The sequence below is a fragment of the Pan troglodytes genome, chromosome 10 (genome assembly GCF_028858775.2).
Source record: "Pan troglodytes isolate AG18354 chromosome 10, NHGRI_mPanTro3-v2.0_pri, whole genome shotgun sequence".
Lineage (NCBI taxonomy): Eukaryota > Metazoa > Chordata > Mammalia > Primates > Hominidae > Pan > Pan troglodytes.
Window position 1 is genome coordinate 49548469 of NC_072408.2, and position 144179 is coordinate 49692647.

Here is a 144179-nt window from a genome sequence, read left to right on the forward strand (position 1 = left end):
TGGTTACTATGTTCCAAGCTGTATATTAGCTATGTATGGATATTACTTCCTTTCTGTCTCACAATAACCCCAGGAAGCAGGGTTTAAGGCTCTCTCTCTCGTTTTGTTGTTGCTGTTTTTTTTTTTTTTTTTTTTTTGAGACAGAGTCTTGCTCTGTCGCCCAGGCTAGAGTGCAGTGGCATAATCTTGGCTCACTGCAACTTCTGCCTCCCGGGTTCAAGCAATTCTCCTGCCTCAGCCTCCTGAGTAGCTGGGATTACAGGTGCATGCCACCATGCCTGGCTAATTTTTGTTTTTTTTTAGTAGAGACGGGGTCTTACCATGTTGGCCAGGCTGATCTTGAGCTCCTGACCGTGTGATCCTCCCTCCTCAGCCTTCCAAAGTGCTGGGATTACAGGATTACAGGCATAAGCCACCGCTCCCAGCCTATTTAAGGCTCCCTTAAAGGTTCTTCCTTCATGCTCGCTTCCCTCTTCCTATCTAGCTAGTCTCCTTTTCCACTTGATGGAAAGAGAACTCCTTATAGAAGCTCATAGCTGACTCCAGAGCCTGGGAGTTTAACCACTATCCTAAACTGTCTCCTATCTAATATGATATTAAACGGAAAAGCAAAAAGGAATTAGATTACAAAATTATTATATCCACTACAATTTAAACTTGACAGATGTTGCCTTTAGAAAAAATCTTGGAAATGAATACACAGGATTGATGACAGTTGTTTTAGGGTAATGGGATGCTAATTTTTTCAAAATTTTTTTGTAATATAGTTTATTCTTATAAGCTTAAATATTTTAAGGCCAAAATGAAAATTTTTGGGTTCTCAAATGATGAATCATTCTTTCCTTGCTCTAAAACATTCATCATGGTCATTGTAATGTTTTCACATTTTAAAAATATGCTAAGCAATTAAAAATGTTTTCCACAACATATGTGAAAGTAATGGTGATTAAGCATTGAAGCTTTAGAGGTTAAGGGGAGAAATATTGATAATCTCACAGAAACTCATCAATATAGTGCTGTGTAGGTTTTTATTTTATGTACATTGGCTCACTTGATCTTTCCAATGCCTGAAAGTTAGAACTTCAACTTTCTGAAAGTTGTCCAGAAAGCTAATTCCCTCAAGGCTCAATGAAGTCCCAGCTCTACCATATTTACTGTATTTACTGGCTAGTCTACATGTCCCAGAAAAAAGCCACTGGGGTGCTTTGCCCAACCCCACTTAGCACAGCTGGAAACACAGCTGCAGGATGCAGCTGGCCAAATCTCTCAAATAATCATCACTGAAAAATGCTGAAGAGGAAGGCCCTTTTGAAGATTCCTCTTTCTCACCCCCCACTTCTGCCTGTCCCTGCAGGCCGGCTTCCCTTTCCCACTTAATAGGAAGAACACTTCTGCTTACTGTTGTTAAACAACTAACAGCTGGTGAAAGAGGCGGCACCTGACTTCTTCCCCGCACTTAAGGCTCTCACAAACATAAATGCAACTGCAGAAATTTGGGGGACAAATATTGCCCCCACTGGGTAAAATCTCAGCAGAAACTGCAGCTTTTTTTTTTTTTTTTTTTTGAGACAGAGTTTCACTCTTGTTGCCAAGGCTGGAGTGCAATGGTGCGATCTTGGCTCACTTCCACCTCTGCCTCCAGGGTTCAAGCAATTCTCTGCCTCAGCCTCCTGAGTAGCTGAGACTACAGGTGCGTGCCACCATGCCCAGCTAATTTTTTGTATTTTTAGTAGAGATGGGGTTTCACCATGTTAGGATGGTCTCGATCTCCTGACCTCGTGATCCACCCGCCTTGGCCTCCCGAAGTGCTGCGATTACAGGAGTGAGCCACCACGCCTGGCCAAAACAGTAGCTTTAATTCAGACTTAAAACACCTAACAGGGAAAACAAACTCTAAATGCCACTCCTCTTTTTAAAAAGTATAATTTTCTTCTGATTATAAAATTAATGCCTCATGTAGAAAAATGCAAAAATGAAAATGAGTTTAAAGAACATAAAATCACCGTAAGTGCTTTCACCCAGAAATAGCCTCTAATAATATACATATTTTTAAGAATCCTGACCTTTAAAAACTATGTGATTATATGTATTTTTCAAAAACATACATTTACATGCACTTTTAAATTCTGCCATTTGAGAATCATACTGCATATACCAGTTTCCTAATTTATTTTCAGTTAACATTACTTGGATCTTCCCATTTTATTAACTAAGCTGCAAAATTACATTTTTAATGTGTTATGCATAATATCATAACTTTAGAAACCATTCCCCCTACAGTTCTGTTGTAATATTAGCACCATCTGACTCCTCTTCCTGTATTCCTTAACTCCACTGTATTCTCATGGGCATTTAACACTCTCTGGCTTCAGTGAGAATTAAGCACAGGAAAAGGAAAAGCAGGCCATCTGTGCAGGAAGGTAAAACCAGTGTAAATTAAATGGGGTGTGAAAAAAAGGCACTTATGCTCTTTAAATACGTGCTACTTGAAAGAAATGCTTACCTATGTACAGAACTAATCACTGGACACACAAGCTTCAGGTGAATGATGGGTTCTAAGTGTTCTTTGTTCACAAAGCAAAAGCAATCCTATTTTTCAAAATAAGCTTTATAGCTCCAAAATGAACAAAAGAGATTTTGATCAAATCTTAAACATTTCAAGGACATTAAGCCAAACACAAAACAAACCTCCACCTCTGGTGATAGTGCCATTCTCCTCCTGGCCCTACTTATCAGCTCAGTTATTTTTGACTCTTTCTATTCATCCAGAGCTGTTTGCTCACACATTGTCATCTCCTTCTCACTGATGAGTTTTTGTTCTTCCATTTTTTTTTCTACTTCTCCCACCACTCATCTCCTTGTCTTCATTGGAACACTTGCAGTGGAATAACATGGTGATAGAGAATGTGGGGTTTGAAGTCATGCTGAGCTTTTGAATTCTGTCTGTGGCAACTTATGCAAATAATTTATCCTCTCTGTCCCTTAGCCTCCAATTTGACAGATGGGGATGATGGTACCTACTTCGTAGGACTGTTGTGAGGAGTACATGTGTTACTTTCTGTAATGCACTATGAAAATAGTGCCCAGCACACAGTGAGCGCTTGACCAATATTGCTATTGTTCTTACTACTGGAGGAGCTCCCTCAATGTTTTCTCTGCTTTTAGGCTCTCAACTCACACACAAGAATAACTATAGTGACCTCTGTTGCCAGCTATTTGCCTCCTGTGTGCCTAAGCTCAATACATGTTTTATTTTTATTCCTTACAACATTCTGTCCACTAGATATTATGCTCCATTTTACAGATGGGAAAACAGACTTGAAAAAAATTACAATCCATCTTTTACAATTTCATTAAAAAACTGCAACATCCATTTTAGTCACATGATTTCTTTGCTCAAATGTCCCTAAGATATTCTATTAACTGCACACACCACTCTCACACACCTTACTTCAGTTTTCCAATCACAGATATTGGGTTAGTGTCTGTTAACTCATTCTCACTGCAACACAACATAGCCATTCCAAATCTATCTCTCTGCCTTCTCAGCTCCAGTCCTGAGGTTCCTTTTTATTTTGCTCATGCTCCTTCCTTTCCTTATTACCACTTTCTATCATAAGAAAAGATTTAAATCTTCACCTTCTTCTAGAAGTGCAGTGAAATACTCTGTTCTTGTACTTCTTGGAGTACTTCACTCACATTGAAGGTCCCTAATTTAACTATGGATACCTTTTTAAAAAGAATCAATGCATGTGGTCAAAGATAAAATGATTGGTATATGTTGGTGGAATTTTGGAACAAGACATTGTGATTTTAAGATTTTTCCAGCCACTGACAGAGAAGCATAGTTTAGATGACTGAGGTGGCCAAGCTGGCAGTGATGGTTTAAAGCTTCTCAGACTTCAGTGTGCAAAGCAATCACTTAGGGAACTGGCTAAAATCACTTAGGGAACTGGTTAAAATCACTTAGGGAACTGCTCAAAATGCAGATTCTGATTCTGCAGGCCTAGAGTGGAGCCTGATGTTCTGCATATCTGATAAAGTCTCAGGTGATGATGATGCTGATGCTGTTGATTCTTGAGTAGCAAGGGTTGAGGAGACATTCTCAAGGAAAAAATGGAAAAACTCTAATCGAGAACCATAGAAAAACACTAACTAATAAAGAGATAAAAAGCAAAAGTAACCTACAAATGACAAATATTTGTCAAGGAATAGAAAGACCCAAAGTTTTAAGGGATTTCAGGAATAAATTTGACTGGATGTACTTTTCATCTGTTATATTAACTTTAGATCCAAATTCTGCACGCCTCTCATGCACCTCTCCGTCACATAGGATTTATTATCTGCACTGTCTCCTAGCACTTTCTGGTCACTCCTGCATTCCATGTCCACTAGCGCTTTAGAATAATGTTTAAAGGCCTCTAGACGTCAGAACTTTTTATAGGTAAACGTGCAAAGAATTTAGGAAGTTGTAATGGGATGAAGCGGGAGGAAAAGAACAAGATCAGGAGTTAGAATTAGAGATTTTTGGAAGTAAGGTGATGGTCCAGAGAAACATCTTCAAACAAAATCTGGGACCAATGATCTGACAATAGAATAGCCCAAGTGAGCACAGATCATATATTTGAAAATTTAAAGGATGGGACACATCGTCCACACACATATAGAAAATAGTTGAGGAGACTAGAGGTACTTATGCTGAGGAAGACGGAAAAAAGACAGATTGGCAGGGAAGGAGAGGGGAAGGGCATTGCAGAGAGAATACATGAGAAGCTACCTCGAATATCTGGAGTATGTGTCATCTCATGAAATAACTGTTTATTTCCAGTCCAAGGAGCTGAAAGACTATTTATCAGGAAGTGATTATAGGAAATTATCATATGGAGGAATATATTATGAAGAAAATTCCAGCATCCCAGCTTGGATTGCTGTCTTTCTATGATGGTTTCAAGATCTGGCCACTTATTCAGCTGACACCTGCGTTGCCACTGGTAAGTCTAGTCTTTTCAGGGACTTTGCAAGCTTCTTGAGAGGTTCAACCCCATAAGTAAATCTCTTTCTCCTTTTTTTTTTTAGACAGAGTCTCGCTCTGTTGCCCAGGCTGGAGCACAGTGGCCTAATCTTGGCTCACTGCAACCTCCGCCTCCCGGGTTCAACCTATTCTCATACCTCAGCCTTCTGAGTAGCTGAGATTACAGGTGCCTGCCAACATGCCCGGCTAATTTTTGTATTTTTATTAGAGACAGGGTTTTGCCACGTTGACCAGGCTGGTTTGGAACACCTGACCTCAAGTGATCCGCCTGCCTCAGCCTCAAAATGCTGGGATTACAGGTATGAGCCACCGCACCCCACCCTCCTTCCTCTTTTTAGTGTGCCCTCTGGCCCATTTCTCCTTTTCTCCACCTAAAAATGTGAAAGTTTCTTGTGGAGCAGAAGTCACAGAGACTGACTAGATGTCTGGTGATAACATTTTCTAAGCTAAATATAAGAAGCCCTGCTTTGACTTATAATCTGGTAACAGAGCCCACAGCTGATGTGGGCTGTGTCTCCCTAACCCAGCATATATAACCCCAGCCCCTCCAGAGGAGTTGCAGGTAGAGTCGGAATGGTTCCCCTGCTCCACTTGCTGTGGGCTCTCACCACAATGGGGACAGGTATTGAGGAAAAGCAGAAGGACTGGAGGCAGGGAAGCCATGAAGCAAGCATTGCTCCTTCCTCCTCTAAAAAAGGAAAAGTTCCCCTGTGAGTTTTCCTAGTTGAATTTATCAGCAAATACCTTAATCAAAGTTCATACTTTAGCAGGGACTCTTCTGAAATTCACTGAATCCAGGCACTGGACATAGGGGAGGCCCTGGAGTGGCAGTGGAGGGTAGGAGTGGCACAACGAAGGAAATAGGCTGATAAGGGAGGTAAGGAGGGCACCAGGATACTCTGTCCAGAGTTGGCTGTGCCACAGGTTGCCCTTTCCTCTTGTGTTATCTTGCCCATAGATTCTGTTACAGGAGTTATCTCCCTTTCTCAGAGAAAGAGCTGAGGTGGCGAGGATTTTAGTAGGAGAGTAGTGCATTGATGGTCTCCCCAGAGAAGGAGCTGTAGCCAATTGGACTATGTGTAGCGTGTGTGTGTGTGTGTGTGTGTGTATACATACCAATGTGTGCATGTGTGCCTGAGAGCTTGTGTGTTTTGCAACTTCAACTGATCAGAGGAGCATATATCTTTAACTACCCAAGTGGTAATGATAATGATGATGGCTAAGATTCATTTGGCTGTTTCTATATGGTGCTATTCTAGAGGCTTTACATACATTAACTCAATTTTCACAAGGACATTTTGAGCAAGAGCTCTTTTAATCCCCACTTTGCAGACAAGAAAATTGATGGACAACGTGGTAAAGTAACTTGCCCAAGGTCATGCAGCCAGCACGGGGCAGAGCCTAGGTTTGAAACCAGACTGCCTGATTCGAGTCTGCTTTCTTTATTTAAAAAAATTTTAATTGATACCTAATAATTGTACATATTATGGGGTACATGTGATATTTGGATACATCCATACAATGTGTAATGATCAAATCAGAGTATTCAGGATATTCATCATCTCCAACATTTATCATTGCTTTGTACAGGGAACATAGAAAATCTCTTCTAGCTATTTTGAAATATACAATAAATTGTTAATTATAGGCACCCTACTGTACTATTGAACACCAGAACTTACTCATTCTATCAAACTAATGTTGATTACCCATTAATCAATCTCTCTTCATCCCCCTACCCTGACCCTTCCCAACCTGTGGTAACTATCATTCTACTCTCTTATTTCCATGAGATCAACTGTTTTAGCTCTCACATATGAGTGAGAACATCTGTTATTTGTCTTTCTGTGCCTGGCTTATTTCAGTTAACATAATGACTCCCAGTTCCATTTATGTTGCCGCAAATAGCAGGATTTCTTTTTTATGTCTGAATAGTATTCCATTATGTTTATATACCACATTTTACTTATTTATTCATCTGTTGATGGACACTTAGGTTGATTCCATATCTTAAGTACTGTGAATAGTGCTACAGTCAACACGGTGTGCAGGTGTTCTTTTGATATTTCTTTTCTTTTTAATAAATACCCATTAGTGGGATTGCTGGATCATATGATAGCTCTATTTTCAGTTTTCTGAGAAACCACCATACTATTTTCCATAATGGCTGTAGTAATTTACATTCTCACCAACAGTGGGTAAGTTCTCTTTTCCACATCCTTGCCAGAATTTGTTAATTTTTTTAATAATAGCCATTCTAACTGGGGTGGGATGATATATCATTGTAGTTTAATTTGTATTTCCTTGATGATTAGTTCTGTTGATTTTTTTTTTTTGAGATGGAGTCTCGCTCTGTCACCAGGCTGGAGTGCAGTGGCACGACCTCGGCTCAGTGCAACCTCTGCCCCCCAGGTTCAAGCGATTCTCCTGCCTCAGCCTCCCGAGTAGCTGGGATTACAGGTGCACACCACCACACCCAGCTAATTTTTGTATTTTTAGTAGAGACAGAGTTTCACCATGTTGGCTAGGATGGTCTAAATCTCCTGACCTCGTGATCCACCCTCCTCGGTCTCCCAAAGTGCTGGGATTACACGCATGAGCCACTTGTATGTCTTTTTTTGAGAAATATCTATTTGTATCCTTTGCTCATGTTTTGATATTGTTTTTTTCACTGTTAAATTGAATTCCTGTGTATTCTGGATATTAGTCCCTTGTCAGATAAATACATTGCAACTATTTTCTCTCATTCTGCAGGTGTCTCTTCACTCTGTTGATTGTTGTCTTTGCTTTGCAGAACTTTTTAGTTTAATATAGTCCCATTTGTCTAGTTTTGTTTTTGTTGTCTGTGCTTTTGAGGTCTTAGCCACAACATCTTTGCTTATACCAATGTCCTGAAGCATTTCCCTTATGTTTTCTTCTAGTAGTGTGACAGTTTTGAATCATACCCTCAAGTCTATAATTCATTTTGATTTTTTATATGGTGGGAGACAGGAAATTCATTTCCTTTTTTGGCATATCGTTGTCCAGTTTTCCCATCACCTTTTATTGAAGAGGCTGTCCTTTCCCCAATGTGTGTTCTTGCCTTTGTCAAAAATCAGTTGGAACCTGATCAACAAAGGGAGACTCCATCTATGCAAATAATTTTAAAAATTAGCTGGGCATAGTGGTCCATGCCTGTGGTCCCAGCTACTTGGGAGTCTGAAGCAGAAGTATCAGCTGAGCCTGGAAAGTCAAGGCCGCAGTAAGCTGTGATTGTGCCACTGCACTTCCGCCTGGACAAGACAGTGAGACCTGGTCCCAAAAATAAATAAATAAATAAGTTGGCTGTTGATATGGTTTAGCTGTGTCCCCACTCAACTCTCATCTTGAATTGTAGCTCCCACATTCCCATGGGAGGGACCCGGTGGGAGGTAACTGAATCATGGGGGCAGATCTTTCCCCACCCTTCATGATTCAATTTGGAGGGAAAAGTTTGGGGGGCTCAGAAGAAGACAGGAAAATGTGGAAAAATTTGGAACTTTCTAGAGACTTGTTGAATGGCTTTGCCCAAAATGCTGGTAGTGATATGGACAATAAAATCCAGGCTGAGGTGGTCTCAGATGGAAATGAGGAAATTTTTGGGAACTGGAGCAAAGGTGACCCTTGTTATGTTTTAGCAAAAAGACTGGTGACATTTTGCTCCTGCCCTAGAGATTTGTGGAACTTTGATCTTGAGAGAGGTGATTTAGGATATCTGGCAGAAAAATTTCTAAGCAGCAAAGCACTCAAGGTGGCTTGGGTGCTGTTAAAAGCATTCAGTTCAATAAGGAAAGGAGTGCATAAAAATTCAGAAAATTTGCAGCTTGACAATGTGATAAAAAAGAAAATCCCATTTTCTGGGGAGAAATTCAAGCTGCTGCAGAAATGCGCATAAGTACATTTATTTGGCTTCTCATTAGAAGCCAAATGTTAATCCCCAAGACAATGGGGAAAATATCTCCAGTGCATGTCAGAGGTCTTCACAGCAGCCCCTCCCATCATGGGCCTGGAGGCCTAGGAGAAAAAAGTGGTTTCATGGGCTGGGAAGGGTCCCCATGCTGTGTACAGTCTAGGGACTTGATGCCCCATGTCCCAGCTGCTCCAGCCATGACTAAAAGGGATCAAAGTACACCTCAGTCCATGGCTTCAGAGGATGCAAGCCCCAGGCCTTGGCAGGTTCCCTGTGGTGTTTAGCCACAGAATGTCAATGCACAGAAGTCAAGAATTGGGGTTTGGGAACCTCTGCCTAGATTTCAGAGGATGTATGGAAAAGCCTGGATACTCAGGCAGAAGTTTGCTGTAGGGGCAGGGCCCTCATGGAGAACCTCTGCAAGAGCAGTGCAGAAGGGAAATGTTGGAGCCACTACACAGAGTCCCTACTGGGGCACCATCTAGTGGAGCTGTGAGAAGAGGGCCACTTTCCTCCAGAACCCAGAATGGTAGATAAACCAACAGCTTGCACTGTTCACCTGGAAAAGCTGCAGACACTCAATGCTAGCCTGTGATAGCAGCTGGGAGGGAGGCTGTACCCTGCAAAGCCACAGGGGCAGAGCTGCCCAAGATGATGGGAGCCCACCTCTTGCATCAGCGTGACCTGGATGTGAGACATGGAGTCAAAGGAGCTCATTTTGGAGCTGTAAGATTTGACTGCCCTGCTGGATTTCAGACTTGCATGGGGCCTGTAGCCCCTTTGTTTTAGCCAATTTCTCCCATTTGGAATGGCTGTATTTATCCAATACTTGTACCTCCACTGTTTCTAGAAAATAACCACCTTGCCTTTGATTTTATAGGATTACAGGTGGGAAGAGACTTGCCTTGTCTCAGATGAGACTTTGGATTGTGGGCTTTTGGATTAATGCTGAAATCAGTTAAGATTTTGGGGGACTGTTGGGAAGGCATGATTGGTTTTGAAATGTGAGGACATGAGATTTGGCAGGGGCCTGGGGCAGAATCATATGATTTGGTTGTGTCCCTACCCAGCTCTCATCTTGAATTGTAGCTCCCACAATTCCCATGTGTTGTTGGAGGGACCTGGTGGGAGATAATTGAATCATGGAGGTGGGTCTTTCCCCTGTTGTTTTTGTGATAGTGAATAAGTCTCACAACATCTGATGGTTTCATAAGGGGGAGTTTCCCTGCACAAGCTCTCTCTTTGCCTGCTGCCATCCATGTAAGATGTGACTTGCTCCTCCTTGTTTTCTCCTATGATTGTGAGGCTTCCCCAGCCAGGTGGAACTGTAAGTTCATTAAACCTCTTTTTCTTCCCAGTCTCGCGCATGTCTTTATCAGCAGCATGAAGACTAATAGAGCTGTCAAAAACATGTGGATTTACATCCAGGTTCTCTACTCTTGGTTCACACATTTATTGATTTCCGTATGTTGAATCATCTTTGCATCCATGAGATGAATCCTACTTGATCATGGTGTATTATCTTTTTGATGTGCTGTTGGAGTTGGTTTGCTAGTATTTTGTCAAGGATGTTTGCATCTATGCTCATTAGGAATGTTAGCCTGTAGTTTTCTTTTTTTTATTGTATCCTTGTATGGTTTTGGTATCAGAGTAATGCTGGCCCTTAGAATGAGTTAAGAAGAACTCCCTCTTTAGTTTTTTGTAATGCTTTGAGAAGAATTGGTATTAATTCTTCTTTAAAATTTCTGCAGAATTCATCAGTGGAGTCATCAGTATTGGGCTTTTATTTATTAGAAGACTTATCATTACTGATTCAATCTCATTACTCATTATTGTTCTGTTCATATTTTCTATTTCTTCCTGATTCACCCTTGTTAAATTATATGTATTCAGTAATATATCCATTTCCTCTGAGTTTTCAAGTTTGTTAGCATATAGTTGTTCATAATAGTCTCTGATGATACTTTGTATTTCTCTGGTATCAGTTGTAATGTCTCTTCTTTCATTTCTGATTTTGTTTATTGGTGTTCTCTCCTTTCTTGGTTAGTGTAGCTATCAGTTTATCAATTTTGTTTATCTTTTCAGAAAACCGACATCAACTTTTCTTAATCTTTTTTTCATTGTTTTTTAGTCTCTATTTCATTAAGTTCTGCTCTGACCTTTATTATTTATTTTCTTCTACTAATTGTAAGTTTAGATGTTCTTGATTTTCTGGTTCCTTGGTGTGGATTGTTAGGTTGTTTATTTGAATCTTTCTACATTTTTGATGTGGGCATTTATTGCCATAAAATTATAGCAATAAGCTCTTAGCTGTGCTTTCAGTGGTTATTCAGGAACATGTTTAATTTCTATGTATATGCACAGTTTTCACAGTTCCTCTTGTTCTTGATTTTTAGCTCTATTGCATTGTAGTCTGAGGAGAACTTGACATAATTTTTATTTTTAAAAATTTGTTGAGACTTGTTTCATGTTCTAACATATGTTCTATCCTGGAGAATGCTTTATGCACTGATGATAAGATATGTATTCTGCAACTGTTGGATAAAATGTTCTATAAATATTTGTTAGGTCCATTTTTTTTTTAACTTCAGAGGTACATGTGCAGGATGTGCAGGTTTGTTACATAGGTAAATGTTGCCATGGTGGTTTGCTGCACAGATCATCCTATCATCTAGGTATTAAGCCCAGTGTCCATTAGCTATTCTTCCTGATGCTCTCCCTTCCCCCACCTACCCATCCAACAGGGCCCAGTGTGTGTTGTTCCCCACAATGTATCCATGTACTCTCATCATTCAGCTCTCACTTATAAGTGAGAACATGTGGTGTCTGGTTTTCTGTTCCTGTGTTAGTTTGCTGAGGATAATGGCTTCCAGCTCCATTCATGGGCCCATTTGGTTTAAAGTGCAGTTTAAATCCAAAGTTGCTTTGTTGATTTCCTGTCTAAATGATCTGTCAAATGCTAACAGTGGGCTATTAAAGTCCTCAACTATTATTGTATTGGAGCCTATCTCCCTTTTGAACTAATAATATTTGCTTTATATATCATGGTGCTCTAATGTTGGGTGCATATATATTTAGAATTTTTGTATCCTTTTGCTAATTGATCTATTTAACACAATATTATGATACTCTTTGTCACTTTTATTGTTTTATACTTAAAACCTGTTTTATCTGATGTAAATATATCTACTGCTTGCTTTTGGTTTCCCTTTGTGTGAAGTATTTTTATCCATTCCCTTTACATTCAATCTATATATGTCTTTACACCTAAAGTAAGTTTCTTGTAAGCAGCATCTAGTCAAGTTTTTTTTTTAATCCATTTAGCCAATTTATCTCTTTTAAGTGGGAATTTAATTCATTTTCATTCAAGGTTACTATTTATAGCTGAAGACTTATTTCTGTCATTTTATTAATTGTTTTCTGGTTGTTTTGTGTATCTTTTTTCCCTTTATTTTTGTTGTGTTGTTTATCATTGAAGTTTGGTGATTTTCTTTAGTAGTAACATTTGAATTCTTTCTCTGTCTCATTTGTATCTCTGTGAGTTTTACACTGCTAGTGAGTTTTATATTTTTGTGTGTTTTCATAAATGTAGATATTGTCCTTTTGCTTCCAGATGTAGGACTCCCTTAACCATTTCTTGTAGGATCGTTCTAGTGGTGATAAATTCTCTCAGTTTTTGCTTATCTGGGAAAGATTTTATTTCTCCTTCATTTTTGAAGGACAGCTTTGTTGTCATCACTGACAGCTTTTTTTTCCTTTTGGCACTTATATTTATTTATTTATTTTTATATACTTTAAGTTCTAGGGTACATGTGCACAACGTGCAGATTTGTTACATAGGTATACATGCACCATGTTGGTTTGCTGCACCCATTAACTCATCATTTATATTAGGTATTTCTCCTAATGCTGTCCATCCCCCAGTCCCCCACCCTACTACAGGTCATGCTGTGTGATGTTCCCCACCCTGTGTCCAAGTGTTCTCATTGTTCAGTTCCCACTTATGAGTGAGAACATGTGGTGTTTGGTTTTCTGTCCTTGTGATAGTTAGCTCAGAATGATGGTTTCCAGCTTCATCCATGTCCCTTCAAAGGACATGAACTCATCCTTTTTTATGGCTGCATAGTATTCCATGGTGTATATGTGCCACATTTTCTTAATCCAGTCTATCATTGATGGACATTTGGGTTGATTCCAAGTCTTTGCTATTGTGAATAGTGCCGCCATAAACATACGTGTGCATATATCTTTATAGTAGCATGATTTATAATCCTTTGGGTATATATCCAGTAATGGGATTGCTGGGTCAAATGGTATTTCTAGTTCTAGATCCTTGAGGAATCACCACACTGTCTTCCACAATGGTTGAGCTAATCTACACCCCCACCAACAGCATGAAAGTGTTCCTATTTCTCCACATCCTCTCCAGTCTCTGTTGTTTCCTGACTTTTTAACGATCACCATTCTAACTGGCATGAGATGGTATCTCATTATGGTTTTGATTTGCATTTCTCTGATGCCCAGTGATGATGAGCATTTTTTCATGTGTCTGTTGGCTGCATAAATGTCTTCTTTTGAGAAGTGTCTGTTCATATCCTTTGCCCACTTTTTGATGGGGTTGTTTCTTTCTTATAAATTTGTTTAAGTTCTTTGTAGATTCTGGATATTAGCCCTTCGTCAGATGGGTAGATTGCAAAAATTTTCTGCCATTCTGTAGGTTGCCTGTTTACTCTGATGGCAGTTTCTTTTGCCATGCAGAAGTTCTTTAGTTTAATTAGATCCCATTTGTCTATTTTGGCTTTTGTTGCCATTGCTTTTGGTGTTTTAGTCATGAAGTCTTTGCTCATGCCTATGTCCTGAATGGTATTGCCTAGGTTTTCTTCTAGGGTTTTTATGGTTTCAGGTTTAACATTTAAGTCTTTAATCCATCTTGAATTAATTTTTGTGTAAGGTGTAAGGAAGGGATCCAGATTCAGCTTTCTACAAATGGCTAGCCAGTTTTCCCAGCACCATGTATTAAATAGGGAATTCTTTCCCCATTTCTTGTTTTTGTCAGGTTTGTCAAAGATCAGATGGTTGCAGATGTGTGGTGTTATTTCTGAGGTGTCTGTTCTGTTCCATTGGTCTATATCTCTGTTTTGGTACCAGTATCATGCTGTTTTGGTTACTGTAGCCTTGCAGTATAGTTTGAAGTCAGGTAGCGTGATGCCTCCAGCTTTGTTCTTTTTGCTTAGGATTGTCTTGGCAGTGCAGGCTCTGTTTTGGTTCCATATGAACTTTAAAGTCGTTTTTTCCAATTCTGTGATGAAAGTCATTGCTAGATTGATAGGGATGTTATTGAATCTATACAATACCTTGGGCACTATGGCATTTTCATGATATTGATTCTTCCTATCCATGAGCATGGAATGTTCTTCCATTTGTTTGTGTCCTCTTTTATTTTGTTGAGCATTGGTTTGTAGTTCTCCTTGAAGAGGTCCTTCACATCCCTTGTAAGTTGGATTCCTAGGTATTTTATTCTCTTTGTAGCAATTATGAATAGGAGTTCACTCATGATTTGGCTCTCTGTTTGTCTGTCTGTTATTGGTGTATAGGAATGGTTGTGATTTTTGCACATAGGTTTTGTATCCTGATACTTTGCTGAAGTTGCTCATCAGCTTAAGGAGATTTTGGGCTGAGACAATGGGGTTTTCTAAATATACAGTTACATCATCTGCAAACAGGGACAATTTGACTTCCTCTTTTCCTAATTGAATATGCTTTATTCCTTTCTGTTGCCTGATTGCCCTAGCCAGAACTTCCAACATTATGTTGAATAGGAGTGGTGAGAGAGGGCATCCCTGTTTTGTGCCAGATTTCAAAGGGAATGCTTCCAGTTTTTGCTCATTCAGTATGATATTGGCTGTGGGTTTGTCATAAATAGCTCTGATTGTTTTGTGGTGTGTTCCATCAATACCTAGTTTATTGAGACATTTTAGCATGAAGGGCTGTTGAATTTTGTCGAAGGCCTTTTCTGCATCTATTGAGATAATCACGTGGTTTTTGTTATTTGTTCCGTTTATATGCTGGATTACGTTTATTGATTTTTGTATGTTGAACCAGGCTTGCATCCCAGGGATGAAGCCCACTTGATCATGGTGGATAAGCTTTGTGATGTGCTGCTGGATTCAGTTTGCCAGTATTTTATTGAGGAATTTTGCATCAATGTTCATCAGGGATATTGGCCTAAAATTCTCTTTGTTTGTTGTGTCTCTGCCAGACTTTGGTATCAGGATGATGCTGGCCTCATAAAATTAATTAGGGAGGATTCCCTCTTTTTCTATTGATTGGAATATTTCAGAAGGAATGGTACCAGCTCCTCTTTGTATCTCTGGTAGAATTCAGCTGTGAATCCATCTGGCCTTGGACTTTTTTTGGTTGGTAGGCTATTGGTTATTGCCTCAATTTCAGATCCTGTTATTGGTCTATTCAGAGATTCAACTTCTTCCTGGTTTAGTCTTGGGTGGGTGTATGTGTCCAGGAATTTATTCATTTCTTCTAGATTTTCTAGTTTATTTGTGTAGGGGTGTTTATAGTATTCTCTGATGGTAGTTTGTATTTCTGTGGGATCAGTGGTGATATCCCCTTTATCATTTTTTATTGCATCTACTTGATTCTTCTCTCTTTTCTTCTTTATTAGTCTTGCTAGTGGTCTATCAATTTTGATGATCTTTTCAAAAAGCCAGCTCCTGGATTCATTGACTTTTTGAAGGGTTTTTTGTGTTTCTATCTCTTTCAGTTCTGCTCTGATCTTAGTTATTTCTTGCCTTCTGCTAGCTTTTGAATGTGTTTGCTCTTGCTTCTCTAGTACTTTTAAATGTGATGTTAGGGTGTCAATTTTAGATCTTTCCTGTTTCTTTTGTGGGCACTTAGTGCTATAAATTTCCCCCTACACACTGCTTTAAATGTGTCCCAGATATTCTGGTTCGTTGTGTCTTTGTTCTCATTCGTTTCAAAGAACCTCTTTATTTCTGCCTTCATTTCATTACTTTCCCAGTAGTCATTCAGGAGCAGATTGTTCTGTTTCCATGCAGTAGTGTGGTTTAGAGTGAGTTTCTTAATCCTGAGTTCTAATTTGATTGCACTGTGGTCTGAGAGACAGTTTGTTGTGATTTCTGTTCTTTTACATTTGCTGAGGAGTGCTTTACTTCCAACTATGTGGTCAATTTTAGAATAAGTGCAATGTGGTGCTGAGAAGAATGCATATTCTCTTGATTTGGGGTGGAGAGTTCTGTAGATGTCTATTAGGTCCGCTTGGTGCAGAGCTGAGTTCAATTCCTGGGTATCCTTGTTAATCTTTGGTCTCGATCTGTCTAATATTGATAGTGGGGTGTTAAAGGTTGCCATTATTATTGTGTGGGAGTCTAAGTCTCTTTGTAGGTCTCTAAGGACTTGCTCTATGAATCTGGGTGCTCCTGTATTGGGTACATATATATTTAGGATAGTTAGCTCTTCTTGTTGAATTGATCCCTTTACCATTACGTAATGGCCTCCTTTGTCTCTTTTGACCTTTGTTTGTTTAAAGTCTGTTTTATCAGAGACTAGGATTGCAACCCTTGGTTTTTTTTTGCTTTCCATTTGCTTGGTAGATCTTCCTCCATCCCTTTATTTTGAAGTTGTGTGTGTCTCTGCACATGAGGTGGGTCTCCTGAATACAGCACACTGATGGGTCTTGAGTCTTTTTCCAATTTGCCAGTCTGTGTCTTTTAATTGGGGCATTTAGCCCATTTACTTGTAAGGTTGATATTGTTATGTGTGAATTTGATCCTGTAATTATGATGTTAGCCGGTTATTTTGCTCGTTAGTTGATGCAGTTTCTTCCTAGCATTGATGGTCTTTACAATTTGGCATGATTTTGTAGTGGCTGGTATTGGTTGTTCCTTTCCGTGTTTAGTGCTTCCTTTAGGAGCTCTTGTAAGGCAGGCCTGGTGGTGACAAAATCTCTCAGCATTTGCTTGTCTGGAAAGTATTTTATTTCTCCTTCACTTATGAAGCTTAGTTTGGCTGGGTATAAAATTCTGGGTTGAAAATTCTTTTTTTAAGAATGTCAAATATTGGCCCCCACTCTCTTCTGGCCTGTAGAGTTTCTGCTGAGAGATCTGCTGTTAGTCTGATGGCCTTCTCTTCGTGGGTAACTCAACCTTTCTCTCTGGCTGTGCTTAACATTTTTTCCTTCATTTTAACCTTGGTGAATCTGACAATTATGTGTCTTGGGGTTGCTCTTCTTGAGGACCATCTTTGTGGTGTCCTCTGTGTTTCCTGAATTTGAATGTTGGCCTACCTTGCTAGTTTGGGGCAGTTCTCCTGAATAATATCCTGAAGAGTGTTTTCCAACTTGGTTCCATTTTCCCTGTCACTTTAAGGTACACCTGTGAGACGTAGATTTGGTCTTTTCACATAGTCCAATGTTTCTTGTAGGCTTTATTCATTTCTTTTTACTCCTTTTTCTCTAACCTTCTCTTCTGGCTTTATTTCATTAATTTGATCTTCAATCACTGATACCTTTTCTTCCACTTAATCGAATTGGCTATTGAAGCTTGTGCATGCGTCATGTAGTTCTTGTGCCATGGTTTTCAGCTCCATCAGCTGATTTAAGGTCTTCTCTACACTGTTTATTCTAGTTAGCCATTCATCTAATGTTTTTTCAAGGCGTTTAGCTTCCTTGCAATGGTTTTGAACAACCTCCTTTAGCTTGGAGAAGTTTGTTATTATCAACTTTATGAATCCTACTTCTGTCAACTCATCAAACTCATTCTCTGTCCAGCTTTGTTCTGTTGCTGGCAAAGAGCTGCCATCCTTAGGAGAAGTGGTGCTCTGGGTTTTAGACTTTTCAGCTTTTCTGCTCTGGTTTCTCCCCATCTTTGTGGTTTTATCTACTTTTAGTCTTTGATGTTGGTGACCTACAGATGGGGTTTTGGTGTGGATGTCCTTTTTGTTGATGTTGATGATATTCCTTTCTGTTTGTTAGTTCTCCTTCTTACAGTCAGGTCCCTCAGCTGCAGGTCTGTTGGGGTTTGCTGGAGGTTCTTCCCAGACGCTGTTTGCCCAGGTATCATCAGCGGAGGCTGCAGAACAGCAAATATTGCTTCCTGATCCTTCCTCTGGAAGCTTTGTCCCAGAGGGGCATCCGCCTGTATGAGGTGGCAGTCGGCCTCTACTGGGAGGTGTCTCCCAGTTAGGCTACGCAGAGGTCAGGGACCCACTTGAGGAGGCAGTCTGTCTGTTCTCAGAGCTCAAACACCATGCTGGGAGAATTCCTGCTCTCTTCAGAACTGTCAGACAGGGACATTTAAGTCTGCAGAAGTTCCTGCTGCCTTTTGTTCAGCTATGCCCTGTCCTCAGTGGTGGAATCAACAGAGGCAGCAGGCCTTGCTGAGCTGCGGTGGGCTCCGCCCAGTTTGAGCTTCCATGGCTGCTTTGTTTACTTACTCAAGCCTCAGCAATGGCAGACACCCCTACCCCTCCAGCCTGCTGCTTCACAGGTCAATCTCAGACTGCTGTGTTAGCAGTGAGTAAGGCTCCATACATGTGGGACCTGCCAAGCCAGGTGTGGCATATAATCTCCTGGTGTACCATTTGCTAAGACCATTGGAAAAAGCTCAATATTTGGTGGGAATGTCCCATTTTTCCATGTACAGTCTGTCACGGGTTCCCTTGGCTAGGAAAGGGAAATCCCCTGACCCCTTGCACTTCCCGGATGAGGCGATGCCCCGCCCTGCTTTGGCTTGCCCTCCATGGGCTGCACCTACTGTCCAAACAGTCCCAATGAGATGAATCAGGTACCTTCATTGGAAACGCAGAAATCACCCTTCTTCTGCATCAATCACGCTGGGAGCTGCAAACTGGAGCTGTTCCTATTCGGCCATCTTGGAATGGCCTTCCCTTGGCACTTTAATATATCATTCCATTCTCTCCTAGCCTGTGAAGTTTCTGCTGAGAATTTGCTGTTAGTCTGATTGGTATTCCCTTTTCTGTGATTTGACACTTTTTTCTTGCTGTTTTTAAGAGTTATTCCTTTGTCTTTGACTTTCAACAGTTTGACTGTAATGTGCATTTAAAAAGACCTTTTTGAGTTCAATCTATTTGAGGTTCTTTGACTTTCTTGTGTCTAGATGTTTATATCTCTGCAAGACTTGAGAATTTTTCACCTATGATTTTGTTAAATAGATTTTCTGTGCCTTTGTCCATCTCTTTTCTTATGGAACATTATAATTTGATTATTTGGTCACTTTATGGTGTCCCACATGTCACATAGGGTGTCTATGATTTTCCACTCTTTTTCTTTCTTCCTTTCTTCTTTTTTTTTGTCTGACTGAGTTATTTCAAAAGATTTGTCTTCAAGTTCAGAAAGTCTTTCTTCAGTTTAATCTAGTCTATTGTTGAGGTTATCAATTGTATTTTTTATTTTATTTATTGAATTATTTAGTTCTAGGATTTCTGTTTTTGTTTTTCTTTTTTAATGACATCTATCTCTTTGGTGAATTGCTTATTCACATAATGAATTGTTTTTCTGCTTTCTTCATGTTATTTATCTGTGTTCTCTGGTATCTCACTGAGCTTCTTTATTATTTTAAATTCTGTTTCATGCATTTCATAAATTTTTTGATGGAACCTGCTACTGGAGAATTATTGTGTTTCTCTGAATTTATCTTGTTTTGTGGCTTTTCATTTTCATTTTTGTACTTACATTGATATCTACTCAATCTGTTATGACAGTCACCTCATCTAATTTTTTGGTCTGGCTTTCACAGGTAAATATTTTTTCCTGTAGATGTATCTATAGTGTTGGTTGGGTAGGGCACTTTAGCTTTGATTCTGGGTGGATGCAGCAGTGTAATCTCTGTATGATTTATTTGGCTGTAGACAGCATCATGTGATTTCCTCAGTGGCTTAGGCTACAGTTGTTAGTGGAGGCTGTAATGAGGCTTTGCTGGGGATGGGGATACCAAATGGACCTGTCCTAAGGCCCCAGTAGTGGTGGAAGTAGGCCAACATGCCTTTCCCTGAGCTCTTGGGTACAGTTTTAGCTGGTTCTGGGGGGACAATTATTGGGCCTCAAGGTTGCTTGTTTATGTACCAGCAATGACAGGGGTAAGTTGGGTGGGTGGGCAGGTTCTTGGGCCCCTGGACAGTATGCATGGCATCAGCAATTGCAGTAGTGGTGGCAGGCCAACCCTTAGGCTCCCGGTCAGCATACATTAGCTTCAATGGTGGCAGCAATGGGCTGAGTGGGCCTGTTCTCAGCCCTTGTGGGATGGTGCAGGTGGGTGCTGGTGGTGGTGGTGGCAACATGCTGGGCAGGCCCATCCTCAGGCCCCTGGGATGTGTGAGTGCGTGTGTGTGTGTGTGTGTTTGTGTGTGTGTGTGTGTGTGTGTCTATGTAGTGGTGGTATGCAGGATGTGACAATCCCCATCCCTCTGGACAACATGCTTGTGCAGGTGGGGGTTTGAGTAGTACATGTGGGGTGGGCTTGTCCTCAGGCCCCTGATAATGCACTCAGGCATGGGCTGTGGTGGGCAGGGTGAAGTGATTTCTAGGCCCCTCAGATAGCGTGCCTGGGTGCTGGCAGCAGGCAGTCTGGGCCTGTTATGAGGCCCCTTGATGGTGTAGGCACATATCAGAAGTGGCAGGCAGGGTAGGTTGATCCCCGGGCCCCCAGATGCCACACTCAGGGAATGCAGGGAGCTATGTCAGATAGAATCGGGCTGTCCTCAGGTCCCTTAATGGTGCACACAGGGGCAACTGTGGTGGCTGGGTTTGGGCATTCTTCAGGCTCCTCTATGGCATTGCATGCTTGGATGCTGGCAGCAGGCAGTCTGGGCCTGTGTTAGGCCCCCAGATGCATGTGTCAGATATGACAGGCAGGACAGGTTGATCCCTAGGGCCCTGAACACTTAGGCACTGTAGAGGGTAGCACAGGGCAGGGTAAGCCTGTTCTCAGGTACCCCAATGGTGCACATAGGCCAGGCTTGGTGGGCAGAGCAAGGCAATCCCTAGGCACCTAGTGGTGGTGGCAGTGAGCAGCGTAAGCCTGTCTTCAGGCCCCAGGATGGCATTTGGGCAGGTCAGTCCTCAGGCCCACTGCAGGCATGTGCAGGTGCATGGCAGGCCCACTACTGGGGGTGTGGGAGAGCAGAGTTGCTGTCAGTGGCCATGGCCTTAGGCTCTGGGGAATGCACACTTCAGCTCTTTTTGTCCTGGTGGCAACTTCTCTGGTGTGCTATACTGCCCATTTTCTTGGGTGTAGGACACCGTGGGCTAGAGTGCTAGGGACCTGGCCACACTGCTGGGTCCAGTCAGCATTGTGCCACTGCAGCCTTCCAGGCAGACTTGGGAGGGGGTCAGTAGGGCTCCATGAATGCGGAGATGCAGGGATTGTTGGATTCCAGGGCAGGATGCAGTCTTGTGGGGGCTGGGCTCTCAAAATGGCATGGTGCTGCAGCTGCTTGGGTTTTTTTGTTTGTTTGTTTTTGTTTTTGAGACAAAGTCTCACTCTGTTGTTAAGGATGGAGTGCAGTGGTGCAATCATGGCTCACTGCAGCCTCGATCCCCCGGGCTCAAGCAATCCTCCCACCTCAGCTTTCCAAATAGCTGGGATTACAGGTGCACACCACCACATCTGGCTAATTTTTGTATTTTTTGTAGAGATGGGGTTTCTCCATGTTGCCCATGCTATTCTCAAACTCCTGGGGTCAACAATCTGCCCACCTTAGCCTCTCAAAGTGCTAGAATTACAGGCATGAGCCACTGCACCTGGCTAGCTGCTTGGGTTTTGAGGGATGTGTGGGACCCAGCACGAACTATCTGTCTGGAACAATGCTGTGGTATGGACCTCAGGCAGTTCCCTACACTAGTCTCAGGGCCTGTGAGGGCTGAGGGGCTTTCCTATGGCTAGCACTGTAGTAGTCCATGGTGGGAATGTGGACCACTGGGAGTCTCTCACTTACCCTTTTGCTGCACCGAGGAGCATCTCCTGGCTCCCAGCTGATGCCAGCCGGACCAGCTGCCTTGCTTCTCTTTCCTTCGATGCCTCAGATGTTCCCTGTCACTTTCCTGATGAATTCCAGTGTTCCCTCATAGACACGCTGTTTGATGTGTGATTATCTACTTGCTGTTTAGGTCCTTTCTTTAGGAGGAGGTGAGTACCTGGTACTTCTGTCAGCCATCCAGAAGCCACTCTTCCGTATCAGGTATTTTTAAATGTTGCTCTTTTAACCCTGTAATTCTACTTCCAGAAATTTATCTTATGGACATAATCAGAGACAGGGACAAAGTATTACACACACTTATACAAAATGAAAATCTGAAATTAATAATTATTGTAAAACTATATGGTAGAATATTTTGTAGTTATTAAAATTTATGTTTTTGAAAAATTTTAATGATATAATAAAATGATCATAATTTAATGTCATATACAAATATGAAATTGGACATGATTCTGAATGTAAAAAAGACATGCATATAAACAAAATGAACTAAAAATCAACAATGGTAACTGTGGTATATAAATTTATAGATGGTTTTGATTTTCTTTTTTACATTTTGCTGCATTTTCCAAGTTTTCTACAGTGAGAATAAATTAATTTTGCGAGTTGGTGTGGGTACTTAAAGAGTGAATGGGAAATAAAAGTTTTGAAACTTATATTATTAACTATTCTTTGGAAAATCTTGGCTCTTAAATAGAAGAAATATAAGAGCCATAGAGAAAAATGTAAAATCAAGGGATATTTCCTCTCTTTCTTTTCTTGTCTCCCCTTTCCTCTCTTCTCCCCATTTCTTTCTTTCCTTTTTAATGAGAGGTTTGACTACTTTACAGTCAATAGAAATGAGGATGAACATATAAAAGCAAAAAATAAATAGAAGGAGGAAGTTTTCAGAGGAGACATGAATCAGATAAAGAATGTTGCAAAAGGAATTAGCTTGGAATACATTCATTGAATAAATGAATAAATAAACAAATGAAAAAATGCCAAGCTGTAAGATGGTTTTCTAGCATTCTGTTCCTTTTCATCACTGAAAAGGAAAGAGCAGTGCAGTTCTTTTTTGAGCTAAGTGACAAGATTGAATAAAGAGAAATAATTGTTGACTTCATTATTAAGTTGATTTTGTGAAATAGTTCATATCTGAACCACAGTGTTATTCCTAAATACTAATTGTTATAAAAATAGCAAGGAGAAACAACAGAACAAATTAACTTGTAACTTTTCTTTTAAAGTACAAAATTTAATTAGACTCCATTTACAAATGTTCATTTCTTTTTTTTTTGAGACGGAGTCCCGTTCTGTCACCAGGCTGCAGTGCAGTGGTGCGATCTCGGCACACTGCAACCTCTGCCTCCCAGGCTCAAGCGATTCTCCTGCCTCAGCCTCCCAAGTAGCTGGGATTACAGGCACATGTCACCACGCCTGGCTAATTTTTGCATTTTTAGCAGAGACGGGGTTTCACCATGTTGGCCAGGATGGTCTCGATCTCTTGACCTCATGATCTGCCCACCTCGGCCTCCTGAAGTGGTGGGATTACAGGTGTGAGCCACTGCACCTGGCCACAAATGTTCATTTCATACCAAGAAAGTGACTTGGAGAATGCTGACACTTATCCAGACGATTCTGGAAGCAAAAACCACACTTACTCTTAAGGAAGGTAATCTTTAGGTGATTGGGGTTCTGAATTTTCCAGATAATTTGCATAAATTAGAAAACTGTTAAATGAGGTATGTTACTTTTTAAATACAGACTGAGGTTTCTTTTTTCCTTTAAAAATGACATTCAATAGGCACTTACTCTTGATGTTTTAAACTTGTAATTTATTCATACAAGATTCCAAAAATAGTTACAGTTCCAAATATTGCTATTCATTTGATTTATGCATATAGCCTACTAAACTTTAAAAATTTAGCTAAATGTATATTTGATATTTCATATTTTTTCAATTCTTCCTCCTCTAAGGACTTGAAATTTAAAAAAAATAAAAGAATTAAAGGTATTTAACTGTAAAAATATTCTATTTACTCATTTATTCATTCAACAAATATTTATTGAGCTTCTGTTATGTGCTATGTGCTGGGAAACCATTAAGAACATGGCATCTACCTTTGTGAAACTTGCAGATTACTGGGGAAGACAGCGTCTGAATAATTTCAATGTAGGGTAACACATAAGCTAGTTTGGGTTTCAGAAATGGCCTTCTGTGAAAGTAATTTCTAATCTGTAGTAGAGACATTAGGTGCCCAGAAGTGGATGGAGGGAGTCCAGTTAGGAGACTCTTGTGGAAGGCTAAGAAAAGGTTACAAAGTGGACTGCAGGGTGAAAATATTGGAACTTCTGTTTAGGTTACTAGGTTGATGGTGGCCCCCTTCAGCCTGTACATCAGATGGCTCCCTGTCACTTACAGTACTCAAGGTGTCTTGAAAAAGACACAAAGGAATACAGTCGTGCCCTCACTTGATTTGTTCTCTTTGGCAGATTTCAATGTATTACAGTTCCGTGTGCTTAGTTGAGGGAATTTATAAATTATATTATCTAGTTTAGTGTGTCTTCCCAAATAGACAAGTAGAGTTAAAAGATTCCTCTAAACTTCAGATTTAAAAAATAATAATAACATGAGCATAAAGAAAGAAGAAAAAGTAGAACTGACACTTCCAGTCCTAATAAGAGCTCTTTTGTCAGCCACAATGTCAGGTATAGCAATGGCCCTCTAACTGTGGAAAAGAATCTGTCAAAACAAATTCAGAATTATGAAGTAGGTTTCATGGGTTCACATTCATAATTATTAAGGATGACCTTCATTTAAGTGTACGTTTGCAGACTAGCAATGAAAAATAAGTAAATCTCTGTAAATTAGTGAATGGGATTGATAAATGAATGGCTTGATTTGGGAAGTATAGCCAATAGGACACTGCCTCCATTGGGTCTCTGTGAGGTCCCTTTTCAGCTATGACAGCCATTACATGAAAGAATCAAAATAAGCCAGAGTTGGAAGTAGACTTGTGAATTGCTGTATCAGAGAGTATTAAACTAAGATTTAAAAAAATGATATAGTATAGTGAAGCAAATTTCTCTAACATGATAATATCTTAGTGACAATTAGGAATATATGTTTAGTAATATAATAAAGTATTGTTATCAAATCAAAAATGTAAAATCTTACCATTTGGATTTTTAATTTTTTGTGAATGCTTTTAATGTATATAATAAATAGGACAGTAATACATATATATTATTGTCAAATACATACATGTACATATTATGTTGGGGAGGTATAATGATGTGGTATAGTTTTAATAAGATGTGTTATCAGTGCCCTTTGAGGGAAACTTCCCCCACAGTGAGCTGTTGGAGGCCCATGCCAGTGAAGGTCGTGAGGATGGAGGAAAGGGAACAGATGTCAGAAATATTTAGGAGATGAAGTGATAGGACTCGTGATATTCCTCTAAAAATGTACGCTGGATCATGTCCATCACCTGCTCCTTATTAAAATCCTTAGCATAAACAGAATAGAGTCCAAACAAGGGTCACGTCCTCAGGGAAGTCTTCCTTGATTCCCAGTTCAGAACATGGTCTTCTGTTTCTCTCACAAGAGTCATGCTCCTTTCTGCAGAGCACTTATCTCCACCTGTAACTTGTACATTCACTGGCAAGATCATTTGAGTAATATTGGTCTCTCACTCTAACTCCAAGCTTCACGAAAGACTAGCAGAAGGCCTGGCACTTAGTAAATGTTACTCAAAAGAGGGAATTAATTAGATGTGAAGAGTGAAGGGGATGAGCCAAAATACCCTCATCCTTCTAGCTTGAGCAACTATGCCCGTGGTGGTGCCATTTCCCAATATGGTGTTTATGGGAAAAGAAGAGGGTTTGAGTTGTGAAAAAAAAAAAAAACAAAAAAACAATGATTTCAATTTTAGACATGTTACATTTGAATCAAAAACTTTGAACATTTTATTTTAAGAACATACAAATATGTGTATAAATAACTATAAATATATATCAACAGAAGACTATCAATTCTAAATCTCATTAAATACCCCTTTTGGGATTATGAAATAGCTTCATATGCCTAAAATATAACCAAATAAAGAGCCCTTCAAAATAAGGAACACTGAATATTATGTGGTGTTTCTTATTTTAAGAACAATCATGGGCCAGGCGCAGTGGCTCATGCCTGTAATCCCAGCACTTTGGGAGGCCAAGGCGGGTGGATCACCTGAGGTCAGGAGTTCGAGACCAGCCTGACCAATATGGTGAAATCCCCGTCTCTACTAAAATTACAAAAATTAGCCAGGTGTGGTGGTGTACTCCTGTAGTCCCAGCTACTCGGGAGGCTGAGGCAGGAGAAACACTCGAACCCAGGAGACAGAGGTTGCAGTGAGCCGAGATCGCACCACTGCACTCCAGCCTGGGCAACAGAGTGAGACTCTGTCTAAAAAAAAAAAAACCATGTAGAATGGAAGCTTATTTTAGTAAAGCATGTTACTCTACTGAAGTAATAAATAGAATTCTTCCTAAATACTGCCAGCGGAAAAAAAAATTTTTTTTAATGCTTCTTCCCAAAAGGTACCTTTTCTTTTCTTTTTCTTTCTTTCTCTTTTTTTTTTTTTTTTTTTTTTTGAGAAGGAATTTTGCTCTTGTTGCTCAAGCTGGAGTGCAATGGCATGATCTCGGCTCACCGCCACCTCCACCTCCTGAGTTTAAGCGATTCTCCTGCCTCAGCCTCCCAAGTAGCTGGCATTACAGGCATGTGCCACCACACCTGGCTAATTTTGTATTTTTAGTAGAGAAGGGGTTTCTCCATGTTGGTCAGGCTGGTCTTGAACTCCCTACCTCAGGTGATCCGCCCGCCTCAGCCTCCCAAAGTGCTGGGATTACAGGAGTAAGCCACCGCGCCTGGCCTCCCAAAAGGTACCTTTTCAACAGAAAAGACAAAAACCATGTTTTTGCCTAGCAAGATCTCAGTATAACACAGCGCCCCCTGAGAGTATGCCTTGAACATCCTGGGATGATCCAGCCCTGGTCCTTACCTGAGAGGTCATACTATGCATTTGTGACTTGTTTCAGATATTCCTGTCTTCTGATCTTGTTTTCTCATTTGCATCCTCACTTTGCTTGATGCCTTTCATCACTTTCCTATCGACTTTGTTTCTCTTTGTCTTGGATGAAGATCCTTTTTCCAGCTGTATCACCTTTGGATGTCCACTTATAAATGAGAAAGTAAGGATTATCACACAGGATCAGAACTAAGGAACAGTCAGCCCTGTATCCTGTTTCTCAAAGTATCTCTAAGGGCTTATGCAAGTGTTACAGCTGCCCTCAAGTCTACTCAAATGCATATTTAATTTGGACTGTAAATTTATGGATTTATGTTATACTTGCTTTGGAGAAACATTTTAAACATGCTGTTTACCTTTACTTGACTCATTCCAAAGCCTGTGCTTGTAGATCCTGTGTTATTAGGAAACTACTTTGTGCATAATTTTTAGGGTATAGAGTCCCAGAAGTGACACCAATGGTATCTAAATTCTTCCTACTTATTGCCAAACTGATTTCCAGTAATAATAATTATTAATGACTGAATACTTAAGATATATTGTTAATTATTTTTAATGCTTTACATGTATTAACATATATATTTCACAAAGCCTTATGAAGTAGGTATTATTGTCTATTTCCATTTTAAATATGAAGAAACTGAAGCACAGAGAAGTTAAGTAACTTGCCCAATGTCACAAAGCTAACAGGCTGTAAGAGCCAAGATTAGAACTCAGCAAATTTGGCCCCAGAGCCCACATTCTTAACCCCTAAATTTGCTACCTCACAAAAAGTGGTACCAATTTATATTGCCACCATTAGTAAATACAAATGCTATTCTCCATTTTGGAACACTTCCACTATTTTTTTTTTTTTTTTGGGATGGAGTTTCACTTTTGCTGCCCAGGCTGGAGTGCAATGGCGTGATCTTGGCTCATCGCAACCTCTGCCTCCTGGGTTCAATCGATTCTCCTGCCTCAGCCTCCTGAGTAGCTGGGATTACAGGCATGCACCACTACATCCAGCTAATTTTGTATTTTTTTAGTAGAGACAGGGTTTCTCCATGTTGGTCAGGCTGGTCTCAAACTCCAGACCTCAGGTGATCCGCCCGCCTCAGCCTCCCAAAGTGCTGGGATTACCGGGATGAGCCACCGCGCCTGGCCCACTTCTACTTCTTAATTAACACATTCTTATAGGTTCAAAACTTATCTTTCTCACCTTAAAGTTAAGATTGAGAGTTGAATTGGAGGCCTAACTCTTCTTTAATACCTTCTCTCTCCTCATTCCCACTGTAGGAGAAATGGGAGTGGAGGTGTGGGCTTAACAGCTGTTTCAGCATGAAGTGAACATAATAGAATATTTTGTGCCTATAAACTTGGACTTTGAAACTTAATTGCCCCATTTTTATTTCTGCAAAGTGTGCAAAATAATAACAGGTACCATTTATTGGACACTTATTATATACCAAGCATTGTGCTTAGGTATTCTGTAGGCATTGAGTCATTTGATCACCAGATGGATATCTGTATTAGTCCATTCTTGCATTGCTTTATAAATCACCCAGTCTCAGAAACACCTGAGACTGGGTGATTTATAAAGTAAAGAGGTTTAATTGACTCACAGATCGGCAGGCTGTACAGGAAACATGGGAGCATCTGCTTCTGGGGAGGCCTCAGGGAGCTTTTACTCGTAGCAGAAGCCAAAGCAGGAGCAGGCACTTCACATGGTGAAAGCAGGAGCCAGAGAGTGAGAACAACCAGATCTCTGGAGAACTCACTCACTATCATGAGGAAAGCACACAAGGGGATGGTGCTAAACCATACATCAGAAATCTGCCCCCATGATCTAATCACCTCCCACCAGGCCCTACTCCAACATTAGGAATTACATTTCGATATGAGATTTGGGTGGGGACACACGTCCAAACTATGTCCATATCATTTCCCCCATTTTGCAACAAGCTAGGGAGTTGCACTCACAGTTGACCTGCAGAATGTTGCATATCAGACAAGTTAGACATTAAACTTCCAGGACTGATTATTTGGTCCTGGGTCTTTAGTTAACTTGAACAAATGTCACAGTATTGCCATACAGTTGCAATTCCTAATAAACTCCACTCCCAGCTCCCCTAACAGATAAAAAATAAATAAGTGACCTTACAAATATGACTCAGGCCAAAATCAGAGACAGCAGACATTTTTAAAGCATCTTGGGTCAGGAATGGTGGTTCAGGCCTGTAATCCTAGTATTTTTGGGAGGCCGAGGCAGGAGCGTGGCTTGAGGCCAAGAGGTTGAGATCAGACTAGACAACAAAGTGAGAATCTGTTTCTACAATAATAACCACCAGGCATAGTGGCACGCACCTGTAGTCCCAGCTACTCAGAAAGCTGAGGCGGGAAGATCCCTGATTCCATTTGAGGCTGCAGCGAGCTATTATGATTGAACCACTGCACTCCAACCTGGGCAACAGAATGAGACCTTGTCTCTAAAATTAATTAACTAATAAGATAATAAAAGATAGTTTTGTTCTGGGATTTTAATTTAACTTCAGTTTAGAATCAGTGGGGGTATTTGACCTCTTGCAAGAACCAATTTTCAATCTGGTGAGGTAGAATGTTCATTTCAATGATGGAAGAGGTAACAATTGCCCCTGACACAGTGCTACCCACCAAGGAATGTTAGGGCACACAGTGCCATGTATCTGCAGAAGGCTGACCAACACAATTTGGGAGCTCTTTTAATTGCAAATGTGCTTTTTCCTATGGCTGCTTTACTAATTTCTAGTGTCAAAATATTGTCATCTATGGATGAGATTCAAAGAACATCAAGGATGATAAAAAGGGTTAATCAGGCAAAGAAATGTGAAAGTCAAGGAAAACCAATAATCTTAAAGACCATTTGTTGTTTAGGGTAGACCCTATAAATAGGAACAAAAGACTGCAGAATAAACAATTTATTTTCTAGTGAGATTGGATTTGTTCATCTAACAACTGCAGTGTTTTCTGTTACAAGTAGGAGATATGCAGGACACTTGTTCTGAGATAATCTCACCAGCTGACTTTCCTACTTTTTCATCATCGTTAAAAATCAGATTTTCCACTGATAGTCCTTCACAGATTTTTAAAAAACACTGTATTCAGAAAATAGTTTTGATCTTATTACCCAAAAATTCTTATACAAGAAGACTGCTGGTATCAAACCAGATGTATTTGGAAAGCTTTGAAAACCAGTGCAGGAAAACACATATTCTCTGTAAGCGCACAGCTGGTAGTGGCCCCTTCTGCAGCTGTCCTACTGGGCAACCCAGGTAGGGAGCAAGTGCAACCCGGGTGAGTACAGGGTGAAACTGGGATGAGAGCAGATGTGGCTTAAGCTCAGGCTGAATCCTCTTTGGGGTATAATTGATTTTTCTTCACAAAGCTGCCCCACCTTCCTGGAACCATACAAAAACAAGCTATGGGGGCTACAAGAAAACTCTCAGGTGACCTAAAGCTACCCAATTCTACTTTCATAGTACAAATTCCTTCCCTGGCGTCACTTTCAGAGCAGATACAGAATTTTCTCAGTTCCATAGGGCAGTCTGCAGTCAAACCTGGTAATGTGTCCTGAATACCTTAATAACATTGGAAATCTGTTCAAATGGGAAAGGTCCACAAATAACATTAGATACTATCAACAAGTCTCTTGGACCTCACAACCCTATTACTGAGAAAACTAACTCCCTGGACTCTACTGAAATAGGGCAGTGGTTCCTATTCAGAGACAGAGTGGCCCGAGACCCCTTCCACCCACTAACCCTCCAAAGATGGTTATTCCAGAATCAGGGAACATTTTAGATCCAGCCACAGAAAACTGGCTGACCAGTCAGCTCTGGATGCAAGATTTGGATGTGCCACTTAGGGCTGTGTGGACTTGGGATAAATTCCCTAACCTTTGAGTCAGGGATTAGGATAGGCTGCCCTATCAGGAATGTCATGAGAATTAAACGAGAGACCATCTGTGAAGTGTTTAACCTGCTGTTTGTCTCTCAGTAAGCACACAGTGAATAGAGGAATCATCTAGACATCCCTGGCCTCAATTTGAGAAAACAGCAGCCTCCATGTTGATGTTTACTCTGGTTCTAGGTTGTCAACTAAAATCCAGAGAAGGGGTGAAGATCCTTCTAACTCTAGGCCCAAGAATGTCTGATTGCAAATGGTTGTAGCACCACTGTGAAGACTGAGCACGGATTTTGAATTCAGACCTGAAAGGGAATCGCTTCCCCTTCACTAATTACTGTCTTGGGTGAACATGGCCAATTCAACTTTGTACCTATCTTCTTAAAGAGGATAATACCCAACTGAGGGATTGAAAGCTTTAAATGAGATATTTACATGTAAAGTCCTTAGCACAATAGCTGCCATATCATAGGAGCTCAGTTCATAACTATTGATTCCAATTCAAAAAGTGCTAAATAACTGCAGTCGTTTTGATATACAGAAACTAGCAAGTAAGTTAAAATTGGAACCAAAAGACAAGCTTGGTTCAGATAATCTCCAAACAGCGATGAATACACATTCTGCCTTTAATAAGGTAAATATTCCAACAGGCCTATTAAGCTATGGCTCACAGTTCATCTACTTTACCTATTCAGATTTCTTACCTTATTGATAAGAATTATTTGTGCCAGGCAAGGTGCACACTACTTAAAATCATTAATTTCACAATAAATTAGCTTCCTCTAGTAAGATAGAAAGAACCAACTTTTTGATGACCTATAGACTATTGCTATGTTGTGTGTACTCTTCTCCCCTTTTTCACAAATTTAGAAAACAGGATTAGGACAAAAGTAAAGCAGATGAGGGAAGCAGTAAGTGTCAGAGGAAGAAATTGAATGCAGGTCTGTCTGAGCTAGGCTGCCCATGTGTTTGCCCTTTTTGTTTGCTCTGAACTTTCTGTTTTTCAGTATTTCTCAAGAGCATGCCTTCTAAATAGGATTCTCAGGAAGCCACTGTTGAACTAATAAAGGCCATTTACTGCCATTCGAAGGGAATAAGAAGTTTAGTCCGTGATGAGTTTCAAATTTGGTTATCATCTTGCTTTTCCAGTGGTGATGAAAAAGCAAAATTCACCCAAATACAATGACTACTGTCTACTTGAAACGCTCCAGGTAGTTAATTTTTGAATTATGATTCACCTTCCCTTTCCTGTTTTGATGAACCATGAACAGGAGACTGAACCTTCCCTATCAATAAAAAGCTCGCGTTTCCACCCTGCAAATTCGCGCTATGACAGTCTAATTGGCTGAGGCGCAGGTGGGATTTCCTGTCGCCATTTTAAGACACAACTCCTCTGCAAGCAAGTGCCCAGCCAGTGAAAGGGGGCTGTGTCTGAAACAAAGAGTAAGCGGGAAAAAAGGGAACCAGGCCCAGTTGCCCCTGCTCCCCTCCATGCCGCTCCCTCGTCCCCCGGACTTGGAGCGCCCCAGCTCCGTTAACCTGGACGCACCAGGTCCTTCAGTCGGGACCACGTGGGGTCTCCAGGCCCTCCAAGAGCTGGCCCCCGCCTCTTTGCGCCTAGGCCGGTGCTTTCTCGGCGCTCAGCAAATCCTTCTGGTTCACCTCACACCCAGTCCCCAAAGCAGAGCTCCACAGGGCAGATCTCAGGAAGGGCTGACCAGGTCTGCGGGTGCTGGATCCGGAAGAGGGGAGGTGCCTCCCGCTTCAGGTTAGGGACAAAGGGTTTCTAAAGGTGCCCGAGCTCCCCGCCGCCCCTGCCACTTCGGTCCCCTTCCCGCCAACCCGGGCCATCTGCAGGCTGTGCCCAGGGCCAGCCCTCCGCTCCAACGCTGCCCGTAGTCCCAGGCGCTGCCCGCGGCTCTCCGGGCTGCGCTCGGACCTGCCACTCCCGCGGCCATCCTCATGCTGCGCCCTTCCCACAATGCAACTCCCTCGCTCCTTCGGCCCCGGCGGGGCTCTGGCGTACCCAAAATGCAGGCCCCAGCGGAACGCACAGCCCTCCTGTCCTCCGCCGGTGCCCCTTTAGCCGCCCCACCCCCATCCCTAAGGGCTCTCATTCTCCAGCTGCAGCCGCAGCTGGGTTCCGAACACGCCGCCGGGCCCCGGGAGGGAGAGGGGCAGGTGCCAGGGCGGCGCGCAGCCTCTGCTCCCGGTGCCAGCTTCAGTGCGCCGGGCACACGCGCGCCCCGCAACCCCTCCCTCACCCTTTCCCCGTTGCTCAATCTCCGCCAGCCGCGGTCGCTGCATCGTCAGAGAGCTGCAAGAGGGAGGCAGCAAGGCGCGGCCACCAGCAGTGACACCATGTGACCGGCACGGCTCACTGACACGCAGCTTTGGTTAAAGAGCGGGCGCACAGGAGGGGAGGAGACCGCGCGCGGGACGGGGAGGAATGGCCTGTCCGCGTTAAACCATCACAAGCCATGGTTGCGGAAGGGCCACGCGTCCCCCAGTAGGAGAATGACTCCGATTCGTGACCCTCAGCGCCGGTGCATGTCGATGTAAGTGCGAGGCCGGCGAGCAGAGTGTGAGTGGGGGTTGGTGGTGAGGGGAGATTCTGATGCAATCGGCCCGGAAAGGAGGAGAGCTAGGCGAGCGCGGACTGGGGCAGCCACGCCACTCCGCCTGAAGGTCGCCAGGAGCCTCCGCCCTTCACCTTCCTCGGAAATCCGCCAGGCCACGCCAAGCTCCCTGCCCAGCCCTCACTGGCGGGGGCCACATTTTCCCGGCCTCCGCAGCCAGACCTTGACACAAAGGACATCAAACTGCCGAGGGTAAAAACCCCGGAAGGGCGGACACCTCCACATCGCCTTTTGCCACCTTTCCCTTTATTTCCGGAGGTAAGGTGATTATCCGTTCCCGGGGAGGGCTGGGCGAGCGGCAAGGGGAGATTTAGATGTCGGAGGAGGAGGTAACGTAGAAATCATCTCTGCGGGCGTGAAAGCAGAGAGAGCTCGGCTGTGCCCGATGCTTTCGGATGTTGCTTTTAGGAGAGGAAAAGTCCAGGTCTCCTGTGCTTTCCGAACGCACGCGGCAGCGGGAGGAAGCGCCAGGGCCCCCGAGTTCACCTTTGCGTGGGCTGTGGCTTACTTTTTGGTTTGTTTTCCTGTGACTTTGGTGTGTTTTCCTGTGGCTGTGGCAGAGTGTGGTACCAGATCTGGTTCCATTTTTACGAGAGCCAGGAACCACGCACGTCTGGAGGGAGAGCGCAGCTGACCCGAGGGCGCGACCGTGTTCTGGGAGTGTTTGAATCCCCGGCCTTTGGTGAAAATTTCCTGTGTCCGCAAGGCCCAGAGGAGATCGTGTGATGTCCGGGGGTGCTGCGTGCGGCCGGCTGGGTAGCGGCCGCGGACCACCAGTAAACCGGGACATGTTTGCCGTCCTTCCTGGTGCTCTGCCCCTCTGTAACGCGGGGAAGTAGGAGGGCGCGGGGAGAAATTACTAAAGGATGCTTGCAGTGACTCACTGTCCTTTCCTGCCCTGAAGAGGATTTTCTAAAATGCAGAGGGTGGCGGGGACAGGGGTAGTGTTTTTTCGAGAGCCGGGATGTGCTGGAGCCAGCGAACAAAAGGCCACCTCTTGCGCGGTCTTGGGCGCAGACTGCTCTCGCTTCCAGTCCCACCTCCTCCCCAACCCCCGGCACCTAGTTCGCGTCCCTAAACGTTGCCACAGAGGCCTTTAAACGCGTGGGTCGGTGCCGGGAGGAGAGCGCATCTTCGCCCTTGTGCGAGCCCCTTGCCCCCTAAATTATCCACCTCCCGGCGCATGGTGCTCCCCAGCACCCACTGGGACCCAGTAGGTTACCCGGCTGCCTGGGCACCGTTTGCCTGCCAAATCGCCCGCCTGAGGTTTGTGCTGAACTGTAGTCAGAGAAGGCATAAGTGCATATGGCAGCAAAAGGAATTTCGCGGTACCCGCGTCACGCCGCTCCCAGTGCCTTTCACAGGCTGCCTTGGGCTGGGGAAGGTGGTGCTACAATTCGGAGTCCTTTGTCTTGCTCTGCGGCGCGGACCCGGGGTTTGTACAAACCCTCGTTCTCTGTTAGAAACCTAACTGCCGCCAGGATCACGTACTTTCTCGGACGAATCCGCGGTGACGTGTGTAGCAAAAGTGAAAAAAGACGCCTCTGCTAGAAAACGGTATTTATTTGCGTTTGGAAGGGGTTTTGACCTCTCTGCAGTGGGTTTTTACATTTTTCAATATAAGGGGGAGGAGGAAAATAAATTTATGGTTTGCAGAATGCAGGGCCCAGCGAGGGTGTAATTTGTCACCTTGATAGAAGAAACTGTGCAGCAACTCGTGCTTTTTCTGACGTCAGAAGGACAACGGAAATAAAACCTGAGCTCGGTGCATGGCTGGCCTCGTTGTCAAATGTCTCATGCCAATTTGGTACTCCCGAAATCTTGCAAGACAGCCAATTCCGGGGTACTGACCTGGTGTGGACCCCCTGGATTTTGGTTCGACCCCAGCCTCAAAATGGCCTTTCTCTTGAGAGTCACTCGAGTTCTCAGTATGTCGCTGTAAGCAATTGGAAACTGGAATAGTTTGGTTTGAGGTCTTAATCTTGAGGTTTATTCGCTTTTTTAAAAAATGTGGCCAATAAACATTTTCTACAGAGGGCTTACTGTGCGACTGGCAGCAACTAAGAAGATTTGTTTCACCTTCTATGAAGCTTCCGTTCTCAGGGGGAAATAGACTATATAAATGTAGGCATATACATTTCAGGTATTCTTGGTGCAATGAAGAAATAAAACAGGATCATGTGATGGGGGAGGATGCTTGAAATAGAGTGACTCACCGGGAGGGGCGGTGTGAGGGTATAACATTTGTCCTCAGACCCGAATGATGAAAAGGGATCAGCTATTTCCATAATTGAGGGAAGAAGGCCAGCGGAAGGAACAGGAAGAAGGAACAGCAAGTACTTATTGCACTCTTCTTTGACTGTAATATAATTGAACAGATAGCTGAATAGATTTTAAAGGTGTTTTGGATCTTTAAACCTATATGTATGTTGTTTATGTATATTTTTTATGATGCTTCATGAATTAAGGCCATTTAATGAAAGGAGCACCATGTTTCTGACATCTGACTATTGCTACTCTTTTCTTTACTCTGGGTGATGCTTGTGGACAAAAACCGATTTTACTCATTGTTCCTCTAATGTCCAGCACATAGTACCTGCTTAATAAATACTTGTTGGATTGAGACCTTGAGACCTTGATCAGGCCATCTTGTTCATCTCTTTGTGATATGATTGGCCATCCCTTCTGTTCTATATCTCATCTGTTCCCCTTCTCCTAAGTTTGAAAATGAGAGTCTTTTTCTTCTCTGCTTCTCCTTCTCTTACTGCCCTTCCCACTTTGAGCAGTGACCAGGCCCTTGAAAATACCCCTCACACTTGTCCTCTTGTCTCCATTTCCACTGCCCAAGTTCAGGTCCCTGTCACCTTACCTAGACTTGGAGACATATGAAACAGATATAAAGGTGCCTTGAACAACCTAGGGGCAGTGGGAGTGGGCGGTGGAGAAAAATGCAAGCACAACATATGGTTAAGAGTGAAACAGCCAGTTACTGAGGTGGAACAGCTTTCCTGTTGGTCTCCTCCATATCAAGTTATGCTCCCCTAATTAAATCTCCATTCTTTCATGAGGTTTATATTTCTAAAATTCAGTTCACATTTTGTTAAAGGACCTTGCTTTTAAAAACCTCTGAGGGTTTCCATTGCACACAAATACAGTCTACATTCCTTAGCCATACACTTAGGACCCTTCACAATCTGCCTTCTCATCTCTTTCCAATTTTTTCTCTTGATATTTTCTTTCTCAGAGTTCACCCTATTCCCTCCCTATCACTTTTCTGCTTCAATATCTGTGTGGATTGGATTCCAGTCCAGAATGCCTACTGAAATCCTGTGTACTTGTGATGGCCTATCCCTGATGCCACTTTTCCACCTCTTGGGAGAAGTGTTCACTGATCACCTCACTGGCATTTTCATAAATATTTGTTTATCCTTCACATTTTGGACTGTTGTTACTCCAGGTGATGGAAGGTGGTGAATAGGGGCTTAGGCTCTGAGTCAAATATAAATATCAGGCCTCAGCTTACTCACCCAGGAATCTTGGGCAAGGTGTTTGGCATCTCTAAGCCTCAGTTTTTTTCTTTTGCTAAATGGGAATGATGATGCTGGTGGTAGTGTTGGTGGTACCCACTTTACTGAGTGATGGTAAAGATTTAATTAAGATAATGAATGTGAAGTATTTGGTATAGTGTTAGCATTCCATATGTATTGAATTAAACATATCTACCAGAGGAGGGAGAGAAAGTTGATCAGTAAAGTTCCCTTTACCTCTGAAATTCTGTGACTATGTAATCTTTTAAAAATACTTTTCTGAAAATATATCTTGATGGAAACTGCCTGGATCTTTTTAGTCTCTGGGAGAATATACACCTATGAAAGGTGGTGAGGAGGTAGGAGAAGTATGTGCGCAGAAGTACTTTGAAGAATGTGTGACAGACTTCGAAAAAGACATCTTGTATGCAAAGGCACACAGAGTAATATAATGGACTGTGGAGACTCAGAAGCCAGAGGTTGGAAGGGAGGATGCCAGATAAAAAGCTACATATTGGTTACAATGTATACTACTCAGATGACAAGTGCACTAAAGTCTCAGATTTCATCACTTTCAATTCATTTATATAACCACCAAAAATCACTGATACCCCAAAATCTATTGAAATAAAAAAATTTTAAGTAAAATTAAAAGATTAACTTCAATAACGTAAAAAAAGACACTGACCCTAGATTTAAAATAAGATTTTAAATTTAAAAATATTGTTGTACTTATTTCTGAAAATTGATCACATTTGTTTTCTAGTGATAACCTTACTAATAACAGAGGAGTTCCCCTAACCATGTTACCTTCCCAGTCACTGAATTCCTCTTCTATTAGTAAGTAACTCTGTTTCAAGTGAGGTTACAATGTGTCTTTGGCAATAACTAGCTGGGTACCCTTGAGCAACTCATTTCACATTTTTATGCCTCATTTTCTCATCTGTCCAATGCTAATAATAGTATCAGTGCTGCGTACCTCAGAGTTGTGAAGATACAATGAGAGCAGAGCTGAGAAAGTCCTTGAACAAGTTTTAAAAAACTATTCAAGATGATAGTCATCTGGCATTAAGCATGCTGCTAATCTTCAGGGTCAGGTGATGGTTTTAGATTAGTGAGTCTCAGAGCAGACTTCACATTAGACTCATCTAGGGTGTTTTAAAAGCTGTCAGTGCCAAGACTTCATCTCCAGAGATTCAGATTTAGTTGGCCTGGGATGGAGCCCAAATATGGGAGCTTAGAAAATATCAGGGGTGATTTTGATATGCATTGGTTTAGATTTAAAGCAAGGAAAACAAAACAAACATCAGAAATTAAATGAGGACCTCCATATGTTGCTTGACAAAGTCTTAGTCTTAGTAGTGTGAAATTATGAGCTTGACTGACTTTTCCCCCTGATTTTACTAAACCAACCATTTGTTGACATCATGGAGCCACAGCCTCAGGTTACAGTTTATAACCTGAATTTTCCCAGGCATAGATGCCTGTCCAGTGATACAGCCAGAGCCACATGAAGATTTAATGTGTAGATCTCAGTTTCCATCTCTTAGGAATGGCGAAGGTTGGAAAAGAAAGCGACAATGGAAAGGAAAAAGAAAGGGATAGGCTATGGACCAAGGTATAGAAGAAAGAGGCTCTGAGCAGGAGACAGACAGGGCAGAGCACAGAGAAAACACTGTGTTTAATTTATTGAACCGGTTTTGTTTAGGTTGCAAACTGGTGGCTAGAGAGCCAAATTAAGCTTGTGGGCATATTTTATGTGATTTATGCTTTCTTTTAAAATTATTTGAAATTAGTTGCCAACTCTTAAATATCAGAATTTCACTTAGAATTTTGATTTCTGGCATTTATTGAAAAACATAAAAATAAAAAGACCAGGCTCATTCCTGCCACTAGTTGGAGGGAAATAGATGGGACATGTGTTCTCTAGTTCCTCATGCCCAGTCTGCTTTGCCCATTTATCTTACCTACCTGAGCACTAGCTTCTTTTGTTTTAACTTTTATTCTAAATCTGGGGATCTTAACATTGGCTGCACGTAAGAATGTTCTCCTCTGGAGAGCATTTAAAATAACCATGCTTGGATCCTGTCCTATACCAATTAAGTCAGAGACTGTTGTGTGTGTAGTGTCCCCTTATCACTTTTATTTTTTTAAAGCTCCCCAGTTTGTTCCAATGTCCTGTTAGAACTGAGGCCTATTGGCCTACAAAGGCAACTATTCAAGAGATTTGTCTACAAGTCCACCTTCTTATCTTTGGAAGTGATTCATTAAGAAATAGTGTATAGAATCATTAATTCAGAGAACTGGGAGAGGTCTTTGAAAGAGCAGCCATTAATCCAATCTTCTTATTTTAAGGTGAGGAGACAGAGACCCAGAGAGGAGAAAGGAATTTTTCTGAGACTGTAACCATCATCTGGTATTGAATTATATAGTGTCTTTTATTACATTTTCTCTTTTCAAATAAAAGTCTATTTTTAAGATTTCTTTTTATAAATGATCCTCTTTATATGCACCACTTTGTGATGCTTTAAAGTTCTTATTATTTCTGTTTTTCCTTGAGTATTTTGTTAGGAGTCATAACTTAGCTAGGGCTTAAAAACAAACACACAAAACTGTATCCATCTTTTTTAGTACAATAGCAATCCTTGATCAGAAATATCTTTAGAACAAAAAACATATATGCAAATAAAGAGATTTTTCTCAAGGGCTGAAATATTCCAGGCTGTTTTCAACTGCATGAGTTTTTAGTAATTATTTAAATCCACTAATTTTCAATTGACGAGAAATGTTTTTAATTTTGTTGGTATTCACACTACTCATATACACTCACTGTTCTAATTAATTAAGATTCAATTCTTTTGGTGTTTTTTTTTTAAATGTAATATACAGTCTGTCCTCCTATATCCAGTTATAGGTTGACTTCATTAACTTTAGAGTTTATTTTTTCTGTCTTAAATAAATTGGAATTGTTTCAAAATTTCTGATATAGATAGGTTAGTTACCAGCATCATAAGCTGGTCATGTTGATAACAGACATTTAAAAGATCATATGGGAACTTGAAGACAAGAGGAATTATGGAACGATTAAGAGCAGGTTTTGGGATCCTGTTAAGATAGGATGCAATGGGCAATTTGTCCAAGTAAGTTAGCGGTTCATCTCCATGCCCCACAAAGAGGGGGTCCATACTCATCCCCTGTGAGCTTCTGTAACACAGGGCTTCTTGCCCTTCACACTACTGACATTTGGGGCCAGACAACTCTTTGTTGTGTATGGCTGTCCTGTGCATTGTATGATGTTTAGCAGCATCCCTGGTCTTTCTCAACTAGATGTCTGCAGCACCCCCTCACTTATTGCAACCCAAAATGTCTCCAGGCATTGCCAAATACCTCCTGGGGGCAGGGAGAGGGACATAATTGTCCCCAGTTGAGAACCACTTCTTTAATACAACTCCTTCTCTGGACTTTTAGAAATCATGCCAAGAATTCTTAAACATTCCAGGCATAGTGGCTGGGACAGTAATGATAAATACCTTCCGTTTATATAGTTCTTTACAATACTAAATGCATTTTTACATAAATCCCACATGCCCAGATCAAATGTAAAGGAGATCAGGTGGTAAACTTAATGAAAACTATGAGGTAGGGCTATCCACATTGCTTCATGTTCCCATTTTTGTTTTGTTTTCCATGGGAAGATGGTGTTCGTGATGCTCACTGAATATATTGTCTGCAGGCAGGTGATCATAGCTTTCTTTTTAAATTTAGTCCTCATTTTTATTGTTAACATGTGTTTACTGTCACCATATACTAGACCTTTGAGATGTATGGTCCTTGTCCCCAAGGAATTGAAATTGTAAATAAAAAGATTACTGAAATATGAGCGCCCTTGCTATAAGCCAGTGAGTAATCTACACAAAACTGCTGTAAGAATTCATCACAGGTAAACAGTCAAGCAGGTTCTCAACTGGGACAATTATGTCCCTCTCCCTGCCCCCAGGAGGTATTTGGCAATGCCTGGGTTGGTCATTGGAGAAAGTCATCACAGAAGAGTTGGCTTGAATTTTTTAAAAAAGCAAGCAAGCTGGGCTTTGAAAGAAAGGTCATACTTAAGTTAGCATAGGCTTCATGGGAAGGTGGAGAGGGTGTGTCCAGGACCAGGGGGATGGTGTGAACAAAGCAGAAAACTGCATAAGAGTAGACCCATTGCAGGAATGGAAAGTTAGAAGGAATGTAGTGGGAGCATAAATTAAAGAGAAAGCTGTCCGAGGTTCTAGAGATTAGACCTCATCCTGTAGAGGGAACAGTTATGATTGGCAAGGCAGAAAGAGGAATGTGCAAGACTGTCTTTTCAGGAAGAATCTGCCTCTATAGGTGGGAGAGGGCAAGAAGCAGGAGGTAGCGTGGCGGAGAGTGACTGTGGCAAAGTTCAGGCTGTGAAACTGTAAGGAATAAGGGAAAGGAAAAGGATTTTGTGAAGGAATGTTGGCAGGACTTGGCAACTGATTAGATATGAGGTTGTATGAAAGCCATACCCAAGTTTCAAGTCTAAGTGACAAGGAGAAGGTGCATTATATCTTTAACAGAAATAGAATGCTGGCATGTGAGGTCAGGTGATGCGTTCTGCTTTAGGCATGTGGAATGTGAGGTAATGATAAACATCCTAATGGAGCAGTCCAGAAGGCAGCAGGAGTCTGAAAAGAATTTATGGAAATGTTTCTGAGAAGGAAAGAACCTGAGAGATAACCTCTCTTTCATGCCCTCTCATTTTACAGATGAAGAAACATGTGACATGTTAAGTGGCATGATCATGATCAAGTTGTATTTATGAGGGAGATCCTATTTCATAACGCAAAGGAATTCTAGTTTTATAAAGTGAAAAAGACTGGGAAGAAAGATCTGAAAGATGCCTTTGTAGAATGAAACTTGACACTACAGCCCTGAAGCCCTAAAAAGGAAAGAATTTGGAATATGTGGAGCAAGAAGAGTCGAGGCCCAAAGAGCTACTTCTACACAGAAAGTTGGGAGGAGGAGGGATCTGGCAGAGGAGACCAAGAAGGTCTTGGGAGGATGCAGTGTGGAGTTATTTGGGAGAAGTCAGAAAACAGGAACAATGGTCACAATAATTTACAAAACCCGGGCCAGACGCTGTTCTAAGTGCTGCACATGGACCAAGTCATGGAATCTTTATGACTGTATCAGATGGGTATTGCTTTAAGTCCATTTTACAGATGAGGAAACTAAGGCAAAGAGAAGTTAACCTTCTTTCCTGGGGCTACACAGCTTCTAAGTGGTGGAGCCAGAATTTCCTAATCAGGCATGATTTCAGGGGAGTGGTGGCAGGAGCAAGTAGTTTAGAGACTGCTAGCAGTAAAGAGAGGGGTGTGGTGATAGCTCAAGGTTCTAGACAGATTTATGTTCTAGATAAAGAGCTCTGAGGATGATGGATGTCAAGAAGGGAAGGCAGAGAGAGGAAGTAGAGAAACAAGGTCCTAGCAGAAGAGCCAGGACCTTAAGCACAGGTTAAACCATTAGTCTTGGGCAAGAAGAGAGTAAAACCACTTATTTTTCTGAGACCACTTACTAGCTTCCCAGGTTTTTCACTACCAAAGGCCATTTTTATTATTCCCCACCTTCCAAAAGCCCCAGATTTTCAAAGATTTTGATGATCGGCTTTAATTTTTTATTTTAATTAAAGTATAAATTATATGCAATGCAGCGTCCAGATATTAAGTATACTATTTAATGAGTTTTGAGTGTTGACTTTAATATATTAATTCATTTCCCATTTTTATTACTCAAAGGTATATAAAATTGCCAATCAAATTTAGGATTATCACATCAAGTTAATGAAGTCTTGCTAACAGTATGGATACCTCACCATTTAGTTAACCTGTTTAGCCTGTTTGAGGCCTTTTGAAATATAGATCCATGTTAGTTCTTAGATCCTTATCACTATCATCTATGAACCCTGAGGATCCAAGAACCCCAAGTGGGTAAACAGACACAGTCAGTTATGGGACTAGCTGGCCCGGAATTATAGAACCATTGTTGACCTTAGGCTTAACACTTTCTCCGCTTTAAAAATTATATGTATTTAAGGTGTGCAACGTGATGTTTTGGTATACATATGCGTGGTAAAATGGTTACTAGAGTCAAGAAAATTAATATATCCATCATCTCACGTGGTCACTTCTTTTTTGTGGCAAGAGCACCTAGAATCCACTCTTTTAGCAAAAATCCCATATATATAATACAATATTACAGGTTGAGCATCCCTAATCCAAAAATCCAAAACCCTGGCTGGGCACAGTGGCTCACGCCTGTAATCCCAGCACTTTGGGAGGTTGAGTTAGGTGGATCATCTGAGGTTAGGAGTTCAAGACCAGCCTGGCCAACATAGTGAAACCCCATCTCCACTGAAAATACAAAAATTAGCTGGGCATGGTGGCATGTGCCTGTAATTCCAGGTACTCGGGAGGCCAAAGCAGGAGATTCTCTTGAATCTGGGAGGCGGAGGTTGCAGTGAGCAGAGATCTCATCACTACACTCCAGCCTGGGTGACAGAGTGAGATTTCATCTCAATAAATAAATAAATAAACACATTTTAAAAAGTCCAAAACCCACAATGTTCCAAAACTTAAAACTCTGAGCACTGACGCGATGCCCAAGTAGAACATTTTACATCTAACCTCCTGTGATAGGTCACAGTGAAAATGCAGTGAAAACTTTGTCTTATGCACAAAATTATTTAAAATATTATGTAAAATTGCCTTTAGGGTATGTTTGTAAGGTGTATATGAAACAAATGAATTTCAAGTTTGCACTTGGGTCTCGTCCCCAGGATATCTCATAATATGTATGCAAATATTCCAAAATCCAAAAAATCAAAAATCTGAACTACTTCTGTCAGAGGCATGTGAACCAGAGCAACTCCATCTTAAATAGGAGCTGAGTAAAATGAGGCTGAGAGCCACTGAGCTGCGTTTCCAGATGGTTAAAGCATTCTAAGTCACAGAATGAGATAGGAGGTTAGCACAAAGTACAGGTTGTAAAGACCTTAATGATAAAACAGGTTGCAGTAAAGAAGATGGCTAAAACCCACCAAAACCAAGATGATGATGAGAGTGACCTCTGGTCGTCCTCACTGCTACACTCCCACCAGCACCATGACAGCTTACAAATGCCATGGCAATGTCAGGAACCCTATATGGTCTAAAAATGGGAAGCATGAATAATTCACCCCTTGTTTAGCAAATCATCAAGAAATAATCATAATCAGCAACCAGCAGCCCTCGAAGCTGCTCTGTCTATGGAGTAGCCATTTTGCTTTACTCTATGGACTCACCCTGAATTCTTTCTTGTGCGAGATCTAAGAACCCCCTCTTCTGGGGTCTGGATTGGGACCCTTTTCCTGTAACATCTTTCTGGCAACCACGAAGGGGCTATAGTGCAGAAACCCGCAGTAAGTGTTGGGGTCTTGTAACATCTTTCTGGCGACTGTGGAAGCGACTATTGTGAGGAAACCCCTGATCCAAAGGCTAGCTTTGGGTAAGTGGTGGGGTCCTGTGACATCTTTCTGGCCACCGCAGAAGCAACTAGTGAGGAAACCCCCAACTCAAAAGCTAACTTTGAGTAAGTGGTGGGGTCTGGTAACATTTTTCTGCCAAACCCGGAAGGTACAATACTGAAGAAGCCTCCCAACCCAAAGGCAATAGATTGATCAGCCGACTTGGGGTAAGTGGTGGGGTACCTGGGTAAAGAATGGGATTGGGTTAGAGGCCCAACTTAGGAGAGTTAGAGTTTCTCCTAAGACAGAGAGGGTTAAAGCCTCCTCTTGATAAAAGACAAGGACACCCAAATGCGTTAGAGGCCCAAATTAGGAGTGTTAGAAATCCTTCCAAGATTTAGGGGGTTAGAAGTCCCTCTCAGTAAAGTCCTTCTCATAAAATCCCTCCTGGCTAAGAATGGGCTTGTTACTACAGCCTGTTAACTGCTATTCTCTTTGGATTAATCTGCCTGGCAGTCTCTGCTGATGGCTGTGGGTGACAGGATTAGGCATGTACAGAATCTTGGGACACGGAATGCTTTTTCCTCCCTAAAAGGGGAAACTTGAGAGCTGATGGGACTGCTGGAAAAGATCACTTCTTGACTGACAAGTGGCCGCCTGAACTTTTCAGTGGTGCTGCAATGGGTGGGTCTTTTTCTGGCCTCCCTGAGCATTTCGCCTTCTCCACCCTGCCACAGGCAATGCTTTTCTCTCTCTCCTTTCCCTTTATTATCTTTTCTATTACTCAGGGCGACCATCTTACCCAGAGACCACATGTTGAAACTCTTGGTTGGAGGTTGGATTAACAATGATGGGGGCAAGTTTGAGCCTTGCCAGTTTGATATTGGGTGTTAAGCACAGTGGTAATGTCTATGTTTTGTCACACATATTTTGTTCTGGCCAGATGGAAAAAGATAATTTTCCTTTGTGTTGCAGCTTGGCCCCCAGGGCTGTGATGCAGCCAGCCAGGTCTCAGGGAGAGGGAACCCAGAAGCCTGGCATGCTGTCCAAAGGGTAAGAATTTCTTACCAGCCAGACTTCTGGTCTCTCTCTCTCTCTCTCTCTCTGTGTGTGTGTGTGTGTGTGTGTGTGTATGTGTACACGCGCACGCGTGCGCAAACTGGATGAGGTTTCCTTCCGGTCAGTCATGTCCTTGGGAGCTTGACCTTGCAACCACGTGGCAGTACTTTCTCTTGGTCTCTGCCATCACAATGGCAGCCCGGGTTCGGGGTTGAATTCCCAGCTTAAGGGATCATCCTTTGTCTTCTGTTTGTCTATGTATTTATATGTATTATGTGTGTGTAATATAAAAGAATTTTAATTAATTGCTTTAATAATAATAAGCTTAAATCAAATATTTTGTCACATAAGTAAAAAGTGTAATGCCTTTTAGTTCATGTGACTTAAGTAATCTTTGGGAAATAAAAACAGTTTTAAAGATTACTGGTAAAATAAAGACATTTGGTCTAAATTATGCAGGTCAGATATTAAGTTTGCTAAATGCCTTAAGGTCATAAACTGCTGCTTTGACTTTTTTTTTTTTTGAGACAGAACCTCTCTCTGTTGCCCAGGCTGGAGTGCAGTGGCGCGATCTCGATTCATTGCAAGCTCTGCCTCCTAGGTTCATGCCATTCTCCTGCCTCAGCCTCCCAAGTAGCTGGACTACAGGCGCCCGCCACCATGCCCAGCTAATTTTTTGTATTTTTAGTAGAGACAGGGTTTCTTTCACCATGTTAGCCAGGATGGTCTTGATCTGCTGACCTTGTGATCCACCCGCCTTGGCCTCCCAAAGTGGTGGGATTACAGGCTTGAGCCACCACACCCAGCCCTTTGACTTTTGAAAATTGTTCAGTTTACCTACTTTGGCTACTTTGGAGCATTAGATTCTAGATAAGGCCAGGGACATGTGGAGTTAGCCACACCCCGTAGCTATGCTGGAAAAAGTCAGTCCTTATCTGCACTTCCGTGTGCTATCCTAGGCTGCACACCTAGTACATAATTAAAATCCCAAAGTTACCAAGGTTTTCATCAAAAGTAAAAGAGTTAGCATTGTAACATATAATTAAGACTACTGAAAAAACAGTTCTACATGCAAAGTGTGTAAGAAAAGTGAAATGTGTTTTTGGTGAAAGATTATAAGAAGGTATGGGAATGTGGATTTTTCTTGCCCAAATTAAAGGATTAAAGAATTGTTTTCAGTTAGATAGAATAAAGCTGAAGGTTTAAGCAAGTTATGGAAAGTATAAAAAACTAATCTTGTAAAAAAAGATTCTGTATGTGGACATTGGCTAAAACTAAAGGGGTATTATTCATTTTTTCCATAAGTTAGACATTGGAGTAAAAGCACAACAGGTTTTTCTTAGAGGAAAAACCTTCTCATGATCTGTATGTTATTAATAATTATAATTGTTACATAAAATTACTGTGTGCACAGAGGTAACCCAAATTTCCTAGTCAATCGTGGCTTTAATAGTGGCTGTCCTAAAAGATTTTGTTATCCACAGACAATCGTTTTCTTGTTTTAATCCTCTTTAAAAGGTGGTTTTATAATCAACAATAGGACTTTGACAGATGTTCTAAAATGCAAGCTTCTGATAACTTTGGAAATTGTGACATTAGAATAGAAGAAAAACTTTCAGAACTCTCACAGAGAGGTGAAATGTTCATGAATATCAAGAACAGGGGTTAACTAAATTAACCGAAACAATGGAAGACTAAAGTAATCTTTTTGATTTTGCTTAAAATGTTGCTGACCCTTTGTTTTGTTTTTCAGAGTCAAGGAAACTTTTGAGCTATTTACAGCTTGTAGCAATTATGTAAAGTATACTCCTCTGAACAAAATTTGGAGCATGTTTGTTTCTCTCTACCTGATTTCCCCAGAATCTGGAAACTATCTGGGAGTATTCTCAACTTTTAGCAATATAGTTATTTGCATAAGTGCAATAAGAATCTGTTTTCTTTTGTAACAGGACACAATTGGAGAAACTGGTTATTTTACCAAGGCTTTGACTGGAACAGCATGCTTTCCTTTAAGGAATCAAACTTGACTTGTAAAGCCAAGCAAATCCCTTTGGGGAATTGGCCTCATACTTGCCTACACAGACCTCAAAAGGAGAGAAATTTACCCAACTCATAGGTATTTGAGGGTTCAAACTCATTGCAAGGCTTGGTTCTAAAAAGTCTTATCTGAGATTCCTTCTATGGAGCAGAGTTCCATCAAAGCGAAATTACAAAAGGCTTATGTGAAAAATAATTATTCTTGCTGCACTTTATACAAAAAATCAGGCCAAGTATAATAAAGCAAATCAGTGTTACTATGATTTGTCTTTAGTAAAAAATGGGAAACTGGAGAGAGAAACTGTGTTTCAAGAATTATGCTACACTTGTTATTAAATTCTAGTCTCATCAGTTGCTTTTAAGTTAGTTGCTGCAATTTATTCCTGTGAACCAACCAGTGATCTCTAGCTGCTGCTCAGAAGAAACAAGAGGGATGAGTAATGTAAACATCTGGATCAATATTCCAATTCTGGACATATTGGAATCATCTAGCAATGTCATATCAGCTTGGTTCCAACAGTTGCCCTTATAATTTGGAAAGCCTTATAATTTAGTTTACTTGAGATAATTTTTACTTATTTTGCTTTACTCTTGTGGAATACATTGCTACGGCACTCTGTATAGGCATAAGGATAAGCTTACTCAATGTTTTCTTAAATTGAACACTTATTCATCTTCCAAATATTACTTTTTGTCGGAACTTAAGAGTCATGAATGTCCCTCACCATACTGATGCTTTCTGACTGAGCTCGTCTCTACCCTGAACACAAGATATTCTCATAGTTAGGTAGGAATACCATCACCCCTATTCAGCCTGAAGAAGTTACTAAAGATGGATTTTCATCCCTGTGCAGCCCTTAGGATTAAGGGTTCTCTTATCAAAGGGAGGGGGGAAATGTCAGAGGCATGTGAACCAGAGCAACTCCATTTTAAATAGGAGCTGAGTAAAATGAGGCTGAGAGCCACTGAGCTGCATTTCCAGATGGTTAAAGCATTCTAAGTCACAGAATGAGATAGGAGGTTAGCACAAAGTACAGGTCGTAAAGACCTTAATGATAAAACAGGTTGCAGTAAAGAAGCTGACTAAAACCCACCAAAACCAAGATGGTGATGAGAGTGACCTCTGGTCGTCCTCACTGCTACACTCTCACCAGTGCCATGACAGTTTACAAATGCCATGGCAACATCTGGAAGTTGCCCTATATGGTCTAAAAAGGGGAGGCATGAATAATCCACTTTGTTTAGCATATCATCAACAAATAACCATAAAAATGGGCAACCAGCAGCCCTTAGGGCTGCTCTGTCTGTGGAGTAGCCATTCTTTTATTCCTTTACTTTCTTAATAATCTTGCTTCTGCTTTGCACCTTGGGCTTGCCCTGAATTCTTTCTTTCCTGAGATCCAAGAACCCTCTTTTGGGGTCCAGATCAGGACCCCTTTCTTGTAACACCTCTGGTCCCAAACATTTTTGATAAGAAATACTCAAACTGTATTAACTACAGTCCTCATGTTGTACATTTGCTCCCTAGACTTATTCATCCTACACATCTGCAACTTCATATCCTTTGACCTACATCTCCACATTTCCTCCCCAAACTCTTTATAACAACTGTTTTATTCTCTATGTCTGTGTATCAGACTTTTTTTTTTTTTCAAAAAAAGATACCATGTATACATGAGATCATGCAGTATTTTTCTTTCTGTTTCTGGATTGTTTTACTTACCATTATGTCCTCCAGATTCATCCAGGTTGTGGCAAATGAGAGGATCCCCTTCTTTTTTAAGGTTGAATAACATTTTATTTTATATGTGCCTGTGTTTCTTATCCATTCACATCCATGGGCACTTAGATTGTTTCCATATCTTGGCTATTGTGAATAATGCTGCAATGAACATAGAAAGAACATTTCTATGTGCATAGAAAAACCATGGAAGGCCATACAACAATTATATATATATATGCAGTGATCATCTCTGCTTGCTGAGATAACAGGTGAACTTTTTTCTTTTTGGTTGTTTTATTCCATTTGAAAAATTGTATTTTCTAACACTTATACCAAATCTATATTAATTAATTCATTCATGTATTTATTTTTAAATAAATTAATTAGCATTTATTTATTAATAAAGAATGAATATATTTTATTATACTTCTAGGGTATATATATTATAGTTCTAGGGTACATGTGCACAACGTGCAGGTTTGTTACATATGTATACATGTGCCATGTTGGTTTGCTGCACCCATTAATTCGTCATTTACATTGGGTATTTCTCGTAATGCTATCCCTCCCCCAGGCCCCCACCCTGTGACAGGCCCCGGTGTGTGATGTTCCCCTCCCTGTGTCCAACTGTTCTCATTGTTCAATGCCACCTATGAGTGAGAACATACAGTGTTTGATTTTCTGTCCTTGTGATAGTTTGCTGAGAATGATGGTTTCCAGCTTCATTCATGTCCCTTCAAAGGACATGAACTCATCCTTTTTTATGGCTGCATAGTATTCCATGGTGTATATGTGCCACATTTTCTTAATCCAGTCTATCATCGATGGACATTTGGGTTGGTTCCAAGTGTTTCCTATTGTGAATAGTGCCGCAATAAACATACGTGTGCATGTGTCTTTACAGTAGCAAGATTTATAATCCTTTGGGTATATACCCAGTAATGGGATTGCTGGGTCAAATGGTATTTCTGGTTCTAGATCCTTGAGGAATTGCCACACTGTCTTCCACAATGGTTGAACTAATTTACACTCCCACCAACAGTGTAAAAGCATTCCTATTTCTCCACATCCTCTCCAGCCTCTGTTGTTTCCTGACTTTTTAAATGACCACCATTCTAACTGGAGTGAGATGGTATCTCATTGTGGTTTTGATTTGCATTTCTCTGATGACCAGTGATAATGAGCATTTTTTTCATGTGTCTGTTGGCTCCATAAATGTCTTTTTTGAGAAGTGTCTGTTCATATCCTTTGCCCACTCTTTGCTGGGGTTGTTTGTTTTTTTCTTGAAAATTTATTTAAGTTCTTTGTAGATTCTGGATATGAGCCCTTTGTCAGATGGGTAGATTTTCTCCCATTCTGTAGGTTGCCTGTTCACTCTGATAGTAGTTTCTTTTGCTGTGCTGAAGCTCTTTAGTTTAATTAGATCCCATTTATCAATTTTGGCTTTTGTTGCCATTGCTTTTGGTGTTTTAGTCATGAAGTCCTTGCCCATGCCTATGTCCTGAATGGTATTACCTAGGCTTTCTTCTAGGGTTTTTATGGTTTCAGGTCTAACACTTAGGTCTTTAATCCATCTTGAATTAATTTTTGTATAACGTGTCAAGAAGGGATCCAGTTTCAGCTTTCTACACATGGCTAGTCAGTTTTCCCAGCACCATTTATTAAATAGTGAATCCTTTCCCCATTTCTTGTTTTTGTCAGGTTTGTCAAAGATCAGATGGTTGTAGATGTGTAGTGTTAATTCTGAGGCCTCTGTTCTGTTCCATTGGTCCATATATCTGTTTTGGTACCAGTACCATGCTGTTTTGATTACTGTAGCCTTGTAGCATAGTTTGAAGTCAGGTAGCGTGATGCCTCCAGCTTTGTTCTTTTTGCTTAAGATTGTCTTGGCAATGTGGGCTCTTTTTTGGTTCCATATGAACTTTAAAGTAGTTTTTTTTCCAATTCTGTGAAGAAAGTCATTGGTAGCTTGATGAGGATGGCATTGAATCTATACATTACCTTGGGCAGTATGGCCATTTACACAATATCAATTCTTCCTATCCATGAGCATGGAATGTTAGTCCATTTGTTTGTGTCCTCTTTTATTTCGTTGAGCAGTAGTTTGTAGTTCTCCTTGAAGAGGTCCTTCACATCCCTTGTAAGTTGGATTCCTAGGTATTTTATTCTCTTTGTAGCAATTGTGAATGGGAGTTCACTCATGATTTGGCTCTCTGTTTGTCTGTCTGTTATTGGTGTATAGGAATGGTTGTGATTTTTGCACATTGATTTTGTAACCTGATACTTTGCTGAAGTTGCTTATCAGCTTAAGGAGATTTTGGGCTAAGATGAAGGGGTTTTCTAAATATACAATCATGTCATCTGCAAATAGGGACAGTTTGACTTTGTCTTTTCCTAATTGAATACACTTTATTCCTTTCTCTTGCCTGATTGCCCTGGCCAGAACTTCCAACACTGTGTTGAATAGGAGTGGTAAGAGCGGGCATCCCTGTCTTGTGCCAGTTTTCAAAGGGAATGCTTCCAGTTTGTGCCCATTTGGTATGATATTGGCTGTGGGTTTGTCATAAATAGCTCTTGTTATTTTGAGAAACATTCCATCAATACCCAGTTGATTGAGAGTTTTTAGCCTGAAGCGCTGTTCAATTTTGTCAAAGGCCTTTTCTGCATCTATTGAGCTAATCATGTGGTTTTTGTGGTTGGTTCTGTTTATGTGATGGATTAGGTTTATTGATTTGCGTATGTTGAACCAACCTTGCATCCCAGAGATGAAGTCAATTTGATTGTGGTGGATAAGGCTTTTGATGTGCTCCTGGATTTTATTTGCCAGTATTTTATTGAGGATTTTCGCATCAATGTTCATCAGGGATATTGGCCTAAAATTCTCTTTTTTCGTTGTGTGTCTACCAGGCTTTGGTATCAGATGATGAGGGCCTCATAAAATGAGTTAGGGAGGATTTCCTCTTTTTCCATTAATTAGAATAGTTTCAGGAGGAATGGTACCAGCTCCTCTTTGTACCTCTGGTAGAATTCGTCTGTGAATCTGTCTGGTCCTGGACTTCTTTTACTTGGTAGGCTATTAATTATTGCCTCAATTTCACAGCCTGTTATTGGTCTATTCAGAGATTCCACTTCTTCCTGGTTTAGTGTTGAGAGGGTGTATGTGCCCAGGAATTCAGCCATTTTTCCTAGATTTTTCTGGTTTATCTGTGTAGAGGTGTTTATAGTATTCTCTGATGGTAGTTTGTATTTCTGTGGGATTGGTGGTGATATCCCCTTTATCATTTTTTATTGCATCTATTTGATTCTTCTCTCTTTTCTTCTTTATTAGTCTTGCTAGTGGTCTATCAATTGTGATGATCTTTTCAAAAAACCAGCTCCAGGATTCATTGATTTTTTGAAGGGTTTTTTTGTATCTCTATCTCCTTCAATTCTGCTCCGATCTTAGTTATTTCTTACCTTCTGCTAGCTTTTGAATTTGTTTGCTTTTGCTTCTCTAGTTCCTCTAATTGTGATGTTAGGGTGTTGATTCTAGCTCTTTCCTGCTTTCTCTTGTGGGCATTTGGTGCTATAAATTTCCCTGTACACACTGCTTTAAATGTGTCCCAGAGATTCTGGTATGATGTGTCTTTGTTCTCATTGGCTTCAAAGAACATATTTATTTGTGCCTTCATTTTGTTATTTACCCAGTAGTCATTCAGGAGCAGGTTGCTCAGTTTCCATGTAGTTGTGCGGTTTTGAGTGAGTTTCTTTTTTTTTTTTTTTTTTTTTTTAGGCGGAGTCTCACTCTGTCACCCTGTCTGGAGTGCAGTGGCACGATCTTGGCTCACTGCAAACTCTGCCTCCCAGGTTCAAGCGATTCTCCTGCCTCAGCCTCCCAAGTAGCTGGGACTACAGGCACCCGCCACCGCACCTGGTTAATTTTTTGTATTTTTAGTAGAGACGGGGTTTCAATGTGTTAGCCAGGATGGTCTCGATCTCCTGACCTCGTAATCTGCCCGCCTCGGCCTCCCAAAGTGCTGAGATTACAGGCGTGAGCCATCACTCCTGGCCTTGAGTGAGTTTCTGAATCCTGAGTTCTAATTTGATTGCACTGTGGTCTGAGAGACAGTTTGTTGTGATTTCTGTTCTTTTACATTTGCTGAGGAGTGCTTTACTTCCAACTATGTGGTCAATTTTGGAATAAGTGCGATGTGGTGCTGAGAAGAATGTATATTCTGTTGATTTGGGGTGGAGAGTTCTGTAGATATCTATTAGTTCCACTTGGTGCAAAGATGAGTTCAAGTCTTGGATATCCTTGTTAACCTTCTGTCTCGTTGATCTGTCTAATGGGTGTTAAAGCCTCCCATTATTATTGTGTGGGAGTCTAAGTCTCTTTGCAGGTCTCTAAGGACTTGCTTTATGAGTCTGGGTGCTCCTGTATTGGGTACATATATATTTAGGATAGTTAGCTCTTCTTGTTGAATTGATCCCTTTACCATTATGTAATGGCCTTCTTTGTCTCTTTTGATCTTTGTTCGTTTAAAGTCTGTTTTATCAGAGACTAGGATTGCAACCCCTACTTTTTTTTGCTTTCCATTTGCTTGGTAGATCTTCCTCCATCCCTATATTTTGAGCTTATGTGTGTCTTTGCACGTGAGATGGGTCTCTTGAATACAGCACACTTACGGGTCTTGAGTCTTTATCCAATTTGCCAGTCTGTGTCTTTTAATTGGGGCATTTAGCCCATTTACATGTAAGGTTAATATTGTTATGTGTGAGTTTGATCCTGTCATTATGATGTTAGTTGGTTATTTTGCTCGTTAATTGATGTAGTTTCTTCACAGCATCGATGGTCTTTACAATTTGGCATGTTTTTGCAGTGGCTGGTACTGGTTGTTCCTTTCCATGTTTAGTGCTTCCTTCAGGAGCTCTTGTATGGCAGGCCTGGTGGTGACAAAATCTCTCAGCATTTGCTTGTCTGCAAAGGATTTTATTTCTCCTTCACTTATGAAGCTTAGTTTGGCTGGATATGAAATTCTGGGTTGAAAATTCTTTTCTTTAAGAATGTTGAATATTGGCCCCCACTCTCTTCTGGCTTGTAGAGTTTCTGCTGAGAGATCTGCTGTTAGTCTGATGGGCTTCCCTTTGTGGGTAACCCGACCTTTCTCTCTGGCTGCCCTTAACATTTTTGCCTTCATTTCAACTTTGGTGAATCTGACAATTATGTGTCTTGGAGTTGCTCTTCTTGAAGACTATCTTTGTGGTGTTCTCTGTATTTCCTAAATTTGAGTGTTGGCCTGCCATGCTAGGTTGTGGAAGTTCTCCTGAACAATATCCTGAAGAGTGTTTTCTAACTTTGTTTCATTTTCCCTGTCACTTTCACGTACACCAGTCAAACGTAGATTTGGTCTCTTCACATAGTCCCATATTTCTTGGAGGCTTTGTTCATTTCTTTTTTCTGTTTTTCCTCTAAACTTCTCTTCTCACTTTATTTCATTAATTTGGTCTTCAATCACTGATACCCTTTCTTCCACTTGATCGAATTGGCTGTTGAAGCTTGTGCATACATCACATAGTTCTCGTGCCATGGTTTTCAGCTCCATCAGGTCATTTGTGGTCTTCTCTACACTGTTTATTTTAGTTAGCCATTCATCTAATGTTTTTTCAAGGTTTTTAGCTTCCTTGTGATGGGATAGAACATCCTCCTTTAGCTTGGAGAAGTTTGTTATTACCGACCTTCTGAAGCCTACTTCGGCCAACTTGTCAAACTCATTCTCCGTCCAGCTTTGTTCCATTGCTGGCGAGGAGTCGCCATCCTTTGGAGGAGAAGAGGCGCTCTGGTTTTTAGAATTTTCAGCTTTTCTCCTCCGTTTTTTCCCCATCTTTGTGGTTTTATCTACCTTTGGTCTTTGATATTGGTGACCTACAGATGGGGTTTTGGTGTGGATGTCCTTTTTGTTGATGTTGATGCTATTCCCCTCTGTTTATTAGTTTTCCTTTTAACAGTCAGGTCCCTCAGCTGCAGGTCTGTTGGAATTTGCTGGAGGTTCTTTCCAGACCCTGTTTGCCCAGGTATCACCAGTGGAGGCTGCAGAACAGCAAATATTGCAGAACAGCAAATATTGCTGCCTGATCCTTCCTCTGGAAGCTTCGTCCAAGAGGGGCTCCTGCTTGTATGAGGTGTCAGTCAGCCCCTACTAGGAGGTGTCTCCCAGTTAGGCTAAACGGGGGTCAGGGACCCACTTGAGGAGGCAGTCTGTCTGTTCTCAGAGCTCAAACGTCATGCTGGGAGAACCACTGCTCTCTTCAGAGCTGTCAGACAGGTACGTTTAAGTCTGCAGAAGTTTCTGCTGCCTTTTCTTCAGCTATGCTCTGCCCCCAGAGGTGGGGTCTATAGAGACAGCAAGCCTTGCTCCGCTGTGGTGGGCTCCACCCAGTTCGAGCTTCCTTGGCTGCTTTGTTTATCTATTCAAGCCTCAGAAATGGTGGACACCCCTTCCGCTGCCAGGTTGCTGCCTGGCAAGTCAATCTCAGACTGCTGCACTAGCAGCGAGCAAGGTTCTGTGGGCATGGGACCTGCCGATCCAGGCGCAGGATACAATCTCCTGGTTTGCTGTTTGCTAAGACCTTTGGAAAAGCACAGTATTTGAGTGGGAATGTCCTGTTTTTCCATGTACAGTCTGTCACGGCTTCCCTTGGCCTGACGAGGGAAATTCCCAGACCCCTTGCACTTCCTGAGTGAGGCAAGACCCCGCCCTGCTTCGCCTCACCCTCTGTGGGCTGTACCCACTGTCCAACCAGTCCCAATGAGATGAACCAGGTACCTCAGTTGGAAATGCAGAAATCACCTGTCTTCTGCTTTGTTCACGCTGGGAGCTGCAGAAGGGAGCTGTTCCTATTTGGCCCTCTTTGAACGGACCGTGACAGAGATCAAGAAATAATATTTTTTAAAAGATCCTCTTCTGTTCTTGAAAATGCTTACAATACAATACACAATTTAAAAAGTAGGCTAAAAACAATCTAAAATCACCAATGCTAAATTTAAAAAGAGAAGGAAGAGGGACTAGAGCTAGAGAAAGGAAATAAAAATAAAAAAGGAAGAAAAATCTCAACAGTGGCCCATTTGGGGGTGGTAGAATTTCTTTTACAATATCTGTTCTGAAGATTCTACAGTGAGTATGTGTTACTTTTATTTATTTTTTGAGACAGGGTCTCACTCTGTTACCCAGGTTGGAGCATAGTGGCATGATCACAGCTCAGTGGAGTCTTGACCTCCCCAGGCTCAGCGCACATGTCTTTATGAGGTGGTGATTTCATTTTCTTTGGGTATATATCCAGAAGTGGGATTACTGTGTTATATGAAACAGTAAAGTTCTACTTTTAATTTTGTTAGGAACCTCCATACTGTTTTCTATAATGGCGCACCAAACTACCTTCCCTCCAACAGTGTACAAAGATTTCCTTTTCTCCATACCCTTGCCAACACTTGTTATCTCTTGACTTTTGATAATGGCTGTCCTAAGAGCTGTGAGGTGATAGCTCATTGCAGTATGGATTTGCATTACCCTGACAGTTAATAATGTTGAGCACCTTTTCACATACTTGTGGCCATTTTTGTGTATTCTTTGGAGAAATGTCTACTAATACTTTCTCAAAATCACTGACCTAGCTTATATAATTGATTCTCAGGAGTTGAGCTAGCAGAGGTCTGATTATATTAGTTCTTCACAATAAAAAACCAATGATGATTCATAATAAGTTTTAGAATTAAGTGTATGTGGCAAGATATGTAGTGCTACCCAATTTTTGTTATTTTTTGGGTTTGATAGTGATGCAGTGGTATTGTTTAAGAAGGAAGTTCTTGCCTTTTAGAGATTCTTGCTGAAATATTTATAGATGATATGTTATCAAGGACCTGCTGCAAAATAATTCCAGGTGATGGTGGGCATAAAAAAATCTAACAAGACAGGCCTGAATTGATAATTGAAGTTGGTATATGGGAGTTCATTATACCATTGTCTACTTTTACCATGTGTTTAAAATTTCCAGTAATAAAAAAAATTTTAAGGGAGAAATAAAATTAAGGATATCAGTCAGGGTTTAGTTTCATTTAATAGAGATCTGTTTATGCTAAGGAAAACAGATTTAATACAGGGAATTCAGTGCCTAAAAATTTGTTAAAATTACTGGCAGTGCAGGCTCTAGGCTGGGCCTCTAGGAATAATTAACATAACACATTCAACTGGCTTGCTAAGGTTAAATGCTATCTGTGCCTCCTTCAGGAAGTCTGGAAATCAGGAAGCCATTATCTCAAGTGCATGCTAGAGGAACACATCACTTGAGCCAAATCTGATGATCAAGAATCATAGCCACCACTGTTGGCTCCAGGGCTACCTGCTGCTGCAGCACCTGCTAGAATGGTACCAGTAAAGTGGATGCCTTGCTCTGGCCACCACCACTCTCCCATTGGTGGAATCTAAATTATATCTAGAAACCTAGCTGCAAGGGAGTGTGGGAAATGTAGTTTTCAACTTTCTATCCTTTATAGAACTGGACTAAAAAGAGGTGGGAACAAATATTGAGTGGACCAATCCAGCACAAAGTGTTAGCAATTAGGCTGCCAGTACTGTCTTCGGTACAAGGAAAGTCTTCTCTCTCCCCCAATCTAATATTACCTATTGTTAGACACAGTTCAGGTCCTATCTCTTTATTAAATTAAGACTTACCTGATCTCTCCTGGCCTCATTGATTTCTCCACCATTCTACTTCCCTTTCTTCTTTCCTTCCTTGCTTCCTTCCCTCCTTCATGCATGTATGCACTGTGTAGGTATGTGTGTCTCTGAACCAGACTTATTCTTCGTTCTGCCATGTAGTTTAGTCTATATCATGCAATTGTTTTGAGGTACAGTGTCATTTTAGATGGGTTGGTCTTGCTTGGTTAAATAGGCTCTAAGTGACTTAAGGCCAGATAAGTTTCTTTGTGTATCCTCTCCTTTGATCTATAACGCCATGCAGTATAAATAGCAAGATTATGTATCTTACATTGGTACTATTAATAAATTGTACCAATAAGCATAACAAGAAATTGATGCCTTCCTTAAGTACCTCACAAGGTTGTGGTAAGGATCAGAAATGTTCTGTGCTAAATAAATTGTAATTCATAACCTATTATAAATGTTGACAGATAGTAATTACGGTTGTGTTAACACCAAGATCTTCACATGATGACCCTAGTCTGCCTTTTAATTAATCGTATAGCCTGATGATTATTTCTATTTTTTAGTGAAACTATAGTTCTTTGTTTCTTGAACTCAATCTGCACTTCCTGCCTCTGTGCCGTTGACCATGTTCTCCCTCCACTGAGAAGTCTCAGCTCAGGCCCCATCTCCATCTGTCAGTCTTCTCTCCACCAAGCAGTCTGAATGTCCAGCAATAACCAGTTAGATGTCAATTTCTGGCAGAGTTAACCAAGTATCAACAGTAATGGTGTAGACCTGTGCTTACTGACATAACTCAGGATAGGAAATGATATCTTGTTAAGTGAAAAAAATGTTTTAAAAACTCAATGTTTGGTATAATTTCCATTTTTGTAAATGTGTATATATTTTTTATTTGTGCTCATTCTTTCATTTGACAGATATTTATTGAGTGTCTACTGTGTGCCAGGCACTATATCTATGTGCATAGAAAAACCCTGGAAGGCCATACAACAATATATATAGAGTGATCGTCTCTGCTTGCTGAGCTAACAGGTGAACTTTTTTCTTTTTGCTCATTTTATTCCATTTGAAAAATTGTATTTTCTAACTTTTCTACCAAACCTATATTAGTTAATTCATTCATTCATTTATTCATTTATTTTTTAATAAATTAGTATTTATTAATAAATAACTAATATTTTTTAGAATAATCACTTCTGTTCTTCAAAATGCTTACAATATGATACTCAATGAAAAAAGTAGGCTAAAAACAATCTAAAATCACCAATGCTAAACTTAAAAAAGAGAAGGAAGAGGAGCTAGAGCTAGAGAAAGGAAAGGAAAAGAGAAAAGGAAGAAAAATCTTAACAGTGGCCCATTTGGGGGTGGTAGAATTTCTTTTACAATATCTGTTCTAAAGATTCTACAGTGAGTATGTGTTGCTTTTATTTATTTTTTGAGACAGGGTCTCACTCTGTTGCCCAGGTTGGAGCACAGTGGCATGATCACATTTCAGTGGAGCTTTGACCTCCCTAGGCTCAGATGATCTCCCACCACAGCCTCTCAAGTAGCTGGGACCACAGGCACGTGCTACACACCCAGCTAATGTTTTGTTTTGATTTTTTTTGGTGTTGTTTTGTTTTTTTGTTGTTGTTTGTTTTTTGTAGAGACGGGGTTTTGCCATGTTGTCTCAAATTCTTGGGCTTAAGTGATCTGCCTGCCTGGGCATCCCAAAGTGTTGAGATTACAAATATGAGCCACCATGCCCAGCCATTGTATTACTTTTAGAATTAGGAAAAAAAAATTTCAAGGTCCAATCCAAATGTGACTTTTCTATGAAGCTGCCTGAGATCCCTGCATTTAACATTTTTCAAGCTTTTTCAATCCCTTCATCACTTAGTGCTCAATAAATATATGATAAGTTGAACTGATACTATTTTTGCAAGTGTGGCCTTGGTGATAGGTGTCATTAATTTTGTTAATTTTTCTCTTCAATTTCCATTTTGATTTTCAAGAACAAGTTAGGTTTCAGAGAGGTTATTTAATAATAATAAAAAATTATTCTTTGTGATTAATTTGTACTAGTATTTGCATAATATTGACCTAATTTTAGTGACCAGGACTTCATCTGTTGTTTTCATTCTTTTGCCTTCTTCTCTGTTTCTTACTAGTTTTACACATGTGCACGTGTGTGTGATATGCATACACACACTCACATATATATACATACATATGTATTTTTAATATGAAAATTTAAACAGTAGACTCGGGATCTATTATTAGTCAATCCTTTCTTACCACAGAAAATTTTTGTCTGGTGCCCTATTTCCTTCCATTTTGTAGAGAGAAAAGTCTCCTTAACCCAGATTGGAAATGCCATCCACTGAATTAACTTTCTATCAGCCCTGTAATATCACTTCAGTAGCCTGGGATGTAGTCACACAAGAGGGAGTCAGTGTGGCAAGACTTTTAGAAATTACCCAGTCTAGCCCATTTGGACAGCTTTCATCAAAGAGGGCCAAGGGGTAAGAGTGGGGTTCAACCATTTTAATTCATTTCAGCTTTTGCAACATAAGGCAGATGGTAAAACATCACCACTGCATGAAGGTACCAGAAACAATCAGAAATGGGCCAGTCTCTAGCACCACCACTGTGGTTAGAGGAATCAGCCTCAGACCAGGAGTCATGAGGTCAAATCTCCCTGTCCTGGCTCTCCTCCTTCTTGAGGAGGTGCCTTGCCCTGAAGACAAGACAAGGTTCCTAGAATCTGAGATGTTATAAACATGTGTATATTATGACACATTACAGGATCCTGAAACCAGGGAAGTTTTATTCTAGATAGGAGACTGTGTGAATGAAAAGAATAATGTGTGGCCTGGCTGTGGAAAGAGGAAAAGAGGGGGATACCTGGAAAAGTTATCATTCTAAGGCACTTTCTGTGGGTCTTCAAAATAATAGAAATTAGTAAGATGCTTCTTGAAATATTACTTAGTTGGGCGCATTGGGGTTTGACCCTTAACTAGGCTATAGCCATCTTCTGGAATTTAGGATCAGACAAAATTCAAAACATTGTCCAAGGGGATTTGCTAATGACATTAAAAAAAAAAAAAAAACCAGCTCATTGACATTCTGCTTCATTCCATGGTCCCCATCACTTTGCTGAGAGTATCACGGTGAGGCTCCCCATGCATTATACGCCTTGCTTTTGAAGTTGCATTTGCCTCTGTGGCCATCTGCTTTTTAGACAAGATTGGGCACATTCAGGGTGGCATGGCCATAGACAAGCCATCTGCTTTTTAATTCGTGAGGCTGCTGTGCCCCCAAAATTCTTTTTCTCCCTCCCTACTTACTATGGGTGATCCCTCAGAAACTTAAACCACAGTCATCCATATGGGAGAAAATGTGAACTCTGGAAGTTTTTCATTTCTGATGAGTAATATAGTAGCAGTTGGATTAAACCAAATCCTTTGAGTATGAGTTTTTAATTCCCTAATTCCCTGAGATAAAGTGATTTCATTGAAGAGATTGATTTAATCTCTTGCAGTTGATGGATACACTACTTGCAAAATTTCAAAACATAAATTTGTTGTTTACTGGTTGACTACCAGGGTTGCATGCTTGATCCCAGGATTTGCATTTTTCTTTAAGCTGGGATTGCTAAACCGAAGGTGCTTTTGTTTCTGTGCAGTCTGTACCAGCTATGTGTGTGCTCTGCGATCTGACACATTAAAATAACGGAATCACTTTCATTTTAAAAGCACTGCTTCAGGCCGGGTGCGGTGGCTCACGCCTGTAATTTGAACACTTTGGGAGGCTGAGGAGGGCGGATCACCTGAGGTCAGTAGTTCGAGACCAGCCTGACCAACATGGAGAAACCTGTCTCTACTAAAAATACAAAAATTTGCCGGGCGTGGTGGCGCATGCCTGTAATCACAGCTACTTGGGAGGCTGAGGCAGGAGAATCGCTTGAACCAGGGAAGCAGAGGTTGCAGTGAACCGAGACTGTGCCATTGCACTCCAGCCTGGGCAACAAGAGCGAGACTCCATCTCAAAGAACAACAACAACACTGCTTCATATCATAAAAGGGGGTCTCTGTTACCTACAGCTAACATGATATTCTTATAAACCTGATCAGTAAGATTATGGGGCATGATTCACTGTATAGTTAAAAATGGAAGGAAATCTATAAAAGGCATAAAATTTAGATACACCTCCATAACTTGATAGACAAAGATTGCTTTAATGCATCTAGTAGCAACATGTAAAATTGTATAATCAGTAAATTAACTACTTGTTTATTTGTGGTAATTTATTTTTAATCAGTAGCGTTTCATATGTTTAGTTATTTTTTTATTTTGCTATATTTTAGGAGTGTCAAGCTTCCATTTTGGTATCTACTTCTAAATACACTCAGAACAGGAGAAATTTGGACTAATTTTCAAACTACAGATACTTTCTAATCATGATGCATTTCAAAAGTGGACTCGAATTAACTGAGTTGCAAAACATGACAGTGCCCGAGGATGATAACATTAGCAATGACTCCAATGATTTCACCGAAGTAGAAAATGGTCAGATAAATAGGTGAGTATTTTTCCACTAACATTTCTATCCAGTGAAAGAAATGGCTCGTGGCTCACACCTGTAATCCCATCACTTTGGGAGGCCGAGGTGGGTGGATCATTTGAGGTCAGGAATTTGAGACCAGCCTGACCAACATGGTGAAACCCACCAACATGGTGAAACCCCGTCTCTACTAAAAATACAAAAAATTAGCCAGGCATGTGGTGCATGCCTGTAGTCCCAGCTACTTGGGAGGCTGAGGCAGGAGAATCGCTTGAACCTGAGAGGCGGAGGTTGCAGTGAGCCGAGATCATGCCACTGCACTACAGCCTGGATGACAGAGTGAAACTCTGTCTCAGAAAAAAAAAAAAAAGTAAAGAAAAAGAAATGGTTTTAAAAATTATTCTGGTTTTTAGTTATTCTGTTGAATTATTCATTACTAAAGTTATGTTCCATTTGAAGATATAATTTGAATTTCTTATGTGACATCTGTTGGGCATAGTCTGCAATAGCAGATGAAGAAAATAGGAAAGTAATTTATTCATCTTTTAAAATCTTTCAATTGAGACTAATAAAAATGTATGAATACATTGAACCCCAACCAAGCTCTGTGTTATGAATTAAACAGACTACTGGAATTTCACTGCATCCCACATCCAAATGTGTACTACAGTCATCTGTACATATTTTAATCAAGAAATGGTCAAAGTTGCATTTGCTAATGAATCTGTGTTAAACTACAAGTGTGTCATCCTTATAAGCATCATTTGTAGTATGGATTTTAAATAATAATAATGGTTGAGCCCAAATGACTCTGTGAGGAACTATAATAGAGACATAGTACATAAAAGAAAAAGAGAAGGAAAGCGACCACAACTGAGGAGAGAAGCAATGGGGAAGAAGTAGAGGGTCAGGGTAGGAAGAGTGCTGGCCTGGAAGCTCCCAGCCACTAGCTGTGTCCTCAGGCAAGTCCTTCCAACCCTTGGGTCTTTATTGCTTATATCACAAGAGTAGAACCAAATGTCTTTTTAAAAAAATGATTTGGGGCATTCTTAGACCCACTGATTGTCTAGGTGGCTTAGCAGGAAGCCTCCAGCTTGGGAGTTAGCGGCACAGCCTCCTGAAAGATTAGGAGAAGAGAGTGACATATGCAGGACTGTTAGAACACCTACAATGTTATACTTTGGGAGGGTCAAAAGGAAATTGGGATGGAAGAGGATAAGAACATTATGTCAACTAATCAGGCATCTTTGTAGAAATCATTTCTGATAGTCTACATTCTGATAAAGTATGTGATTAAAAGCCCAGCGTAGGATTTAGCTACCATCATTTATTAACACAGATGTTCTCCTTTTTTCCTCCTTTAAATGTTCTTAAGAGGTTAAGTCCCCCACTCAGACACTTTTCCTCATTATTATCCAAGTACGGTCAACTGTGCTAGGTGATGTTTCTTACTATGGGACTCAAGTGTACTTACTTCTTTCATCTTTTTTGAGTAATTCTTAATAATAATACCCATTTCTTGAGTGCCAGGTATTTTACATAAGCTACCACATATCCTTAATAACTGCCATGCACAAGTATTCTTCTGCAAGTGAGAAAAATGTAAAATTTCCATTTACAAATAAGGAAACTAAGGTTCAGAGGAAGAAAATAACTTATCCAAGGGTACACACAGGTCTGTCTAAAATTTGTGTATTTTTACTCTACCCTCCTCCCTCTGGTTATAATGCTTGGGCATTGGTAAAAAGCTAGTCTTTAATAGTTCTATTAAATGCTACCAGGGCCATTTTATGTGCTGTACTCCTGGACAGTTCAGTAGTCCCTGCTGACCTCCACTGAACAGTGGAAGGAATTCTCACCACAAGTAGGCCATTGTGGTTTTATAAAATTATCAAAGCAATCCATTATCAAAGCAATCCAAACCTCAAGGGCCTTAAAGGTGGGAGTCATTTATAATAGTCAGTTTAGAATCTGAACTTGATTTTTAAAAGTGTCACTTACTAAAAATGTCAAGTTTTTAGATGATTACCACTTGCAGTAGATGGGAGAAACATCTATTCTCACCCGCAACTTAGGCATCTTGCCTGGATGAGCTCACTTCCCTATAGGCTCCAACCAGGGCAAGCGTTGGTACAGAGGGAGGTCTGTTGGCTTTTGGTTCCTGTATTGCAAATGCAGTGTGATGAGTTTTTGTTTGTTTGTTTGTTTTTCTTTATTTTCCCTCCTTCTCTGACTCAGTTCATGACTCTTGCTTCATTTCTCGCTCTAACACAATTAAAAACAACATGTTATAGCATGAAGCTAATAAAGAAAAAGACCCTTGCCAATTTTATTGAAGGTCCCTACTGGGTTATCTGGCTTACTGTATTGGCATATTTTAGTAGTCCATGATTCCTGCAAAAACTACACCTAAATACCCCTCATTCTTCCTGCGGCTTTCTCAAATTTGTGGGAGGAAGGTAGGTCCAATTATATGAATCTAAGAAAACCACTTCTCCCCAAACAGTGAACTTTTAGGAAGCTGGAGAAAATGTTGAAAACAAACATTGATGGTGTGTTACTTGGCATCTAGCTGATAGCTCTGCCTGGAAACTTCGCAATTGGATACAATAAGAACCTTTTATTCTTTTAAGTTTGGTTGAAAATAAAAGTGGAGTCATTTGAGCATTCAGACATCTGCCGTTATTCCAGTTCAGTTGTTTTATTTCATGCCCAAATTTTGGGGTTGTAGTCATAGAAACCTATACCTGGAATGGCAATACCTTTTAAAATATCCATTAGACCAGTGCTGCCAACTGGTGTTTTAATGTGTGTATGAAACACTTGGAAACCTTGTTAAATGCAGATTCTGATTCTGTAAGTCTGGGGTGGGGCCTGCAATTCTGATTCCTAGCAAATTCCCAGGTGACGCCCATAACTGCTGATCCATGAACCAAACTTTGAGTAGAAAGCTCTAGACTGTTCCTCTAAATGTGAACTTCTTGCAAAAAGGGACTGTCTTAATCATCTTTATATTCCTTCTGCCTATCCTAGTGTCTAGGCAGGGTGGACTGCCTATCCTAGTGTCTAGGTAATGTCTACAGGGTGGACATTACAAATTATGTGTTGACTGAGAGAGAGAGTAAAGTACATGGCTTTGGATTTAGACTTGCATTGAATCCCAGCTCTATCATAGATCTTATTGATCTTGTGCTCTGAGCCTCAATCCCACCCCTTTAAGATGGGGATAATAATAATACCTTTCCTCATGGGATTGTTGGGGAATGTTTAATGCACTATTATCTGTAGGTTAAGAACATAGGCTCTGCACTTAGCCTGCTTATATTCAAATCCTGCCACAACAGGTTAGTTAGCCCATTTATGCCTAGTGTTCCATTATTGGAACGCTAAGCTTGTGGGACTTATTTATATCCTACTGCTCAAGGTCATTGCCAAGGTCTAATTTTTCACACACAAAAAATTGCAACCCCTGGCATAAATGGGTTAATAGTAATGTAACTTAGGTCAAGTTACTTAATTTTTCCAAACTGGGGCTAAAAATAATACCAACCACATATAATTATTGTGAAAATAAATGAGGAAATCCATGTAAAGTACTTGGCACAGTGTCTGGCAATAGTAAGCCTCTTAGTATGAGAAAAGTCTATCGGTAAAAATGCAGTCCCCTTTCTTTGGCAAGCACTTCTTTCTTCTTCACCTCAAGAAGCAATGACATTGCTCTAGGTTTTGGATGATTGCTGGTTATTGCCACCTTAAATTTGGTGAAACATTAGTAGATTATTCTAGGTGTACCCAGACAAATATGCATGTATTTTAATATTTATCTGCTATTGTTCTTTCTGTATACTTATTGCTATTATGACCCAGGAACTATTTAACAAAATTTGAGATTTTTTCATTAAGATTTGTTTTTAAAAGAATTCGAGGCAACTCTTGTCACTACACCCTGAATCCACTTGTCTTTATATATCTTTTGGAGTTTGTGGGCTAAATTTTTATCACTTGAGAGGACCCTTGAAAAGTTATCCCTCTTCTTCTATGTTTTCTATACCTTAGGGAAGAAGATTCCATAGCTTCTTTCTGTATTCAATTTTCATGTCAGAAAATTCTTCTCTTGCTTTCATTTCTCCTGTTACAATTAAAGTCTTTTTTTCCTATTTTCAGTGGAATTTGTCCATCAAATAAGGCTTTGCTTACCTCTCAGTCTTCTCTTCTCTTTAGATTCCTGTTTCTTCAATTCTCCCTTTTCATGTTTTCCAATATCTTTGTTACTTGCTTCTTCCCTTTCATTTTATTCTCCTTTTTAATACAATGTTAGCATTTCAGAGAAAGGAGTAGGAAAGGTCATTTAAGTTCAACCACTCATCTCTTTTATGTTATGAATTCTCAGAGGAAACAGTATAATCTAGTAAGAACCTGATTAAAATAGGAAGATTATCTTTCTGTTGTACAACTCATCCTTAATTAGATTGTTACTGTTGATTTGTTTCTGGTTTTAAATAACAGTTTTCTGTTGCTTGCCTCTCTTCACAATGTACCTTAGTATAACAGCTTACATCATTTTTTAAGGCTTTGTCTGTTCAGGGTCACCCAATCACCCATTGCAGAGTTTGTTTTGTTTTGTTTTGTTTGTTCACAGAGCAATTGGCTACCTAATGGTTAATTAAATTCTGTTTTATGGGTACAGACACACCCAGTGAGAACTCTTTTTTTAATAATATTTTATCATCCTGAGATAACATGTCAAAGGCACCTTCTTCCATAGCATATTTAAAGTCAATAAAGAGAAATATTACATCAGCTATATTGCCAGAGGTCGTGCTTTTTAACAAGCAAGTGCATCTTTTAAATGGTGAGATAGCAGAAACTTGTGATACGCTGCTTGACCTAGTTATTTTGAATGGAATTTTTCCATTACAAAAAGTTAGTTAGTTTTATATATTTTTTAAATGCATAGAAATACAAAGCAAACACTTTGGGAGGCCGAGGCGGGCGGATCACGAGGTCAGGAGATCGATACCATCCTGGCTAACACGGTGAAACCCCGTCTCTACTAAAAATACAAAAAATTAGCCGGGTACGGTGGCAGGCGCCTGTGGTCCCAGCTACTCGGGAGGCTGAGGCAGGAGAATGGCGTGAACCCAGGAGGCGGAGCTTGCAGTGAGCCGAGATAGCGCCACTGCAGTCCGGCCTGGGCGAAAGAGAGAGACTCCGTCTCAACAAAAAAAAAAAAAAAAAAAAAAAGAAAGAAAGAAAAAAAGAAATACAAAGCAAAGATGTAAAGACTTAAAGAGAAGAAAAAGTTGAAACACCATAAAGAGAATAGGGACGCTTTAAGTACTTCATTCTTATTGAGCTAAATTTCCCTCCAGCTTAAGCTACTCCCTAATTTCTAAACAGAAGATGCATATTCAGCTTATGGAGAGCTCCTCTGAGTTGCTAATGTGTGGTTAGGTACATATTAGAAGGAGCTGAGAGACAGCACTGGACAACCACAATTCAAGATGAGTTCAGTGTTGACAGAGTGTGGTACAGATAAAGTAATAAGTAGGTCACAGTCCAAAAATTCCAAACCAGAGTGTGGAAGACTTGTGGATGATGAGGGTTTTGAACTGATAGGGAAAGATTGGCTGAGAGGAAGGAAGAGGACCTCCTCAAGGGAAAGTGAATTCCTACTGCCATCTTGTTTTTCCTTCTCCGCTCTCAGAATGCACTGGTTGTATCTCAGCCCTCAGCACCTCAGGAGGAGCAGGGGGAGCTAAGATTGGAACATTGAGGCAAAATCAAATTAAGTAGTACCTGGAATTGCAGGGTGAGGAATTTGTGCTTGAAGCTAATTCAGTGGGTGAGGCAGTGAAGATTTTTGGGAAAACCTATTAAGTCTTGTTGCAGAAAGTAGAGTGAAAGAGACAGAATCAAGGAGACACTCTACAAATAATGTGTTTTAATGTGCTATTTAACGGTTACTCATTAAAATAGCTCTGTCAGTATCATTATTCTCATTATGCAGAAGTTCTGCAGGAAACAGCTGGCAGTCATACAGGGACTTATTCTTTATCTGCTTCAACTGTACAATGTTTGACCTGGCTGAATGCCCCCTCATGTCACAGTGCCTGGATCTCTTTCTTCTCTGCTCACTTATGCTTTGCTACCAGCCCAGGGGAGTGTTAACAGGCCTGGAATTTAGATCTTCCATAACAGGTAGTTTATTGGTGTTTCGTTTGGTTTGTTTGAAAATATTTGCTTTTCTGTTAATTTAAATATAATGGAAATTCTCTGGAAAACAAGTCCCTCCACAAGAAAGGCAAAGGAAAACTGCTGGATAGACTTAGTAGACTTGAGTTGGTTATGAAAATTAGCCAGATTAGGTCAAGCACAGTGGCTCACAGCTGTAATCCCAGTACTTTGGGAAGGCGAGGTTGGAAGAATCACTTGAGCCAAGGAGTTCGAGACCAGCGTGGGCAACATAGCAAGACTCCATCCCTACACAATTTTTTTTAAAAGATAAGCTGGGCATGGTGGTGTGTGCCCGTAGTCCCAGCTAATTGGGAGGCTGAGGCAGGAGGATTACTTGAGCCTAGGAGCTCCAGGTTACAGTGAGCTATGATTGTGTCACTGCACTCCAGCTTGGGCAGCAAAGCAAGAACTTGTCTCTAAAATAATAATAATAATAATAATAAAATTAGCTTGATGAAATACATTTGGATGCCCATATCCTTGGGTTCTGCAACTGCAGATTTAACTCAGGATTGAAAATATTTGAGAAAACAAACACAAATTGACAATACAACAATTTTAAAAATGCAAATTTAAAAATATAGTATAACAACTATTTACCTAGCATTTGTATTAGGTATTATAAGTAGTCTAGAGATGACTTAAAGTATACAGGAGGATATGCATAGGTTATATGCAAATTCTATAACTATTTTACGTTAGGGACTTGAGCATCCTTGGATTTTAGTATCTCAGAAGAGAGAGGGGTATCCTAGAACCAATCCCCTACAAATACCAAGGGACACTGTACAGTCTTTTGACAACAACACTTAAATATTTTGACTCAATTTCATTTTGGAAAGTCCAGTCCCCACTTTTCTTAGGGCGGCCTGTGTGAAAGGGAAGGCTGCTTTCCCCTGCCATTCTGCAGCCAGATCTGTAAACCTTAGTTCTGTGGAAAGATTCAAAACATTAACGACAAAAGAAAAGCCAAACCAGTTATTAGCAGCAATGCTATATACAACCACCAGAGTTTGCCTGCAAATATATTGCTTTTATTATGTCAATCTCTTGCTAAGAACATTCTATATTATTTCTCAGGCTTTTGTCTTTTAGTTTCCTCTGGCTAATCCCAGTCTGTGCTGGTTTTTTCCTTCTCTGGACTCCTTACCTCATCTTAATCTGCACAGCCTGACGTTCCTATACTGGTGTTACCTGGTATGGTCTCTCCTTGGCCGAATGTCAGCTCCTGTGTTTCAAGAGACCAAGGTTTTTCTTCCACATCCTTTTGATCCCCAGTAGGTCCTAGCCAAAAGCAGTGTCTGCAGATTGTATAGCTTATACCAAGTGATAATCCCAGAGTAAGTCTGTAGTAAGTGTATTGCCTAACTTTGGTTATTTTGTTTGAAATAACACAAACTTGGAGAAATAATGCCTGAAAGAACCAGATCCCTTGGATAAAGATGAAAAACGTCAGTGAATAAAATCAACATCAATGATACATATGTTTCATTTAAAAATGTTTTATTGTGAAATATAGCATCATTGAAAAAAGTGTATGAGGCCGGGTGTGGTGGCTTATGCCTGTAATCCCAACACTTTGGGAGGCCAGGAGTTCAAGACCAGCCTGGCTGGCATAGCAAAACCACGTCTCTACTAAAAATACAAAAATTAGCTGGGCGTGGTGGTGCATACCTGTAATCCCAGCTACTTGGGAGGCTGAGGCACTAGAATCACTTGAGCCTGGGAAGTGGAGATTGTACAAAACTGCACTGCAGGCTGGGTGACTGAGTGAGACTCTGTCTCAGAAAAAAGTATATTAAAATCTAATGTACAGTTTAAATAGGCATGCATCATTGCTTCATTAAACTAGTCCAGTTCAAGTGGTTTTATATTTATTAATGCAAAATTCACTGTCATTTGTTCTAACCATGATCAGGTAATTGAATTTCCAGACTAGAAGAGCCAAAAAGCATCCTTAACATATCTTACTAATATATGCAGCAGTTTGCCTATGCATGGACTTTTAATTTCATTTAATTTTTTATTTTTATAGATTTAGGAGGTACAAGTCCAGTTGTGTTACACAAATATAATACATAGTGATGAAGTTTGGGCTTTTAAAATAGTAAACGTTGTACCCATTGGATAGTGTTTCATCCCTTGCCCCCTCCCACCTTCCCCTTCTCTGGAGTCTCCAGTGTCTATTATTTCACTCTCTATGTCCACGTGGACCCGTTGTTTAGCTCCCACTTATGAGTAAGAACATTCAGGTTTTGATGTTCTGTTTCTGAGTCATTTCATATAGACCTTCAGCTCTACCCACATTGCTGCAAAAGACATGATTTTATTATTTTTTATGGTGACATAGTATTCCGTGGTATACATCTACACTACATTTTCTTTATCTAGTCATCTGTTGATGGACACTTAGGTTGATTCCATGACTTTGCTATGGTGAATAGTACTGTGATAAATATATGAATGCAGGTATTTTTTTGATATAATAGTTTCCTTTCCTTTGGGTAGATACCCAGTAGTGGGATTGCTAGATGGAATGGTGTTCTATTTTTAGTTCTTTGAGGAATCTTCATACTGTTTTCCATAGAGACTGTCTTAATTTAAGTTCCCACCAATGGTGTATAAGCATTCCTTTTTTTCCACATCCTCGCCAACATCTGCTGTTGGACTTTTCTTTGACAAAGTCATTTGTTGGATAATTTTTTTAAATTAGAAATTTAGGCTATAAAGTTTTGATACTCACCCTGAATATATTTGATGATTCTTAAAGCATTTTAAATTCTTACTTCTGTATATTTGTACATCATTTACTCCATTTAGCCTGGCTGAATTGTTCCCATCTCAAGTCCTATTTTCCCCATGGAGAAGACTGTCTAACATCTATTGCTGTTACTCTGTGCCAGGTGCTGGACTGATGTTTAACATGTACTCTCTCATTTAAGTCTCCCAATAACTTGATAAGATGATGTAATAGTGTTAACTTCTGTTTCCCAGATGAGGAAACTAAGGTAGCATGCTCAGGCCCTCAGAGATAGTGAGGATTTGAATTCAAGTTCTAAGTCCCTTGCTTTCTCAAAGCCTTGGCTCTGACCCTCACCGTCGACCATATGCCTTGCCTCCCACCGTAATTTCCTAGTCTGAACTCCTGTAGCCTCCTGTTTGCATCACTTATTACCTACCCCCATGTCTCCCCAGTGCCTGTTCCAGTGACTTGCATATAGCAGGTGCTGAAGGAATGTTTGATGGTGAAACAGTTGTTTTCTTTTCTGCAAGGGGGAGGGAATTTCTATTTAACAATTTTGTAGTCCAAGAACCTGAGCTCAAAAGAAAACTTGCCTCTAGTATCCTTTTAAATACCAGGTTTATAGTAGTCTTGATATTATCTAATTTTCCACTTAGGGAAAAACTATACAAAAATTAATTTATGTTGTATATAGTGTTTAAATTTATTATTAAAATGATTCAAAATGTATAGCTGTTTTTGACTTATGGTTGTCTTTCATTTCATCTCAAGATGAGCACCTATTATTGGCATTGTTTTGTACAAGTTAGAGTGCAGGATATAAAAATGAATGAGGCAAAGTGCCTGCCCTTGGGGCACTTATAGTTTATTTGGTAAAACGAGAATATAGACAACTCATAATGGCAAAAAAAAAAAAAAAGAAGAAAAGGTGGGGGGAGTTGGTGGTTGAATAGGGCTGTAAACTCTTAGCTGATTGGTAACTGTTCATGTATGTTTTGGTGAGTAATATATCATTTAGTAAAGATGTCAAGCTTCAAATCATTATCATAAGGTTAAATATATTACGCATGTCTTTACAGCAAGTTTATTTCTGATCGTGAAAGTAGAAGAAGTCTCACAAACAGCCATTTGGAAAAAAAGAAGTGTGATGAGTATGTAAGTATCATTATAATGTAGTATGCTTATTTTTTTAATCATATAAATTGGGACAAATCTTTTTAATTCAAGTAGCATAGTACCAAAAGCATAACTACCTGTATTCACCAGGATATTCCTCATACCTTATGTATTTTCTCTTGAAATCCATTCAAGGAAATAACTAGATAACTAACAATGGATTTTCTTGAATTTTACTTCCATATTGGTTCCTGAGAGTGCATTAAAGGCTTTGGCTTGATGAACTTTCTTGGGGATTATTTTGCTTAGTGTCAATGTTTGTTTCTTTGTTCAGATTCCAGGTACAACCTCCTTAGGCATGTCTGTTTTTAACCTAAGCAATGCCATTATGGGCAGTGGGATTTTGGGACTCGCCTTTGCCCTGGCAAACACTGGAATCCTACTTTTTCTGTGAGTATTGACGTGCCAGTACTTTCCATTTTAAAACTGAACTTTTTGTATGTTTCTGTTATTACATAGAAGAAATGTGAAATATTTATAAATAGTTTTTTTATTAACTTGGCTAAGTTACAAGTACATACTTTGACATTTATTGCTTGAGTGATTTTCCAAAATGTACCTAATGCTTACAACAAAGAGGAAGGAGAAAATCTTTTTATTAATCAAAAATACTGAAATAAGCATTTGTGAAAAGGATTAAAGCATTTGAAAATAACTTTTTTTGGTATTTTTGGAGTCTACCTGTGACTTTAAATCTCAGTTAAAATATTAAGAGGTGTTTAACCCCAGCCAGTCACCACTTTGGCATTTGGATTGCTGTGAAGCGTGTACTACATCAAAGGGCAATTACAAATTTGTTTGTAATAAATATTCAAGAAGCATAGAAATTTTCAGTGTTTTGAAGATGAGAAATTAGCATGTACTTTCCCACTGAGATTCAATGAAAAGAAAATGGGCAATTTTCTTTTTAAATAACTTTATCTCAAACTGTTGAATGGGACTTTCTGCAAATGTATGGAAGGCTTATTTTTAGTTGGAACAAGATTAAGAGAGATGATAGAATTTGTACTAAGAAAATTCTCGCCCAGCCTGATTCCCTCTCAAATGTCACACGAGTGTCAGTGGTGAGGTGAGGGAGAAAGCGCTTCTCCGAGGATCTTGCCTTTTGTTCCCTGACTTGAAACTCACGCTTTTCATTGGCCTGGCTAGATAGTCCTTGTTGCCATGTCCTTTTGACAGGAGCATCATTTCCTTACAAGCAGTGACCGAAATGGTTACTAATCCTACAAACTGTGGATATCCTTTCAAAAAAGACATCAAAAACTGAGATAAAAGAATATTACTGCCCATTCCATTACTCCAGGAACAGAAATGCCCATCCATGCTGCCCTATGTTAGGCATTAATTTTGTGTGTGTGTAAATTAACATGTCCTTTCTAAAATTAAAAGACTGTGTAAGATGGTGAATTCAATACATTGTCTTCCATATTGTCAGCCTAATTCAGTGAACCTAACTCTAGCCTCCTCTCTTGATCACTCTGAATACATCTTTCTAAGTTGCCTTTCCGCTTGAGCTGAGTGCCAGGTTTTAGGGTAATATGGAAGAATTGGACAACATATTTCTATGGTGATTTTTTTGAGTATATGTGAAATTCTGACTCTCTGAGGATAGTAGACTGCTTGAGGAGCTACACTTCTGGTTTTCAGTGCATTTACATGAGACACCTGAGCGCTACTCCCAACTCCTCTTCTAAATGGCTATGTAGTTTTAAGCAAGTTTCTTAGCCACTCTGAGCTTCAGTTCCTTCCTCTTCAAAACAAGGAAATTGTGCAAGAAAAATTTCAGAACCAGGCCAACCTCCAAAACGCTATGGTTCTGTGACTATTTTCAGTCATTCCAAAGCTGGGAATATGTTCAGTTCAGAATGTGTATTACATTGATTTCTTTTTTTAAAAGTTATTGCAATATGTCAAGTTATAAATTAACCTAGTGTAAAAAGTCAATTCTTTGATGGTTGTAACAACAGTAATTCTTGTATCTCTACAAGAGATACAAGTAGTATCTGGTAGTGCCAGGCATTATTCCAAGTGTTTTATGCAGAATCCTTACAATAACTCTATGAAGTAGCTGCTATCATTAATTTCCTGTTTCACAGATAAGGAAACTGAGGCATAAAGGGTAGCTTTAATTTTGGAATCTCTCTTGATCACCCTTCTGAGGATTTCCTCTACCTCTCTTCTTTGCTAGATCCATTGTTTCCTATATTCCATTTATTATTCTTTCTGGATTTGCTTATGTGCTGTTATTGCTCAGAAAAGGTGACTGAAAATAAAATTTTTGAGACCTTTATTTCTGAAAAATATTTTTATTCTACTTTTACCTTTGATTGGTAGTTTGGTTGGATATAGAACTTTATACTAGCAATAATTTTCCTTCAGAATTTTGAAGGTATTGCTCTATTTCCTTCTAGCTTTTTTCTGTTGTGAAGTCCTATATGCTTCTGATTCCTGATCTTTTATATACAGCCAGGTTTTGTTAATTTTTTTTTTTTTTTGGAAACTTGTCAAATCTCTTAGTTCCCAGTATCCTGCAGTTTCACAATGACGTGCCTTGATGTGGGCCTGTTTTCATCAATTGTGTCAGGCATTGGGTGCAATCTTTTCTTTTAGAAATCCATGGCCTTGGCCGGGCACAGTGGCTCATGCCTATAATCCCAGCACTTTGGGAGGCTGAGGCCGGTGGATCACCTGGCAGTTTGAGACCAGCCTGGCCAGCCTTGCCAACATGGTGAAACCCCGTCTCTACTGAAAATACAAAAAATTAGCTGGGTGTAGGGGCGGGCACCTGTAATCCCAGCTACTCAGGAGGCTGAGGCAGGAGAATCGATTGAACCCGGGAGGCGGAGGTTGCAGTGAGCTGAGATTGTGTCCAGCCTGGGGGACAGAGCAAGATTCCGTCTCAAAAAAAAAAAAAAAAAGGAAATCCATGACCTTCAGTTTGGGAAATTTTTTTACATTATTGTGTTGATGAATTCCTATTACCCCCAGATTTTGGAACTTCTAGACTAGTCCTCTAAGTTTTTTAATCTTTCCTTTATTTTCATTTCTATAACGTTTCACTGTAATTTTTGGGATATGTCCTCAATTTTTCCCCTCTTTATTGAATTTTTTATTTCTGTTACTATATTTATAGGAGCTTAAAAACTCTAAGAATGTTTCTTTTTAATATTATTTTGGTTCTGTTTCATGATTTCAATATCTTCTCTGAAGATTCTAATGATAGTTTTTTTTCTGCATTATGAAAAATTTAAAACATGAAGTAGAGAGAATAGTAGAAAAAGATTTTTATGTTTCCTTCCTTCTATGGATGGTTGTTTTAGTCAGTCCCCCACCAAGACTGTCTTGAAGCAAATCTCAGCTATTTTATTATTTCATCCCTAAATATTTTAGTATATATCTCTAAAATATAAGGACTCTTTTAACTCAATATGTCATACCTAGAAACAAGTCAACAACAGTTCCCTAATATCATCAAATATACAATCAGTATTTAAATTGCTTTGATTATGTTATGTTTTTAAACATATGGGTTGTTCAAATCAGTACTCAGATAAGGTTCACACAGTGCAATTGGTTGATATGTATTTTAAGTCTTTTTTAATTTATATTTTCCCATTTCTTTCCTTTTATTCTGTGCCACTTATTTAAGAAACAGGGCCATTTGTGTAAAGTTTTCCACAATCTGGATTTTGCTGTTTGTATCCCTGAGGTACAAGCTGATTTTTGTTTGTTTTGGGGTCTTTCACCTTAGACTCTTTGCCCAGATGTCAGATAGTTCCTCTTTATCTGCTGTCTTCAAGAATGGGGGGAAAACAAGGCTGATTTGAGCCTGGCACACATGAGTGGGGCTTGTTCGCAATAGCTTCACTTAAGATGCTCTCGAGCCCTTTACTTGGGAACCACCAGGGTCATTTGTCTAAGACCCTCTTCTTTGGCTCTTCAGATCACCCAGAGAACAGCTCCCAATCCCCTGTTCTGGGGGCCTAGACCTCACCGCCATCTTTCTGGGAACCAAGTAGGGGGAAAGGGCTGGAATGATTATCCCAGCAGGCATGTGTTCACTCAGTTCCCAATTTTCATTAGAGTATGCCTCTTGCCCACAAATTGTGCCTAGTCTCTCACCTAGAAACATATATTGTATACTTTCCAGAGAACATATATTCAGATTGTTGCCAGGATGGGGGAGGACCAACCAGTCAGCTTTATGGAGTAGGACCTGGTCTGGGGAATCTAGCTATTTCTTGAAAAAAGTTCAACAGATCCTCACTATTTTAGCTCACCCCTTCCATTATCCCCAACTTTCAGTCATGCCAGCAGTGCCTTTTAGAGATTCTGTGAGGTAAACTGAGTTGGTCTTGGCTTTTTCCACTGCCGATTTATGGTTCAGGTCTGTCTGCTTTCCAGCTTTCAAAATTTCATTATTGTCTACTATTATATTTTATCCTAGCAGCTTTACGCCTTAAAAAATCTTTTTACTGGGATATCAAGGGAGAGGGAGTAAGTCCTTGTATTCAATCTACTATTCCTAGAATTCAATTGATTTTTAACTATACTGGCTGAGGGATAATTGACCTCCTATCTCATGACACTTTAGTGTCTGATTAAAGCGGGGAATTGGAAAAATTTACTTTTGTAGTTGAAGGAAGATTTTTCCTGGATGAAACTATTATAGATCATTTAGTTATTTGTAAGATTCATGGATAACAAGCGCAACACACCAAGTCTTCAGCTAAATGTCATGAAGGTAGTTGTACAAAGGCTCAAACTTTAAGTTTCTCACTAAACTTAGGACTCTCCTACCTCAGGACAAGGATTCACTCTGTGACTCTTGTAAAACCAGCTGCTCCTACAACTGCTCAAAGCCAAGAAGCAGTTGGCAGGATCAAGATATTTCATCTGGTACAGGGCTCCATTCCAGACTCACATTGGCCAACACAGGAAAGGAGTCCAAGACTGTCCAGGCTTCTTTGGACCAGCAGCTGGGAAGGCTCCTTAGTGTCTCCCTGAGGCTGGGTGTGGAGCCTTCTCTGCAGTCATCTGGAAACTTGTTGGTGCGATTTCTTTTTCTTGGATGAGTTTGCAGCTCATTTTTTTTAAACCTATCCATAATGGCTGTCATCCCTGTTTAACACACTCTAATTCAGTTAGATTCAGTGAGTCCTGTCCTGTTGTAAGAATGGTGCTGGATTTTGCATTTTTCTGAATTCTGAGGATGCTGGTGGGCACTCTCGATTTATCATAGTTCTGCAGGTATATATCCTCTATGGGTAACAAAGTGGGGCTGGACCCTGAGGCTGCAAGTCAGGGATGTACTGAGGCACAAGTACCTCAGGGTAAAGAGTACTTGTTGAGCTGTTTTCCTAGGAGTGAGGACCCAAATAAAAGGCAATAGATGCTAAAGGAATTTCCTGCCACCATAACTTCCTCTTTATCTGAGTCTTACCCATAACTCCATCATAGCAGAAGTAGGAATTAGAAATCAATATTGACATGGAAGAATGGTGGGTTTTGTTTTGTTACATTTTGTTACATTTTCTGAAGATTTCTATTAAAGGCATACATTTTACAGGAAATTAATCTCTAGAACACATCTCATAGTACTAGGTAAGTATAATGTTTATTACACTACACAGAATCTGATAAAGCAATAAATGCTTTTTATTTTTCCATAACTTCTTAACATGTATTATTATTTTTATTTTAATAATGTAGTCCTTAAGTTGAAAACCATGAAAAACAAAAGTAGAATTCATGACACTTCTGAGATATCAGTTTATTATTAACACTGAGTTTGTGAACAATCTCTTCGAAATGTTAATTGTGAAACAAAAGTACAATGTGTGTAAAACAATAGTTTAAATTTTATTTGGTTGATTATAATACCAGACCTTTTGGATTCTTGTTTTCCATTTTCTATCTCATTTGTGTTGTGGTTGTGGGAGTGAAAAAGATAATTTATCTAAAAACAGACTTTGAAAAGTGGCATGCAAGGAGACTTTTATTAGTACCAACGCATAGAGCTACTAGGAAGAATAAATGAGTGGTGTGTGTGTGTGTGTGTGTGTGTGAATGTGAGAGAGAAAGAGAGATGGAGAGAGTGATAGTAGTGAGTGGTGCATAGTACACACTGTAGGTATTTGTTAAAATACTACAGTTAGTATTAGGTAGTCACTAAGTAATGGCTAACATTTACTGAACAGTATCTATATATGCTACACTATCTTAATCCCCACCAACAACATTATGAGGTAGGTATTAGCCCCATTTTACAGATAAAGTAACTGAGGCTTAATAACTTACCTGTGATCACACATTAGAAAGTAGGGGAGCCAGTGTCCCATCCAGGCTTGCTTGACTCTAGAGCCAGCGTGATCTAAAACACCATACCGCCTTTGGTGATGCCTTCTTCAGACACCAAAGTTGCATTATTACTCTACAACTTGAGAAAAACTTTATTTTTGTCAACGGATGCTTGCAAGTTAGTACTTACCTTTTACTTTCCAATATAATGTACCTTTAAAATCACCTTATAAAATCAGCCAGTGTTCCTGAATTATCTTGCTAGTGTTCCACCAATAACCATCCCCTTTACTGTCATGAAAACAGCTTGGCAATATCAAGTGTACCAAACTGTAGACCGAGGATGTCAGGTTCCTGTTCACAACAAGTAAAATGTATGCTTAAAGTATATTGTGAAACCAATAAACCTCTCAGTGGCTTCATATTTGTCATGTGGGTTCCTGCATGTGCAATTTAAGATTTCCCATTGCTTTCAGGAGCTGTTGAACTCCTGAAAGAAGTAACTAAACATTTTGTTGTTAAGAATTAAACACCAAGTGATAGCAAAATCAAATAATACCAAGTTTAACCCTAGGAAACTTGTTAAATAACCATGGTACTTTCATAAAATAGAGTATTAGACTACTACTTAAAAGAGTAAAATAGACTTATATGGGCAGGTGAGGAAAAATCTCCTAGGTTGTAATGGGGAACATAGTGTGTAGCACTATGTTACTGTGTAGCATAGTATTATTAATACTGTGTAGCATAGTACTATTACATGAATACAAACTGAATATTGGGTGGAAGTGAGCATGGAAGGAGGGTGTGTCTATATGTATACATTATATTGCCCAGAATATTTGGGGAGGGTACACAAGAGAACTGTTGGCAGTGGTTACTTCTGGAGAGTGAGAAAGGGTCTAGAGGTGGAGTGGAGATGGAATGTTTAGACTCTTTGAATTTATTTTTAACCTGCTTTTAGAGGAAAAAAAGCTAGTTGAAAAAATTGGTTTTTTGAAGAACTTAACACCAGTGCAGTAAGACTTTTTCTTTTTCCTCTTACCTGCTAAAAACTTGAGAGAGAAAATATATTTTTGGTGTAGATAGTTAGACCATGAAGCTAGAGTGAGGACTCTGTCAATGCTGTGCCACTTGTTCCAGACTGTATTTTCAACCTCTTTTCCCTTCAGATGACCTCAGCTTCTGCCACACTAACCTTCCCTTTTCTGTAGAGGCTGCCTGCCTTAAAACTGTTACCTTGGTCTTTCCAGAGCCCACCCGTACCCTGTCTCATCTCTGTCTTCTGAATCCTCATGGTCCTGGAAGGCCTAGATCAGATGTTATCTCCTCCAAAACTGCTTGTCTGATCCTCCCAGGTGGAAGGGAGGTCTCTCTTCCTTTCCTTTTCAGTGTCATTTGTATCTTTCTAATAGTAAGTATCATTTCCATTATTTAAGCATACATTTTACCTTCCCTATTGAATGCTGAGCCCTACAAGGGCAGGATTAATGCCAAATTCTTCCTTGTTGAAATCATCCTCCTCCCGCTAACACGATCTAGAACAGCATTTGCACGTAGCTGCTCCTCAGCAAAGTTTTACTGAAATGAGTGAATGGATATGTAAGAATTAGATTTTGCAAAACCAGAATCAAGGCTTTAGGGCAAAACAGTGGCTTTCATTATTGTTGCAAATTTATCAGAGAGGAAAAAGATCAACTGAAAGGTTTAGTTCACCCTCAGACTTTTAGTAGGCTGTGGAGATGTGATAATAATCACAGAGTCAGCATGGGACTGGCTGCTCATTGTCTACTTTCCTAGGAATGCCTCCTTCATTTGAAAATTCAAAATAGTTCTGAGACTGCTAAGAAATACTAGATGAGGTTGGTATTGCAAAAGGGCATTTGTTGTTAAATTGCTGTTTGGGAAAAGGACAGTAATTGTCATTGTCAGTTACAGCAATTATCTTCACTTTGGTGGATTGTTTACTTAATTGTAGGTGAATTCTCTGGCCCTCTCTCCCTCCCTGTCTCTCTGTCTGTCTCTCAATATTCGCCTTTGTGGGCCATTTGTAATTATCCTACCAGCAAAACTATGCACCATTGTATTGTCTATGATCCATGTTTACAAACAAATCAGTTAGTACCCCTTCCAGTAAGGATAAGTCGAAAAATATAAGGGTCTCTGTAAACTGAGATCAGACTACCAGGTCCCTTCTCTCTTTAAATTTAGTGTTTTACAATTGAGCCTACATAAGGAGTAAATAGAAATAGAAGTAAAAGTATAGACCCATCAGCACATTGCCCTAAGTCCTTGCTCGTATGTTATGGGAATTTGATCATTACTATCCCATCACAAAAAATAGTCTTCTCATTCTATCGGGAGAATTATATTGTTAACCAATTGCACCAGCATCACTTTCTGATGTCTCTAAATATTTTTCAGCAAATTCTACTAAGTTGCAGTGAGATTGCAGCATACCTTTATACAAACTTGGCCTGCTCTTAAGCTATCGTTGCTTTATTACTTTACATATATGCCAAAAAGGTTGAATGACACCTACCAAGATAATAATTTTGCTCTCAGTGGCAACGAAGATGGTCTGTGTGCTATTTATCAAGTTATTCCTTATAAATGGTAAGTCATCTCCTCTGTGCATTCCTAAGTGAGCAGTTCTTTGCCTCCTTAGGAAATACCAAACCGGACCTTGTGATCTAAAGACAGAGCAGTTAAGAGGAAGTCAATAAGGAAACCCTACTCTTCCGGATGATCCTAGGAGGTCCATCGGACTAGTCACATTCATCTTTCCTCTTGCCAATCAGTTTCTTGTTTTTAGAATTCTTTGAGTTATAGTCACAGTTCCTTAGAAATGATTTGAAGAGAAAATTGTCCTTTGGCTGGCAGCAAAAATCATTGACATCAGAGTCTGTTGTTTGGGAGTAATAACCCGGGAGAGGGAGAAATGGCACATTCAGGCTTGCCAACATTTGAAATACATGGAAAAGGGACAGTGGCAGTGCCATTGAACTCTATTGAAATCCACTGGATTAAGAAGCTTTTCAGAAATAGGGAAATGGGAAAGTGGTTAGCCTTACGTTAACAATGAGTGCCTATTTTGTAAACAGAAATAGTTGGCATGCGTAGGAGATGAGTCCCACTCATTGTTTTTAGAAGTTGAGCAGCTATTGCTAGTTTATGAGTCATCTGTGATGCATCTGATAAGGGGGTTCTAAGAATTCAATTCTCTTAGCCCCAGAAAGGTAGGGGTGTGTGTGCGTGTGTGTGTGCACGCGCATGCGCTAGAGTGTATACCCTGAGTTCACTCAGTCCTATTTATGCTGAGTTGCATCAGGTGCCTTGGTCCTACCCAAGGACAACAGTGTGATCTCTGTTTTGGTACAGTGTATTTTTCTTAGCCTGCAACAGACAACTTAACTATACTGGCTATGGTTTTACAGCATTATTTACCTCCATGATTGGTAGAATGCCTTCTCTGCTCACTCATCTGGTTTACAGTAGGCCAGGTGCGTGTTAGCACAGTAGAGCAGGTTAAGTATGGTGCAGAGAGTTGGATTTTCAAGGTTAGCTTGAACTTTTATTACTCACAGAGTGGTAGTTGGTTTAATTGGAAAACTGCTCCTTTGTGGGCCAGTTAGTTTTGCTTTGTTCTCTGGCCACAGACTTTACCTTATGTCAGGCACATGATTTCAAAGATCTGCATCTATATCAGGGGTCAGCAAGGGACAGCCTGCAGACCAAAGCCACCCGCAGCCTCCTTTTGTGTGGCTGGCTAGGTAAGATTGACTTTTAATTTTATAAAGGACTTTAAAAAAGAAAAGATAGTTATAAAGTGTACATTGTTCCATGAGATCTTTATAACAACCCTGTTAATCACTCCCATTTTATAGATAAAGAAACTGAAACCGCCTTTGCAAAATTATAACCAAGGAAATTATGACAGTGAAAGAAATCAGACCTAACCAACTCTATCTTGCTTCTAACCCTTAAGCTGTCCTTGTTCATTCCTGGGCATAGGCCTAACTAACTTTGGGAAGGAATTCAGTTCATGGTTTGACTGAAACAAAATTGGTAACAGCCCTTTTCCAAAAAGACCCCCTTCTTGCCTGGGGTCCAGTCTGCCTTTGCAGGACTAACAAATTAACTACACGATTAGAAATTACAGTTTAGGGGTCATGCAGCCTCTGGCTCCAAGAGTCTGAACCTCCCCAAATTGCTCCTCGGGGTAACATCATTATTGTAAAACCTAAGATCAGTGCTTGAGATATTTTGCAGAGCTGTACTCCATGTATCAGCTGACACCACCCAGACTGGTAATCTCACCCAACCAGTTCTGCCATTGCACCCAGGAACAGAAGACAGCAAGAAAATCTTACTTCACCCCCCTATGATTTCGTATCCAACCTAACCAATCATCACTCCCCACTTCCCAAGCCCCTAGCTGCCAAATTATCTTTAAGAACTCTGATCCCCGAATGCTCTGGGAGACTGATTTGAGTAATAATAAAACTCCGGTCTCCCACACAGCTGACTCTGCGTGACTTACTCTTTCTCCATTGCAATTCCCCTGCCTCAATAAAGTGGTTCTGTCTAGGCAGCGGGCAAGGTGAACCCATTGGGCGACTACAAAACTAAAATTAACGGAGGCTACGTAACTTGCCCAAGATGACTGACATCTGTGGGGAGGAGAGCAACAAGTCCATTGGGTGCTCCTCTTAAACCTCCTATTTCTCCTTAAATGTGCCTTGTTACCACAAAAACAGAATGGGAAAATATGAATGAAGCCCCCAATCCACCTTTCTACCAGAACAAAAGTCCCAAATACCCACCGAGAACAGCATATTCCTTTATTTCAACAGTCACATGGGATTTTTCTGTCACTCAAGAGTTAACATCTTTAGAATATGATAAAGAGTAGGGATCTAGGTTTGAGGAGAAGGGAAACAACTTGTCCTTGTGGAGTGGGAAAAGAGGAACAAGGACACATCAAGAGTGTCAAGAGTTATAAATGGAGTGCCCACAAAACCCACAGCCCTCTACCCACTATAGGTTAAAAACAGGAAGTGGTAGTGGTACATGGCTCTCTTTCTCACTGGTACAACATCCTCATTTAAGCTCAGACCTCTCTTTAACTTTTTTACAAAGAACCAACTAAACTAAAATTCTATTTTTACCAGGATACTTCTTTTAGATTCCTCTTTCTTTTTAGGATTATATTAGATACTATCTGAATTGGCCATCAGCAATGCATATTTCTTTTTCTAGACAAAACAAAATACCTAACTGACAGTGAGGCTAGTTTAAGAAAAGCTTTGCACCACAGAGCTTAGATTTACCTACAAGGAAAGAAATGGAAAGAACTGTACAAATAATTGCTCTCCACCTGTTTCCTGCCTGGCCTTTTAAAACCACCCGTTTAATTCCCTAATCTAATTTGTAAGCATTATACATGATCACATGCTACAAGGTCACCGTGTGCTGGTCTTCTGACCCTCAGAATTTTGAAATTTGATCAGAATTTAGTGTCTAAGAAGTCCACTTTAGGACTGAATAATTATGTTTCTACTCCTTTCTGTAAGTATTTTGTGAGCTCCTTAATCAAACAGGGATTGTATTAATGAGCTTAAGACTTAAACAAATGCAACTCTCCCCTAAAAAGGGGTTAAAATAATAATACTGTCACTTGAAAAGTTCTTTATATTTTTATTGTAAAACTAAGATAACCATTAAACCATTTTGAAAATGCATAAAATAAATGAAATAAAGTATAAAGAAAACACGCAAAGTCTCTCTGTTCAGAGTGTTCAGGCTCACCTTAGACAAGCTCCATTAACATTTCAATGTATTTCATTCTAAGATTTTTGTTTGCCGCTTAGGTCTTATTTTTTACAGTGTTATTCCTCTCTGGATGTTTGACTTTGATAGACAATGCAACGTGATGGGTAGGGACTTTGGAGTCATACTACCAGGGTTTGAGTGCTCTGACACTAGCTGTGTGACCTTAGACAAAATACTTAACCTCCTTGTTACCTTATTTACCTTATCTGTAAAATAAGGATAGTAATAGTACTACTCATAAGTGAAGTATTTTAAAAAGTGCTTAGAAAGGGCCTGATATATAATGAATACCCCAACATTTGGTACTATTAATGATCAGTAAAGTGTTTTATTAATTATATTGAATCCCTTAAGGTAAATTAAAGAGCTTGACAAAACCCATTTTCATATAAAAGATCATTTTGAATTTTTCAAAATATTTAACATTTTCATATGAATTTAGGGACTCAGAACACCTTGTCCCTGTCTCTTCGCTTTTGGGCCTGCCTCTTTCCATCTGAGCTCTCATTAAACAAAGGATTTTTTTTTTTTTTGAAACAGCATCTCACTCTGTCACCCAGGCTGCAGTGCAGTGACATGATCTCAGCTCACTGCAACCTCCGCCTCCCGGGTTCAAGCAATTCTCCTGCCTCAGCCTCCCGAGTAGCTGGGACCACAGGCATACGCTGCTATGCCCAGCTCATTTTTTGTATTTTAGTAGATAACGTAGATACGGGGTTTCACCATGTTATCCAGGCTGGTCGCGAACTCCTGAGCTCAGGCAATCTGCCCACCTCTGCCTCCCAAAGTGCTGGGATTACAGGTGTGAGCCACCGCGCCTGGCCAGGATTCTTCTTCTGTGTCTCTTTCCTCACCACTTAAGTCTTCCATTGGCATTGCTTCCCTAGGCCAGAAACCACTATTCCTGTCCTCGAGCCTCACTGAGAGCCTCTGGTCCCTCACTTAAACCTTCTACTCATGCCCTACTTCCTGTTTCCACTGGCTGGCTGTCACACTTGCCTGGAAAACCCCTGAAGCTGAGCTTTCCAACCACACAGACACGGCAACACTAAATTCTTGGTCTGCATTCTCAATTGGGTCCTCCCCACAGTCCAGCCCCTCCATCATTTTCAGCTAGTGTTCTAGTCTCTTCAACAGTGTTTTCACATCTTTATACAGGTATTTCCCCTAGAATAATTGGGGGTGGGGATGGAGAAGCAGGGAGAGTTGGTGGAGATGAAAGATGAATGGGAAAGTGCAAGGTGAAGATGCAGGAGGGTTGAGACCCTTGAGAAAGGTAAACTAGAAGTAAGAGGTAGAAGAGGGTGAGGGAGAGGCCAGCAATAGCAGAAAGGAGTGGAGAAAGATAGGCTAGCCCAAACCGATGCATTTCCTATGGTTTGTCTAAGTTCCTTGTCCTGGATTTTAAATTTTTCTTGTAAATACTCTGCCTCAACAAGCAGTATGTCTGTAAGTTTTGGAGTGAGGGCTGTGGGTTATTAGGAGACAGTGATAGATCAAAGGAGGACTAGTAATAAAGACCACTTTTACCCCAGCTCAAGGAGTTTTTATATGTACTAGCCTGCTTGTTTAATTGAGGATAGTAAAAGTTTTATACTTCTAACTGGATCTAGAAGAGGAAGAATTACATAGTTTAGTAAGCCTCCGATCCCTTTTGGAAGGAGTGAAATATGGGGGAGGGGAGGTTGAAAATAGTATTTAAATATATGTCCTGCTGAAGTAAATAATGCTTGAGGTGGGCAGATCACCTGAGGTCAGGAGTTTGAGATCAGCCTGGCCAATATGGTGAAACCCGTCTCTACTAAAAAATACAAAAATTAGCTGGGTGCGGTGGCATGCACCTGTAATCCCAGCTACTCAGGAGAGGCAGGAGAATCACTTGAACCTGGGAGGCAGAGGTTGCAGTGAGCCAAGATTGCGCCACTGCACTCCAGCCTGGGTGACAGAGCAAGACTCTGTCTCAAGAAAAAAAAAAGTAATGCTTGAGGAAGTCAACCAAAGGAAGTAGATGAGACCTTACTTTTCACACTGGAAGCTAGTCAGCATCCCACAGCAATGAGAATGATTCAGCTGTAAGTGCTTTTCTTCACTGTCACCTTACTTGGGTAGCCGTGGGGTCTGTGTTTACAGGTAAATGAGCTGCAGTGTTGGCACAGCACCTCACCACAGACAGTGTGGCGGGTGATGCACAGCACAGTGTAGTGAGAAACAGAAAGAAATGGAATGTATACACCACAGGGCCAGAGCTTAGGGCTTTCAGTCTCGCTGCTTCCAGGGAGGTCAGTGGACCAGTAGCAGCAGCAGCATCTGGCAACTTGTTAGAAATGCTGAATCTCAGGTCCCGACCCATCCATTTTAACAAGATCCTAATTTGCACACACGTTAAAGTTTGAGAATAGCTGCTTTCAACTTTGCAAGGGAGAGTCATGCTAGGGAGGGCTGGTAATGGTTCTCTCTTTTTTTGGGAGGAATGGGTCCTGGAGGAGTTGAAAGCACTCAGCTACAAGGCAGCCCCAAACACCCCCATCTGAGCTATTTTTGGATCTGATGCAGTGACGGCTGCTTTACCTCCACCCCTACCAAAGGTTCTGGTGCTGTGTTGGGAGGATGTCATATGATTTGTTGCTGTGTAGCTAGGCTTTTAAAATATAGTCTTATCTCCCTTAAAGTGTCCTGAGGTTGGTTTTTGTTTGTTGGTTGTTTTTTTGTTTGTTTGTTTTGGGGTATACTTTATATACAATAAAATTCTCCAATTTAAAGGGTGAGGTTTGTTAAATTTACCCAAATACAGTTGTGAAATCACCACCACAATCATGGTATAGAACATTTCAATCACATTAAATGTTTTGGTTTTATTTGTTGTCACAGCTTTCCACTTTATTAGCATATGGTACTTTTAAATATGAAAATAATAACAACATTATTCATATAATGTTTGGGTAAATTATGGAAGACCAAATAATTACAATTCTGTTAATATGATTCAAAACATTGACAAATAACATTTTTTAAATAGATGTTTAGATGTTCGTTGTTTAAAAGATGAGTCAAAATTTTCTTGCAGCAAAAAGAGTAAATATATCTAGGACCACTGTGAGAAATCTTTTTCTTTTTTTCTTTTTTTGCTCATGCCACTTTGTCTAAGATACTATCAGAAATCTTTTTAAAAATCATGGAAAGCAAGAGTATCCCCAGAGGATTAGAAATAGGCTAACTTAATCCCAACTTTCAAAAATGGCAAAAAGTAGATGCCAAGAAATAGTGTAGAGAAAATTATTAAACAGCTTGTTTATGTGCAATGACTGCAGAAAAGATTGCTCTGTAGAAAACAACAAAGTTTTTCTAAATAGTCACTAATATCATCTTTTGAGATACGGTGAGCTAAGTAGATCACGGGACTATCTTCATAGAGGGAGTCTTGACTTTAGTTAAGATATTTGGCATAGTCTCACATAACTTGCCAATGAGGTTCTAATGTTTCTAAATTCACTGATTCTCAGCAAAGACTCTGTTATGTGTGTGTTTGATGTTGAATGTAAATAGGTAAATAGTTGAATTAAACTGTCATGGTCTGTCTTACAGTCTAGTGATGGAGACACATAATAAAGCAATAAAATAAAAAGATTACTCTGGCTGCTGGGTGGAAGACGGATGTGAGGAGACAAGTAAAGATGATCACAGTTATCCAGAAATTAAAGATGATGGCTCACACTAGAGTGGAGATGGGAACAAAATGCCTATGGATTTGGGATAAATTTTGGAGATAGAAATGATAGGGCACTTGCCAATGAACTAGATGTAAAGGATGAGGGAATGGGTGAGAGATAAGGTCGACTTCCAGGCTTCAAGCAATTGGCTGGACAATGGGCCATTTCCAGATGGTCTTGCTCTATTCAAAGTTGATGCCAGTGACTTGGATGAAGGTACACTTAAGATATGAAGTTAGATGCAGTGGTTGATATATAAGTAAAAAGGATCAACAATTTAAGAAGAGATCATGAGACTTGAAAGATAAAATGTAATGTAAACAAATATAGGACTGGCACTTAGCTTCAAAAACAGACAAAAAAAGTACACAAGATAGAATCAGGAAGACAGCCTAGTAGCATTCACACCAGAAGCTCAAAAAGAATGAAAAGTGTGTGGTTGCCATAAAAATGAATTCCAAAATAGATTACCTTGAAAGAAGAAAGATGTCTGACTCAGAGAAATTAAAAATCCTATCATGTTTTGCGCTGTTTGGACCAAATCTGATGTTATAGCATTGTGTTCATCTCAGCACACAGCCTTTAAAAAGGATGGTTGAGGAACTGGACCATGACTGAGATGTAAACAGCCCAAACACTTCATCACAAGATGAACAGTTCAAAGAATTAAAGATGTTTGAGTTAAAGAGCACAATCTTAAAATGAGCACCCTCAGGACTGTTAGGTACGAGAGGTGTTAGATTTCAAGTAGATACAAATAGGTCCAGAAGGTAAAATGAGGACCCAAGGATAGAAGTAGTGACAGTGATTTCAGCTGAGCCTCAGTTCCAAGCACAGAACTTTTCAGAAACAGAATGGGTTGCATAATATGTCCCCTTTTAAAAGACACTTTGCAGACCTGGATGCCTGTGTGTTGGCATGGAGCATAGAGGTTTCCTGTCCTGGGTAAACATGCTGTGCTGGACTAGGTTCTCTCTGAAAGTCTCTCCCTGCTTCAGGAGTCTAGAATTCTAAGTTTCTTCTCAGGAGACTCCAAAATTTACTAGAATGTCCTGAACCACATCTTTCATAATGTTGCTGACTCAAAGACTCTTGAAGGCTCCTGACCACATTATTCACAATTCTAACTCTCTTGCCACCCCTTCCCCATGACCCATGTACAATTACATGCTCTAGATCTCCTCCTCAAAGATGAACATAAGTCTGAAATATCAACACCTTGGCAGCCCTATTATCAATTGCTGATCTGTAGTCCCCATGTAAGTACGCCTTTTTTAGCAACCAGTTTTTGTCCCAGCCATATTAATACTTGTGGTCGGTGGTTAACAATGTTGAAGCTTAAATTATATCCAGATGAAATTTTAAAAAGGAATCACTTGTGTTCCTCTGTGTTAACACAGGAATCCCAGCATGTGTTTCTCTTCCAGGAAACCATAATTATATGTACAAATATCTACCCGGACAATTAGGGGCATAATCATGCTCTAAATAAAAGTGTTCAAACAAGTCAATACCTTCTCTCCAGTTATTCCTCTTTCTTCTTTCTCTTAGATGTCATGGTTTCTGTGTCTCAAGACATTTATGATTTGATTTTTCTAACACTTTCTAGGTTCTATTAGAGTCAATTAGACAACATATTCCTTCTTTCTAAGAATCTGAACAAGGAGGTATACTTTTCTAAATTTTAATCCTATTAATGCCAGATTCTTGTATAGGCTAAAGTATTCTTAGAATTTTACTTTTACAGTTTGCCTCTTAGTGATCTGATAGAAAAGGGGGTTTTGCTTTATATTAATTTTCAGTCTTGGAAGAGAAGATCTACATTTGGGAAAGGACTAAGAAGAGAGCCTTTGCAGATCAGACAGTTAAAGGCAAAAACTATCAGACTCTAAGTACTCTGGGGTGCAATGTTACGTCTCTTAAACATGGGAGGGGGTTGTTTTCACCACTGTGGGAGCACCTCATTCTGTTGTGTTTAAGTGGGGGGAAGAAGATAAGTGAACACTACTAAAATCTTCCCTAATCAATACTTTTCTCCTGCTTGAAAAGGGGGGATAGCAGTTTATGATGCTCAAAGGGCCAGATGCCACTGAGCATCATCTGCAAAGAGATTCAACACATAGATTGTGTTAAGACACAACCATGTGCAAGAACCACGTGGTTGCAGAGGCTACTGACTGAGGGAACACAGCAAATGTTTCCTTAGAATGTTTCTTTTGCTAATAAATACCGAGTTCTCCAGGGTTAGGGCCCTTTGTAAATAATTGTGTAGATATTCATAATTATCCCCTCCTGCTAGGCACATAGATAGTTCCTACAAGGTCATACTCTTTATACATTAGCCTTGGGCCCATGGGAAAATCCCTTTGGTCCTAGCAGAGTAGACCCAACAGGGCACATAGTCATTCCAGAATAGCATCTGGCTCATCCTAAGATGTCACTCATTTTACTCTACTAGGAAGCCTGTGCTCTTCTGTGCCACACGGAAATCCTCTAGGGCCTGTCACATGTTCGTGTAGACGTAGCTACTTAGCATTGTGTCCCTCAAAACAAGTGAACTCTGCAAGAAACCGAAAGCTTGCTTCTTTGACATAAATATTGCTTATCTTACTTGACGGGAAAAAAAATCATGCCACAATTAGGTCCCATATCTTATTCTGTGGCAGAGCATATCAAATCCTGTTCCATTACGTATCTCAGAACTACTGGGTTGGCTAATAAATGCTTGCTGTCCATTTCTCACATCCCTCAACCTGAGGAGATAAGAGACCTACCCTCTTAATCAGTGTATTAGTCCATTTTCATGCTCCTGATAAAGACATTCCTGAGACTGGGTAATTTATAAAGAAAAAGAGGTTTAACAGACTCACAGTTCCACGTGGCTGGGGAGGCCTCACAATTATGGCGGAAGGCTAACAACACATCTTACTTGCCCGCAGACAAGAGAGAATTGAGAGACAAGTGAAAGGGGTTTCCCCTTATAAAAAAACCATCAGATCTTATGAGACTTATTCACTACCACAAGAACAGTATGAGAGAACTGCCCCCATGATTCAATTATCTCCCACCGGGTCCCTCCCAAAACACGTGGAAATTATGGGAGTTACAATTCAAGGTGAGATTTGGGTGGGGACACAGCCAAACCATATCAATCAGCCTCCTCACTCAAGGATTTTAGGGAAATAAGTATAGATCTGAATGTACTTCCTTACCAATCATATCTTAACCTAAATTCCTGTTTATTGGCAGATCAGTTGGGCCTTTACCCAAAGTGTTAGGTCTTCTGTTCTTTCTCCTAGTGTTTGTTTTGCCTCTGCTGAGCTCTGCCCCTCTTTTGTTTGCTGGCCAGTTTCTGGCAGTTCATCTGTTCTGCTGTTGACCATTCTGTACTCCTGGTTTATCTCCTCATGGTTGCCCCGTATGCAGGAGAAACAAAACACTGTAGGATCATAGACAGCTGAGGAGCAGTCATTCTGCCTGGGGCCAGGGAAGGCAACTGAGGAGCTGGCATCTGAGCTGGGGCCTAGAGCAGCCTTCAACAGGTGTGCTGGGAGGGGGAAGGGCCAGAAGGAAGCAGCCCACGCAGAGCGAACGGCATGATGTGCCAAGTGCCTCTCAACAGCACTTGGTGGAAAAATAATTGCCTTTAATGACTCAAACGTAGAGTCAATTGCAGTAATGTATTGTTCTAGGGATATATTTTCCCACATCAGGAAGTGAGCGGTTTCATCTGGGGACTGGATTTTTTTTCTTCTTTTTTAATAAATAGGCTTTATTTTCAATTATCATGTCTGTTTTAACCAAATGTTTCAGAAATCATCTATATAATCTCCCACATCATTTTAACTGCACTTTTTCTTGAGAAGGGTGTGATAATGACCCAGATGTACTAAAACAAAAACATGAGTTCATCATTCAAAAAAGTCTTTTCATTATACTTGATTGTCAAATTTTCCCACTGGTTAGCAAGTGGTGCTTATTCATCTAAGAGGAACCAGGTGCAAAAAAAGTGAATTACATTAGTAGCCCAATATATAGATTTTAAAATAGCCATGAAGTAATAGATGAAAAGAACCCTAGACATCATTTGGCTTGTATCTTTATATTATGGGCAAGGAATCCAGAGATGGAAATGTTAAGCAAGTTGCCCAAAGTCAGGTGGTCATTCTCCTAAGGTCACTGCCAGCCTTCCCTCCGCCCCTCCCACCCCATTCTCACACTTTCTCACCCGGATGTAACAGAGAGTGCAACATAGACTACAAAAGCCTTCTTTCATAATGTTGTTTTAAAGTCATCTCAACCGAAATGCTCCCAGAGAGCTATTTGGGCTTCGAATTACATAAAGGATTTGAACTGTTACTCAGATTCTAATGAGCACTTCTTTATTTGGTAGGACATTTTTGTTGAGGATTTTAAAGCAGGGATGACTAATAGGTTCCAAAATTTGGATACTATTAACAAATAGTGTTAACCATACAAATAAACCTTTGCCCTTCTAAACTGTAATGCCAGAATATATTCTTTTCTAGATATTACAATAAGATTTATTTTCTTTGCTTTAGGGTACTTTTGACTTCAGTGACATTGCTGTCTATATATTCAATAAACCTCCTATTGATCTGTTCAAAAGAAACAGGTAAGCTGAGGACATGTTTGATTTTCTTAAAACCAGGGTGAATTATTTTTATGGTGGCATTGTGGAACAATGATGTTCTCTCTGTACAGCAATTTGATTATTAAAAAGAAAGACTATTTTGACCTAGAGTGATTGGAAGACCTATAGTAGTATTTATCTAGAGAAACAGTTGCAGCAAAATATAAATTAAATTGTCATGGACAATGAGAAAATAATGTTGTCACTTAAAGTGAACCCTCAATTATACCTGTTTTTCTGGTTTAAAATGACTTCATTTTAAAAGCTTGTTTTTCCTTAGGTCTTTATAAATCCAGAACAAAGATCCCATGTTTTTATATTGTAACTTCCAAGGTTTTAAAAGTAAACAGACCTTTCATTCTCTTGTGCGTATTCCAAGGAGAAAGTGTTACTCCTGAGGCAATGTGGGAGTGAGCAAGCTATGAAGAGACTTCAAGTACTCTGGGCAGTGTAATACCTGAAGTGTTTATTTTCTATTTCTGGGACACTGGATTATGTTTGTAATTCTTTGACTTTTACATTAACTAAAACCACGTTGGCCAACTATTACTGTATATACATGACTCCATTTAACTGGAACATTTTATAATAAATTGAGGAGCTAACCATTGTCTAGTTTAAACACCAGTCTTATGAGAGATTAAACAAAGGTTTAATTATAGCCTGTCCCATATTGCTCTCCGTGAACCTTTTGAAAACATGAACTGAACAGTTATAAAGAAATATAAACACTTTTTAAAAAGTGAATGCTTTAGAGTTTCAGTATTTATTGAGATGAGCTAGTCGAACACTTTCAAATTTTGCTACAGACAAATTATGCTTTTGACAGATTAGTCTTCTGCTCTCTTTTGTGAGTTGCATGTATTTGAACTACATTTTATGAATAATTAGGTTTTGTATGTCGTGGCTATTAAAATGTTTCTAAGCTTGTTATTACATTTAGAACGTGGAGGCATTGATGGGATGTTATTAAGATAATTCCTTGTTTGCCTAATCAGTTCAGGTCGTTAATTCAAAAGGAATCTTTTTGTTTCAACTATTAGGATCTTTTTGAATCAAATATGTATTTTAATGGTATATACCAGACCTGAAGAAAAAGATCACAGAAGGAATTTCCCCTTTGTAAGATAGAGGTAGTTAAAAATAAGCCTTATGACCTAATAGGTTAATTGTAATGCTCTGGTAGCCAACTTGAAAAAGGAGAAATGATGGTTGCATCTCACATTTTAAAATGTCAAGAGTTTGTTTTGTAATGAGGATACCTTAACCCCTGAAGGCCAAAATGACTATTTGTGTGAGTTTGAGAAAGGCACATAGTAACTTGGGGAACAGTCAATAGAATGACAAAATCTTGACTATTTTAACTTTCTGAACCCTGTCATTTCTTGTGTTCTCAAATTTGATTTTTAAATAGGCTGCATGGTGTATGAAAAGCTGGGGGAACAAGTCTTTGGCACCACAGGGAAGTTCGTAATCTTTGGAGCCACCTCTCTACAGAACACTGGAGGTAAAAAGAACATGCTTTTCTTTACATAACTTGAAACTAATTCTGGTGGCTGAGCGGCCACATGAATTTTAACATAATTCAAGCAGTTATCATCCTCATTGCTAAAATGGCACAGGGAAAGTAAAGCAGAGACAGCAGTCACTTATTTAAAGCCACAAATCCTGCTAGAGTAGCTGAAGTTGCCTTTGTGTCTTACTGACGGTTGGTCTAAGAACGGGCTGATAACTTTTTATGTAGCTTGCAACATAAGCCTTCGTATCTTCTTTCTAAAAATGTTCTCATTTTCCTTCAGCAATGCTGAGCTACCTCTTCATCGTAAAAAACGAACTACCCTCTGCCATAAAGTTTCTAATGGGAAAGGAAGAGACATTTTCGTAAGTTATAGACCATTTCTTTATGATATAACTAAAATGTTTTTAATTTAAATATGGGCCAATCAAAATTCTTGCTTTGTGAATATTGCAGAAAGTTTTTCCTAGGCTGCGTTTTGTTTGTTTGTTGTTTCAACAATAAATTTCTTTGGGGCTATATAAAGGAAAAAAGCAGGAGAGCCATTTGCATATGCACATTTGAAAAGTAGATTTGTCTGTCATGCTATGAGCGGTAGATACTGCATTTTCCCCAGAGCCTGAAATCTATATCTAGTTTCTGTGAAATAGAACAGATATGCAGTATTTTTAACACAAAAGTGGAACATGCAACAAAAATTAAGACCCTAGCCTCTTACTTAAAGAAGGGACATAGCATTTTGGGGGCAAAATTTACATGAGCCAACCTCATTGAAGATGTAGATAACCCTGGAAAATGTTGCAGCTACATTTGGCACAATTGTGTTTTGACTCCCTCTTGTTTAACAGTTCTTGTCAGTCTTAGTTTCTCTGTTTTCTTTCAAGGGAGAATCGTAGAAGCCAGAGTCTCTAGTGTTCTCAGGATTCAAGGTCAAATCCAAGGGATCAGGGAGAGAGAAATGTCTACCTGTAGTGACTTGTTTCTCACTGATACTAGCCCAGCAAAACAAAAAGGAGCTTTCTCTTTAAATAATTGATAGGACAAGTTGTAATCTGACAGAATGAAATGTATGCATTCAGCTTTGAAACCATGTAAATAATTCAAAAGAATGCCACATTTAGCCAATGGGAAAAAAAAAAACCAATATTCCCTCTTCCATTACAGAGGAGTGAAGCTGTAGTATATAAGTAGTGGCTGGGTTAAAGTGTTTGGATAAGACCTGAATAATGATTTTAAAAATTAATGCATATAGTAAAAATTAATAAAAATATATATCATGATATCATGAAATTTTACATTGGAGGGGAAAAAAGTCACTTTCTAAAAAAATATAACCTAATCACTTAAATGCCTTTCAGAGCCTGGTACGTGGATGGCCGCGTTCTGGTGGTGATAGTCACCTTTGGCATAATTCTCCCTCTGTGTCTCTTGAAGAACTTAGGTAAGGACAGATTTTGCTTTTATCATATTCTGCAGTGCCCAAGTGAATCAGAAACTGAATAAAAATGGACAGCGTTGCCCTCTGCTTCCCCTCTGCATGCACTCAAAGATTAAGCGCATGATAAATTGCAAGTATTAATCGGTCCCAACTTTAATATGGGATAAAAATAACAGTCAGTATGTGACCTCCTAAACAATCCGTCTACTGAGCTGTGGAGGGGAGAAGGGAGGTCCTGGGGCCAGGACAGACAGGGCTATTTTCAGTAGTACAACTTATATGCTACTCTAAGAAAAGTCCAGAAAATGGAATTCTCTTCATACAAAGTCTTAAATACCCTCATTATTTAGGTAAATACATTTTCAAATCTAATATGGAGACAGAAAGCTGCCTAGATTTATACCCACAAGTATTATAAATTTAGAGAGTCTGACCAGCCTCAATTATTTCTCTTCGAAGTGGGAGAGAGAAATCAAAAGTCAGAAATGGTGGATAATCTCCAAGTCATATCCATTTGGCTTTGATCTACTACTTGTTTTTATGCTTGTATTTGGAGACAAGGATGCCTGATGTTAAGGGAATTTCATACATTGAATAATGTGGCCAGACTGCCATCTAGTCAAAAACCTGTAAAATGTATTTACTTTAATTCTGGGCTAATTCAAACAGAAGTTTGGATAAAAGCTCTCCAAACAATAATTATGAGCCTCAGTTTTTTGTTTTGTTTTGGATACAAAACAAAACAGCTCTGTAGTTGTTCTGTGAGGTTTATAAATAGATTTTTTTAACTACTTAATTTTCTGGTTTCTGCCTCTGTGTTTTCTGTACCTATAGAGGTAGCTCTTTTCAGTTAAGTAGAGAAAAGCTCTTCCCCTGGGTTGAAAATAATGCAGTCCCAAGAGGCTACTTAACTCTACCTTTCTGGAGGTCATGGTAGCAATTGGAGATCTCCCAGGCATTCTAAGGGGAGCTACTAAAGAGCCCCAGATACTCAATTTACCACTAGAAATTCACTTCGTCTACTCTCTGTCATCTGGGGAGAAAAGTATTATAACTGACATTCAGTATGCACACAATAAGTGCATAATAAAGAGCTATTGAGGGGATCAAGGAGTAAATGGGTTTGCCCATAGGACTCCATCAGAGTCCACCAACACAGACTTACAGCAAAAATTGGAAGGCTCTTTTCTGCTGGATTCTGGGAATCTGTGTTCTCTAGTGTGCCAGGGAGAGTTGGAATCAAAACACGTAATATAATGTTTCTATTCAGAGCCCCATTTTTTTGCCAAATAAAGTAGCACTGTCAAATAATAAATCTTGTATTCACTTGGGCATGTATGTTTATTATTGGATCTCTAAAATATGCTTCAAATAAAGCACTGAAATAAGTGAGGTGATGAATTTTGAAATAATAACAGTTTATGATGGGTAGCTCCAAAATTTTTAAAAATGGAAAAAAATGAAATAATTTATTTTTTACTTTTTTTTAAAGGGTATCTTGGCTATACTAGTGGATTTTCCTTGAGCTGTATGGTTTTTTTCCTAATAGTGGTAAGTGCTGATTGAAATGGTTGGTTTGGTTTTGTGATAGTACAATGGCATGTAATAATTATTCATTGTTTGGCTTTACTAAAGTCCATATTGCTTCTACTATACTTCTTAATACCAGGTTATTTACAAGAAATTTCAAATTCCCTGCATTGTTCCAGAGCTAAATTCAACAATAAGTGCTAATTCAACAAATGCTGACACGTGTACGCCAAAATATGTTACCTTCAATTCAAAGGTAAGTTTCCTGATCCTTTGCAGATGAAACAAGCATTTTTATTAAGGACATTCTATTTCTCATGCTTGTAATTGCACTGGTTTGAACGTATTAGTTCTCAAAAGAACACATGATACCATTGCTTCCAGATTACTCATCTATGTAGAGATCCTTGAGAAACATACAAATATTATATTTTACACTCTCTGTTACCATTAAGCATTCTCTGTGAAAATCCCATTCTGGATAATTGTCTCAGCTTTTTCTGTGTAGAGTGCTAGGTGATACTTCAAAAACAGACTAACAACATCCTTAGGTCCCTTCTTCTGGCGATGACAGAAAGGAATACTGCAGACTTCCTCAGGTTGCACAGTTGAAATATAGATGCCACCACAAACTGGCACTTAAAAAACTCTCATACTATTAAAATATTGTTGATACAATGGGAAACAGAGGATTATGGAGTCAGTCAGGCTTGGATTTGAATCCTCAGGCAAGTCACCCAACCCCTTGAGTAAAAATAAGGATTCTATTCTGTATCTTACAAGGTTTTGTTAGAATGTGCCTGGCATAGTGCATCAGCAGAGTTAGGGCATAAGATAGGTTAGTTTTCACTTCTTTTTGCATAGGAAGTTAGATTGAGTGTGAGAGTTTCAAAGAGCCTTATCTAAGAAAACTAAATAGATCGCGATCTTTCTCTTTCTCTCTGATTGTAAGGATATAGCCAAAGTAGTGCAATATGGAACAGATTTTCTTTTCAGAGGGTATCTTTTAAGTCCGATTCCATGCACCTGATGTAGAGCGAAGAGCAGTAAACTAGAGGTGGGAGTGCTGGGCCAGTCGCCTGACCTGTTGGAGGGAGCCAGGAGAACAGCCACAGTCTGACTACTGCTTGGGATTGCTGTGGGGACCCAGCGAGCTATCCTAGGAAGAGTGCCATGTAACTGGCTCATGCTGTATAAACAGGGGGTGTTGTATACCTGGATTATATAAAATACACCATAGGTGAGCCAAATCCGAAGTCCCTCTGTGACAAGTGGCTAATGGCTCGAGCTAGATAAGCTGTCTTAGAAAAGCTGCTTCTATTTTAGAGATCAAAACCTTTCTAATAACCGAATAATCCAGGGATTCTGAAGAGCTGTCAGATAAAAAAGACAGCTCAGAAATACTGGAGCTATGTCATTTTTATGGTAAAAGTGTTTTTCCTAATGTCTGTTCTTTTCTCTCAAATAGACCGTGTATGCTTTACCCACCATTGCATTTGCATTTGTTTGCCACCCGTCAGTCCTGCCAATTTACAGTGAGCTTAAAGAGTAAGAAATTTGTTTAATTTTTTATCTTAATCGTTTTACATCCCCTTATTAATAGGCAAGTATGCAATTAAAATAAACGGACTTGTCTAATGAACGTCAGCGGATTCATCACCCAGCTTCAACATTTACTCACATTGTGCCATTCTTAAACAAGCATTGTATTTTAAGAAACAAGAAAGCAAGAAAAATCAGAAACTTGCAGTATTTTGGGGGGCCATAAACATAAAAAGTAGCCAACCATGTGGGCTTTTTCATTAATTTGGTTTTTCAAATATTGTATCACCGAGGAAAGTTTAAGTATTTGTGTTGCTTTCCATTACGTATGCGTATTTTGCAAGTGGGTGATAATCTTCAGATTTATCTGTAAACTGCTAAATACATCGTCTCTGATTTGCCTGTGGGTTTGGGTGAAAAGGCTAGTAAATCAGACAATAAGAAATCAATGTTAAGACCACAAACTAGGAAAAGAGAATATTGCTGTTCATTTTTAACTATTAAGAAAATTCTATGGATTTATTGATTTATTTTTGATTGCTGGTTTTGAGAAAATTAAGGCCTGCTTATAAACTTCTTCATGTCTCTTTTTAGCCTATGGTTATCAAACATAAACAAAAATAGTCACAATAGCATATCTTAAAAACTTAGAAAAGATAGACAATATCAGTATTTATTTCCAGTTTGAAACAAAGTTGATGTCATTTAGCATTGAATCCACTCATATATCTTTGGCATCTTTTAATAGTTCAGCTTTTAGTTTTAGTTTTTAATTTTCTCAAGCGTATACTTCTCAATTTTTCTTTACTTTTTTTTTTTTTTTTTTTTTTGAGACAGAGTCTCCCTCTGTCACCCAGGCTGTAGTGCTATGGTGTGATCTCAGCTCATTGCAGTCTCAACTTCCCAGGGTCAAGCAATCCTCCCACCTCAGCCTCTCAGGTAGCTGGAACTACAGGCACATGCCCCCATGCCCAGCTAACTTTTGTATTTTCTGTAGACACAGAGTTTCACCATGTTGCCCAGGCTGGTCTTGAACTCCTGAGCTCAGGTGATCTGCCTGCCTCAGCCTCCCAAAGTGCTGGGATTATAGGCGTGAGCCACCGTGCGGGGCCTACTTCTCCGTTTTTCTTGTTTTCCATACTTCTATGGCATCCTAGATTCCTTGTTACGACATAACCAAATGTTATGACTATCTGTGGTCTGTTATTTATTGAATACAAGTGTTGCAGATTAATTGTTTGGGCAGTTAAAGAAACTTAGAGGGTCATCCCAACCCCAGAGTGAACTTGACCTGAGAGATGGAGCCCTTCATCATTCCAGCTATGATCTCTTGGGCACTTGGTGCGCTGGAGACCTACAGACTTTCAGGTGCATCCCTGAGGCCACCCAATGGGAAAATCAGAACCTGAAACAGCAGCTTTAGAGACGGAACACCTGAGGTCAAGTTCCAGCTCTGCCACTAATCTCTGGAGCTAGGAGAACAGCATTGATTTTTTTCTGCCTTTTTTCCTTTGCCCAGCTAGTGTGGAGATAATATCAAGCACAAATATTAAAAAAATGCTGTCTGCCCTTCCGATGAGAACTCGATATTCTTTTAAAAGAATGGGGAAGAACGCTAACGGGAGTGTAGTTCCACAGATCTCACCCTCAATACCAATTCAGTATAAGAGAGGTTATTTTCAACTGGCATAACTGCCAGGGGTAATTTCAGCTGTTCAGATCTTCCCTAACCTGATAGAAGCAAAGTTAAATTGGTATTCTTCAACGTTAACACTGGCGCTTAAATTCAGTCATATGATTTTTGATTTTTAACATTTATTTGTTTTTAGCCGATCACAGAAAAAAATGCAGATGGTTTCAAACATCTCCTTTTTCGCCATGTTTGTTATGTACTTCTTGACTGCCATTTTTGGCTACTTGACATTCTATGGTAAGTAATTTCTACTGGTACATAAATATAAGTATTTGTAAACAAATTAGTAAAAATTAGTGTTGAAATAACTTTTAACATGAAAGGCAAAGAAAGCAACAAAGCTATCCATTGGTTTTTCTAGTTTTTTCTTCGACTTCAAGCAATGGTGATCTTTTCATGTTCATGCAGACTGCCGAATAAAATAATTACTAAAACAATATTTATAATTTTTTTCTCCTAACAGTGTCCTTAAAAGAAATTGCATTTTAGAAGCATGCTACCTTTACTGAGGAAGGTTTAAAACTACATCAGAGAAGGCTTTCCTAATTGACACTGCAAATTGGGTCAGATTCCATTAATAGAATGGAGAGACAGAGACAGATGCTGAAAGTGAGAAAGAGCAGAGTGCTACACTCATGACACTCTGAGTTAATTAAAAATGAAACTTCTAATTGTTCACTGGGAGTCGGAGCCTTGCAAAGATCCAAAGGAATGATAGAAAATTTTTAAAAATGAAATCTGAAAAAGGGAACAAGTTTTCATATGTAACTTTTACTGACCCTGAATGAACAGTTTACCAGCTTTTACTGCTTCTTCATCCTCTCCTATTCAAATTATCCTGAAGCTTGATTTAACATCTTTCATTATCTTTATAATTGGGGACCTAATTTAAATATATATATGTGTATATATATGTGTGTCTATATATATGTGTATATATGTGTGTGTATATATATATATGTATGTATTTCACAATCTTCTCTACTAAATAATAATTCTTTGGGACTTTTTTCATAAACACAAATGTCTCAAAATTAAACACATTTAAAAATTATTAATTCAGCCTGGAGAAAAAGGCTACTCTGATTATACAGATATTATTATTGTTTTCACTAGCAATAGAGAATGGCATTGTCTAATGAATTCATAAATACCACATTTAATTTTTACATAAAAATGGTGTTGCTAAGGTGCATACAGAGTTGTACAGGGAGAGAGAGGCGGAGAACTTAATGTTAGTTGAAGTCTCACTGTTGTCTTGTTGAAGCTATAATTTTTCTTTGTAAATGCATTATTTTTCACATAGAATAGAACACTAAACACTTTTATTACTCTTGGATTAAATAAAAAGGATTAGCTATTTTTAAGTGGTTAGTTATTTTGAATTAAGGAAATTAGAACTAGTGAGATTTGTATTATAACTTATGGTTCTTTTTTGGAAACTGAGACCAAGCTCTATGGTACAGATTAGCATTTGAATTCCATGCTGAGGACCTTGAGACTGGCGCAGTGAGAGGCCCTTGCAGGAGACAGGAGGGGAAATTACCTCTTGTCAAAAGAGTGAGCAGTTTCATACTCTATGTGACTGCCATTCTAGCTTTGTTAGTCTTTGAAATAACACTTTCTGAAGTTCTGGATTGAGAAAAAGTTCAAAGTAGTACATAAGGCCAGGTACGGTGGCTTGCACCTGTGATCCCAGCATTTTGGGAGGCCAAGGTAGGTGGATAGCTTGAGCCCAGGAGTTCGAGACCAGCCTGGGCAACATAATGAGACCCCCATCTCTACAAAAAAATATATATATATATACAAAAATTAGCCAAGCATGGTGGCACACGCCTGTAGTCCCAGCTACTCAGGAGGCTGAGGCAGGAGGATTGCTTGTGCCCATGAAGCAGAGGTTGCAGTGAGCCAAAATGGCACTATGGCAACCATATTCCAGCCCGGGTGATAGAGCGAAACCCTGTCTCAACACACACACACACACACACACACACACACACACACACACAAAGTAGTACATAAACTAATTTTTTTTTTTTTTACAAGAACAACATACATGAAAGAGTGGAATTATTTCCTGATGGTGAAATTTCAACTAGTGTCTCTGCTGCTTGGCCACTTGAAGTTGACTTAACAAGAGAAGAGTTTGAAACAAGCCCCAAGGTGGCTTGTAGCACCCCCCACCCCACCCCCTCCCTGAGCAAGCCTGTGGCAGTTTGGTGTGGTTTGAAGAGTGGAGGGAAAGTCTAGATTAAGAGCAGCTTCGCGTTTCAACTGTATGTTTCATTCTCAAGCCCAGTGTACTCCTAGGTTTAATTTAGTCTAAATTAAGCATTCCCACTCCGTGTAGCTTCTTCCAGTGTTTACTTTAAATTTCTTTGCTAAGTCGCGTATGCACAGTGGAGCATGTCTTACATAGAGATTTTTCTTTCCAACCTGATTGTTTTAATAGACATTTTGAAACATTGCTTTTCTTGCCCTTTAGTTTACAGATTCTTTGTTTTTCAGAAAAACTGTCATTCAGCTATATACTTTGTCTCCTTTTAAAACCCTCTTGCTTTTCCCTCATTTTAGACAACGTGCAGTCCGACCTCCTTCACAAATATCAGAGTAAAGATGACATTCTCATCCTGACAGTGCGGCTGGCTGTCATTGTTGCTGTGATCCTCACAGTGCCGGTGTTATTTTTCACGGTGAGTAAGGGCCTCTGTGCAATATGAGAAAAGCTGAGGTCTCGGCTTTCCTTCTGCCTGCAGGAGCCCGTTGCAGAGAAAGCCTGCCCCAGGTAACTTTCCTGGGTTATTGAATCTGCATCTGGGAAAGATCCCAAGACTCGGTTCAGGCTCTTTGAAAAGCAAGTGGCATTCAGTGCGTCAGGGAGCCTCTGATGCAGTGAATCTCCATTCTAATTAATCTGACCCTGTTCTTTCCAAAGAAATGACAATAGAATGTTCAAATCTCAGTAGACATGAAGAGAGAATATAAAAAGAACAGAAATGAACATTCAAGTCTTAGATAAACCAAAGACAGAAATTACACCCCCCAACAAGAAAACTCTACTACTCATAAATAAAAATACTTTCCCTCTTAAGTCAAGCCCCCGTACTTCCAAAACTGTTAAGCTATCTATAAATTCACTAGGCATTACAAAACATTTCATGAATTCCTGTGCACCAATAAATCAGTTACTCTGTGGAGAAATGTCAATGTTGGCATGCTGTAGGCACTTACAGAATCTTTGTTTTCTTTTCTTGCAGGTTCGTTCATCTTTATTTGAACTGGCTAAGAAAACAAAGTTTAATTTATGTCGTCATACCGTGGTTACCTGCATACTCTTGGTTGTTATCAACTTGTTGGTGATCTTCATACCCTCCATGAAGGATATTTTTGGAGTCGTAGGTATGGCTTCATGACTTTGTGCTTGTCATTCTACAGTAGCTGTTTGCAGGGAAATTTTCACAATAGCAATGCTAAACTTTCTCTTTTGTCTTATTTTACAGGAGTTACATCTGCTAACATGCTTATTTTCATTCTTCCTTCATCTCTTTATTTAAAAATCACAGACCAGGATGGAGATAAAGGAACTCAAAGAATTTGGGTATGTCTCTTGCCAGCCACTCTAACTTTTCTGATTAGTTTTCCATTTAAATTTACAAAATAAATAGTCCACCTCTCTATCAAGACTACTTTCAGTTGCCTTGAAAGGAGGCAGAAGCCCTCTAGCTTTGCCACTTGGGAGATATTTAAAATATCATATCAGAATCTTCTCCCATCCCTCCAAATATCTTTTCTGGTTTTACTCTTTTTTTTTGAGATGGAGTCTCACTCTGTCGCCCAGGCTGGAGTGCAGTGGCCAGATCTCAGCTCACTGTAAGCTCCGCCTCCCGCGTTCATGCCATTCTTCTGCCTCAGAGAGTAGCTGGGACTACAGGCGCCCGCCACCATGCCTGGCTAATTTTTTTTCTTTTTTCTTTTTTTTTTTTTTTTTTGTATTTTTAGTAGAGACGGGGTTTCACCATGTTAGCCAGGATGGTCTGTATCTCCTGACCTCATGATCCGCCTGCCTCGGCCTCCCACAGTGCTGGGATTATAGGCATGAGCCATCGCGCCCGGCCCTCTGGTTTTACTGTTATTGTGCCTCAGCTTTTGTTCTGATCCAGGGCATGGCCAGTCAGAAGAATGGACATTCATCCTCCTGTGTCTCTATAGGACAGTGTCTAGTCTTCAGCAAGAGAGGAAGTGACGAGGGACTCACAGATGTTATGCAGTCCACTGTTTCCATATGATTTCTAGTCATGTAACTCCTCCCTACAGCCCAGGGAACATGCAATGCCTTAATTAAAATGTCTGAGTTAGCTTAAATAGTCTTTTTTATTATTTGACAGATATGCTTTGGAACAACAGACCTGGATTCAAAAACTACCTTTCTATATTGGGATTCTTGTTTCCAGGTCTGGTGAAGTTCAAGGGCATCTTGAACGTGGTGCACTTGGAGACAGTGAGGGAAGCAGGGGTGAAGTGGCTGCTACCTGAGTCCCTTCTGGAGCTCCATTTTGCTTGGTCTTGGAGAAGGCTTCTCAGCTGCCCTCCCAGCTAGTGTAAGCACTGCAATTGTACCTGTTACCTGAGTCAACAGATCCAGATGAGAGGTGTAGGCAGGAGGGTCATCCCTGTGCATTTAGGAAAAGCAGCACTGATGCTAGTAGAGCATCCAGTTCCCCAACATGATCACCCCTGAAGCCTTAATTCCCAAATCCTTTCAAGCCTTATCTGTAGGGGCTTAATGAGGACAGAGAGGAAGAAACAGTCACTCTGGCACAACAGGACAATATATTCAGATTAAATCTGAAAATGGTGGAGGCCTGCTGCCCATGAATTCTGAGCCTCTCCAACCCTGGTCCCATAATGAAACTAGTAGTAGGGTCTGCCAAATGGCATTAGACAAGGGTTCCATCTGTGTAAGGACCACTGGGAGTTAGACTGGACCTAGGATGGTATGCCATGTGCAGCCATGTCAACCCCCAACTTGCTCCTCTCCTTCCTTAGCTCTTTCTCTTCCTCCAGTTTCCAGTCCAGTCCTGTTGGCTCTCAGAATGCATCATCCTTCTCCCTGCAGCACTCTCACTGAACATGCTCAAGCGCAAGGAACTTATAATCTTGTGTTCTCTGGATTCTGGATTTAGTAATCTGTATTAGTCTGTTCTCACACTGCTAATAAAGAAATACCTGAGGTTGCTTCCAAGAGAGCCAAATAGGAACAGCTCTGGTCTGCAGCTCCCAGCAAGATCGATGTAGAAGATGGGTGATTTCTGCATTTCCAACTGAGGTACCTGGTTCATCTCATTGGGACTGGTTGGACAGTGGGTGCAGCCCATGGAAGGCGAGCTGCAGCAAGGTGGGGCGTCACCTCACCCAGGAAGCGCAAGGGGTCAGGGGATTTACCTTTCCCAGCCAAGGGAAGCCATGACAGACTGTAACTGGAGAAACGGTACACTCCTGACCAAATACTGCACTTTTCCCACAGTCTTAGCAACTGGCAGACCAGGTAATACCCTCTCGTGCCCGGCTCAGTGGGTTCCATGCCAATGGAGCCTTGCTCACTGCTAGCGCAACAGTCTAAGATCAACCTGCGACGCTGCAGCTTGATGCAGGGAGAGGCATCCAACATTGCTGAGGCTTGAGTAGCTCACAGTGTAAGCAAAGAAGCCCGGAAGCACAAGTTGGGCAGAGCTCATCGCTGCTCAGCAGGGCCTACTGCCTCTATAGATTCCACCTCTGGAGGCAGGGCATGGCAGAAAAAAACGCAGCAGACAGCTTTTGCAGACTTAAACATCCCTGTCTGACGGCTCTAAAGAGAGCAATGGTTCTCTCGGCATGGCATTTGAGCTCCAAGAACAGACAGACTGCCTCCTCAAGCAGGTCCCTGACCCCCATGTAGCTGGACTGGGAAACACCTCCCATCAGGGGCTGAGAGATACCTCAAACACGTGGGTGCCCCTCTGGGATGAAGCTTCCAGAGGAAGGATCAGGCAGCAATATTTGCTGTTCTGCAGCCTTTGCTGGTGATACCCAGGCAAACAGATTCTGGAGTGGACCTCCAGCAAACTCCAACAAACCTGCAGCTGAGGGGTCTGACTGTGGGAAGGAAAACTAACAAAGAGAAAGCAATAGCATCAACATCAACAAAAAGGACATCCACACCAAATCCCCATCTGTAGGTCACCAACATCAAAGACCAAAGGTAGATAAAACCACAAAGATGGAGAGAGAAACCAGAGCAGAAAAGCTGAAAATTCCAAAAAACAAGCACCTCTTCTCCTCCAAAGGATCGCAGCTCCTCGCCAGCAAGGGAACAAAACTAGACGGAGAATGAGTTTGACAAGTTGACAGAAGTAGGCTTCAGAAGGTTGGTAATAACAAACTTCTCTGAGCTAAAGGAGCATCTTCTAACCCATCGCAAAGAGGCTAAAAACTGTGGGAAAAAAAAAGGTTAGATGAATGGCTAACTAGAATAACCAGTGTAGAGAAGACCTCAAATGACCTGATGAAGCTGAAACCCACAGCACAAGAACTTCGAGACTCATGCACAAGCTTCAATAGCCGATTCGATCAAGTGGAAGAAAGGATATCAGTGATTGAAGATCAAATTAATGAAATAAAGTGAGAAGACAAGAATACAGAAAAAAGAGTGAAAAGAAATGAACAAAGCCTCCAAGAAATATGGGACTATGTGAAAAGACCAAATATACGTTTGACTGGTGTTCCTGAAAGTGACGGGGAGAATGGATCCAAGTTAGAAAACACTCTTCAGGATACTATCGAGGAGAACTTCCCCAATCTAGCAAGGCAGGCCAACATTCAAATTCAGGAAATACAGAGAACACCACAAAGATACTCCAAGAAGAGCAACCCCAAGACACATAATTGTCAGATTCACCAAGGTTGAAATGAAGGAAACAATGTTAAGGGCAGCCAGAAAGAGAGGTTGGGTTACCCACAAAAGGAAGCCTGTCAGACTAACAGCTGATCTCTCTGCAGAAACCCTACAAGCCAGAAGGGAGTGGGGGCCAATATTCAACATTATGAAAGAAAAGAATTTTCAACCCGGAATCTCCTATCCAGCCAAACTAAGCTTCATAAGTGAAGGAGAAATAAAATCCTTTACAGACAAGCAAATGCTGAGAGATTTTGTCACCACCAGGCCCGCCTTACAAAAGCTCCTGAAGGAAGCACTAAACATGGAAAGGACCAACCAGTACCAGCCACTGCAAAAACATGCCAAATGGTAAAGACCAGTGACGCTATGAAAAAACTGCATCAATTAACGAGCAAAATAACCAGCTAACATCATAATGACAGGATCAAATTCAAACATAACAATATTAACCTCAAATGTAAATGGGCTAAATGCCCCAATTAAAAGACAGAGAAAGGCAAATTTGATAAAGAGTTGAGAACCATCAGTGTGCTGTATTGAGGAGACCCATCTCATTTGCAAAGATGCACATAGGCTCAAAATAAAAGGATGGAGGAAGATCTACCAAGCAAATGGAAAGAAAAAAAAAAAAAAAAAAAAAAAAAAAAAAAAAAAAAAGCAGGACTTGCCATCCTAGTCTCTGATAAACCAGACTTTAAACCAACAAAGATCAAAAGAGATAAAGAGGGCCACTACATAGTGGTAAAGGGATCAATTCACCAAGAAGACCTAACTATTCTAAATATATATGCACCCAATACAGGAGCACCCAGATCCATAAAGCAAGTCCTTAAGAGACCTACGAAGAGACTTAGACTCCCACACAATAATAATGGGAGACTTTAACACCCCACTGTCAATATTAGACAGATCAACGAGACAGAAGGTTATCAAGGATATCCAGGACTTGAACTCAGCTCTGCACCAAGCGGACCTCATAGACATCTACAGAACTCTTCACTGCAAATCAAGACAATGTGCATTCTTCTCAGCACCACATTGCACTTATTCTAAAATTGGCCACATAATTGGTAGTAAAACACTCCTCCGCAAATGTAAAAGGACAGAAATCACAGCAAACTGTCTCTTAGACACAGTGCAATCAAATTAGAACTCAGGATTATGAAACTCACTCAAAACCACACAACTACATGGAAACTGAAAAACCTGCTCCTGAATGACTACTGGGTAAATAACAAAATGAAGGCACAAATAAAGATGTTATTTGAAACCAATGAGAACCAAGACACAATGTACCAGAATCTCTGGGACACATTTAAAGCAGTGTGTACAGGGAAATTTATAGCACTAAATGCCTTCAAGAGAAAGCAAGGAAGATCTAAAATCGACACCCCTACATCACAATTAAAAGAACTAGAGAAGCGAAGGCAAACAAATTCAAAAGCTAGCAGAAGGTAAGAAATAACTAAGATCGGAGCAGAATTGAAGGAGATAGAGACACCAAAAACCCTTCAAAAAATCAATGAATCCTGGAGCTGGTTTTTTGAAAAGATCAACAAAATTGATAGACCACTAGCAAGACTAACAAAGAAGAAAAGAGAGAAGAATCAAATAGATGCAATAAAAAATGATAAAGGGGATATCACCACCAATCCCACAGAAATACAAACTACCATCAGAGAATACTATAAACACCTCTACACAAATAAACTAGAAAATCTAGAAGAAATGTATAAATTCCTGGGCACATAAACCATCCCAAGACTAAACCAGGAAGAAGCTGAATCTCTGAATAGATCAATATCAGGTTCTGAAATTGAGGCAATAAATAATAGCCTACCAACCAAAAAAAAGTCCAGGACCAGAAGGAATCAGAGCCAAATTCTACCAGAGGTACAAAGAGGAGCTGGTACCATTCCTCCTGAAACTATTTCAATCAGTAGAAAGAGGGAATCCTCCCTAACTCATTTTATGAGGCTAGCTCATCCTGTTATCAAAGCCTGGTAGAGACACAACAAAAAAAGAGAATTTTAGGCCAATATCCCTGAGGAACATTGATTTGAAAATCCTCAGTAAAATACTGGCAAACCAAATCCAGCAGCATATCAAAAAGCTTATCCACTGTGATAAAGTCAGCTTCATCCCTGGGATGCAAGGCTGCTTCAACATATGCAAATCAATAAATGTAATCCATCACATAAACAGAACCAATGACAAAAACCACATGATTATCTCAATAGATGCAGAAAAGGCCTTTGACAAAATTCAACAGTGCTTCATGCTAAAAACTCTCAATAAACTAGGTATTGATGGAACATATCTCAAAATAATAAAGAGCTATTTATGACAAACCCACAGCCAATATCATACTGAATGGGCAAAAACTGAAAGCATTCCCTTTGAAAACTGGCACAAGACAAGGATGCCCTCTTTCACCACTCCTATTCAACATAGTGTTGGAAGTTCTGGCTAGGGCAATCAGGCACAAGAAAGAATGAAAAGGGTATTCAATTAGGAGAGGAGGAAGTCAAATTGTCTCTGTTTGCAGATGATCCCCGATTGTGTATTTAGAAAACCCCATTGTCTCAGCCCAAAATCTCCTTAAGCTGATAAGGAACTTCAGCAAAGTCTCAGGATACAAAATCAATGTGCAAAAATCACAACCATTCCTATACACCAATAATAGACAAACAGTCGATCATGAGTGAAATCCCATTCACATTTACTCTAAAGAGAATAAAATACCTAGGAAGCCGACTTACAAGGGATGTGAAGGACCTCTTCAAGGAGAACTACAAACCACTGCTCAACGAAATAAAAGAGGACAGAAACAAATGGAAGAACATTCCATGCTCATGGATAGGAAGAATTAATATCGTGAAAATGGCCATACTGCCCAAGGTAATTTATAGATTCAATGCTATCCCCATCAATCTACCACTGACTTTCTTCACATAATTGGAAAAAACTACTTTAAAATTCATATGGAACCAAAAAAGAGCTCACATAGTCAAGACAATCCTATGCAAAAAGAACAAGCTGGAAGCATCATGCTACCCGACTTCAAACTGTACTACAAGGCTACAGTAACGAAAACAGCATGGTACTGGTACCAAAACAGATAATATGGACCAATGGAACAGAACAGAGGCCTCAGAGTTAACACCACACATCTACAACCATCTGATCTTTGACAAACCTGACAAAAACAAGAAATGGGGAAAGGATTCCCTATTTAATAAATGGTGCTGAGAAAACTGGCTAGCCATATGTAGAAAGCTGAAACTGAATCCCTTCCTTACACCATATACAAAAATTAACTCAAGATGGGTTAAAGACTTAAAGGTAAGACCTAACACCATAACAACCCTAGAAGAAAACCTAGGCAATACCATTCAGGACATAGATATGGGCAAAGACTTCATGATTAAAACACAAAAAGCAATGGCAACAAAAGCCAAAATAGACAAATGGGATCTAATTCAACTAAAGAGCTTCTGCACAGCAAAAGAAACGACCATCAGAGTAAATAGGCAACCTATAGAATGGGAGAAAATCTTTGCAGTCTACCCATCTGACAAAGGGCTAATATCCAGAATCTACAAAGAACTCAAACAAATTTACAAGAAAAAAGCAACCCCATCAAAAAGTGGGCAAAGGATATGAACAGACACTTCTCAAAAGAAGACATTTATGCAGTCAACAGACACATGAAAAAATGCTCATCATCACTGGTCATCAGAGAAATGCAAATCAAAACCACAATGAGATACCATCTCACACCAGTTAAAATGGCGATCATTAAAAAGTCAGAAGACAACAGACGCTGGAGAGGATGTGGAGAAATAGGAACACTTTTACACTGTTGGTGGGAGTGTAAATTAGTTCAACCATTGTGGAAGACAGTGTGGCGATTCCTCAAGGATCCAGAACTAGAAATACCATTTGACCCAGCAATCCCATTACTGGGTATATACCCAAAGGATTATAAATCATGCTACTATAAAGACACATGCACATGTATGTTTATTGTGGCACTATTCACAATAGTGAAGACTTGGAACCCCAAATGTCCATCAATGATAGACTGGATTAAGAAAATGTGGCACCTGTACACCATGGAATCGTATGCAGCCATAAAAAAAGGATCAGTTCATGTCCTTTGCAGGGATGTGGATGAAGCTAGAAACCATCATTCTAAGCAAACTATCACAAGGACAAAAAACCAAACACTGCATGTTTTCACTCATAGGTGGGAGTTGAACAATGAGAACACATGGACACAGGACAGAGAATATCACACACCAGGGCCTGTCGTGGGGTGGGGGGCCCGGGGAGGGATAGCATTAGGAGAAATACCTAAGATAAATTACAAGTTGATGGGTGCAGCAAACCAACATGGCACATGTATACCTATGTAACAAACCTACACATTGTGCACATGTACCCTAGAACTTAAAGTATAATAATAAAAAAAAATACCTGAGACAGGGTAATTTATAAAGGAAGGAGGTTTAATTGACTCACAATTCCACATGACTGGGGAGGCCTCACAATCATAGCGGAGGGCAAACAAGGAGCAAAGTCACGTCTTACATGGTGGCAGGCAGAGCGCATGTGCAGGGTAACTCCCCTTTATAAAACCACCAGATCTCATGAGATTTATTCACCATCACGAGCACAGCATGGGAAAGACCCGCCCCCAGGATTCAATTACCTCCTACCAGGTAACTCCCATGACATGTGGGAATTATGGGAGCTAAAATTCAAGATGAGATTTGGGTAGGGACACAGCCAAACCATATCATCATCTGTCCACCTATGGCCTTCTTCAGCCCTTCAGGTAACTTAGTTTTTGACACCTGTTTCCTATTTCACTTAATCAAATCTATTTTGCTTTTGTATGTTTTTTTTCCACTTTTTCAAACAGAAATGTTTGCTTGCCAGTGATAAGCTAAGTTGGTAGGTAATGAATAACAAAATGACCTGGATATTTTCTAAGGCCTTTTTTCCCCCCTTGGTTGTAATCTTAGTTTGAGAGAAGCCATAAGGATACCCAGTTATTTGTAGAATGGATACATACACTTGAAGTGACCATGAAGTCAAAGAATGGGACATAGAGGACTACTCTGCTTAGCTTGTTTTTTTTTTTTCCTATTTTCCCATCCTTGCAGAATCAGATTCATAAAATTTTAGAAAGATTCTCACAGTTCAGCCATGGTTGTGACAAACTCTGAATACCAGAGGACACAAAGGGAGAGGAAAAACTGTTCTATTTTTTTTCCCCAGGTACATGTGGAAAATTTTTGCTGCACTGAAAATAACCCTTGCCTTTCTCTTGCTCCAGGCTGCCCTTTTCTTGGGCCTGGGGGTGTTGTTCTCCTTGGTCAGCATTCCCTTGGTCATCTATGACTGGGCCTGCTCATCGAGTAGTGACGAAGGCCACTGAAACCCGCCGAGAAAAAGAAACATCCCTGTTGTCTGCTCAGTCAAGTCCCCACACATCAGCAATCTCTCACCACTTCTTTTGCAAGTTTACAGAAGCAAACAGAAATGTACAGGATACTTAAAATGGAATAACTTTTTGGTTGCAAAACAGAGACATGGTTCTATAATGCTTCATGTCCCTCCAAGATTTGAGATCAATTTAGGGATTGTGAATTTTTTTTTCAAATTTCATACAATCATATTTCCCAGTACTTTTCACAATCATTTTTTACCCATCTAACTCTATGTTTTGTGGCTTCCCGGTCTCTTAGAACTTTGAAAACATGATATACAATCATGTTTATTTATTATACATCCAGATTCTGAAATAATTTTCCTACTGATGTTCAGCTCACACTATCTGTACCTTTTTAGAAGAGAAAAGAATCTTGAATTGTATATATTTATTTTGCTTTACACAAAAAAATGGTTTCGTAAATAATTTGCCTATTTTGGTTAATATAGCACATGGAGATAATCATCTGAAAGTTATAGGGCACTGCCACTGCTGAATCAGAGCATGCCCAATATTTGAGGTGGCTCTGATTTCCTGGCAGCTGAACTCGGGTAGTCCAGTGGCCTAGCTGGTACCACATCTATTCCCATCCAGAGACATTCTCTGGCAAGTGTTCTCAGCTGAAAAGTGGTTGGGGATGATTCTTACCTTGGTAATTAAATGAAGCTACACATTTGGGTAATCTAGCAAATGAAGTATTTTTTCCCTCTTGGCAACTTGTGTCAGAGTTACTCTGGTCTGAGTCAGCTTTCGCTGGGGAAAACCTATGGAACCTACTGCAAAAAGATTGTCCAAAATGCCTAAGAAAATACTCCTCTGATGCGTTTAGCCTTCAACCCTACCTGTCTTGCTGAAGGGAGAAAAATGTTTTAGTACATTATAGGCCCAGCAGCTTTTATTCATGTCCACCAGCTAGTTGCACAGAGAATCATGTGTACCTAACTAAGGATGATCTAGGATAAGTAACTCCTGTTTTATATTGAGTATTTTAGGGAAGTCTTTAAAAGACTTGTTTTATATCTATAAAGCTAGGTTATTACAAATACAAGAATTTTGTACCTTAAATAAGCCTCATTTCTATTTCTTCTTCATTAATTCTCCATCTAGTCTTGTGAAAAAAAAAAAAACCTCAGAGATAGTCTTTTTGAAGAGCTTCTGACAGAATCACTGAGTACCTTCCTTCCCCCAGATGAGGAAGACAAGGGGGTCTCAGTGTCTGTGCTGTCTCCTCTTCTCTTCCCCAACCAAGGACTGTGCCATTACTGCCCATCTCAACTGTCCATGCAGGAGGACAGAGTTGCCTGGTACTCTTACCCTTGTCCCTCTCCTAAAGGGAGCACAAGGAAACTGAAGAGACTGAAAAAGAAGAGTTTGTAGCTGAAAAAGAATAGGGATAGCAAGGAAACCCAGAACTGCATTCCCCTAAGTGGGGCCATCCCATGTGATTGAACTGTCCATAGCTTGCCTATGGTGAGAAATGTGCATGCTCCGTGAGCTGGTCTCTTGAAACAGGACTTATGCTTCCTCTATATTCTGGTTAAATTTTCCAAACACATAAGTTCACTGAGCACAGATTTCTTATCCAGAGACAAGTAGAATCTAACCGCAGACTGTTGGCAGAGTTTCCAGGCACTTAGCCATGTTCCCTTCCTGATTCAAATCCCCAAAGGCCTTCACTCTCACTGAGAATCACACTACTGTCCCATAGATAAGGCAGGCATTGAAGCACCTGTCGTGATCCTCTAGGGGGGAGAATGAAAGGTTATTTCCTGCATTGCATCATCATAGCTTTTAATATAATGCTACAGAATCATATCCACATTAGGTTAGAGTTCAGATATTTGGATATGAATACCTAACCGAGCCATATCCATGGCCATCTCTGTCCTTTTCAGCAATGTTTTCCATATGATATTAGCAATGACAGAAACAGAACAAGCCAAGATCCAGTCAGTTCTTGGGAGCTTGTCTAGAGCACCAAGTAATGAAATAGCCAGGTAGTGGGATGACCGTACCTTTAAAAATACATAATTTAGTTTGCAAGCTATATTATGCTACTTTCTATTTTCCTCGTTACTTTATAGCAATTCATTTTACCCTCACAAAGTCAATTTAGAACCTTATCATTAACTGGGATGTGTAGTGATATTTTTGGGCCTTTGGGTTTCATGTGTCAATACAAGGAATATTTATTTAAAATAGATTTATTTAGAGGAGGCACAGTGTTGTTGATCTGTGTGACACCACCCATATTTTTAAAAACCTTTGTATGTTTCTCTAAATTTGTTGTTGACTGAATATAATAGACCCTACCATAATTTGTCAAATATCACTGATTAGTTACATCCTTTGTGTGGGATTAGCTGTAAAGTATACTGCTCTTATTCTTATTCAGAATAGTTAATTGGTAGCCAGAAATACATGTATCACAGATGTTAGGTCGAATTTAAACAGCACAGTCAAGTGCTATGGAAGTTTTTCTGCTAAATTAGTAGATTAAAGAATACTATACCCTAGGCATGGGGAGCAGCATGTTTTCCTTTGGTAGGTAGGATCTCTATACTAGTGAACAGTGCCAGTTTCACACTTTGGATTTAGAACTGTTCTCTAGTTATTGTAACACAGAATACTGTCAATCCCTAATTTACTTAATGTTACTTATTGGAAGTGGGGCTGATGAAATACGCACAGGAGGGAAATCTACTGTGTTTAGGCACAGGCAGCCCCAGTGTATAAGGAGATCATATTCCAAAAGGTTGTCAGTTGGTTGTTTGCAACCTGGAATGTATTTTCCTTTAGAGACCTGGTTATCCATGGTGGTTAGGCCCCTAGAGCAGCTGGAAAAGATGATCAAACCCATAGGTTAGCTGACATCGAATAATGTAATAGGTTTGCTAAAGAATCTAACCATCAAATATAATATTGTTTCCAGGGAGGGTGTTTGTTCAGAGTTGCCTGTTAGTAGAATCTGGACTGTCCATCCCAGCCAAATCCCACCTACTGGACAGTAGGGGTAGAGATGCCACCAGACTACAGGTGACCAGATTGGCCTGAAACATGGTGTCCAGTAAAAACGGGGAGGAATAAGTCCATGACTGCCGGAGAGCTTGGTGGTAGGAGGAGGGTGAAGGAGGGTGAGGGGGCCTCTCATGGGTCAGAAACCTCCAGGGACATCCCTCAGCTGGTAACTCTGCTGTTGTCCGGAGGGTTCAGGCTTGGTCTGCCTTCTTCTGTTTGTCTGACTTTTGGCTCCTATGGTTCATCTCCTGCCCTGCCCACCACAGAAAAGGATGCTGCTGCACAGCTTCTCCAATGTACCAGTCATTGAGGCCAGCACGCAGCACTTTTAATGTTTTTAGTGCTAGTAACTGTGTTTTAACTCTCCAGGAATAAGCTGGGAGGTTAGAAAACAAGAAAAAAGGGGGAAAAAGAAACCTCTCCACCCACTTTCCTTTTTTACAGTTACAGACCCTGTTGAGAAAAAGAAGCACCCAGATGGGTGATGGTGATAGGGCTTGTGGTGGACACAGGGTTGTGGTAAGATTCCTCAGTGCTTCGGAGAGCACCTAAGACTGTTACCCTGGAACTGACTGCTTTCTAGAGCTTGATTCATGCCTCTAAGCCAGTGGTTCTCAAAGTGTGGCCCCTAGACCAGTAGCATCAGCATCATCGGGGACCTCATTAGAATGCAGATTCTCAGCCCCCTCCCAGACATGGTGAAGTCAGAAGCTCTCAGGGAAGGACTCAGCAGATGATTCTAAAGCGCATCAAGTTTGAGAACCACCGTAAGCCAATGAGTCTCCCTTTTACTTTCCATTAGTCCTACCTCACCAGATGATTCCTAGGACTCATGGTGCAACATACAGGAGCCAGGCTTTAGGGAGGGGAGGAAAGGAGCCTGGCGGCAGGGGTCTCTGCAATGGCAAGAAAGTGAGTGAATCCAGCGCTGCCACCTGGTTATCCCCTTCTCGTTGAAAATAGCAGCGCAGGTGCAAATTCCTAAACACTGGCTGCCTGCACTCGGTGTTACCTCGGGCTGAGGCATGATAATATTTTATTTTTTAAAGCTGTGAGGAAATGAAAGTGAGGCTTTGGTTGGGGCGAGGCAGTTGTGAAAGAAATTAAAATAAAAGACCCTTTGTAAATGCAGACTTAGAAGAAATACTGAATTTGTGTGAGAAGTTCTCCAATGTTTGTGTTAATCGTGTGGTGATAATCCTGTCCTCCTTTTAAAGCGAATTCTCTACTGAAAGGTCTGCTCTGCTTAAGGAGCTACAAACTGCTCTCAAAAGAATGAAATACTGAGTTCCAATTCAGTGGGGCACAGTGTTGGACTATGGCACATTTAGTTGGAGTCGGGGGGAGGTCAGGAATATGATCAGATAATGGATTTTATACCTTAGAGCAAAATCTATTAGTCTCTCTCAGTTTATCAATTTAAATGGCTTTAGGCTTATAGGGGGTGTAAACTTTATAATTCTCCCATTCAAGTTTACAGCAAACATCTAGCCACCTTCAAAACAAAGAAGATACAGACCATCATTTAGCAATACTAATACATGATTTTCCTTGGGGATGGCAGGTTTGAGAATCCTTTAGCAACAGGACATACTTCCCCTAAATTACAGTGAATTATTTATAACGAGATAAAGCTTTCAGGTACAAGCTGAAGGTGGGGTGTCTAACAACTAAAAACTATCACTAAATCTCAAAGAGAAAGTTCTTGCAAAATATGTAAAGTTCACAAGGTGCAGACATTTTCCTTCTTTAGGCTTTTATCTAAGGAAGGGCTATGAAACTGGGCCCATCTGTATACAGGCTCAAATTTACGTTTTTAAAGGAAGAATCTATGCAGCTGAGGCTTATTGCAGGAAATACTTCATTTGTATGTAAATATTATTGTAAATAAATAGGAGGCTGTATATTTTTGAAGTTGTTGATCCGCACTGAAATAGAAGTCTCTAGGATCTGCATATAAACAATAAATGTTTCCTAGATATTAGTGGTTTTGTTTGGGAATTAGAAAAATTTACATTCTCTCCCAGGTAACATAGTTCTCTCAATGTAAACTTGGAACCTGAAACCCTACTTAATTTAGAGAAAGAAATGTCTGAGAAATAGTTCCCTTGATTTCTTATGCTGGCATTAAGATCAATTATTTAACAGATAGTCCTCTGAGATACAAATAAGGAATATTTAGACACAAATCCTTGTCCTATAGAAACAGATATACCCAAATGACAAATTGTTTCTTCATAATGATCTTCCATTTTTAACACTGATACCACTACACAGTACATATGAAAACAGAAGCTGGGGAGAAGAATGTTTTTTTCACAATTGAATTGCTGCATTTCTCAAACTTTGGGATCTATGAAAGCGGGGAGAGGGAACCTGAATATTAATTATGAGCACAAATTTGAAGGAAAGAAAACAACCATTATCTAATCAAGCTTTGAAAGTCCTGCATGTTTGCCTTTTATTTTAGTGTTGACGCCAACATAGACTGTCTAAGGTATTTTTTTCCCCAAACACTTGAATCTTGGTCGTTGGTATGTAATCCACTCTCTAGAGTCCAGTGTACTTTAGACTTCATCTGAGTCCGGTACATGTACCACACTACTGTTTTATTAATGTAAAAACCTTGTAAATGAATTTCAGATGGGTGATTTAAGTGAGTCACAAGTCACAAAACTTTGCTATTCATAGTTAATCAAATAGAACTGGGTTTTTTTTTTCAGGGTGTGAAATAAAGAAATATAAGAAGTTCTGTTCTATAACTGCTCTGTTAACATAGTTTTTAAACATTAAAAAATGTGAACTAAAAATATTTAAAAATTTTGTGTTTGTTCTTTTGCAATGCAATACTAAAATGGGGCAGTCGTGTACTATATACACTATTCAGGATTGCTGGAGAAGGGTTATACATATTTGTCAGTGTTCTAGATCATAGAAGGTTATATATTTAAGCACCCTAACGTAAATATTTTAAAAAATACTTCTGATAGAAGTCTATCTGGTCTGAAACATATACCATATTTCTCCATTCTTCATAATCAGAGTAGATTCACCATAATATTTTCTTTTTTAAGTCAAGTTTACCTTTATAAGTATTAATTTCTGCCCTGTGTTGTAGGAAGGAGTTGAGTCTTCCTCTACCCACATTGCTGCCACCTATAAAAGAAGAAATTCTATCAACACTTCAATTCTCAGTAACTATTGGGTCAAAGCTAGTGCAGCCTTGTCTTTTTATCCATCACCAACTCCTCTCCAGCATCTTAGAAAGGCTTTACCAGACCAGCAAGATGGCCAAAGTCTGATATCCAAGTTCTTCTTGTGGACAGGGCTAGCACAGGAATAGCCTGGGTCTTTTACGGTGTGGCTGGGAATGAAGACCCCGTTGATGAACTCTTCTGGCCTACCCAGGTGACAGCAGTGCATTCTGTAGGGCCTCGGTGGCACACACGCAAAACTCAAAGTAGAAACCTGGGGTACGGGAGTCCAAGTCATGTTCTCCAATATAACTTCTTTAGGAATAAAGCTGATATTTTTATCCTTACATGCCTCCTATGCCTACTTCTTAATTGATCAAAACCCCAAGGGCAAAGGGTGTGAGTGGGTAATTAGCACTTTTAAACTCAAGCAGTGGTAAAAGTTAAAAGACTATTGAGAATCTGAGCAGATTTTGTTCCAAATTGAAAGGGCCAGTCCTGCAGTGCCTTTGATAGTTCTGGCTTCTTCCTTCTACTCTCCCTCCATGAGTATTTGCTAATACTGTTCCATTCCGTCCTTTTTTACACAGAATTGTCAGGGAAGAGCTATTCTCCGCCTTTCCCATGGAATTAACTATGGGCTTGTATTAGGGCTCTCCAGAGGGACAGAATTAATAGGATATGTGTATATATGAAAGAGAGTTTATTAGGGAGAGTTGGCTCACATGATCACAAGGCGAAGTCTCACAATAGGCCGTCTGCAAACTGGGGAAGAAAGAAGCCAGTAGTGGCTCAGTCCGAGTCCAAAAGCCTCAAAAGTAGGTAAGCTGACAGTGCAGCCTTCAGTCTGTGGCCAAAGGCCAGAGAGCCCCCAACAAACCCCTGGTGTAAGTCCCAGAGTCCAAAAGCCAAAGAACCTAGAGTCTGATGTCCAAAGGCAGGAGGAATAGAAGGAAGCATCCAGCATGGGAGAAAGATGAACACCAGAAGACTCAGCAAGCCAGCTTAGCCCGTCTTGTTCCACCTGCTTTGTTCTAGCCATGCTGGCAGCTTATTGGATGGTGCCCACCTCCACTGAGGATGGGTCTTCCTCTCCCAGTCCACTGACTCAAATGTCAATCTCCTCTGGCAACCCCCTTGCAGATGCACCCAGAAACAATACTTTACCAGCTATCTAGGCATCCTTCAGTCCAATCAAGTTGACACCTAATATTAACCATCACGGGGCTTAATGATAACTTTGCAACTCAGATGTCCTGTTGTCTTACTTTCTAGATTTATAATTGTGTTCTACCTAGTTTGGAAAGGGTGGATGAGGCCCAAATAACTAGGCCAATTTTTGAATATCAATTTTTAAAAATCTTTTATTAGTTTACATGTTAGGCTAATCCAAGTTGGTAGAATAATCTGCTCATTGGGAGAGTCAGTACACCACCAAAATAACCTGCCAAATTATCCAAATTATATAAAGCCATAGCACTTAGAATTGAACTGGGTACAAATAAATAAATAGATCATAATAGTGAATGCATAAATGATCCAAAAAATACCAGAAAGGTGGCCTTTCAAATCAATGGGGAAAAATAAAGGTTACTTAATAAATGATAGGAAAAAATACATAGTTTTTGAAGAAAATGAAACCAGATTTCTATATTACCCCTTATGTCTAAAGAGAACTTAGATATATTAAAGACTTTAAATAACACATGTGTAAATATATCTATTTTTATAAGCATGAAACCATGACTTAAATAAAGTATGTGTCAAAAAATTTAGTTAGCTTATTAATTAAGGAACAAGTAATGTGTTTAAAAATTGGTCCAAAGGAGAACTCAAAGAACAGATACATATATCAGCAATCAGGAATTCTAAAATGAATTTGCTAATAGATGCAAAACTGGCCTGTCCACAGGGGGAAATTAATTGCATCTTTTTTTTTATGTACTTTAAGTTTTAGGGTACATGTGCACAATGTGCAGGTTAGTTAAATATGTATACATGTGACATGCTGGTGCGCTGCACCCACTAACTCGTCATCTAATTAATTGCATCTTAATCAGACAGAATTATTTTGTATGTCTGGACAATAATCATTTCCATCTCTCAGTTTTCTACAATTTAGAGGGTTATAAAGTAGCTCAAAAACCAAAAAAAAGGGGGTGCGAGGCAAAATTCTTATAGAATCAGATAACCCAGAAGCAGCATATAATATTTCGTTGAAAGTACACCCACCCAGTAATCTTTTTTGCTTCTTTTAAAGTCTTTCCAGTTTCCCTAACAACTTCCCCTTTGTGACTATAAAAATCTCAAAGATTATTCTTGGTCATAAAAAGAATGGTCCCATTAGCCTTGGCCTGATTATTTGCATGGGTGCGGCAAGGGTGTTAATTAACCACATAAGCTTCCTTGAGTTTGGTTTGCAATTCTAGAGCTATGTACTATTGAACAGCTACTGGAGCCATAGAACTACACTTTTAAAAGTCTCTATGGGTTGAGGAGGAAAAAGTCTCCATCATTTGCTAGCTCAGGGCTAGGAAAGCAAGCCCGAGAGACTCCACCATATTCACCTCTACCATCTATAGATTTGGATGAATTCCTTTCTACTTGAGTTCGCTTAAATTTACTAAGGTTCATGGCCTGCCAGGAAGTGCTCTTTGTCACCACCCATCATAATAGGATCCTATAGACCAGTTTAGGTACTAGGCTCTAGGTTACAACCCTAGAAGGTTGGTACTAAGCCAGGGTTTTGTAGGCATTGGCTACAGAAATAAAATTAACCTTTGTTCCTTGGAGTTGTTTGACATACCTGTTAAATGACCATCATCCTCACATATGATCTTCCAAGTAAGGCCATGGTGACATTCCATTTTGTCCAGTTATGCACCGGGAAAGAAAAAGACTCTTGTTGATCCTATGCAAATAACTACATTGCTGTCAAAAAGGTAACTCAGTCACAGTGTTTAAACTCGGGGTGGTGGAGAGTTCAGTGAAAAGCAGGAAGAAAATGTTTAGTTTCATTTTACAAAAGCAGAGTCTACTGAATTGTTGTAGACTGAAGATAGCCTAAGAAGAAAGAGAAATGTCTTCCTTATATATCCAGCAAATACAACCTTAAAACAACATCAATACAACCACAGTAAAAATTTTCCTCATCAGATCATTCTGTCCTTTGTAATTGTGTTTTGCTGAATTTTGGATTGGCATTTCTGCATTCAGAAAGCTATGTGCTTCTGCATTGAAAAGACTCCTGTAAATTCATACTCATTACACAGGTACAGACTGAAAATTGTCTAAATACCATCAGCTCAGGGTTTGTACCCAAGAGTCTATTCTTTGAATAGACTTCGATAGTTTAAAGTACTTGGTGCAGTCTTCTTCCATGAGATTCTGAGGCTGTCTTTCTTTGCTGAAGAACCAAATTTTGGCTTGTAGTTAATAGCAGAGACTAAGGTTAGTTTCAGGAAGCAGAAACCTATTTGATAATAAGACCAAAAGTTGTAGTTAATTTACCTCAGTAACTAATAGTTATCCATTATATCTTAGGTATCCTTATCGATAACCTTGAAGGACCATGTGGTATTCCACTGAAAGGTCACCTAATAATCTGTTTTGCCCATTTCAAAGTCCTTCGCAATTTTTCTCTTGCAATATATATATATCTATATCTTATATAGATAATACCTTGGAGTGCAGAAGATCTCTCTTGTTACAAAACATAGGAGCCACAGAGGAAGTAATCGATCAGTAAATATTTTAAAACTCTGTATGACATACAATAGTGCTAACATGTAAAAAAATCTGAAAATCCAAATGGGATACAAAACTAATATTTGCCACTCACATGTTGCAATGGATGGGACCTGCCTCTTCAGTTTGAGGTTCAAATTATTCAAAATATTCCCCTGGCCAAATTTCCAGGATGCCTAACACCTCTTTCTTTCCCACTTCCAAATGGTGCAAGAACCCAGAGGTGTCTGCTTCCAAACTCCAGGCAAAGAGAGAACTGGTGAATGTAGGCTTCACAGCAGGTTTCCTTCCCACCTCATTCATTTCCGCCACTGCCACATGATGTCCTTGTTGAACACCGGCCCTGTGCAATCTGTTACATCTGTGTCTGCTGCTTCAATCATGTCCTCATAGGTCCACAACTCGAGGAGGGCTGAACCAGCAGAGGAAGGTTGACCCCAATCCACACAGTGCTGTGGTAGCTGTCACTTTCGGAGCCCAAGCAAGGAATGGCTCCTCAGTTTGCCACCAGCTCACTCCCAATCCATACCCTCCACCCTGTCTGGCTCAGGGGGGCCTTTTGTTTACAGCTGTACATTGTGTCAAAACCAACCCTCTCACTTTCCCCCAACGCATGGGAGTTGAAACTTGATACTGATTCCAGGTTCTACTCCTGATGTCCTCATGGTGAGTTCCCCTGTAGAACTCTGACTGTTTCTTGCTCCTTCCACGATTATCTTAATCCACAAGTGAAGTATGAAAAGTAGCAAAACCCAAAAGGGAAAAAATTGAGTAGGAGACAATATTATTTTCCCAGGAGCTGTCCTGGTGCCTCTGCAACTTTGCCTGACTCAATAATTTTTGGTGCAGAAATGTCTGACTTGGGGCACTCATGTTAAACCACAGAAACACTGTCACATCCTTCCTTTGGAGTGGTGCTTGCCTGATTGGCTCCTTTTTTAAAAATCCCCTTTTCAAGAAAATTTGGCTGCTATTCAGAATTTAAGGGCCATTCGACTTTTCTCTTGTTTAAAAGTGACTAATTGTCTTCACAAAGAAGCACCTAGAAGCTTCTTAAAGTTTCCCTAAGCAGCCCTTGGCTACGTAGCATAAGGCTAATTTCCTTAATAAATCAAGAGCTTCTAAAAATCACTAAGAAGGAAAAAAATAAGCTGTAGAAAATAAAAAGGGAGCCACCAGAAAAAGAAATACAATAAACACTTGAGATGTGTTCAATCTAACGCTCTAACTCTTAAATCAATACATGCAAATTAGAATATCTATATGATACCTTTTTATTTCTTTTTCATATTGGCAAAGACCAAAATGGTTGCTGTTATAGTTCCGGTAAGGATGTAAGAAACAGGCATTTGTGTATGCAGTTGGTGAGAATGTAAACTGTTGCAACCTTTTTGGAGAGCAATTTGGCAATATCTATGAATATTGTAAGTGCTCTTTACTTTTGTCCCATCAATTCTGTGTCTGTGAATTTTTCTAAACTCACAAGAAGGTATAAGAACATATGAACAATAGAATGTCAGATTCTCATCTTGTCTGTTTACCTCAGTTCATATTCCAGCCTCTCTTCTTTTATGTTTCTGTAGTCCTCCTAGCTGTTCTTTCACCACTTCTGTTTTTTCAATAAGCTCTTCAACAGTCCTTATATTTATACTTCCCCTAACTAAACCCAGCCCCAGCCCTGTTTTCCATATTCAAGCTCGCAGTTAGCCCAGCTCCCTACCACAGATAGAAACTAGAGATGGTATTTGACCACATGCATCAGAAAATATTAATTGGTAAATCCCTGTTCAACTCTAGTTTGTTTCTGCATAGCCAGTTTCAAAATGATAGGGGTAGTTTTTATGAAATTTATGAATTTAGGACAGCTTTAAAAAATAATTATGCTAGGGCCCTACCTCAGACCAATTAAATCATAATCTCTAGTGGTATAGTCAGAGATATTTTCAAAATCTTCTAGGGTGGAAGGTGGGAGGAGATAGAGGATCAGGAAATATAACCAATGGTTTAATACCTGGGTGACAAAATAATCTGTACAACAAACCCACGTGACAAAACTTTACCTATGTAACAAACCTGCACATGTACCCCTGAATTTAAAAGTTAAATTAAAAAAATTATTTTAAAAAATTACTCCAAACTTAAGATGAAGAGAAGATATAATATGAAACTGGGAAATTATTTACCAGTCCTAGCCAAGGGTTATTTAATTATCTAGAGGAATGTACTTTTGTTTGTTCAGATTTTTATCTGGTAGAGATGCAAATGATTTCTGCCCAGTAGAAAAATAACCTCAAAGGTTTGTATCTAACTTAACAATCTTGTTATATTTTTCTATTATTTCTATATGCCTGTAAACATCCAGTTCTTCAAAATGCTCTGAGTTTTTTTTTTTTTTCTTTGAGACAGGGTCTCACTCTGTCACCCACGCTGGAGTACAGTGGCTAGAACACGGCTAACTGCAGGCCTGAGTTTCCGGGCTCAAGTGATCCTTCCACCTCAGCCTCTTCAGTAGCTGGGGCCACAGGCACACACCACCAGACCTGTCAAATTTTTTTTTTTTTGTAAGGATGGGGTCTTACTAACTTACAAGAGGATATAAGAACAAGCAATCCTCCTGCCTCTGCCTCCCATAGTGCTGGAATTGCAGGTGCAAACCACCACACCTGGCCTCAAAATGTTCTTTGAACCAGTTTTACCATCCTACTTCAGATTGCCTGTGTGTGGCCTTTGTCTTATTATTTTTGTTAAGAATACTATCAGCCAGGTGCAGTGGCTCATGCTTGTAATATCGGCAGGAGGATCGCTTGAGCCCAGGAGTTTGAGACCTGCCTGGGCAACAAAGTGAGATACTGCCCCTACAAAAAAATATATTTTTTAATTAGCCTGGCATGGTGGTATGCACCTATGGTCCCAGCTACACAGGAGGCCAAGGCAGGAGGATGACTTGAGCCCAGGAGGTTGAAGTTGCAGTGAGCTGTATTCACATCACTGCATTACAGCCTGGGTGACAGAGTGAGACTCTGCCTCTTAAAAAAAAGGAAAAAAAGAATACTATTCATAGGATGTGAAATTCTCATCTCTGTTGTGATATTTGATGTTGTCATACTTGCTGCCCCCATGGTATTTATTATCTTTGATCATCAGCTTTTTATTTTATTCATGATATGGGTACCGTGGACATAGAGTAATTTTTTGATATATTCTCGATGAGCAAAAAATGTCTTATATGAAGATAAACATTGCAATTCCAATTTTCGGAAACAATAGGCAGGCCAAACAGAACGTGTCTGAGAGCAGGACAGGGCCCTGACCACCACCAGTTGGTGACTTTTTCTTCAGTCAGTCACATTGGAAGCAAATTAGATCTGTATGAACAGCTCAGCACTTGGAAATCGGGCATCAGAAAACATGTTATATACCATCCCTACCTTTTGAAAGGATAGCTCTTCTAAGTAGTTTAGAAGCAGTCCTTTCTGCCTGGGGAAGCCGCTCGCTTTTACTTTTCAAACATCAAAGTTTTTATTTGAGGTAAAGGTTTATTTTCCTGTGGAATACAGATGGTTTGGAACAGCATGAAGGAAAAAGTTAGATCTACTTTCCATTCATAGTTTTCAAAGACCCTTTTGACAGTCAAATGATGTCCTTATTCCTGGATCTGTTCCCTGAGAGATTGTCAGTATAGCCCACTATGTGATGTACATGCCGGGTATTTAGCCTTTCCCCGCTTACTTAACCCGTGACTGACAGGTGTAAATGGCACAGCAGCCCTGCCACTGATGGGGACGGTGTGGAGATGTATTTGCGTGTCTGCACTGCTCCCCCGTGGGATGGTGCCAGTTTCCCTTTGGGTTTTGCTGGATACTGCGTCCTTCCTTGTGTGGCTCCTTCCCTTCCCAGCCTCACTCCCTGACCCTCTGTGAATTCTTCTTGGGAACACTTCCTAATAAATCACTTTCACGTACATTCTGTATTGGGATTTGCTTCTGGGAAACCCAACCTAATACGTTAAGTGTGCCTCAGCCCACAGTACCTATAGGTTGTATTTTAAATAATTATTTTCCCCCTATTGTTTTGATCTTTCCTTAAAAAGTAAAATAAAATCCTGGTTATGTTTTTTGCCTTTTTTTTTTCTTTTTTAGTATGGGGTTGGGGCAGGCCTTAGCTAAATCTTGTGGACCTTCCTCCCCGTGTTCAATATCAAACATATAGATAATGCTCCTTTTGGAATAAAATTCCCCTACCAATCTCCCAAGGTTCTTTCTCTGAATGACATAACCACATAAACCAGGTAAACAGCATATTCTGTCTGCAGTGTCTGTTCACCTGGGACCTAGCATGGGATTTCCAAACTGTTCTCAGGAACACCCCATAGTTCCCCTCTCAGACTTCCCTGATAACTCTTGCAGACCACATCCCCTTTTCAAATAATGCTCTCAGGGGACACTCACTGCATTGTTTGTGTGTGCTGTGTGAAATGAATGGCAAATACTTTACTACCCTCACATTTGAAATGACCGACTAAATAATCGATTCTTCGAGTAGTAGGTCAGTAAGTCGTATCATGTGATTGTTCGCAATTCCTCCAAGGCTCCACGACTTCCCATATCACTCAGAGAAAAAGCCGAAGCCCTTCCCCAGATGGTCTTCCCATGATCTCTTCCTCCCACATCCTGAAACCCCCCACCCCAGCCACCACCACCCAAACTGGCCTTGTTCCTGGAACATAACGAACAGACTCTGACCTCAGGGCCTGTGCACTTACTGTTCCCTTTGCTGTCATCCTCTTCTCACGCTTATTCATGTATAATTTATTCTCACTGCCCTCAGGTCTCTTCTCAGGTGTCACCTTCTCACTAAGACACTCTCAGAGCATTTCACAACAAATAACAACTTACCTACCCATCCCACTCACACTTCACTCCCTATATGCTTTCTCTTGCTTTATTATTATTATTTTTTTAGTCAACTCTTGTCTTCATCTGAAATGCTTTAGTTTGTTTAGTTATTTGTTTATGGTCTATGCCTACCTAGAATGTAAACTCTATGAGGGCAGGGTTTATTTTGTTCACTGCTGTCTCTCAGCACCTGAAACTGGGTAAGGGTTCAAATAAATATTTAAGTGAATAAATACATGATAGTGTTTACACTAAGTCACATTTCATCTTTAAAGTGGAATAATTAGACACAGGATTCAACATCATGTTTCCAGATTTATTTTTCTTTCTCTTTACAATTGTTTAATTTAATTTAAAAATATATTTCTTCCTAGGGGTTTCAAAAATTATAGGTTCCTCCTTGCAAGATGTCAAATATTACAGACATGTATTAAGAAATGACTAATAATCTTCTCTCTTATTATCCCACCCACTGAAACAATAAAAATTAATACCCTTTTCCCCAGTGCTTGCTTAGCAATACATATCTACCTAGAGACACATAGATGTAGGGCTGGATTTGTTTGTTTGTCTTTAGAATATTAGACTGATACTAAATATCAGGAATATGACTTTCAGCATGGTGGTTACACAAACGGATTCTAAAGTCAGACTGGTTGGATTCAAATTTATTGGATCAGCAATCTCAGACATGTTATTTGATGCCTGGTTTTGCCTTTGTAAAATGGAAGTAATAAGAGAAGCTTTCCATAAAATTGCTGTGAGAAGTAAATGACATTAATTAAAACAACAGCAACAACTTAGAATGGTACACATCACGTTTAAGCATAAGTAAATTATCTGATTCTTTTCCCACTTAATAGATTTTGAATATGCCTCTGAAACAGTACCTACAGATTTAATTCACTCTAGGAATACTTGCATAGCATTCCCTGGTATGCATAAACCAGGGATATAATTTTTTTTCAATCTCTCCTCTATTGAGAGACATACAGATTTTTATAGTTTTAACCAGTACACACAGTGCTGCAACAAATATCCTCACCACAGGTGCTTGTAAATTGCTGCATTGTTTCTCTAAATATCCCAAAATATCTCATAAAATCCTAAAAGTGAGATTGTTTTGGGGATTCAAAAGGTCTGTGCTTATTTAACTTTAACAGAAATTATCAAATTACTTTTTAAAACTATTAGTAATAATCCACAAATACACAAGTAATAAATATTTGCCCCTTTTCCTGCACCCTCACCAGTACTAAATGCTGAGACACTTTTAAAGTTTTGCTTAGTGATGACAAAAACATGGAATTTTGTTTTCATTTTATTTTAAAATTTTAAACCATGACTGATCATTGCTTCATGTGTTTACTGGCAATTCTCATTTCCTTTCCTTTGAAATGTCTCTTCAAGTTCTTTATCCATGGCTCAGTAGGGTTGTCTTTTTTTTTACTCAATTTGTATAAGAGGAACAAAGGAACACTTGTTTTTTGTTGTTCGTTGAATTTTTGTTTTTTAAGACAGGGTCTCACTCTGTCACCCAGGCTGGAGTGCAGTGGAGCAATCATAACTCACTGCAGCCTCAAGCTCCTGGGCTCAAGCAATCCTCTTGCCTCAGCCTCCCAAGTAGCTGGGACCACAGGCACATACCACCATTCCTGGCAAGAACACTTGCTTATTATTTGTGTTACGAAATATTTTTTTCCCAGTCTACTGTATTTGGTTTTAGACTTCGTAATATCTCTTGTATCCTTTTATTTCATGTTTTCATGTAGTCAAATTTATCTATTCTTATTTTAAGGTTTGGGGTTTTCTTTATTTCTTGTTTTTGTAAAGAAATTCTTAGTATCAAGTAATAAGAATATCTTCCTAAAATTTAATCTAATTAGTGTATTATCTTGTTTATAATATTTAAGATCTTCAATCCATCTGAAAAATATTTTTGTATGTACATGAGGTGAGGGCATATCTTTTCTTATAGATGGATGTATAATTAAGTCAGCACCATTTATTATATAAGCCACTCTTTGCCTGTTTATTGATGAAGTTTTCAAGTATATTTCGATTTGTTTCTTGGCTTCCTCTTCTAGTCTTCTTACTAATTTTTCTAGTCCTGTGCTAACACTGTCTGGATTACAGTCATTTTATATTATGTTTCAATAATTGATATAGCAAGGCTCTCTCAACCCTTCTTTTAAAAAATTGTTGGTCACTTTTAAATGTATAATCTTCTTCTTGGTGCTAAAATAATTTTGCGCAAGTTTTGAAAGCCTTTTTGGATGTAGCTAGACATTGAAATACATTAACCTTTTTTATTTAGGAAAAAGAGACGTTTTTCTTACATTAAGTCTTCTTCCCATCTAAAACATGGCATGTCTCTCAATTGATGTAGATGCTATTTTGTATCTTTCAGAAAGAATTTAGTCTGCTTCATATAGATCCTATACCTTTCTTTTAAGATTTATTCCTGAGAATTGTGTCGTTTTTGTCACAATTGTAAACTGAATATTTTTCTCCTTCTCCATTTCTAACTGATTACCAGCAGGCTCTAGATTCTTTATGTTATTATGCCAGGTAGAAGAAGCATCTTACTTATTTCCAGGTTTGTCAACTTATCACTGACATTCTTTTTTCCTCTAAAATTTGCCATTATTCTAGCTCTAAACACTTACAGTAAGTTTGAAAAGCTATATCGGCTTTATATTATGTGCTTTATATATAACTCATGTGATTTTCCCTTGTGAGAAAGTTTAACAGAGGGCCAGGCGTGGTGGCTCATGTTTGTAATCCCAGCACTTTGGGAGGCCAAGGCAGGTGGATCACTTGAAGTCAGGAGTTCAAGACCAGTCTAGACAACATGGCGAAAACAGTCTCTACTAAAAAATACAAACATTAGCCAGGCATGGTGGCACGTGACTATAATCCCAACTATTCAGGAGGCTGAGGCACAAGAATAGCTTGAACCCAGGAGGCAGAGGTTGCAGTGAGCCAGTAAGCTGATATGGCACCACTGCACTCCAGCCTGGGTGACAGAGCAAGACTGTGTCTCAAAAAAAAAAAAAAAAATTAAGAGTACTTAGGTTTTATCTATGAACCAAAAAGTTATTTTACAAATATTTATGAGAAAAAAAACTCTAAGAATGCAGGATTTGGAGTTGGACATAGGATTACTTTACATCACACAATGTGGTTAAAAAGACTATTGTGTGACTAGCACCTGCCACTTTGCTGTGACCATTTATAGATTCCCCTTCAGTAGTATTTTCATAACTCAGCCCCCTAATTCAAGCCATAATGGCCTCAGCAGCGAGAGCACATGGGAAGGTAAAGAGATTCAGCATGAGGACTGGTTCTTGGGGGAGGCCATCCAGCTGCCAGTTGAGGGAAGGTTCAGGAGGCCTATAGGAACTGTCATACCAGCTTCAGGGGTGATGGCCTTGTGTTGGAGCTACTGATTCCAAAAGGAAAGTGACTAGGTTCCTTGTAGTGATGAAACTGCAACAGAAAGTCAAAAGCAATTCCTAGGTGAGGATGACAATAAGCATTGGCCAGGAATCTTTTCCAAAGACAGCAGGTCCACAGTCAACCATACTGTACCTCAGGGCAAGTCTCCAGTCCTAGAAGGGACAAGAGTACTCAACAAGGTACTGACTGGAACTTAGAAACCAAGGCTGAGGCAAAAGCCAGTGCCACCAGCTGAGGCAGCAAACAGGTACAGCAACAGCAGGATCTGATAACAAGGTGGTCTGGGAGTAACTCCTGGGCACAAAGGCTGCCAGTATGCCATCAGATCCTGGGTCTGGCCTCTTGGTTCCTTGACCTCCCCTCCTTCAGTGACTTTGTCCTCCATGCTAGTCACTCACTTGCATCATAATATCTAGACCTTGGCATCACCAACAATTGCAACTCCTCCGTAATCTCAGTTCCGTATATCCCACTTTCTGACCACCACTTCCTGTCTGTATAGCTTACTCTTTCTGTTACCTGAATGCCAGCTCTCATTCATTTTCACCAGATGACAATTCTCTGCATTCTCACTGCCCCTTATGCCTTTTATGTCCTTTTTACTTCTTTATCCAGCTTAAATTCCACAATTATTACACAAGAGTATCTTATTTTATTATACTTCCTTTCATTGCACTTAGCAGATAGTGCATTTTTTACATATTGAAGATTTGTGGCAACTCTGCCTTGAGCAAGGCTATCAGCACCATTTTTTCAACAGCATGTGTTCACTTAGTATCTGTGTCACATTTTGGTAATTCTTGTACTATTTCATACTTTTCCAATATTATTACATCTGTTACCATGACCTCTTGTTACTGATCTTTAATGTTACTATTGTAATTGTTTTGGGACACCACAAACTGCACCCTTATGAGACAGTGTACTTAATTGATTAATGTGTGTGTTTTGACTGTTTTACCAACTAGCTGTTCCCATTTCCCTCCCTCCCCTCAGGCTTCCCTCTTCCCTGAGACCCAACAATACTGAAATTAGGCCAATTAGTAACCCAACCTCTAAGTGTTCAATTGAAAGGAAGAGTTGTGTGTCTCTCCCTTCAACCCAGTTAGAATCGATTAAGCTTAGTGAGGAAGGCATGTTGACAGCCAAGATAGGCTGAAAGCTAGGCTTCTTGCACCAAACAGTTAGCCAAGTTGTGAATGAAAAGGAATAGTTCTTGAAGGAAATTTAAAGTGCTACTCCAGTGAACACACAAATGATAAGTGAAACAGCCTCATTGCTGATAGAGAGACAGTTTTAGTGGTCTGGATAGATCAAACCAGTCATCACATTCTCTTAAACCAAAGCCTAATCCAGAGAAAGGCCCCAACTCTCTTCAATTCTATGAAGGCTGAGATAGGTGAGGAAGATGTAGAAGAAAAGTCTGAAGGTATCAGAGGTTGATTCATGAGGTTTAAGGGAAAAAGTCATCTACCTACAATAAAAGAGCAAGGTGAAACAGCAAGTGCTGATGGAGAAGCTGCAGCAAGTTATCCAGAAGATCTAGTTAAGATCATTGATGAAAGAGGCTATGCTAAAAACATATTTTCAGTGTTGACCAAACAGCCTTCTATTGGAAGAAGATGCCATCTGAGACTTTCATAGCTAGAGAGGAGAAGTCAATGCCTGACTTCAAAGCTTCAAAGGACAGGCCAACTCTCTTGTTAGAGGCTAACGCAGCTGGTGACTTTAAGTTGAAGCCAGGTTCATTGACCATTCTGAAAATCTGAGGGCCCTTAAGAATTATGCTAAATCTCCTCTGCCTATGCTCTATAAATGGAACAACAAAGCCTGGATGACAGCACTTTTGTTTACAGCTTGGTTTACTGAATATTTTTAAGCCCACTGCTGAGACCTACTGTTCAAATGAAGATTCCTTTCAAAATAATACTGCTTATTGCCAAAGCACCTGGTTACTCAAGAGCTCTGAGGGAGATGTACAAGGAGATAACTGTTGTTTTCTTGTTGCTAACACACCATCCATTCTGCAGCCCATGGATCAAGAAGTCATTTTGACTTTCAAGTCTTCTGATTTCAGAAATATATTTCATAAAACTATAGCTTCTATGGATACATATGGGCAAAGTAAATTGAAAACTTCTGGAAAGGATGCACCATTCTAGATGTCATTTATAACATTTGTGATTCATGGGAGGAAGTTAAAATAGTAACATTAGCAGGAGTTTGGAAGAAGTTGATTACAACCTTCATGGATGGCTTTGGGGGGTTTAAGCCTTCATTGGAGGAAGTAACTGCAGATGTGGCAGAAAAATAAGAGAAGTGGAGCCTGAAGATGTGACTGAATTGCTGCAACCTCATGATAAAACTTGAACAGATGAGTAGGTACTTCATACGGATGTGCAAGGAAAGTGGTTTCTTGAAATAGAAACTATTACTGGTGAAGGTGCCCTGAACATAGTTGAAATGAAGACAAAGAATTTAGAGTATTTCATGAACTTAATTGATAAAGCAGTGGCAGGGTTTGAGAGTATTGACTCTAATTTTGAAAGTTCTATGGTGGGGAAAATGTTATCCAACACCATCACATGCTACAGAAAATTTTTTTCTGAAAGGAAGAGTCAATCAGTGAGGCAAACTTTATTTTTGTCTTATTTTAACACATTGCCACAGCCACCCTGATCTTCATCAATGACCACGCTAATCAGTCAGCAGCCATCAACGTTGAGGCAAAATCTTCTACCAGCAAAAAGATTACAACTAGCTCAGATGATTGCTAGCATTTTTTTTTTTACCAATAAAGTATTTTTCAATTAAGGTATGCACATTTTTTAAGACATAATGACATCACACACTTCCTATACTACAGTATAGTGTAAGCTTTTACATGCACTGAAAAACAAAAAATTCATATGACTCACTTACTGTGATATTTGCTTTATTGTGGTGGTCTGGAACTGAACCCACAGTACCCCCAAGGTATGCCTCTAAATCACTCTCTTGCATACTTGCATATAATTCCCTTGCCACTCTTTCACTTCATTGTACTCATTTGGCAAAAGCATAACTCTTGTCAGACTGGATGTTCTTCTCTGTTCACTCCTCTAGATTCTCGCTCTATCCTTCTTTGCTCTGTGCCCTAGGAGGCTGCCTTTTATAGATGTCTTAACAAGATTCTCCCTCCTTTAGCTATTAGTTAGGTTCAGCCAATGAGAGGGACCACGGAGCATGGAAGGCAGGAGAAAGAGTGGTAGGGGTATTGATCTTCTGCTCTTCACAGTCAGGCTGAAGTTTGGCAATGGCTGAGTTTCTTTAAGGCCACAGATCGGAATGAGGGACCTTTCTCCTACAGCTGCACTTGTCACAGGGTTCTGATAACTACTCTTGCCCTTTTAGCCTTGGGGTGGTAATGTCTCCCTGCTGTTGCTAACCCTGGAGTGTTTCATCATCCTGTGGGCTCCCCATATCACAGCCTTATCTTCAAGAATTGTCCCTTCATCAGATTCTCTTCAATTTTAACTCCTCTTGAAAGTGTCTTTTCTTTCCTCCTTGGGTTAAATCCAATTTTCAGCTACTCAGTGGCTGCTCCTGTGCATCTAAATATGGCTGGAGAAAAACTACAACCTCCTAATGAGTTGTAGTGAAAATTTATGACCAGGAACTATCACTATGCCCCTAATGGCTACAGGTAATGATACCACATATTTCAAGTTCATTCACTCCCCTCCTCTCTATTTCACACCTTCTTCTCTCTTCTTAAACCCAAAATTTCATCCCATCTTCACTCTCAACAGGTGATTTTATTTCCTACTTTCCTGAGAAAATTGAAGCAATCAGAAGACAACCTCCCCCAGCTCGCACCATCTCACGTACCTAACAAGCAGCCTCATCTCCCACATACTCAGCTTTTCTCTCTGGTACCACAGATGATCTATTTCTACTCTATATAAAGCTAGTCTCCACACTTGTGGACTGGACTCCAACCCCTCTTATCAAATCAAGGACATTGCTCTAGCAATTTTCCTTTGTCTCTCCACAGCATCAACCTTTTCTCTCTCTCTTCTCTCTCTCTCCAATCATTGTCATCAGCCATATTAGCATTTATATTTCTCTCATTTAAACAACAACAATAACACCTCACTTATTCCCTACTGTCCCATTTCTCTTCCTTTCCATTGGCAGCAAGATTCCTAGAAAGAGTTATCTATATTTACTGTTTTCAGCTGCTTTCCTTGCATTTCATTTGAACCCATTCCATGTTATTAATTATAATGCTCAAACCTTGGGCCTTGACATATCAGCAGCTTTTGATGCTCTCCCTCTTCCATAATACTCTCCAAACATACCACATTCTTGGTTTTCGTCATACCTCTTGGGTTGCTTCTTCTCACTTTCTTTTGCTGTTTGCTTCGCTTAATTTATCCTCTTAATGTTGTCGTGCCCCAAGGCTCAGACTTGGACCCCTTTTTCATCTACATTTTGATAACCTCAAGCATTCCCATGTCCTTTAATAAATTCTACATGCTAATGATTGCCATTTTTATGAATCTGTTGAACTCCAAGCTCATATGCCCAAGTGCCTACTCAACATCTTCTTGTGAATGTCTGATATTTCCAAAACAAGCCTCTTGATTTCCCTGTTCCCTAAACCAGCTCCATCCATAGCCCTCCCTATCTCAGCTAATGTCAACTCCAATCTTCTAGCAGCTCAGACAAAAAGTTGTAGTTATTCTTGACTTTCCCCACCAGTACCCCTTATTTTGTCTCCTGTTATCCTTCTTGCTCAATTGGTTCCAGTTACACTGGCTTCTTGGCTGTTCTTTGAACATGCCAGGCATATCTTTGCCATAGAGACTTTCTTGTAACTTATCCCTCTGGGTAGAATGTTTTTTGGGGTGTATGTGTTTGTGTGTGTGTGTGTGTGTGTGTGTGTGTGTGTGTACCTGTGTGTTTTGAGACAGAGTCTTGCTCTGTCACCCAGGCTGGAATGCAGTGGCGTGATCACAGATGACTGCAGCCTCAATCAACTGGGCCTCCCAAATAGCTGGGACTACAGGCATGCACCGCCATACCCAGCTGTTTTTAAAATTTTTGTAGAGACAAGCCTTGCTGTGTTGCCCAGGCTGGTCTCTAACTCCTGGGCTGAAGTGATCCCCCAGCATCAGCCTCCCAAAGTGCTGAGATTAAAGGTATGAGTCACCTCATCCAGCATAGAATAGAATGCTCTTTCCGCAAATATCATCTGGCTACCTTCCTCTCATCCTTTTAATCCTTACACAGTTCTCATTTTCTCAATAAGACTTACCCTGACCATTCTGTGTAATAATGCAACTTACGTATACATAGACACACACACACACACACACACACACATGCACACACACATCCTTAACTCCATTTTGTCATTTTCTCAGAGAACTTACCACCTTAATTATAAATATTGTTTGTTGTCTATATCGTCTGCTGAAATATAAGCTCTACAAGGGGATGGGGGATCCTTCTGTTTTGTTCACTGATATATCCCAAGTTCCTGGAACAGTTCCTGGCACATAGTAGACACTCAAGTATTGAGTAGGCACAAAAATGTTGTTGAATGAATGGAAGGTAAATTAAATATTATTAAATCCTGCTGGTATGGAGGAGGAATCTAAGTATGCTTGTATCCTGCTTATCTCAGACAAAATGGGATCAAGGACCAGGTCAGAACTCATATAGAGAGTCTACCTGGATAGATCTGGATAGGAGAGTCTAGCCAACGTAGAGGCAGTTTTAGGGAAAGGGAAAAAAGGCCAGCAGATCCTCCCAATCTTGCAGTAGTGTAAGGCTCAGCTGAGAAGATCCTTGTCCATGCTGGTTGGAATTTGGAGAGTTCTGCAAGGTCCAAATGCGGAGAAAGTAATAGGTAATAAGGTACTAGGGTTTATTCACTGACATAACTAGAGAAAGCTTTTGCTAATGATAAGATATGCATCCCAGCATGTATTTGCCTAAGATATTCAGGAATACAGAAATCAGAGGGGTGTGTGTGTGTGTGTGCACATGTGTGTGTATAGAGTGTTTTTGCTCCCACCTTTTCCTGAATGTAGTTTATATAATCCAGAAGGAATGAGACAATGTGCAAGCCCCAGACCAAAGATGAGTTCCAGAGATTCTCTGTTCAGGCTTGTCTGCCCAACCCTTTATCAAGTTTCACTCCCTGAGGAAATCCAACCAGTTACACCAGCATCTACAGATGTTAATCTGTACTAGTATAGCTCAGTGCCTTTCAAAACATGGCCTGTGGATCACCTGGATCAGAATAGTTGGGTGTCTCTGACAAAAATGTAAATTCCTGAATCCCCCTCAAACCTATTAAATCATAGGATAGGGTCAGGAACCTGCATACTCAAGAAGTTCCCTAGATAATTCTGGCACATATAAAAGGTTGAGAACCACTGCTAGAGATGAAGAGATGTGCTTTGCCCTACTTTCATTGGTCTATACTATTTCATCTTTTATTCTAAGTCTCATCCTTTTTTTGTTTCGCATTTTAAAAGGAAGACTTTGTCCTGAAAATAATCCATTTTTGGGATTAATTGGGAAATTACAGATAAAGTTTACTTGATTCGATGATTCCTGTGACTCATTTCCTCTCCTTCATGTACTTTTAGGTGGGTGATAAGAAGCGCCAATCCATATCCTAACCAGGCACACAAATTCCCCTTTTTCTCCCAGTTAGGGTTTTGTTGAACTTTTTTTTTTTATACTTTAAGTTCTAGGGTACATGTGCACAACGTGCAGGTTTGTTATATATGTATACATGTCCCATGTTGGTGTGCTGCACCCATTAACTTGTAATTTACATTAGGTATATCTCCTAATGCTTTCCTTCCACCCTTTCCCCACCCCACAACAGGCCCCAGTGTGTGATGTTCCCCTTCCTGTGTCCAAGTGTTCTCATTGTCCAATTCCCACCTATGAGTGAAAACATGCAGTGTTTGGTTTTTTGTTCTTGCGATAGTTTGCTGAGAATGATGGTTTCCAGCTTCATCCAGGCAACCTACAGAATAGGAGAAAATTTTTGCAATCTACTCATCTGACAAAGGGCTAATATCCATAATCTACAAAGAACACAAACAAATTTACAAGAAAAAAACAAACAACCCCATCAACAAGTGGGCGAAGGATATGAACAGACACTTCTCAAAAGAAGACATTTATGTAGCCAGCAGACACATGAAAAAATGCTCATCATTACTGGCCATCAGAGAAATGCAAATCAAAATTGCAATTAGATACCATCTCACACCAGTTAGAATGGCAATCATTAAAAAGTCAGGAAACAGCAGATGCTGGAGAGGATGTGGAGAAATAGGAACACTTTTACACTGTTGGTGGGACTGTAAACTAGTTCAACCATTGTGGAAGACAGTGTGGCGATTCCTCAAGGATCTAGAACTAGAAATACCATTTGACCCAGCCATCCCATTACTGGGTATATAAGCAAAGGATTATAAAGCATGCTGCTATAAAGGCACATGCACACGTATGTTTACTGTGGCACTATTCACAATAGCAAAGACTTGGAACCAACCCAAATGTCCAACAATGATAGACTGGATTAAGAAAATGTGGCACATATACACCATGGAATACTATGCAGCCATAAAAAAGGATGAGTTCATGTCCTTTGTAGGGATATGGATGAAGCTTTTAAACTGCCTTGTCTTCAGCTCTAGATCAACAATTCCTTCTAAGTTAAGGACTGTTTTCCAGAGAAAGTGAAAGTTTCACACCAAATACAGGAACTGAGCAGAATTTGAGGCTAAAATATCCTCTCTCAATATTAATTAACCCCAGGCCGAATTGCAGTAGACAGACTATCATCTGTAGCATCATCCATGATTTAGAACAATGCAATCATGAACTGCAATCTGTAAGTATGCTTTCCTCGCCGAGCAACCCACTGTCTGGTACCAAACAGGTAGAAAGTCATATCTAAGGGGTTCCCCAGTTATCATAATTTGATTTCAGCAAATAATCAGTTGATCTTAAGATCTTCTAGATTATTTCTTAAAGGGAAACTCAATAGAGGAAATTTAGCTAACAGAATACCTATCCTTCCAACTTCTCTCTAAAACAAAATGATTTGGCTTTTATTAAAGGAGACTTCAAAGCAAACTCTTTTTGCCCAGTTCACCTTCATTATCATCGAAGCTAAAGAGAATTCAGCAGATATTAGGATAATTCCAAAAGACTATTTTTTGCTCTTGGGTTATCTTGCTTTCCAAATGATACCCCAAATCCCCAACAATCAAGTAGAATTCCAGAACCATTTAAAAGCATAGGAAATTTCAACACACCCTGTCTCTTCAGAACCCAGTTGCTTTCAGAAAGAAGAATTCTCTTTATCAGTATTTTAGAAGGACATATCAAAATGCTTGTCATTTTGAAATTTCTATTAATTTTGTATTACTTCGTACTTTTCAGTTCTCAAAATAATACTGTGAAAGTGACTATTTTTTTTTTCAATTTTCCCAACTTTGTTGGGGGTGGGGAAGCATACGATGTAAATTTATTAAATCTAGTCTAGAACCTCATAACACCGTTTACTAGAGACAAATTTGGTAAGGAGGGTCCAACTTCTATGGTAAGTGGGTTAATTGATGAAGGAGCCTGTCCTCATGGGGCAGTTTCAGCTAGAACCAGTGCTACAGCACTGCCCACAAGCAAAGCCTTATATCAGACCACCACACAAAATGGAAATAAGGTAGGAAACAGGCCTTACATCCTGCCCAAAAAGGCATCCAGCATAACCTGCCTTGCAGTGAACTGGCTTGGGTTCTTGTACTCCTTTGGAGAGTAGTCCTTAGGTAGGTAGGGTAGGAAGCAGAGCTCCATTCTTGGGTTGGAGGACCAGCCTGAACAAAACAGTATGTCAGAACCTCCCTCCACTAGACGAGGCTTCAGGAAGCGGGCTGTCTTTTACAGAGATTTGGTGTCCTAGGCAGGTAGAGATATCCCCAGTCAGCTCTATGAGCACTAGTCCCATGTCTGATGGGAAGCAAGGCTAGACTCTGGAGTCTGTGTGTGTGTGTCTGTGTGTGTCTCTCTCTGTGTGTTAATGCCTGTTCTTCTGTTCCATAATTCCCCCACAAGGCCCAAGGACAAATGTATTGTCTAGGAGAATTTGCAAGGAGGTAGGAACATGGCTCTGGACACAGACTGACCTTGGTTGGAATCCTGCCTCTGCTACTTAAAAGCTAAGTGACATTGGGCAGGTTTCCTTAATCTCTTTCAGTCTCAGTGTCCGCAACCAGAAATTGGGAATAATAATAGTCATCCCATAGAATGGTTGTAAGGAATAATTAGACTGGATAGCATATTGTAAATTTTCTAGCACAGTATCTGTCACATAGTAAGCCCACAATAAGGGCCCCTATTAACATTAAGATGATCTTATCTGTGCCATTTTCCATGCTTCCTTTGAATTCATGGAACAAAGTAGTGAAAAACTCTGCTCAGCAAATACAAAATCATTGTTTAGACCAGATCTGAGGCCAGCATAAAAGCCAAAAGAATGTTGTAGTTAGAGAGTCCAAATGCAACCCTAGCTCTTCTGAATTCCCTAAGGGGCTGCTCAAGGTAAAGCTGTCACAGAGAGTTTGTGATTAAACCATTGGATAAAAGCCAGACACATTGCATGCTTGAAAAAGGAGTTATTTTCACAAGGGTAATTGCCAGAGACTGATGCAGTCAAGAGTCAAAGCAGGGTAGATTCTCATCAGAAATGTGTGCCCACAGAAAAGACTCTTGGCAGAGGACACGCAGCATTAGGCTGTGACATCAGACTTTTGGGCCACTGAGTTGCATAAGCAGGCCCAGTAGAGCGAAAACTCACCAGTAAGAATTAACGCTGGTGGAAGTTTAAGAATGCCAGGCCCCAAGAAGCGTGCAAAATCACATTGCTATGGAACAGCTGGTTCCTTCAGTGCCTGAGATCTTTGCCAGATTCCATCTTTTTCCATAATAATATATTACCTCTATTAACTTACAGAATCCAGGGCAAGATTATATGAAAACTACTAGATGCTGTGCAAATGGCCCCTTATCTGTAACTAGAAATTATGTATGTTGTAATCAGTTTGCTATAACTAAAACTGCGAGCCCCAACATGAAGAATCTTGTTCTTCATGGCATAAGACGCTTGAGCAGCTTTATTTTATTTTACTTTTTAACTGTCTTTGGCAGCCGTCCAATAATACTCGGTGAGAAGCAGTCCCTTGCACTCCAGCCACTCCCTTGCTGCTCCATTTAGCCCCTTAATAAAGCTTGTTGAGCAATTAAGTCAGGAACATTGAAACCTTACTCACCTTCAGTCAACCTTTCCTTAATTGGGCAATCAATTTACATACTTCCAGTCCTGACCAAAGAGAAATGCAGTTTTGGCTATCCAGGAGCGAGCTATTAAGATTGTAGCCATTTATCTGAGTACTGGCTTCTTAGTTACACACATGTAATACAAAAGAAAGATCTACGTCCTTGTTTTCATACTTCATCTTTCTTGATTTTTTTTAGCAAGTGGAAGTTTAAAATCATTGGCTCAAAACATAAAAACACTATTGATATTTCCATAGTATCTTTTTACAATTCTCAGGGTCACTTAGATTTGTGACTGAAAAAAAAAAACATAGCCCTCAAAATGGCTATTTGAATGATTATAATTTCACAAATACATCTTTTAAAGAATAGTGAACTGAAGTAAGGCATCATTGGTGACTTGTTCCAAACAATTGGTTACACAAGTGTATTTAAAAAGGAAAACTTTTGTTCACTTTCATATTTTCACTTAGAAGGTTCTTCTTAAATATCTGAAGTGAATTTGCAGATTGAAAAGTTACAGCCTCATTCATAGATTTGGAACAGTAGTTCTCAAACATCTGTGTGTGTCCAGTGCTGTCCCAGGATCTAGTTTTCACTGGCCAGGAAAAAAATGAGAAAATCGATCACATTGAAGTGAGGTGTTTTTTTTTCTTTCATATATTTGAAAGTATTCCATTTAAAGGGCTGACCTTTTCCTAAGATTTTTTGGCTTCTCTCTATCTCCATACTTCTTTTATTTTTAATTGTACTTGTCCATGAAATCTAAATGTCGGGAACCACTGCTGGTATGTCTAGAAATAGAAGAGCTTGTCCTCTGAGAATTGGCTGAGCTCACTAAATTCACATTGTGCAGGCCACAGAAAAGCTGTCAGCTTTAGGTCAATAACAACTTGGCTCAACTAGCTGAAAATAGCCCCGAATGGTGTCCAGTCTCCTACCCTTTTCCTTGTCTAATTAAATCCACTTCCTCCCCAAATCCTCATCGTCATGAACTGCCTCCATTTTAAAATACAGGAAACGTTGGACCAAACTCATTTATTTGAACCCAAGAAGAGTGAGTAGTAATTGCTGGGTAACCTGTGCTGAATCCAAAGTGATAGAATAATCTCTGAAGAATGAAAATGGAGGGAAATAAATATTCTCACCTCTCTAAAAAACAATAATGTTCACCCACATAAAAAATCTGTAGGCAGGCAGCAGCTCCATTTTGATTCAGCTAGATGGCTTCACGCTAGTGAAGAAAACATTCTGGCAAAGAATTATTTTATCCAAAAGTAAAACACAGAATTCCAAGTACCTGGTATAACCCAAGTGAAAGCACATCCAAAGGAAATCTCTCCATACCCACTGCCTTTTAGCATTACCACTCCTCATTTTACCTCTTAATATAAAGCCACAAAGTGAGTACATGTAACTACAGCACGTCTTGGGCTGAGGTGGCTGGGAAATTTGATTCCCCAAAGAAAGGAAGAGCATGAAAATCCTCTGAGGAAAGTGATCTTGGCAAGGACTCTGGCTAGGACTCCAGCCCATGTGGATTTCGCATCCTTTGAAGTGTTTATGGTTCTATCCAGTTTTTCATCACTGAGAGAGAAAGAAAAAAAAACTACAAAGTCCTCTCTTTTATAGAAGATATTTTCAGATTTAGATTTTAGCTAGCTTCAAATTCTTGTACACAGAGATACATATAAAACTGTCACTTTGATAAAGTTCTAGGAAAAAGTTAATATAATTTTAGAATCCTGTCTACTGAGTATCAGTAGCCATCCTTCATACCCCATAACCAATTATCTACTCTGGTTGATGAGAACCTTCACAGTGATTCTTTTGGCTAGCTTTTATGCCATAAGGAAAGCAAAGTTCCTGGATCTGACATGCAGAAAATCTTGGTTTTAGGAATTCTAAAGAATAGAGAGCAAAGTTTATAAAACAAGAGTTCAGGACAAGAGCCTGTGGCAATCTCCTCTTTCCTCATCTTGGGTACCTCAGTCT

The 144179-nt window shown here is 39.9% G+C and overlaps 1 protein-coding gene and 1 long non-coding RNA gene across 24 annotated transcripts; one reads left to right on the top strand and one right to left on the bottom strand.

Annotated features, from left to right (window-relative positions):
* Window positions 1-22299: 22299 nt before the first annotated feature.
* On the bottom strand, window positions 22300-33363 carry LOC134807478 (uncharacterized). Its single transcript, XR_010148036.1, has 3 exons — window positions 33229-33363; window positions 27020-27194; window positions 22300-23609 (listed from the first exon to the last, which is right to left on the bottom strand). It is a non-coding gene; the product is annotated as an uncharacterized LOC134807478 (long non-coding RNA).
* Window positions 32323-119340, top strand: SLC38A1 (solute carrier family 38 member 1). Of its 23 annotated transcripts, none has more exons than XR_010148034.1 (19): window positions 33387-33861; window positions 45613-45690; window positions 59073-59187; window positions 62505-62719; window positions 72761-72836; window positions 73132-73247; window positions 93262-93335; window positions 94768-94860; window positions 95153-95234; window positions 96228-96310; window positions 97800-97858; window positions 97977-98093; window positions 99306-99385; window positions 101209-101309; window positions 103647-103765; window positions 104330-104471; window positions 104573-104670; window positions 105524-105670; window positions 113357-114577. XR_010148034.1 is itself a non-coding variant. In XM_063785718.1 (18 exons), the coding sequence occupies exons 4-18, from the start codon at window positions 62598-62600 to the stop codon at window positions 113456-113458; spliced, it is 1464 nt and encodes a 487-aa protein (XP_063641788.1). In that variant the 5' UTR covers window positions 32323-32407; window positions 33257-33522; window positions 59073-59187; window positions 62505-62597; the 3' UTR covers window positions 113459-119340. The 23 variants fall into 23 exon arrangements, 15 of the variants coding, with proteins under 15 accessions (XP_063641788.1, XP_063641789.1, XP_016779061.1 ...); XR_010148031.1 differs by having other exon boundaries at window positions 33603-33861; window positions 105458-105670; window positions 113357-119340; XM_063785718.1 differs by lacking the exons at window positions 45613-45690; window positions 105524-105670 and adding an exon at window positions 32323-32407 and having other exon boundaries at window positions 33257-33522; window positions 113357-119340.
* Window positions 119341-144179: the final 24839 nt, after the last annotated feature.

What these genes read in the sequence shown, in the direction of transcription:
- SLC38A1 (XM_063785714.1), top strand. Translation starts at nt 62,598, where the DNA reads ATGATGCATTTCAAAAGTGGACTCGAATTAACTGAGTTGCAAAACATG. An exon ending in GGAAAGGAAGAGACATTTTC is followed by an intron (nt 95,235 to 96,227) that starts GTAAGTTATAGA and finishes AATGCCTTTCAG; the next exon opens with AGCCTGGTACGTGGATGGCC. An exon ending in TGCCGGTGTTATTTTTCACG is followed by an intron (nt 103,766 to 104,329) that starts GTGAGTAAGGGC and finishes CTTTTCTTGCAG; the next exon opens with GTTCGTTCATCTTTATTTGA.